Raw genomic sequence first — 144,179 nt, forward strand, 5'->3', positions numbered from 1 at the left:
CAAAGAAATAGAAGAAAACAATAGAAGGGGAAAGACTAGAGATCTCTTCAAGATAAGTAGAGACAAAGGGGACATTTCATGAAAAGATGGGCACAATAAAGGACAGAAATGGAGAATTAATGGACCTGAAGAAGAGGTGGCAACAATACACAGGAGGACTATATGAAAAAATATCTTCATGACTCAGATAACCATTATGGTTTCATCACTCATCTAGAGCCAGTCATCCTGGAATGAGAAGTCAAGTGGGTCTTAGGAAGCATCTCTGAACAAAGCTAGTGGAGGTCATGGAATTCCAGTTGAGCTCTTTCAAAACCTAAAAGATGATGCTGTGAAAGTGTTGCACTCAATATGCTAGCAAATTTGGAAAACTCAGCAGTGGCCACAGTGCTGGAAAAAGTCAGTTTTTATTCCAATACCAAAGAATGGCAATGCCAAAGAAAGTTCAAACTACGACACAATAGCACTCGTCTCACGTGCCAGCAAAGTAATGCTCAAAATTCTCCATGTCAGGCTTCAACAGTGCATGACTGTGAATTTCCAGATATTGAAGCCGGATTTAGAAAAGGCAGAGGAATGAGAGATCAAATTGCCAACATCCATTGGATCATAGAAAAGTCAAAAGAGTTCCAGAAAAAGCAGCTACTTCTGTTTTATTGACTATGCCAAAGCCTTTGACTGGGTGGAACCACAACAAACTGTGGAAAATTCTTAAAGAGATGGGAATACCAGACCACCTAACCTGCATCATGAGAAATCTGTATGCAGGTCAGGAAGCAACAGTTAGAACTGGACATGAAACAACAGACTGGTTCCAAATAGGAAAAGGAATACGTGAAGGCTGTGTATTGTGACCCTGTTTATTTAGCTTATATGCAGAGTACATCATGAGAAACGCTGGACTGGAATCAAGCTTGCTGGGAGAAATATCAATAACCTCAGATATGAAGATGACACCAGCCTTATGGCAGAAAGTGAAGAAGAACTAAAGAGCCTATTGATGAAATTTAAAGAGGATAGTGAAAAAGTTGGCTTAAAGCTCAACATTCAGAAAACTAAGATCACGCCATTCAGCCCCATCACTTCATGGCAAACAGATGGGAAAACAGTTGAAACAGTAACTGACTTTATTTTGGGGGGCTCCAAAATCACCGCAGTTGGTGACTGCAGTCATGAAACTAAAAGATGCTTCCTCCTTGGAAGGAAAGTTATGATCAACCTAGACAGCATATTAAAAAGCAGAGGCATTACTTTGCCAACAAAGGTCCATCTCGTCAAGGCTATGGTGTTTCCAGTAGTCATGTATGGATGTGAGAGTTAGACTATAAAGAAAGCTGAGCACCAAAGCATTGATGCTTTTGAACTGTGGTGTTGGAGAAGACTCTTGAGAGTCCCTTGGACTTCAAGGGACCAGTCTATCCTAAAGGAAATCAGCCCTGAATATTCATTGGAAAGACTGATGTTGAAGCTGAAACTCCAACACTTTGGCCACCTGATGCGAAAAACTGACTCATTTGAAAAGTCCCTGGTGATTAGAAAGATTGAGGGCAGGAGGAGAAAGGGACGACAGAGGATGAGATGGTTGGATGGCATTACCAACTCAATGCACATGAGTTTGAGTAAACTCCGGGAGTTGGTGATGGACAGGGAGGCCTGTAGTGCTGTGGCCCATGGGGTCTCAAAGAGTTGGGCCAACTGAACGACTGAACTGAATTGTACTTAATCCCCTATCCCCATCTTTCCCCTCATCACCACATCTTCTCCACTGGTACCCACTGGTCTGTTCTCTGTAACCTTGAGTCTGTTCTGTTTGCTATACTCTTTTGTCTTATATTTTAGATTCCACATATAACTGCAACACACATTGTTTATCTCTTTCTGACTTATTTCAGTAAACATTATACCCTCTAGACCTATCCATGTTGTTACAAATGGCAAAATTTCAATGTTTAAAATTGGGCTTTAGTTAATGTATATTAGTGTCAAATATACCACATAGTGATTTAAAAATTTTATAATTATAACCCAAAGTTATAAATTATTAAAACAGTCTAAATGTTTACATAAATTTTTATATAACACTGTACAGGTTATATATATATTTATATAAATTTATAATTGAATTATGCATGATGCAAAGGGTAAAGGATATCTATAAATAAATATAAAGGATATAAGGGTAAAGGATATGTATAAATATCTATAAACTATCATCTTGTATATTTATCAAGCACCCACTACCTAGTCAAGAGATAAAAACTCCACTTCAACACATACATTTTACTATCTACTCTCCATTTTCATTGTCTATTCTTCATCTTCTACTATCAATATTCATCTTTGTTATTGAATTTAGTAGTAATTTATTCTTTTTCAAGATAAATTATGTTGATACTTTACAAATTATTTATTCTAGTGCTATAAACATGCTTGTACATACTGTTTGATAAAATATATATTCATTTCTATTGTATGCTGTTGTTGTTTAGTTGCTAAGTCACATTTGACTCTTTTACAACCCCATGGACTGTAACCCACTAGACTCCTTTGCTCATGGGATTTCCCAGGCAAGAATACTGGAGTGGGTTGACATTTCCTTCTCCAGGCAATGTTCCACATGCAGGGATCAAACCCACATCTTTTGCATTGAGAGATGGATTCTTTAACACTGAGCCACCAAGGAAGCCCTTCTTAATAGTGGCTTTTAATTACCAAATGTATCAATTTTAACTTAAAGCAATTGAACAATTTTATGTAATTATTTATATTGTAGTGATTTTATGCTGTTCCTTTTCCATGCCATTTTTGAAAACATTATTTTACTACTGACAGTTGGTTTCATGATGGACTAGGGATTGTTTTTAGTTTTTTGTTTTAATATAGTCCCAGGTATATATCAATCATAATTCATGTTCATATGCATGTGGCTCTGTTTCTAGACTCTCTATTCTGTTCCACTGGTCAGTTTTTCTATCTTTGTATTAATACATCACTGTCTTAAAATTTATTCTAAAAATGCTGTACTAAAACCCAGTAGAGTATTATATCAATATTGTTAAGTAGTGTTAAATTTCATGCAATGCTTTGGCTTTGTTGATGGTAACTATTCTCTGTGATTAATTTAATCTGTTTCTAAGGGTTTTAATCTAATATATGCTCTGCAGATTGCAAATTTTCCCTTAAAGAATAGATTTAGCTATATGCAAGTTCTACTTTTTATCATCATCTGTTCAAATTGTTTTCCAACTTATTTTGTGAGGTTTTTTCTTTGATCCAAGAATTATTCAAAATTGGACTGCAAATGTGCAAATATAAAGAAACTTTCTGGTTATTTTCTATATTATAAAATTTTATCAAATCTTTATTTAAATCAAGCTTGTTCAAAGAATATTCTCTATTTGCTGTTAATTTTTTGTAGTATAATGACTTAGGCTGCACAGTCCAGTACATGGTCAATTTTAGCAATACTTTCATGACTCTGGAGTTAATTGTAGTTTTCTATATGTGAATCTGGTCAGGTTTCACACAACACACAAACATATTAAACCACTTTTGGAATGAATATAGAATAAAACAAAAGAATAATTGAAATGTAACTATGATGCATTAATTTTTTTCTTAAAGAAAAAAACACAGAGTTGTTATTGCACACTTCCACCTATGATATATCATGATATAAAGTTAATATCATAAGATCAGGTGTAGTCATGCAGCCATTTTGAGGTTTTGATGAAGTTTTGAATTAAAAAAAATAATATTCTCTATATTAAAAATATGGGAGAAATATGAATTGAACATTTTCATAACCCACTTGATATTCTTGGATTCTGTATTAGAAACAAACAAGAAGCTTTCTGGGTTAATTACTTCTTTCAATTAATTGTTAAAAATATCTTCAGGAGAATATAGCTTCCAGGAAGTTATTTTTAAATGGTAAAAATAAAAAACACAGCTACTTTTATTCCAATCAATCTTTAATAACTTGTACTGTTTTGAGATATTAAAATAGCTATAATAATTATCCACTAATTTTGTTAATGAACTCATTTCCCATATATCATGAAGCACATGCTGCTCATATATTTATTTGCTGTTTGATTATAATAACAGAAAGGGTAACTTTAAAATAATACATACAAATTCAATTTTCCCTGACTACAGAACCAACATAAGTTCAATATAAAAAATTAGAAAAACAATTATCCAACATAATTGTTAAACACAGGAAAACAGATCCCAGATGGAATCACTTAAGTGAATAGAGCCCATGTCACCAAGCCAAAACTTAATTAACTTAATTTGATGTTCCCAGGAATGGAATCTTATACCAATCAACAAGGAGTTGCGGTTGCCTAACCAGTTTTAGTTAGGTTATCTGCCTGATAACACCCTTCCATCCCTATAAAGAAAGTAACCTTACAATAGCCAGTCTACTTTTTTTACTCCTATGACTTCTTGTTTCTGCTCCCTAGGGCCTATAGAATCTCTTGCCTTGTATAGCTCTTCAAATCTCCTTTCTAGATGTTAGACTGAATGCTACATGATCCATGAATCATTGAATAAAGCCGGTAGGATCTTAAATTTTACTCAGTTTTAACTATGCTTTCAGACAGTCAACTAAAGCAATCACCTGGAATCATTGCTAGTTGGTTTTTACAAAGATATCAATAGAACATAGGTCAAAACTATACATTTCATTAAAATGTTTTGATCTACATAATTTTCTCCTAAATGACTGTATAATCTATTTTTAGATATTTACTTTCTAAGAATCAAAAATAATAAATGATTTTGTGATTTGTGAAAGGTCATCTAGCACTTATTTAATAATTTTTGTAGAAGTATTCTTAAAAGTGAATTATTGAAGTAAATTGTTGGCAATTTTCAGGATTTCCAAGTTACACTCAAGAAACTGTCCCAATTAACATTGTTAGAAAGCCAAGATTTTGTTAATTTTGATTTCTTTTTTTTAATAAACTTTTAACACACTTTATTTAGGGGCCAAACAAGGCAGCATTTGGACAGTTAAGAAAGGCACCTCATTGAAAATAATACATCACAGTGTTATAGAGTGATCCCAGTCATAGGATTTGAGGATGGAAAGGACAGTCTTTGGATAATGCTGCTTAGGACACTTGCTCACTCATTAAAAAGAGTCCTTCCACACGATGTGGATGGAGGAAGGCAAGAGTGCAGCACTGTGGCGTATGCTGGGTGGCTGCCGAGGGCTCACCCGTGAGGGCAGGTGGGCTGGTAAATCGGTGGTGAATATGGAAGGGAGGAACGCCAGCCCGCCCCATGACTCCAGTAAGCCGGATTTGTTCAGACGCCGCCCCCAGGAACACACTCCATGTCTCTTTCATGTGGGGAGATGACGTTCTGATTTCATGGTACGGGTAACCAGGATTAGTAATCAACTCCTACCCTGTTCCAAGCTATGGGACAGACAGGACAACAGTGTGATTTCCTGTATTCCTGGGCTGGCATGAGGTTCTGATAAAAGCTGAGGTCTCAGGGCACTGAGACCTGTCCAGTTGTCACCAGTCCGAAGTAAATGAAAAGATGATTCCTTAGAAATAATACTGCATCTCCTTGTTTCTATTTATACCCTCCAATCAAGTGTTTTAAAAAATTAGCTTTTCCCTTTGCTTATACTTTTAAGAGTTCTACTCGTAAAAGAAACTGCTTCACGGCAACACAGCTCCTCTCCCCGTCTTGGGCCCTCGCTGCTCCTCCACGCGCCATACTTACCCTGACCACCCCTCCCTCTGCTCAGCACCTAAGAGCAGGTATCATGCCGTTTTATATTTATATTCATATATATCAATATTTTCAATATATTATCTGAATGGAAAAGTTTCCTGTCCAAGAAATAAATATTTCCCATAGTTTATACTTATGGACAAGTTTGAAACTCACCAGCATATCACGATAAACCATACACTTATTTTTACCTTGTATTTTACAGTTTTTAAGCATGGTATTTGAAACCGATTATACTGCTTTAATTATTGTAGTGGTACAATTGATTTTAATGTTTGTTAGCCCAGTATTGTCTCTTGTAACTCTTTTTCAAGATTTTCTTGATGTATTGGCATGTTTATAATTTATAATTTATTTTCCATTCCAAAAATTGTCAGTGGCATTTTTATCAAGAAATAAAAGTTATTCTATATTTCAGATTTAAAGGGATATGCTTATATTTTACATATAACCAAGGGCTTCCCAGGTGGCACAATGGTGAAGAATTCACCTGCCAGTGTAGGAGAAGCAAAAGATGTGGGTTTAATCCCTGAGTCAGAAAAATATCTTGGAGTAGGAAATGACAACCCACTCCAGTATTCTTGCCTGGAAAATTACATGAGCAGAGGAGCTTGGCAGGCTACAGTTCATGGAGTTGCAAACAGTGGACATGACTGAGGGAGTGAGCACATGTACCTATACCTGAGCTTCCCTGGAGGCTCTTCCCTGGAGGCTCAGTAGTGAAGAGTAACCTGCAATGCGGGAGATGTGGCCTCATCGCCTGGGTCAGGAACATCCCCTGGAGAATGAAATGAGCTCTGATATTCTTGCCTGAGAAATCCTGTGGATACAGGAGCCGGGCAGGCTACAGTTCATGGAGTCACAAAAGAGTCAGATATGACTTAGTGACTAAACAGCAACAACAGTATATACTGGCATGTAGACATATGCACATACATACATCTGCACATATATATCTAAAATGTGTATATATGTGTGTATTAAAAGCATTTATATTACAAATTATAATGTTTATCCTAATAGGGAGAAAAATATCTACTTTTATTCTTTCATTTAACTGTTTATGCTTAATCCATATTCAACTGTGGCCTCCATCCTTGAGGAATTGTCTACTTATAGAAGGATAATGAGAAAATATGACATATCATATATACTAATTTCAGACACAGTTCTACTAAGTTGTATTTTGCAGATGACAGTGGAATAAAAACTAATTAAAGTTAGACATTTCAGCATTGATCTCTATGTGATTAAGATGTTCATGATAAGAAAAGAAAAGTTTAGTAAGTAGATGCTACAGATATAAGATCTTGAGTATAGATGAAAGCTAGAAGAAAAAAGAATAAAGTGGAGTTCTCCAGGCTTTATTTTGCTTATAGTTGAGAAAGTGACTTCAGTTCAATACCAGGTCTTTAAGCTCGTCTACTAAGAGATGTGGAACATGTTACAATCTGTGCAGAGGTTGGTAATTCATTCTCTGCAGAAGGTAAACATCATAAAGAGAGATCTTTCTTACTTTATCACTTCATCCTCACACCTAGAACAGGACCTTGTGCGTGGCAAGAACTACAGTATGGGTTGAATATTGAGCAGTTTTTTTCAGAACATTATCTGAAATATGTGCTTAATGACTGACAGCATTTTTATTTTGAAGAGAGCATGTGCTTTACTTTTTGCTGTTACAAGTGTTTGCTAGAAAATATTTCACAAAATGTTGAAAATATAAAAGGGGCAAAGCACAGTGTCTGTATTGATTTCATAAGGAAATATTCTTTTTCTTTTACTACAGTTTAAACACTTTCATTTTTTAAATAGAATTTACTCCAAAATTGAAATGTAACATATAAACTCTTCCATTGTTTATCTTCTTTCTTAATGTAATAAAATGAACATGATATAAACATTTACATATGCTAATATTATCCCAAAAGATTGATTTTAATGAGTGTATAGTAATTGTTCACTTGTCTGTACTTTCTTTCTTTTTTAAATTTAATTATTTTAATTAGAGGCTAATTATTTATTTCTAAAATATCTAACCGTTGAGTATCTTTTCCCCTATTTTTACACCATTCTATAAAACTAAAACGCATGTCTGTTCCATACACTTTAATACACACATTATATTTTCTTAGGGAAAATTCCAGCAGTTGATTTGCATTATATAAGCTTCTTAATATTCAAATTGTATATTTCTACCTTTTCTTCTAAAAACTATTCTAAATTTACTATCTGTTATGGTTAGTTTCTCTTCAAGAAAATTAGAGATACCAAGGGAACATTACATGCAAAGATGGGCTCGATAAAGGACAGAAATGGTATGGACCTAACAGAAGCAGAAGATATTAAGAAGAGATGGCAAGAATACACAGAAGAACTGTACAAAAAACATCTTCATGACACAGATAATCACGATGGTGTGATCACTGACCTAGAGCCAGACATACTGGAATGTGAAGTCAAGTGGACCTTAGAAAGCATCACTATGAACAAAGCTAGTGGAGGTGATGGAATTCTAGTTGAGCTATTTCAAATCCTGAAAGATGATGCTGTGAAAGTGCTGCACTCAATATGCCAGCAAATTTGGAAAACTCAGCAGTGGCCACAGGACTGGAAAAGGTCAATTTTCATTCCAATCCCAAAGAAAGGCAATGCCAAAGAATGCTCAAACTACCTCACAATTGCACTCATCTCACACGCTAGTAAAGTAATGCTCAAAATTTTCCAAGCCAGGCTTCAGCAATATGTGAACTGTGAACTTCCAGATGTTCAAGCTGGTTTTAGAAAAGGCAGAGGAACCAGAGATGAAATTGCCAACATCTGCTGGATCATGGAAAAAGCAAGAGAGTTCCAGAAAAACATTTATTTCTGCTTTATTGACTATGCCAAAGCCTTTGACTGTGTGGCTCACAATAAACTGTGGAAAATTCTTAAAGAGATGGGAATACCAGACCACCTGATCTGCCTCTTGAGAAATTTGTATGCAGGTCAGGAAGCAACAGTTAGAACTGGACATGAAACAACAGACTGGTTCCAAATAGGAAAAGGAGTACGTCAAGGCTGTATATTGTCACCCTGCTTATTTAACTCATATGCAGAGTACATCATGAGAAACACTGGATTGGAAGAAACACAAGCTGGAATCAAGATTGTGGGGAGAAATATCAATAACCTCAGATATGCAGATGGCACCACCCTTATGACAGAAAGTGAAGAGGAACTCAAAAGCCTCTTGATGAAAGTGAAAGTGGAGAGTGAAAAAGTTGGCTTAAAACTCAACATTCAGAAAACGAAGATCATGGCAGCCGGTCCCATCACTTCATGGGAAATATATGGAGAAACAGTGGAAAGAGTGTCAGACTTTATTTTTCTGGGCTCCAAAATCACTGCAGATGGTGACTGCAGGCATGAAATTAAAAGACACTTACTCCTTGGAAGGAAAGTTATGACTAACCTAGATAGCATATTAAAAAGCAGAGACATTACTTTGCCAACAAAGGTCTGTCTAGTCAAGGCTATGGTTTTTCCTGTGGTCATGTATGGATGTGAGAGTTGGACTGTGAAGAAGGCTGAGTGCTCAAGAATTTATGCTTTTGAACTGTAGTGTTGGAGAAGACTCTTGAGAGTCCCTTGGACTGCAAGGAGATCCAACCAGTCCATTCTGAAGGAGATCAGCCCTGGGATTTCTTTGGAGGGAATGATGCTAAAGCTCAAACTCCAGTATTTTGGCCACCTCATGTGAAGAGTTTACTCATTGGAAAAGACTGATGCTGGGAGGGATTGGAGGCAGAAGGAGAAGGGGATGACAGAGGATGAGATGGCTGGATGGCATCACTGACTCAATGGACATGGGTCTGGGTGAACTCCGGTAGTTGGTGATGGACAGGGAGGCCTGGGGTGCTGTGATTCATGGCGTTGCAAAGAGTCGGACATGACTGAGTGACTGAACCGACTGAACTGATGGTTAGTTTTATGTGATAATATAGCTAGGCTATAGTTCCCTGTTATTCAAACACTAACCTAGGTGTTGTTGTGAAGGCACTATTTATGTTGTTTGCATCAGTTGACTTTAAATAAAGGAGATGACTTTCCATAATGTGAATAGACCTCATCTAATCAATTGAACAGAGAAGGCAATGGCACCCCACTCCAGTACTCTTGCCTGGAAAATCCCATGGTTGGAGGAGCCTGGTAGGCTGCAGTCCATGGGGTTGCTAAGAGTCGGACACGACTGAGAGACTTCACTTTCACTTTTCACTTTCATGCATTGGAGAAGGAAATGGCAACCCACTCCAGTGTTCTTGCCTGGAGAATCCTAGGGACGGGGGAGCCTGGGAGGCTGCCATCTATGGGGTTGCACAGAGTTGGACACAACTGAAGTGACTTAGCAGCAGTAGCAGTAGCAATCAGTTGAAAGACTTTGAGAGCAAAACTGACGTTTCCCTGAAGAAGAATAAAATTCTACTTGTGACCTGCAGTGTCAATTCCTGCCCAAATTTTCCAGCCTGAAGCCCTGCCCTTGTACTTATCCAGCCAAACACCACAATTGCATAAACCAGTTCCTCAAAATAATTACCCTGATATATATTTCCTGCTGGGTCTCTCTCTCTGGGAAAGCTTTTCTGACACAGATACTGGTGCCTAGAGTACAGAGAGTTCTGGGATGAAGGCTTGCCCCAATGTATAGCCAGCATTTTACCATTACAATTACACCATTGAGGCAGGATTAATGTTAACTGAGTATGGAATTTGATTATTTATTTTTATTTTTTTTAAAATATATTTATTTATTCTAATTGGAGGCTAATTACTTTACAATATTGTGGTGGTTTTTGCCATACATTGAAATGAATTTGATTCTTAATTGAAGCTGGACCTTATAATAGTTTCTTTGTCAAAATCTCAAGTTATGTCTTTCTTAATTAGCACTAGGCACATGGAATTTAACTTCTTAAGGTGTTTTTTATTTCCATTTTTTTTTGCATAAATAGCAGTGTGTCAGGTCATGAACCTTTGACCATCAACTCCAATCCATAGACTTGCCACGAACTTTCATCTGAATAAATGAACAGAAAAACTCATGTTCATGTATCATGATGGAAAATTATTTTGAGCATATCACATTTGAGGTTATTCCTTGAAATTTATTATGATTTTTATCATTTCAATACAATTTCTACTCATCACATCAGGTAGATTGTTTTACCATCAAGAATATATATGTTGTCTGTATACTAATTCTGCAGGCTTTCACCTTTAAATAAGCATGGGACATTTCTTTTCAACTTAAAATTCTGCATTGTTTATTCTTGTTTTCCAAGCTATTATCATTTTTTAAAATAAAGTATCCATTGTAAATGAAAACCAGGATGGTGTTTCATCTTTTCTCATATATATATTTCAGCAAACTGGCCACTAAACTGAAGGAAGATTAAAGGTAATTATGTCCACCTCCATCATGACAACATAGACTAATAGGTTTTCTTTGCTGAAAATGTAATTCTAATATTGCATCTAGCAGTATTGTTATTTTACTCAAGAGACACACTTTTAAGAGCAGTCATATCTTTCCCCATAGGCTCATTAGAGTGACAATGCTGTTCTGATTGTGCCCAATTGAATTCAGCAGGAATTCATGGAATGTAGAAAAACCATCATACAACATTCTTGTTTAGCAGTTGTTGATGATACAGTTTCCCTAGCACATTGTGCAGTGCAATATTTTTCCATCAAATATTTCTAATGCTGTCTCTAAAATCAGCACAGAAGATTCTTTAAAGGTAAAATCAGTAGAATAGCTTTTTTTTTTTTTTTTTGGTTGTTGTTGTTTTGTATAACTAAAAACATATATAGAACTAACTTGAGGACTCCTGGTGTTGAACTACCTTTTAACTGTTCTTTTACAAAATTTGTAGTGATTTATTTATATTTGTCATTTGTACTGACATAAGTAAATACTGCTACTGCTAAGTTGCTTCAGTTGTGTCTGACTCTGTGTGACCCCATAGACGGAAGCCCACCAGGCTCCCCCGTCCCTGGGATTCTCCAGGCAAGAACAGTGGAGTGGGTTGCCATTTCCTTCTCCAATGCATGAAAGTGAAAAGTGAAAGTGAGGTCTCTCAGTCGTGTCCGACTCTAGCGACCCCATGGGCTGCAGCCTACCAGGCTCCTCCGTCCATGGGATTTTCTAGGCAAAAGTACTGGAGTGGGGGTGCCATTGCCTTCTCCGAAGTAAATACTAACTGTACACAAAAAGATCTTAGTGACCCAGATAAACACGATGGTGTTATCACTCACCTAGAGCCAGACATCCTGGAATGTGAAATTAAGTGGGCCTTAGGAAGCAAAACTATGAACAAAGCTAGTGGAGGTGATGGAATTCCAGCTGATCTATTTCACATCTTAACAGATGATCCTGTTGAAGTGCTGTGCTCAATATGCCAGCAAAGTGGGAAAATTCACCAGTGGCCACAGGATTGGAAAAAGTCAGTTTTCATTCCAACTCAAAGAAGGGCAATGGCAAAGAATGTACAAACTGCTGCACAATTGTGCTCATCTCACACACTAGCAAAATAATGCTCAAAGTTCTTCAACAGTAGGTTGAAGCTAAGTTTCAACAGTATGTGAAGTGAGAACTTCCAGATGTTCAAGCTGGATTTAGAAAAGACAGAGGAGTGAGAGATCAAATTGCCAGCATCCATTGGATCACAGAAAAAGCAAGAGAATTCCAAAACAAAAAGACATCTACTTCTGGTTTATTTTCTATGTTAAAGACTTTGACTGTGTGGATCACAACAAACTGGAAAATTCTTAGAGGTGTGAATAACAGACCACCTTTCCTGCCTCCTGAGAAACCTGTATGCAGGTCAAGAAGCAACAGTTAGAACTGGACATGGAACAACAGACTGGTTTCAAACTGGGCAAGGAGTACATCAAAGATGTATATTGTCACCCTGCTTATTTAACATATGCAGAGTACATAGTAAGAAATACTAGAATGGCTGAAGCGCAAGCTGGAATCAAGATACTCAGGAGAAATATCAATAAGCTCAGATATGCAGATGACAGCATCCAACTGGCAGTAAGTGGAGGAACTAAAGAGCCTCTTAATAAAAGTGAAAGAGGAGAGTGAAAAAGCTGGCTTAAAACTCAACATTCAGAAAACTAAGATCATGCCATCTGGGCCCATCACTTCATGGCAAATAGGTGGGGAAACAGTGGAAACAGTGACAGAGTTTATTCTCTTGGGCTCCAAAATCAGTGCAGATGGTGACTGCAGCCATGAAATTGAAAGATTCCTGCTCCTTGGAAGAAAGGCTATAACAAGGCTGGATAGCATATTAAAAAGCAGACACATTACTTTGCCAACAAAATTCATCTAGTCAAAGCTATGGTTTTCCCGGTAATCATGCATAGATGTGAGAGTTAGGCCATAAGGAAAGCTGAGCACCAAAGAACAGATGCTTTTGAACTGTTGTGTTGGGGAAGACTCTTGAGAGTCCATTGGACTGCAAGGAGATCAAATCAGTCCATCCTAAAGGAAATCAGTCCTGAGTACCCATTGAGGGACTTATGCTGATACTGAAGCTCTGATACATTGGCAACCTGATTTGAAGAACTGATTCATTGGAAAAGACCCTGATAATGGGAAAATAGAAGGTGGGAGGAGAAGGGGACAACAGAGGATGAGATGGTTGGAAGGCATCACTGACTTGATAGATAAGAGTTTGAGCAAGCTATGGGAGTTGGTGATGTACAGGGAAGCCTGGTGTGGTACAATCCATGGGACCACAAAGAGTCAGACATGACTAAGCAACTGAACTGAAACCTGAAGAACAGATAGAATTACTGTTTTAAATTATTTATGTATTTAAAATAAAAAACAAAATTTCTTATCAACTAATGAGAGAAGTTTGAAATACTGAATTCAACTTGTTTACACAAGCTATTCTATTTGTTTTTATTTTTCTCTGAAAATATTCTCAGTCTTTATTATACTAATGTTCATTTTAGTCTCTAAACAATAGGATGGACTTCATTGAGTATCAAAGAGTCAGACACAGCTGAGTGACTGAAGTGAATCACTAACAACTCTCTAGTATTTAGGACCTAAAAGACAAGATTAATGTGCCACAAATTCTATCTATTATGTTAACGTACTCAGGATAGATGCCAAGAAATATCAAATATTCTTACTGAACTCAGTGGCAATGTGAATGGCCCACTGTTTTCCTATTTGTGTGACTATAATTCATCATATATTAATAAGTTCTAAGCTTCCATATATGTTAGCAAAAATTGGAGTAGGTCTAAATGAAGTAGGCCAGTATTGTAAATAAATAATCAAAAAGGCAGCAAATAGCAATATTCCTTCATGTTGGCTATCGCCTCTCAACTCAGTATCTTGGGATTATAAAAATCATGATTTAGCAATTATTCTGACTTCCAGGTTATGTTAAAGAAAGTTGCTTTTAATTGACAGTGGTAACTAATCCCATAAAATCTGAATATCTGTTTCTTGTTTATTGCCTATAACATTTATATTAAAAACAATATTAATTTATTTAATCAGTCATAAAAATATACAGAAATTAGTATATAATCAAAGTTGCAGCTTTATCTTTTTAGGGAGACTTCAGACCCATAAACTGAAACTGAAGTAAACACTAGACATCAATTTAAATATTTGATGGTGATACACTATTTTTAGTCAGATCAAATTACCCCAGATATCTAGGGAAATTTTATATTTATTTAATCTAGAAGATAATTTATTAAGTTCCATCTGAAAATTGATTTGTCAAATCAAATATGGAAGATTCTGATTCAGAATTGAATTCTGATTCAAAAGGAGACTGCTTCAATTCCTGTAATATTTATTCAGGTGTTTTTCACAGGTAACAATGCAATTAATTGCTTTCAGCTTCCACTTTCCCATCCTACCTTTGAAAAGTTAATAGAATGAGTTAAAACTCCCAGATGTAACACTTAGAATGACAGATTATTGTCAAAAGAACTAAGTAGAAAAGCCCTCATTTGGAATTCAACTTCCACTCTTTCCACTTTAGGCTCTTACTATCTGTATCCCTGGCAACTGCACAAGAGGAAGTTTCTGCCACACTTGTCTCCTCCCTGCCCCACAGGTTTGTCTTTTATCCATTTAAACAATAGTCATAATCAAAGCTTACTTCAGCTTCACTTTTTAATTAAAATGTTACTAATATTTGCAGTCTTAATTATTTCTTTACCATCTAGTACCACCATAGTGTGCCGTTAATTTCCATTCATGTACTATTTTCTTTTATGTGATTGTTTAATGTTTTCACATTCATTATCCAGTGAAAAAATAATCTCTTATTTGGCAGCACTTTTATTTATTCATCTTTGATTTTTTAATAAAACTTAGGCATTGTCTTACTGACCTTAGAAAAACCAATTCTACATACATCAACTGTGTTCCTAAAAATATATCAGTTCCTCTCTCCTATGTTTGTAAGTGTGATTCTAAGATGAAGCTTGTGGTTGACAGAAGCCCACACCCTGTCTGGTGTTTGGCTTTCTCCTTTTCTGGGACCACAGGTTGGCCCTGGCTTCCATGTGAGGCGTGATTACCCTCTGCCCACAGGGCTTTCTGCTGGCAAAATAGCTGTTTGCATTCAGTGAGCCAAAGTCAGATTGTCTAACAATTATGGGCAGCTCCATAAAGAGAAGCTAAAAGATTTGTATTCAAATTGAAAATGCCCATGTAACTGAGTTGCTTTCTGGCTAATTATAAACAAAGTATTATTTTAGTCAATCTTTTATTTCATGGCACATTTTCTTAAGAAGCATATGTGCAGACATTTTTTTTTCCTTTATGTTGTTCTGTGGAAAACATTTTTCTATATATGTCATGATTCTTCTAGAAGATTGTTTCCACCTTAAACTTCAGACATCTTCACTGAATACATGAATTTTATATATATATATATATAGCATTTGTGATCGAAACAAAATATCATTGATAAACATTAACTGTTGTGGTTCCAATTAAATTATATTTAGTATTTTTGAAACAATATTCAATACTAGAATATTTGACATTAGATTATTACATATTAAGATCACTCATTAAGTCTAATCAAGAAACATATATTAAATTATTATCTTTTAATTATGAGCAATTAAGTCAATGCTAGCAATATTTTCTTGAGATGAAATACCTACTTTATTATTTTTTAATTGAAGTTGGCTTTTGAATCTCTTTGTTTGAAGGAAGAACATGGCAGATAAGCTCACACAGATGCAAGATTACATAAACTCAAATATGCTCAGCTTTTTGCAGCACTGATTCCACAAACAGCAAAACATATTGATGTTTTAATAGATCCTTCACACCCAGTGAAGTATCTACAGTGGCTTTACAGACAGCAGAATAGAAGGATGTGAGCTCTGCTGCTGCTAAGTCACTTCAGTCATGTCCGACTCTGTGTGACCCCATGGACTGCAGCCTACTAGGCTTCTCCGTCCATGGGATTCTCCAGGCAAGAACACTGGAGTGGGTTGCCATTTCCTTCTCCAGGATGTGAGCTCACCTCTTCTTAAAAAAGCACTAAATTCACAACTAACTGCTAAACAACCATCATCAATAACAAAAACAACAAAAGCTGGAACCTACCAAAAAGCATACCCTACCTACAAATAATAAACTACAATGAGATATTAGGAGGGGTGCAGTCATGATAAAATAAAATCTGACACCCACTGGGTGGGCAACCCAAAACTGGAAAATAATTATACCACAAAATTTCTTCTACAGGAGTGAAAATCCTGAACCCCATGTCATTCTTCCCAGACTGGGGGATTTGGCAGTGAGAATAGGAGTCCGCAGACAACCTGGTTTTGAAGGCCAGTGGTTTGATTGCTGGAACTCCATAGGACTGAAAGAAACAGAAACTACATTTTTAGATGGTGCACACAAGGTCTAGTGCACACAAAGACTCAGGAAAACAAACAAACAAAGTGATCTCATAAGAGACTGGGCCAGAACTACCTTTTAGTATTGGAGGGTCTTCTGCAGAGTCCAGAGTCAGCTGTGCTCACCGTAAGGAAAAAGACACTGGCAACAGTAGTTATGGTGGGTACTCATTGGCTTGAGCCCTCATGGAGGCTGCTATTTCCTCCTAAAAACTTAGCCCCACCCAGCAGCTAATATGCTCTAATGCTTGGATGCCTCAGGCCAAACAACCAATAGAGTGGGGACACAGTTCCACACATCAGCAGACAGGCTGCCTAAATTCTTCTGGAGAAAAATCCTATCCATCAGAGGGACAGTATTCAGCTCCACTCACCAGTGGGCAGAAACATGTACCTCCCACCAAGAAGCATGCACAAGACTCTTGGAGAACACCATCCATCAGGGGGCAGATATCAAAAGCAAGAGGAACTACAATGCTCCAGCATTCAGAATGGAAATCACAATCATAAAAGTTAGATGAAATAACATGGTTGAGGAATATGTCCCAGATAAAGGAACAAGGTAAAACCCCAGAAGTGAACAACTAAGTGAAGTTGAGGTAGCTAATGTACCAGGAAAAAAAAAAAAAAGATCAGAGCAATAATAGTGAAGATAATCCAAGATCTTAAAAAAGACTGGAGTCACATATTGAGACTATACAAGAAATGTTTAACAAAGACATAGAAGAACTAAGGTACAAAGAGAGAGGAACAACACAATATCTGAAATAAAAATATGCACTAGAAGAAATCAAGAGCAAAGTAACTGAGGCAGAATGGATAAGTGAACTGATAACAGAATGGTGGAAATATGCAATAGAACAGAATGAAGATAAAGATTTAAAAGAAATTAATACAGTCTAAGAGACCTCTGGGACAACAGTAAGTACAAAAACATTTATCTTATAGGGGTTCCAGAAGGAGAAGAGAGAGGAAATACCTGAGAAAATAGTTGAAGGGAAAATAGCTGAAAACTTCCCAAAGATGATAAAGTAAACAGTCACACCAGTCCAGGAAGTGCAGAGAGTTCCAGGCATGGTAAGCCCAGGGAAGAATGTGCCACAACACATAGTAATCAAACTTACAAAAATTAAAGGCAAAGAAAGAGTACTAAAGGCAATAAAGGGAAAGCAACAAATAACATACAGAGGAACTCCCATTAGGTTATCAGCTGATTTCTCAACAGAAATTCTGCAGGACAGAAGGGAGTGGCACAATATATTTAAGAAAAAAAAAAAAAGACAAAACAAAAAACAGTTAACAAAATGAAAATAGGAGCTTGCATATTGATAATTACCTTAATGTAATCAGCATACCCGGATCCTGGGAAAGACGGAAAAGGCAATGGCAACCCACTTCAGTACTCTTGCCTGGAAAATCCCATGGACAGAGGGTCCTGGTAGGCTACAGTCCATGGGGTCACGAACAGTCGGACACTTACTGAGCGACTTCTCTTTCACTTTTCACTTTCATGCATTGGACAAGGAAATAGCAACCCACTCCAGTGTTCTTGCCTGGAGAATCCCAGGGATGGTGGAGCCTGGTGGGCTGCCATCTATGGGGTCGCAAAGACTCACACACGACTGAAGTGACTTAGCAGCAGCAATCAGCATACTCCATCCAAAAGACCTAGACAAGACCTGTATATATGTTATCTGTAAGAGACCCATTTCAGACCTAGAAACATATACAGATGAGGGGTAGAAAAATATATTCAATCCAAATGGAAATCAAACAGAAGTTGGAGTAGCAAAATGGACTTAAAAAAAAAAAAAAAAAAACTGTTACAAGAGACAAGGAAGGACACTGCATAAAGATCAAGAAATTGATCCAAGAAGATTTCAGAATTGTAAACATATAAGCAGCCAACAGAAAAGCATCCCAATCAGTCAGTTCAGTCAGTTCAATTGCTCAGTCATGTCTGACTTGATAGTAACACAATAATAGAGGAGGAATTTAAAACCTCACTTTTATCAGTGGATAGATCATCAAAACAGAAGATCAGTAAAGAAAGACAGGCCTTAAATGATACATTACACCAGGTGAACTTAATGGATATTTACAGATCTTCTCATACAAAAGCAATAGAATAGACATTTTCCCCAGGTGCACATGGAACATTCTCCAGGATTGAGTACATGCAGAACCACACAGTGATCCTTGGAAAATTTAAGAACATTTAAATAATATCAAGTATCTTTTCTAACAACAATGATAATATGATATTAGAAATCAACTACAAAGAAAAAACTGTAAAAAACATAAACAGACAGGCTAGACAAGATACTACTGAATCACTACTGAATCAATCAATGAATCACTGAAGAAGTCAATGAAGAAATTAAAAAAAAAAACAAAAAAACAACAACCTGGAAATGAATTAAAACAAAAGCAAAATAATTCAAAACGAATGGGATGCAGCAAAAGCAGTTCTAAAAAGAACATTTATAACAAGAAAATCTTACCTCAAGAAACAATAAAAATCACAAATAAACAACTTAAACTTATACCTAAAGCAATTAGAGAAAGAAGAACAAACAAAACACACAGTTAGTAGAAGGAAAGAAATGATAAACATCAGAGGAGAAATAAATAAAAAAGAAACAAAGAAAACAACAGAAAAGATCAATGAAACTAAAACCTGGTTCTTTGAAAATATAAACAGAGTTGATAAACATTTAACCAGACTCATTAAGAATAAAAGGGAGAAAGCTTTAATCAATAAAATTAGAAATGGAAAAGAAATTACAAGGGACAAACAGAAATACACAGGATCTTAAGAGACTACTACAAGCAGCTATATGCCAATAAATGGACATACTGGAAGAAATGGACACATTCCTAGAAAGCTACAATCTTCTGAGACTGAACCTGGAAGAAATAGAAAATATGGACAGACAAATCAAAAGCATTGAAATTGAAACTGTGATTAAAAGATCTTCCATCAGACAAAATTCCAGGATCATATTGTTTCACAGGTGAATTTTATTATGTATTTAGAGAAGAGTTAGCATACATCCTTCAAAACTCTTCAAAAAATTTGCAAACGAAAAAATGTTTCCAAACTTGTTTTATGAGGGCATTCACTGATACCAAAACCAGACAAAGATATCACAGGAAAAAAAAATTTAAAACAATATCATTGATGAACATAGACACAAAGCCTCTGCAAAATACTAGCAAACAGAATCCAACAACATGTTATAAGCATCATACCCCATGATCAAGTGGCATTTATCTGAAGGATGCAAGGATTTTTCAATATACTCAAATCAATCAGTGTGATATACCACATAAACAAATTAAAGAATAAAATCATGATCATCTTAATAGATGCAGAAAAAACACTGAAAAAAATAAAAAACCATTTATGATAAAATCTCTGCAGAAAATAGACATAGACCAAAAATACTTCAATATAATAAAGGCCATATGACTTCCCTGTAGCTCAGACAGTAAAGAATCTGCCTCCAATGCAGGAGAAGAGGGTTCTATCCCTGGGTTGGGAAGATACTCTGGAAAAGGGAACGGCAACCCACTGCAGTGTTTTTACCTGGAGAATCCCATGGACAGAGGAGCCTGGCAGGCCACAGTCCATTAGGTTGCAAAGAGTCAAACACAACTGAGTGATTAAAACCACTACACTATGACAAACCTATAACTAACATCATACTTGATGAAAAGTTGAAAATATTTCCTCTAAGATCAGGAAGACAACCAGACTATCCAATCTCACCAATTTTAGTCAACATAGTTTTGGAAGTCCTAGAAATAGAAGGGACCCAAATTGAAAAGAGGTAAACAAAACTGTAACTGTTTACAGATGATATGATACTATATATAGAACATTCTAAAGATGCTACCAAAAATCTACTAAAACTTATCAGTGAATTTGGTAAATTTGCAGATAGGAAATCAGTACACAGAAATCTGTTTTATTTTTATACATTAGCAATGAAACATCAGAAAGAAGAATTTTTAAAAATCCCACTTACTGTTGCATCAAAAATAATAAAAATACATAGGAATAAAGTCACCTAAGGAGACAAAAGACCTGTATTCTGTAAATTATAAGACACTGATGAAATTAAAAAAAAAAAAAAAAGGTGACACAAACAGATGAAAAGAGATATCAGGTTCTTAGAATTGGCACAGTCAATATTTTCAAAATGACTTTACTGCTCATGGCAGATTCAATGCAATTCTTATTAAGTTTTAAATGGCATTTTCCCCAGAACTAGAACAAGAAACAAAATTGGTATGGAGACACAAAATACCTTAATAGTCAAAATAATCCTGAGAAAGAAAAGCGGAGCTGAAGGAATTAGACTCCCTGCCTTCAGACTATGCTACAAAGCTACAGTTATCAAGACAGTATGGTGCTGGCAACAAAACCAGAAACATAGACCAATGGAGCATGATGGAAAGCCCAGAAGTAAACCATATACCCAATGGTCACCTAACTTATGACAAAGGACACAGATTATATACTTAGAAAGACAGTCTCTTCAATAAGTGTAAAGTGGTTCTGGAAAACTGGATAGCTACATGTAAAAGAATGAAATTAGAACACTACTTAACACCATATAGAAAAATAGATTCAAAATGGATTAAAGACCTGAATGTAATACCAGATACTATAAGTCTTTTAGAAGAAAACAAATGCTAAACATTCTCTAACATAAATTGCAGCAATATTTTTTTTTCAATTCATCTCCTACAGTAATCAAAATAAAAACAAACTAACAACAGCAACAACAAAAAACACAAATGGGATCTAATTAAACTCAAAGCATTTGCACAACAAAGGAAACCAAAAACAAAATGAAAAGACAATCCACAGAATCGGAGAAAATATTTGCAAATAATGCTATTGAAAAGGGATTAGTCTCCAAAATTTACAAGCAGCTTCTGTGGCTCAATACGAAAAACAAACAAACAAAAACTCATCAAACATAAGCAAAAAACCTAAATAGACATTTCTCCAAAGAAGACATACAGGTGGCAAAGATATGAAAACATGGACAACATCATTAATTACTAGAGAAATGCAAATCAGAACTGTAATGTGATATCACCTCATGCCATTCAGAATGATCATCCTCAAAAAAATGTACAAACAATAGATGTTGGAGAGAGTGTGGAGAAAAGTAAACCCTCCCACCCTGTTAGTGGTAATATAAGTTGGTATAGCAGTTATCAAGAACAGTATGGAGGTTCTTTATAAAACTAAAAATAGAGCTATCATCAGATCAGATCAGTCGCTCAGTCGTGTCTGACTCTTTGCGACCCCATGAATCGCAGCACGCCAGGCCTCCCAGTCCATCACCAACTCCTGGAGTTCACTGAGACTCATGTCCATCGAGTCAGTGATGCCATTCAGCCATCTCATTCTCTGTCGTCGCCTTCTCCTCCTGCCCCCAATCCCTCCCAACATCAGAGTCTTTTCCAATGAGTCAACTCTTTGCATGAGGTGGCCAAAGTACTGGAGTTTCAGCTTTAGCATCATTCCTTCCAAAGAAATCCCAGGGCTGATCTCCTTCAGAATGGACTGGTTGGATCTCCTTGCAGTCCAAGGGACTCTCAAGAGTCTTCTCCAACACCACAGTTCAAAAGCATCAATTCTTCAGCGCTTAGCCTTCTTCACAGTCCAACTCTCACATCCATACATGACCACAGGAAAAACCATAGCCTTGACTAGACGGACCTTTGTTGACAAAGTAATGTCTCTGCTTTTGAATACGCTATCTAGGTTCGTCATAACTTTCCTTCCAAGGAGTAAGCGTCTTTTAATTTCATGGCTGCAGTCACCATCTGTAGTGATTTTGGAGCCCAGAAAAATAAAGCCTGACACTGTTTCCACTGTTTCCCCATCTATTTCCCTTGAAGTGGTGGGACCGGATGCCATGATCTTCGTTTTCTGAATGTTGAGCTTTAAGCCAACTTTTTCACTCTCCACTTTCACTTTCATCAAGAGGCTTTTGAGTTCCTCTTCACTTTCTGCCATAAGGGTGGTGTCATCTGCATATCTGAGGTTATAGAGCTATCATGTGATCCAACAATCCCATTCCTGGGCATATATCCTGAAATAATCCTGGTTTGAAAGTATACAGGCACTCCTATGTTTATTGCAGTTTTGTTTGCAATAGCCAAGGCGTAGAAGCTATCTAAATGCCCATCAATAGATGAGCAGATGAATAAGATACGGGGCATATTTGAAATAGGATATTACTCAGCCATTAGAAAGAATGGCATAACACCTTTTGCAACAACACGGTTGGATTTGGAGGTTGTCATACTAGGTAAGTCAGAGAAAGACAAATGTTATGTGATATTGCTTATATGCAGAGTCTAAAAATTATAATACTAATTAACTTATTTACAAAACAGAAACAGACTCACAGACTTAGAGAATTTATGATTACCAGGGGGGAAGGGAATAGGGGAGGAACAGATTGGTAGTTTGGGACTGACATGTTCATATTGCTATATTTATAATAGGTAACAAATAGGGATCTATTGCATAGCACAAAGAACTCTGCTCAATTCTGTTACAAGATAAATGGGGAAATAATTTGAAAAACAACATTTACATATATATGTGTAACTGAATCACTTTGCTGAGTTGGAGCAAACTCCAGGAGATAGTGAAGTACAGGGAAACCTGGCATGCTGCAGTTCATGGGGTCACAAAGAGCCAGACACAACTTAGAGACTTAGCAACAATACACCTGAAACTAACACAACATTGTTAGTCCCAAATGTTCCAATATAAAATAAAATTAAAAATAGATACATTAAATAATTGAAGTATAATTTGCAATGTTATCTTAGTTTTAAGTGAAATATCTACTTTTATCTAAATAATACTAAGTAAAATAGATTATTTAGCACATATTTATATCTTATATCACTAGGGAAAATTGCATAAGTAAAATATTTTAAAATATAATCTTATAATTTCTGAATATTCATAAAATACATCTTTGAAATTTTGTTTTCATGAACAATTGTAAAGATAAAGTTAAACCATTAGATTAATTTTGAAATATAATTTATTTGTTAAAGAAGGTTTATTTAGTGGTACTTTAGTTTCTACCATAGGAAATCCTGGGATTTCCTATGGGGTTATAGTGTGACTCGGAGAAGGCAATGGCACCCCCTCCAGTACTCTTGCCTGGAAAATCCCATGGACGGAGGAGCCTGGAAGGCTGCAGTCCAAGGGGGTCGCTGAGGGTTGGACATGACTGAACAACTTCACTTTCACTTTTCACTTTCATGCATTGGAGAAGGAAATGGCAACCCACTCCAGTGTTCTTGCCTGGAGAATCCCAGGGACAGGGGATCCTGGTGCGCTGCCGTCTATGGGATCACACAGAGTCGGACACGACTGAAGTGACTTAGCAGCAGCAGCATAGTGTGACTGCCTCCAATTCCATTGAAGAAAATATTGGGAGTGGAAGTGACAGGGGAAGTTCCATTATTCAAATAAGTAAGAGAGGATCAAAAAGTCACATGGAAATGTACAAAGTGATTTAGTGATGAAATCATCCTCAGAGAACCTAGATTCACCTCTTCATTCATTCATTCTTGCCTTTGGGTTACTGAGGTGTTGGGAATTAATATAGATATATTATTTCACATGTAGTCAGCACATCACAATTCCAAAGTGTGATACAATTCTCATCTAATTATGAGAGTTAGGGGAGTGGATTCATAATGAATTTAGTCACAGAATTAAGTTCCAGAGTGCCAACACATAAGCAGGTATTATCTGTTCAGTCCAGTTGCATTTTCCCACTACTTGTAAAGCCTGTTTGCCTTAGAAATGTCATTTGGGTATTCTAGATGATTCTTCTCTATCACACAACTTAGGGTTGAGCAGGAAAGGTGAAGCACCTGAGCCACCAGATACCAGTTATGCCAGTTTGCTCATTAGAATTTTATTTTAGAAATGACAAAAGTATCTGATTTCGTGCTGTCCTGTCCCAGACTGCTTAATATATGCATAAACATGGATTACACCTATGCATGGAGTTTGAAGCCTGAAAAAAATTCCTTTTGACTACCAGCTTCACAATATATTATCTGGGATACACTCACTCTTTCTTGGTCAAGCAGGTGTTTTCCATCCTACTATGTGTCAAGACACTCCATGTTGGGATACAAGACTGAGAGAATAACATTACTGCTCTTGTTTTATATTTCAAATATCAAAATATATGGTGACATACATGAAGCATCAAAAGCATAAAGGGGCTAGGGACCGATTTAATATGAGATATCAGAGAATAAGGAAATGAGATTTGAGATAGAATCTGAAAAATCAATAGGACTCAATAGACGAGCAAAATTAGGGAAAATTGTGCTAAGCATATGAAAATCTGAGGAAAGAGTGCAAGAGTCAGGTGTATTGAAGGAAAGCCTGAGCAGGGAGGCCTGGAACACAATTATGACCCATGTATGGGAATCTGGGTGGGACAATATAATCAGAGAAAGAGGCATGGGAATTTTAATTTTTTTTGATGTTCAGTTTTCATATTCATGGGCTTCCCTCATGGCTATGCTGGTAAAGAATCAGCCTGCAATACAGGAGAGCTTGGTTTGATTGGGAAGATCCCCTGGAGAAGAAAGTATTCTGGCCTGGAAAATCCCATGAACCATAGAGTCCATGGGGTCAGAAAGAGTCGGAGATGACTGAGTGACTTTCACTTTCATATCCATAAAATAAAATGTGCACCTTACATTAGTGTTAAAAAATGTGTATCTTAATGCACTCATCCCATGATTGTCAAACAGGAGGCTTATGCAGTTAAAGAAAAGTTAGATGCCTTATAGATGCTAGCTCTTTGTTTGTTTGTTTGGTTTTGTTTAGTGTCTTAATCTGTTAGAATTGCCACAATAAAGTACCACAGACTGTTTGTTTTAAACAACAGACATATGTCCTCTTGTACCTTTAGGGCTGTGAATTCAAGATCAAGGGGCCAACATGTTTGATTTACCCCAAAGTCCTTGGTTGCCTTGGCTGCTTTCTCCCCATGTCCGCACACATTTTTTTTTCCCTCTGTGCACGTGCATTTCTGGTATCTCTTCCTCCTCTAACAAGGACATCAGTCATACTGCATTTGGGCTCCACCCACACATGCTCACTTCACGTACTTACTTCTTTAAAGACTTAATCTCCAGATCTATCACACTGGAAGGTACTCAGAATTAAGACTTTAGAAATTCTCTAAGTTTACATAGAAATTCAGTGCATAACACTTGGTTTGCTCAGATTGTTGTTAAACTGTAAGTCTGTTTTCTCTCTTTCACTCCAGGCTAGAAAATCTTTTGGAACTCGATTTTACCTCAGAATATGTTTTTCACTATCTCTCTTTTGTCTTATTTCCCCTCCCATATTATGCTGTGTTTGCAGTTGTATATTTCTGTTTCAAAGTATCAGTTCTATGGTTGCTCTGAACTTGTTCTCCAACTCTGGGTCATAAAATAAATAATTTAATAACTATATTTGTATATATTGATAGTCACTCAGTCAAGTCTGACTCTTTGGGACCGCATGGGCAGGCTCCTCTGTCCATGGAGATTCTCCAGGCAAGAATACTGGAGTGGGTTGCTATGCCATCCTCTATATCACATATACCAAAAAAAAAAAATTGCTTTTCTAGACTATAAATTATACACAGTTGTGAGAATAAGTTATATATTGAACAAATGTAGATACAAGTGTATTAAGGAAAACACTGAGTAAGAGAATAATAAAATGACCAAGTATTATGGTAGAAGCAATGGTAAAGAATCTGCCTGCAATGCAGGAGACCCGAGTTTGATCCCTGGTTTGGGAAGATCCTCTGGAGAAAGGAATGGTTACTCATTCCAGTTTTCTTTCCTGGAGAATCCCATAGACAGAGGAGTCTATGGGGTCACAAAGAGGCAGACATGGCTGAACAACTAACACTTTCACAACACAGTGTTACTATTAACAATCATAAAACTATTGAGACAAAGCAATAACTGCTTAAATGACAATCAACTTGAGAAAAAATGTCAATGAACCATTAAAAATATACTACTCAGTGGAAGTCTAATGAAGTGCAGATATCTAGCTCACCCAAATATGTAATACCACCATACATTCTGGGTGAAACTTATTAATTCTCTCCTTATTTACCCATATTAATATTATTATGTTTTCTATATTGCAATACCGTGTTTATTGTAAACAGTTATTATCCCCATTAACATCTGAGAAAATCAAGCTTCAGAGGTTCCACTAGATCAAAAGCTTGCCCAAAGCTATTGCTAATAGCTCTAGAACTGAATTTATTGATCCCTGCCTCCAAACCTTGCTGCTTTCTTCAACTTCTTGTGATATGAAAAGGAAAAAAAATAGAAAAGCATGTCATCATGTAAGATGCAGTGGGGGTGATGTATAACATGTCCAAGAAACTATGGTTATGGGGAGTTAGAGGTTTTTCATGGAAATCAAAGGATAGTATAACTGAGAACTACTGTTCAATGTTCACCTCCATCAGAAACACAAGCATGTTCACACATGCACACAGACACACACAGAGAACTGTAAAGTTTCATGAACAATTGGGTTTCATTATCCATTACTTGAAATCACCAAACGGCCACTCTAGGAGGACTTGTTTAAGTAAACCTAGTACTTGTTAAGCAAACCTAGTAAAATCCATCATCACTATGACATCTGTACTTACTGGGTCTTAAATTGCAGTGACTTTAGACTCAGAAATCACACTTATGACCATCCTTTCAGATAACTTGAAGATGGACAATAAAATTGAAATGAAAATTGATGTCTTGAGCCATAAAATTTAGCTTTATGTTTTATTCGTTGCATACAGTCAAACTCACAAATTTTGGAGTGAAATTGACTCATTTTGATATATGGCAAAACCAATACAATATTGTAAAGTTAAAAAATTAAATTAAATTAAAAAAAAAAAAAGAAAGGCTACATCAGTCATGGGAGATAATACTTTTTAAAATGGCTAAATGTAGGTGCTGGAACATCCCCATGTACTTTGTGCTAAGGACAAAGTTTCAGTTCAGTTTAGTCACTCAGTCATGTCTGACTCTTTGCGACCCCATGAAGGGCAGCACGCTAGGCCTCCCTGTCCATCATCAACTCCCGGACTTCACCCAAACCCATGTCCACTGAGTCGGTAATGCCATCCAGCCATCTCATCCTTTGTCGTCCCCTTCTCCTCCTGCCCTCAATCTTTCCCGGAATCAGGGTCTTTTCAAATGGGTCAGTTCTTCGCATGAGGTGGCCAAAGTATTGGAGTTTCAGCATCAGTCCTTCCAATGAATATTCAGGACTGATTTCATTTAGGATGAACTGGTTGGATCTCCTTACAGCCCAAGGGACTCTCAAGAGTCTTCTCCAATACCACATTTCAAAAGCATCAATTCTTCAGTGCTCTGCTTTCTTTATAGTCCAACTCTCACATCCACATATGACCACTGGAAAAACTATAACCTTGACTAGACGGACCTTTGTTGACAAAGTAATGTCTCCGCTTTTCAATATGCTGTCTAGGTTGGTCGTAACTTTCCTTCCAAGGAGTAAGCATCTTTTAATTTCATGGCTGCAATCACCATCTGCAGCGAATTTGGAGCCCAGAAAAAGGTAGGGGTGTTAATACCTCAGATGTTAAGCCAGTTCAGTGCTGCACAAATATAAAAGAAATCTAGAGATTTCTTTTTCATGCTGTTTTTAGAATTAGATAAAAACAATTTCAAATATAACTGTATGTTTCATACATATGTATACACACATATACACAAATATCCCACACATTTTTTTAAAAAAAGCAATATATAACAGAATTTTATCAGAAATTGCCTTTGAAATACAATTTCTGATCTATTCATTTGTATTAGAAAAAGTTTTGTGGAAGAGAGAATAGATAAAATTAATAAATAGCAAGGGAATCAAAATCATTTCTTATTATGTGTTTGAAACACAATGCTTTAGGACAAGACCTGTAGGACCTAACAGATGTGCGTGTGATTGCTTTGTAAGAAAGAAAAATGGAGAAAGTGACAATTATGTGGCTTAGTCTCCCTTACATAAAAACCTAGTTAACTGAGAAGTCAGAGAGGATCCCTAAGAATAGTTTAAAGAAGCACTCTGTGGCTAAATACTTTTAGCTAAATAATTGAATATGTTTTTATAACATTTTTAAGCTGAATACTTAAAGGGGGGATGATTATCTTAATACTTAAAAGAGTGATGGGGAAGTAACAACCCCAAGACTTAAGCCACACGTGCATGTAGTGATAATGTGAATTCTAAGAGAGGGTGTTCTAATGAAGAGATAGTCTCTTCTAGAAAGCCTCGTGTAGCATGGATTCACTCTTCTGTTTTCAAAAAATACATAACCAAGAAATAAACACCTATGTTATCTGTAGGGTACAGAGAATTGAAAAATTCTGAAACTTTAGTTGACTCACTCTTGAGAACAGTGCAGAGGATTTCTTGTTTCATTTTTTCTTTCAGAAAAGACTTGGAAGTTTAATGTATCAAAATACAAAGTCAACTCTACCCTGAAGCAGATAGTGTGAGTTTGGGCAAACAATAGGATCTTAGAAGGAAGTGGTCACAAATAGGCCATGTCCACAAACTATTAGACTTTGGTTGAACAAACGTCACTTTGTGTGTACCTAGATAGTACACACTTTGTGAGTACACACACTCACAAAGTGAGTACACACTTTGACAATGGAAATCTGAAAAATGTTTTTGTTGTTATCTGTGGCTTTGCTGGCTTTTTAAAGGAAGGAAAAACAGAAGTCTTAAGTAAAGTTAGGAGACTCATGGTCCTTTTTGAGGGTTGCTGATCAGATAACCAGCCACTACACTGGTTTTGTATGATGGGTCTACAAGGCCTTAAGTTCATTTGTAAACATTTTTATGAATCTGATTTTTTTTTTTAAGGATGCATACTATACAAGTGCTGTTGGTGATGGTTTGCTTTGGAGAAAAAGGGAGGAAAGATAAGTTCATTTCTTTAGGAGAAAGCTAACATTAAGATAGCCTGGCATTTGAATAATCCAACATTGTCTTTTCGGATTAATGTATGATTTCAATCAGTAGGAAGAGACACAAGTTACTCACTTGGGACAATTACAATTTCCCAAACCAGGACATTCATAGACTCTTAAGAGTGTATTAACTGAGGTAATAATGGATTCAGAGTACAGCAACCTCGCAGGACCCAGAAACCCATGAATTTACATAATATTCAGATTGCCGGTTCATCTTTTCTCTGTGCTCCCCAAAATAATTTTCTATGTTATGGAACATTCTCTGATGGATAATGGAAAGTAAGGTGTGTTGGGGGAAAAAAAAAAAAGATGCATTTCATTTCTTTTCATGAAATGAGAATGAATTCTTAGAAATGCATCTGACAGCGATGTAACTTTCCTTCCAAGGAGTAAGCATCTTTTAATTTCATGGGTGCAATCACCATCTGTAGTGATTTTGGAGCCCCAAAATATAAAGTCTGACACTGTTTCCCCATCTACTTCCCATGAAGTGATGGGACCGGATGCCATGATCTTCGTTTTCTGAATGTTGAGCTTGAAGCCAAATTTTCACTCTCCTCTTTCACTTTCATCAAGAGGCTTTTGAGTTCCTCTTCACTTTCTGCCATAAGGGTGGTGTCATCTGCATATCTGAGGTTATTGATATTTTTCCCAGCAATCTTGATTCCAGCTTGTGCTTCTTCCAGCCCAGCATTTCTCATGATGTACTCCGTATAAGTTAAATAAGCAGGGTGACAATATACAGCCTTAACGTACTCCTTTTCCTATTTGGAACCAGTCTGTTGTTCCATGTCCAGTTTGAACTGTTGCTTCCTGACCTGCATATGTGTTTCTCAAGAGGCAGGTCAGGTAGTCTGGTATTCCCATCTTTTGAAGAATTTTCCACAGTTTAATTGTGATCCGCACAATCAAAGGCTTTGGTATAGTCAAAAAAGCAGAAATAGATGTTTTTTCTGGAAGTGTCCTGCTTTTTCGATGATCCAGCGGATGTTGACAATTTGATCTCTGGTTTCTCTGCTTTTTCTAAAACCAGCTTGAACATCTGGAAATTCATGTTTTTCATCTGGAAGTTCACCTATTTCATAGGCTTTACTAATTAGAAATAAGAATCAAATTTCTGTCTTGATGCTACTGGAATCTCCACATCCAATGAGCCTTTTATTTCAACTTAAGCAAGAGCTGTAGTGGTCTCTGAGGGCAAGATAAGGCTAATTGTCACTGCCATCATTAGACAATTTTTGTAACACCTGATTCCTAATGCTATTACCTTTCAAACCTCAAAACCCCAATCCTTGGTGTGGAGGCGTGTTTGTATTATGTTTACAAAACTAAAAAAAAAAAAACAACAAAGAAACAAAAACTTCTATCTTGTAAAATGTGACAAAAAATGCTGAATCTTGTCAGCATATGAGCTAGACTGGAATCTGATGTGCGTATATTGGTCCCTTCTCTTTGTGTGCCCCTAGTTACTATGGTACTAAGCTTTCTGTGTACTGGTCAGGGACATTTTATTTCCTTAGATAAAACCTATGACTTTTATGTTAAGTGAAAAAAAATTATTTTTTTAAATACTCAAATTTTTCAGTTGGGTAATAATTTTTATTTTAATCATGATATAACTGTCAGCATAAAAATTAATCAGCTTAAAAATGTGCAGTTGTAAGTTTTTAGAAATTATAAACTAATGACTCCACATGCTAGTGCATTTAGTACGGATAAACAGGAAAGAAAAAGAAATGATTCGTCCTAAAATATTTCTTTAAAAAAAAAATCATTTTAGAACAAATTGACAGCACAATTAAAGGTATTATCAAAGGTAACACTTATATAGCAGTTTAATTTTGAAAAAAATTCAAGTAATATGAACACCATAAATACTTGTCTCACACTCCCTCCCCTTCACATTTCTACCTTAAAGACCACTGGGTTGTACCAGTAGCATTAAAAAAAAAAAAAAAAGTATTAATAGCTTGAGAATGGAATCAATAGGCAATGTCCAAAAAAGCATAATTAAACCCTGGTGGCTCAGAAGATAGAGTATTTGCCTTCAATTCAGGAGACCTGGGTTGGATCCTGGGTCAGGAAGACCCCCTGGCATGAGAATGGCAACCCACTCCAGTAAAACCCAGACAAGAATTCAAATGGACAGAGGAGCCTGGCAGGCTACAGGCTATGGGGTCTCAAAGGGTTGGACACAAATAAATGACTATTTTCAAACCATAATTAGATGAGTGGAAATGTTAATAAAGCAGAAGAGTTCAAATTTAATCTGCAGGGTCAAAACACAAAATCCTCCCCTCAAATACTATGTAACATCAACAGAATAGTGAGAGACAACAGTTTCCAGTGTTACCCTAAGATGCAGGGATGCATTTTATTTTCTCAAAAGAGTATGGTGAAATAATATATGAAAGTGTGAAAGTGTTAGTCGCTTAGTCATGTCCAACTCTTTATGAGTTAATAATGGCATCTGTCCTGGATATACTATTTTCACTTCCTGGACTCACTTTCCTCTTGTTTTGGTTTCTGTCTCACTTGCAGCTCATTATCTCTCTCAATTTCTACTCTCACCTCATTTTTCTGACCTCTAAATGTTAGACACGTTTTAAGCCAAAGTTGTTCAATTGAAATTCTTTTCTGCCTGTGAGAATTCAGCATTAGTGCTGTAGAAGCATTCACTAGTTTTGCCTCTTGAAACACAAGCTAAACTGATAATCTGGTTGCTTGTCATGCTGAAGGATAACCTTGGTGCTAGCATGCACATCAACCCAGTGGAAATGCTTTTTTTGTTGAGTTAATGTGGAACTCTAGCACAGGCAATACTTTTATTTTTTTTCACTGTGAGTATTGAGGACAGTGGCTCTCACTCTGTTGCACAAGATTGCTATTTTTGCTTCTTGTTGTTTAACTTTTCTCCTTCTCTCTCTGACTTTGGGGTCCTGTCTATTCAACCACCCCCATGAAAGATATTACAAGTTAAAGCAAGAGCAACTTCCGTGCTTCTGCTACATTATTCCCATGCCTTTCTCTCTGCCAAAACAGAGTGCAACTTCTCTTTGATTTCAAACCCAGATAAAATCTCCACCTGCCAGAAGGAGAGGAGAACAAAAATGAAGATACATATGATATCTATAGAGAGTATAGGCTAGTATAGGCTAGAGCTCCTTTTTAAAATTGAAGATATAAATTGGGAGCTAGTGTTTGAAGGTGCAAAAATGAATTTATTATAAAATGAAAGAAAGTAATTGTATTGTAAAAGTATTATTTATTGAATTTACAAACCATTCCATTTATATAACTTGACCAACTAGTCAGTGAAAGGAAATATTTTGAGATTATGAGAACTGGAGGAAGCAGACATCACACAGTTAAATAAGTAAAAACTGTAATGAAAACCCTTACCTAGAAGAAGTGCATCTACAAAATTGTCCATTGAGAACCTGCTCACAAAAAATTAAATATGAATCAGCAGATAGAAATTCACAATAAGAAAATTATGGCTGGAAAGGTTTATTGGTAAGATTTGAACTCTGAAAGACATGTGGACATTTCTAAATACTTGTGTAAAATATAGCAAAAATTTAATGAAAATGACTTTATTTGAAAGAGTCTGTATTGTAAAAATCAATAAATTGTTGTCAGCCTAGTACTTAGCAAATAATAGAAAAGCTAGTGGAGGAGCCTATGACAATAAATACTGAATCTTGTTCAAAAGGAAGCCGAAAAATCATAGCTCTGTTTTAAGGATAAGAACTATTTGGCAATTGTTTTGATATTTTATAAAAATGATAATGTGACTATTCACAAAATTAAGAGGAGGAGGATTACCTTTAAAGTCAGTGAAAGTGATTATAATAAGCTGAAATATATCACCACAGAGGAGGAAAGGAAAATGTTGAAAGTCGACAAAACATAAAATTATGGTAACAAAGGGAACACAGATTATTGAAGTAAAATTAATGTTTTTTTATACTTTACATACTGGAGAATTATCAGTGAAAGACAGGTGACATCCAATGACTCAGAAGTAAGTAGAAAAATTTCAGTTCAGTTCAGTCGCTCAGTCGTATCTGACTCTTTGCGACCCCATGAACTGCAACATTCCAGGCCTCCCTGTCCATCACCAACTCCCGGAGTTCACTCAGACTGACGTCCATTGAGTCAGTGACGACATCTAGCCATCTCATCCTCTGTCATCCCCTTCTCTTCCTGCCCCCAATCCCTCCCAGCATCAGAGTCTTTTCCAATGAGTCAACTCTTCGCATCAGGTGGCCAAAGTACTGGAGTTTCAGCTTCAGCATCATTCCTTCCAAAGAAATCCCAGGGCTGATCTCCTTCAGAATGGACTGGTTGGATCTCCTTGCAGTCCAAGGGACTCTCAAGAGTCTTCTCCAACACCACAGTTCAAAAGCATCAATTCTTCTGTGCTCAGCTTTCTTCACAGTCCAACTCTCACATCCATACATGACCACTGGAAAAACCATAGCCTTAACTAGATGGACCCTTGTTGCAATGTCTCTGCTATTCAATATGCTATCTAGGTTGGTCATAACTTTTCTTCCAAGGAGTAAGCATCTTTTAATTTCATGGCTGCAATCACCATCTGCAGTGGTTTTGGAGCCCAAAAATATAAAGTCTGACACTGTTTCCACTGTTTCCCCATCTATTTCCCATGAAATGGTGGGACCAGATGCCATGATCTTTGTTTTCTGAATGTTGAGCTTTAAGCCAACTTTTTCACTCTCCTCTTTCACTTTCATTAAGAGGCTTTTTAGTACCTCTTCACTTTCTGCCATAAGGGTGGTGTCATCTGCATATCTGAGGTTCTTGATATTTCTCCTGGCAATCTTGATTCCAGCTTGTGCTTCTTCCAGCCCAGCGTTTCTCATGATGTACTCTGCATATAAATTAAATAAGCAGGTGACAATATACAGCCTGATGTACTCCTTTTCCTATTTGGAACCAGTCTGTTGTTCCATGACCAGTTCTAACTGTTGCTTCCTGACCTGCACATAGGTTTCTCAAGACGCAGGTCAGGTGCTCTGGTATTCCCATCTCTTTCAGAATTTTCCACAGTTTATTGTGAAGACAAATTTAGATTGGGCAAATGAAAATAAAAATAAAAAAAATTTCAGGGACTAGCATTCAATAACAATAAAAACCAAAAAGAGAGAATGAGACTAGGCCATGTACTTACAAAAGTCACAAAACAGTTTAAATATATAATATAATGAATGTATAAGGCAAAATCTGTTAGGAATTCAGGAGGAAATGGCTGGAAATACAAATGTAGTCTGGGACTTTATTACTAATACTTTACCACTAAATTATGAAATAGCAAGTTGAAAAAAGAAATAATACAGAATATTTGAAAAATAGGATTGATAAAATACAATTAAAAGATATATGTCAAAATTTTCCTTATCTAGAATATAACTGATTTTCTAACATCAATTGAATATTTTATTTTTATATTTTGCCACCAAAAATGTTTCAGTAAATTTTCCTATAAAACATACATTAGGTATCATTATTTGATGATACAACAGATCTAGCATAAATGAGAACTCTCAAAGAAAAAAATTAAGTCACATATTTAAAGCAATTGTTTTCAAAGAAATTATGAAGAGTGAGGGCTCAGGAGATTTAGGCTGAAGGGACAAAGAATGGTATTTACCAATATTTACAAATCTATATCCACCTAATTGCGTTGGATGAACACAAGTATTGGTGAAGATGTGTCATGGGTAAATAAAAGGGAGAGAAGAGAAAGCATGAGTGGTTCTGGGGTTAGGGATATTGACCATTAAACTCTACTCTTGTGCTCAGTTGTGTCTGACTCTGCAACCTCATGACCTGTAGCCCATGAGTCTCCTCTGTCCATGGAATTTTCCAGTAAAGAATAATGGAACAGGGACCCAAGTATTGAACCCACATCTCTTGTACCTCCTGTATTGACAGGAAGATTCTTTTACCACTGTGCCACCTGGGAGGCCCATTGACCAGGAAACTGATGTTCAGAAGTGGAAGAAGTTGATGTCTAGTTCCATAATGGCTCAGTGGTAAAGAATCTGCCTTACAATGCAGTATTAGATGCAGGATCCATCTCTGGTCAGGAAGATACTCTGGAAAGGGAAATGGAAACCAATTTCAATATTCTTGCCTGGGAATTCCCATGGACAGAGGAGCCTGGTGGGCTACAGTCCTTGGGGTCACAGAAGAGTCAGACACAACTTAGAAACTCAACAACTACAACAAGAACTTTCTTTCATAGTTTCCTCTCTTACTTGAAGAATATCACATGTTTCTGCTCTAAAGCATATGTTACATTCTCCTGACAGTAATTAATATAGTCCCAATCTCACAACTGGATAGAATTGTAAAACTAAATTAATACTAGCCATTCTGGTTAAAACAGGAAGGTCACCATTATATGATTATCTTTTATCACTTCTCAATGAGACAACATTTCCTTTACTGCAAATAAAGAATAACATCACAAAAAATATAAAATGGAGGTCAGTGGGTGGGAAAGTTCAGAAGTGCTTCAGAGACAAGCCAGAGGGAGGGATGCTAGTCAATTTAGCAGAGCTGGAGGCACTTCCCACTGAAGTTCTCGTGGAGAGGGTCTACTCTGCAGAACTCTGGAATGGGACAGGATAAACTGTACACTGAACCAAGGGAATATAGGAGTAAAACCAGGGGTGGTAGAGTGAAGACACGCCCCCCCCCCCACCTGGTGCAGCCATGTGTGTCCATATGCCAAATTGTTATCAGATTTTTTTCTGTATAAAATTACAAGCCTAAACTTAAGTCTGAGGGCAGAATAAAGGTTATATACAGATGTGACAAGGCTTTCTTTGCATCCTTTGATTCAGAAAAGGTGACATATAAGATAATTTAGGAAAATGCAATAAAACAAGTAAGAGGAAATGGGACATCCAGAAATCATTTGACCTAACAAAGGAGAACAGTAGAGAAATTTTACCACTAAATAGTAAGGTGGTAGATCTGATCAAACATTTAAAGAAAACCAAGGAGAGGCATATTGAAAACTATGCAAATTAAAAAAAAAAAGAAAGAAAGAAAAACAAACAAACAAACCAAAAACAGGAAATTTATTTACTGGGGAAAATGTGATCAGAGGAATGTGGCTAAGAGGAAAGATAACTGTAGTTATCTGTATAAAAATTGTTCACAGTAAAAGATTGTATATATCTGCGTTAAAAAAAGAAAATCCGCAATGACGTTTTTATTATCTCCTTGTTGCTTTTCAAAAATCTACAGGCAGGTCTGCTGTAAAATAGGTACCATCCCCATCCAGAAAACTCAGAAATCAGGGATAATTTTGGAAATGACCAAATGAATACAGCAATATGCATTCATTATTTAGAAGTATAAAAGTAGGAATATACACGAAACTTCAAAAGATTTTAAATGCCAGTCCAGGTTCAATGCACGATGCTGGATGCTTGGGGCTGGTGCACTGGGATGACCCAGAGGGATGGTATGGGGAGGGAGGAGGGAGGAGGGTTCAGGATAAATTTTAAGAAAAATTATTAAAAGTAAATAAAAAAAAAAAAAGAAAAAAAAAAAGATTTTAAAGTAATTATCTCCAAAACAGGTGGGCCTTGAAGAGGGGATGAGTGTCTTTCTTTTCCTATTTAATTTTTAATTAAATTTTTTTGATCACTTTGATGCAAAAACAATCGAATGCAAAAATTCATTAAACTTAATAGTGGAAAGGAACAAAAATAAGGCTAACCTGCATGTGACAAAAAGTGCCACCTTGATCAGGAAAGGAAGAATTCTGTGTGGTGATGGCCAAAACTACCCTATGTGTGCACCTATAGCATCTGATGGTAGCCCTTGGTTGGGGTTGGAGCACAGTGAGGATAAAGATTTTGTTAATAAAATTCTGGGTAAATTTATTTCAAATGAGAACATAGGACTTATATCTCCTAATACAGAAAATAAGATTTCAATAAGGTCACAGTGCTTCTCTGTATTTTCAACTCTGTTTTTCATGATGGTACCAAAAATAATAAACTTATTCAAAATGTATCTACAAAACTTCTCAGACATATGGCATCAAGGGCCATGTTTATTAAGGCTAAACATCATTACAGTTTACTTTTTCTTTTTACTGGGACAGAATTACTCTTGGCAAGGACATCAAGTATACATTACATATATCACAGTGTTTTCTGATATTTTATGTTTGAATCTGAGGCCACGTTGGAGACTAGAATGTCTGTTCATAATTATTAAAGGAAAGATTACTGGGAAGCGTTCAGATACTCCACTATTTTAAGTTGCAAGGTGTAAAAAAAAAAAAAAAAGGTCCATTTTGAAAGTATGTTTAGCCATTAATAAAAACTAATAATGACTTTGCAGTTTTTTTCAAATCATAAGTCATAAATCCAGATGTTTTTAAATGTTGCTTTAGTATTTCATAAAGAGAGGCCTTCAAGTAAGCCTCAGGCAAATAGTAACTGTTGATAGTTCCTTTGTAAAAAAATTTTATTTGATTATACTAGTGTTGTCTTTCTCTTAAATATTCAAATGAAACAAGCTAAGATTTTAGAATTCATAGACACTATCATAGTGAGTTTTTCTTTTCTTTTCAACATACATCTAGTAAAAAATTGAGCTTAAAGCATAAAAGGTTACTTTCAGCAAAGCTGCTCATGTGCTAATCCAAGAGCAGTTGATCTCCCCTTGGAAAAGATCCTAGAACACAGAAGTAGATGCAGATTTATGGCCACCTCACACATGAATTTCTTCATAGTAGTGGCAGAAATCAATGATTTCCTTAAATAAAACACTCCAGGGACAGAAGAAATCAGAGTCTGGCTCAGTTCCTAGAATTTGTGCTTTTGCTTGTGTGATCATTTCTTAGCAAGCACTTTCAAAGTCAAATCTTTTTTTTTTTTTTCCTACTTTTATAATCAAAAGGAATAAGAACATAAACTTGGATATGAAATTCTGATGCTTAAAGTAATTCCCATTCTGGGTTGAACAAATCTTCATTCTCTGAGTTGTAGTTCATAGTAACTGAACTTACACTAAATTAACAAGAGTGACAGTGAATCACTCAACTTCTGAGCTTATTCAAATTATTTCACATTTTAGGAACATGAGTGGATTTCTGTGTGAGTTCTTTATAAGCTGTATTACCTTTTATCCCATATACAGTTACAGTTCAGTCTCTCAGTAGTGTCCGACTCTTTGCGACCCCATGAATAGCAGCACGCCAGGCCTCCCTGTCCATCATCAACTCCCTGAGTTCACCCAGACTCACATCCATCAAATCAGTGATGCCATCCAGCCATCTCATCCTCTGTCATCCCCTTCTCTTCCTGCCCCTAATCCCTCCCAGCATCAGAGTCTTTTCCAATGAGTCAACTCTTCGCATCAGGTGGCCAAAGTACTGGAGTTTCAGCTTTATTCTGCCATCTATAGCTTCATTCATTCCTCTATTTACCAAAGCTTATAAGATATTTAATTCCTTTAATTGCCAGACCTAAGTGCTATGAGAGGTTGCTTCTATTTTAATTTCTGTCTCATTGTGTTGAATGCTTTTGAGACACTATTGATATACAGATATGTCTTGTTAATGTTTTCTAAATCATACCCAGATGTCTATTTTCCAAATTTTATCTAGCCTAAAATGGCTGTTACCAAGTAAAAGATTATGGTAGGTAAGAAAAAGAAATAATGATAACATAGTGATAATGGCTAACAGTTGTTAAGTGATTAATAAATGCTTTAATCTGTTCTAGATTTTTGATCCTCAATGCACCCAGTAAAAGTTTAGAAACTATGGAACTTGCCCTAAATTTCATAGCCAGTGATGACAGCTGTAGTAGTACTCTGGCTGTAACCCAAAAATACAGTCTTCTCAACCACAGCTAGGATTAATATATACACTGCTGCTGCTGCTGCTGCTGCTAAGTCACTTCAGTCCTGTCCGACTCTGTGTGACACCACAGACGGCAGCCCACCAGGCTCCCCCGTCCCTGGGATTCTCCAGGCAAGAACACTGGAGTGGATTGCTATTTCCTCCTCCAATGCATGAAAGTGAAAAGTGAAAGTGAAGTCACTCAGTCGTGTCCAACCCTCAGCGACCCCATGGACTGAAGCCTACCAGGCTCCTCCATCCATGGGATTTTCCAGGCAGGAGTACTGGAGTGGGGTGCCATTGCCTTCTCCAGCATATACACTACCATATATAAAATAGATAACCAACAAGGACCTACTGTATAGCACAGAGAAGTCTACTCAGTATCTTGGAGTACTCTATAAGGAAAGAAAATCTGAACTGAATCACTGTTCTCTACACTTTAAACTGGCATGACATTGTCATCAACCAACTATACTTCAATTAAAAAGAAAGACCACATTGTATATGCCCAAGATAAGAGCCACATATTGATAACTGAATGGTCTTGCCACTTCATATTCCTGGACACTGTAGTAGCACAATTTGAACTTGATCCAATGAAAAGTTGTATGTGTGTGTGTTAGTCGCTCAGTTGTGTCTGACTCTTTGGGACCTCACTGACTGTAGCCCACCAGGCTCCTCTGTCCATGGGATTCTCCAGGCAAGGATACTGGAGAGGTTGCCATTTCCTTCTCCAGGGGTTCTTCCTCACCCAGGGACTGAAAAGTTGTATGCATGTGTGCTAAGTTGCTTTAGTCCTGTTTGACACCTTGAGACTCTAAGGATGATAGCCCACCAGGCTCCTCTGTCAATGGGATTCTCCAGGTAAGAATACTGGAGTGGGTTGCCATGCACTCCTCCAAGGGATCTTCCCAACCTAGGGGTAGAATGTGCATCTCTTATTTTTCTTGCATTGGCAGGAAGTTTCTTTACCACTAGTACCTCTTGGGAAGCCTGAAAGATTGTATACATGTATGTATACTTTTAAGATGATCGATAGTAAAAATAATTAGAAACATTTGCTGAGCATCTTCTGCTTGCAAAGCATTTTCAGTACCTTTTACGATATGAACCATGACCCTCTGCTGCAGGAAGTATTATTTTTTGCATTTGACAAGTGAGGGAGGTGAGGTTCTGAGTTGTTCAGTAAAAAGCAACCTCTCACTATCAGTGGCAATGACAGTATTTGCCTCTAAGTTTCTTGTTTCCGGAAACCTGCTTTAACTGGTAGAGCATTTTACTTCTTCTTCAGTAACAAGAAAAGTAAAACTATTCTTGCTTGATAAAAATGAATTGTTAAGGTAATTTTTGTTGTTGTTGAACTAAATTGCATTGACTAATGACAATTTTCACATAATTAAAAATACAGTGTTTATTAAAGTTGCTTTTTTTAGGGTTGAGTTGTCCCTTAACTCTTATTTCAGAAAGATGAAGAAAATAATTCTGGTTTTCAACTCTAGCCAAAAATACATTCTAACTTGTACTGATGCTATTCCAAAAAAGCACAAATTACATACAATACTTAAAACTATATATTTTATGTTTATATGTTTTTGAGCGGTGATAGGAACAGTTTCAGGGGAGACAGGGAAGACACAGGACAGGCATGATAGCTCCCCTACCCATGTTGTCCCCTTGCTCCCAATCCAAGTCCCAACTGGTGGAGAGGTGCCTTTACTTCATACTGTAAAAATTCATATCCACATAAAATCCTACTTATTAAAATATCTTTATTTAGTTGTGGAATGATTTTTCCAATTATTCATAACTGGGTCCACAGTACAATTGAATATATATTGAGATGTGTGCTTTAAGAAGCTTCAGGAAATTTTTACCTTTTTATTTTCTAACCTGCACCCCTGTGCTATTTCTTTCTTACAGGGTAAAAAGCACTAAGTGAGCTTCTTCCTGTCTTTGAGTCTGAAGAAGTCCTAGATTCTACCTTCTGTGTGATCTAATGAGTAAAGCCAGGTAAAGCCAGATGTCGCATGAGTCCTGTTGACTTAAGGCCATGGGTGCACATGACCACCTGCATCACCTGGGTCTTGGTCACATGATGAAAGCACAGGCCCTGCAAGGGGACTGAAATTAATTTTCTGTTTACTTCATCTGAATAAAGGATATAAATGGAAAGAAATTGTAGAAAATAAGATCATATGTCTTGCATACATATTATTGACTAAGATTGTATATACTACAATCGGAAAAGATGCCTGGTGTTACTGGTGGTGGGGAGAAGGGGAGGGGGTCTCTAATGTGGAGAATGGAGGAAGTTTCACCAATTTCACATTCCCATTATATTCTTCCAAGTTAACCTCATCTGAGGTCTGGTGACACAACCCTGAAAGAGGGAAGGCCTTCAGTGGTGCTAAGGATAAGCCATGAGCAATGATCCAGTCCCAGGGCCAGCAGCCTGTCTGTTCCAGAAATGGCCATGTAAATAGTGTGGGGTCCCAGGTGTCACTTGATCTGGGAAAAGGTGAGATCAGTCACAACAATCCAGTCTGTGACATGATTTGAACTTTCTATACTACCCCCCTCTCATTCCTTGAAAACCTTCCTAGTCAGTTCTTTATGAGTCCTTTTCTCTGGGTTGTTATATCACAAGTGCTCCTGTTGATGGGAGGGTAACTGGGAAGGTTGTTATTTCTCATCAGTTTATCTTATAGACTCAGGCAGAAATATGTATTATTTTCTTCAGAATTTTTTTTTTTAATTAAGATAATTTTCTAGCCAGGTCATACTGGCTGTAAATTTATCTTGATTCATAAAGTATTTAATGATAATTCATTTTCTAAATTCTAAACATAATCAATGTGCTATTTACTCATGAAAGAAATTAAAAATACACAAACTAACAGTTTGGTTTCTTTTTTCCCCAATCTAGGATTAAAAAAAAAAAACAAAAAAAAAAACTCATTCTTTCTAATGATTGCTTGAAAAGTGCTCATTAGAGTTTTGAAATAGCTCAAGAAATATGTGTGTATGTGTATATGTGTGCATAAGTGGTTCTCAGTGGAGATATGTGATTTGGCCTCACTTCTCCCTAGAAATATTTGGCAATATCTGGAGATGTTTTTGGTCCTTACAACTGAGGGAGGACATAGTTCGCCAGGTTGCCATTAAGCATCCTTGGTGTGAGGATAGCACCTCACAACAAGGAATTATTTAACCCCAAAAATCAACATTGCTGAGATTGAGAAATTCAACTATAGCTCAGGGACAGACTTAGTGTTTTCTTAGTGTTGTCATTGATTCTTTCTTTGCTTTTTATTTTTCTAAAAAAGTCTCAGGAGCTAATTTTACATGATGATTATGATCACACTGGTGCAGTGAAACTTATTAATAAATTTCTTCTTAATTAGTCTTATAATGATGGGATAAAAGGTTAATTATTATGAATATAATATCTCCATTCACCTTGTGTCACTATTTGGTTTAATATTCCTGTCACCTCACAAGTAGATCAAAGAGTACCCATTACTTTCATTTGTAGTGTAGGTTTTTTCCTCCAGAATAACAAGGTGCATAATAGACAGCTCATTTTACATTTGGTAGAATAGATAACATTTTATAATTGCCTTCTAAAATGTAATGCTTTGCTTCTACAACTATTGGCATATGAAATGCTTTCTTTTCTTTCAATATTCTGAGGATAATTTGGTTCTGACAATGTAGAATGCCTATTTTAAAATATTTTATTCGTTCATTCAACCAGTCAATAATTCAGTAAACATTAATTATTCTTTGAAGCAACTGGTTAGATCCTGAGAATGTAGAAATTAATAAGCAAAGTACCCACTCTCCAAATGCTCAGTTTTTAATTTTAGAATATTTACTCTGCATGGATTAATTATTATTGGTATAAAGTTTGCTTGGAAAGGAAGCCAATCCAATTGTATAACTATTTTAATTTCAAGTAGGTTGTCACAGGCTGTATATATCAATTTGAAGCCATCAAATCCAGAAAATTAAGCAATTTCATTCCTTGGTTGTAAAATCAATGTCCATTCCAAATTTAGACAGCTAACCATTTTAACTGGAAGGTTAGGCACACATTACACAATATTTCTAATTAGTCTTAAGTATTGACAGTAATGTGAGAGGTAGAATTTCCTAACATAACAGAATTGTCATGTCTTTTGGGTGGTATCTTTGGTGGCTCAGCTGGTAAAGAATCCACCTTCAATGCAGGAGACCTCGGTTCAATCCGTGGGTTCAGAAGATCCCGTGGAGGAGGGAAAAGCTACCCACTCCAGTATTCTGGCCTGGAGAATTTCATGGACTGTATAGTCCATGGGGTCACAGAGTTGAAAGCAACTGAGTGACTTTCACTTCACTTCACTTCATTTGGGTGGTATGGTAATCCCCACAGAGATGTTGGCTGGCTTTAATAAGTGTGCTAAGAAATCAGACTCTTTAGGGCCACCAGTGGGTCACTAATGACAAACTTTGTGTAGTTTTGAGCAGATTGTGCTATTTAATTTACTTTCAAATATACCTCACATGGACATAATTACTTTGGATAACTTTAAGTAAATTAATTTTATGGAATAAACTATTTCAGTACTTCACCTTCCACTCTGAGTTCTTTTTAAATGCTATCCTAAAACTTTACAACCATTTTAATAAATTTAAGTTTCTACTTTAGTAAGAAACTTTTTCAATAATAACACTTCAATTGCAAAATATTACAAAGTAAAGTTTGATGCAAAGTGAAGGCAAGTTTATTATTTCATCTCTCTAAAATAACCACAGCTGAAAAATGGCTTAGCTAAAGCAGCTCTTTTTCCACATTTTTGGCAGTTTACAGCCTAAATACAGATAAAAATACATCCAATAAACTACATAAGCATCTGTTACAAAGTTTGAAAACATGAATTGTTTAAGAATATTTTAAAAAGTAAGGCCCAAAATATCAATAATATCATAATTGATATTTTATTAAATGCCTATAAAGTATCAGATAGTTACCCACATTAATGTAAACAATGTTATGTAACTCTAGAGAAAAAATCTGGGAGTGAATCTAGGTAGTTGGAAAGCTCAGAGGCACTAGGTAACTAGTTCTCATTTTTATGGTTGCTCCAAACTATCTCTGTTTATTCTAAACACTGGTTCTTTTTAGGACAACAGACAGGGCTCACTCTATGATTTCCTTCCTTCTCTTGGAAATTTTTTCTTCAGCAACTGGCCATCTTTGAGATCTGAAATCAAGTTTTATTCTTGCTTCTCATTAATTATTTAATGTGTGTTAGTCCGACTCTCTGTGATCCTATGGACTGCAGCCTGCCAGTCTCCTCTGTCCATGGAACTCTCCAGGCAATAATACTGGAGTGGGTTGCCATTTCCTTCTTCAATAATTATTTAATAGTTATTTATTAATGGACTATTCATTTGGGCTTCCCTGGTGGCTCAGGCAATAAAGAATTTGCCTGCAATGCAGGGGACCTGGGTTCAATCCTTAACTGGGGAAGATCTCCTGGGGAAGAGAATGGCTATCTACTCTAGTATTCTTGCCTAGAGAATTCCACAAACAGAGGAGCCTGGGGTTGGGGGGTGGGGCTACCATCCATGGATGGGGTCACAAACAATCTGACATGCCTGTGCAACTTTCACTTTAATGTTCCAGTTACTATGCTAGGAATGCATTCAACAACTACAAGGTAGACAAAGTCCCTGAACCCTTGAAACTCACATTCTAGTTAGAAATACAGAACACCAAGGAGTAAAACAGGTGGCAGACGATAAAAATGGAAGCCAGTACAGGCAATACTTGAGTGGAAAGGCTCTAGACGGTTTAGGATCGTTCACCTTAAAGACTGACTGAGCAATGAGAGAAAAGAGACTTAGGAGGATAAGTTTGAGGACCAGGAGGAGGAGAGGTCTTAAAGTAGAAAGGATTCTAAACTCTGGGAAGTGGCAGGATGTCACTTGAATTGACACTGCCTCGTATCAAGTAAGCAGAGGAACTTGGACAGGAACCCAGTTCTGCAGGACTTTTTGGCAGAGCAAAGAGTCTGTACTTTATTCTCATCATAAGGATGAACCACTGAAAAAAACTTCAAACAGAAGTGACTGGATATGTTATACTTTAATTTCTCTGGCCAAAGCATGATGACTGTTTAGAATCAGGTAAAAGAGAAGCTCCCTTATGGCAGAAAGCAAAAAACTAAAGAGCCTCTTAATGAAAGTGAAAGAGGAGAGTGAAAAAGTTGGCTTAAAATTCAACATTCAGAAAACTAAGATCAAGGCGCCTGGTCCCAACACTTCAAGGCAAATATATAGGGAAACAATGGAAACAGTGACAGATTTTATTTATTTATTTATTTGGACTCCATAATCACTGCAGATGGTGACTGCAGCCATGAAATTAAAGGACGGTTGCTCCGTGAAAGAAAAGTTATTACCAACCTAGACAGCATATTAAAAAGCAGAGACATTGCTTTGCCAACAAAAGTCTGCCTCGTTAAAGCTATGGTTTTCCCAGTAGTAATGTATGGATGTGAGAGTTGTACTATAAAGAAAGCTGAGCACTGAAGAATTGATGCTTTTGAACTGTGGTGTTGGAGAAGGCTCTTGAGAGCCCCTTGGGCTGCGAAGAAATCCAACCAGCCCATCCTAAAAGAAATCAGTCCTGAATATTCATTGGAAGGATTGATGCTGAAGTTGAAACTCCAATACTTTGGCCACCTGATGCGAAAAACTGACTCATTTGAAAAGACCATGATACTAGGAAAGATTGAAGGCTGAAGGAGAAGGGGAAGACAGAGGCTGAGATGGTTGGATGGCATCACCGACTCAATGGACATGAGTTTGAGTAAACTCTGGGAGTTGGTGATGGACAGGGAGGCCTATTGTGCCACAGTCCATGGGGTCACAGAGAGTCATACACGACTGAATGACTGAACTGAACTGAAATGAATGGAGAACTATAACAGCACAGGTAAGAAAGTGACAGAGACTTCAGCCAGGATATTTTCAGAGATGAAAGAGAGAAATAGGCAGATGGAAGATGAAATTTCAGAAGGGACTTTCTGATAAAGCTTGGAGGTAAAGAATAAGCAATGGGACTCTCAGTACAGAAGAAAATGGGAGTTATTTGCTGAGATAGAAAAGCTGTGGGGAGATGAGGGGCAAGGACAAGGGAGGTGTTTGGGAGAGGTAGATCACAAGGAGCTCTATTTTAGAATCATTAAGTTTAAGATACAGATGAGACTTACCAGAGAAGGTGTTGCATGAGTCTGGTGTATTAAAAATCAGAGACATTACTTTGCCAACAAAGTTCCATCTAGCCAAAGCTATGTTTTTTTTAGTAGTCATGTATGGATGTGAGAGTTGGGCTATAAAGAAAGCTAAGCACCAAAGAATTGATGCTTTTGAACTGTGGTATTGGAAAAGACTCTTGAGAGTTCCTTGGGCTGCAAGGAGTTCCAACCAGTCCATCCTAAAGGAAATCAATCTTGAATATTCATTGGAAGGACTGATGCTGAAGCTGAAATTCCAATACTTTGGCCACCTGATGTGAAGAACTGACTCATTTGAAAAGAGCTAAATGATGCTGGGAAAGAATGAAGGCAGGAGGAGAAGGGGACAGCAGAGGATTAGATGGTTGAAAGGCATCACTGACTCAATGGACATGAGTTTGAGTAAACTCTGGGAGTTGGTGATGGACAGCCAGGCCTGATGTACTGCAGTCCATGAGGTTGAAAAGAGTCAGACTCTACTGAGTAACTGAACTGAATAAGCTGGAATAGGTATCAGAAGAGAAAGATAGTTGACACTGATATAGGAGCAATACTAAAAGTTTACGTTTTTCAAAGCAGAAAGAAACACAGAATGTTTTCACTAGTACGATGAAGTACAATGAAGACAGAAAAGTGTCTACTGGCATTTCCATCATACAAAGTGATCACTGTCTTGCTTTGAATGGATAGGGCCTGTTTATACCTATTATCCTGAGATAATAATTAACAGTTCCCTTTTCAGTTTTAAAGACTAGAAATTTGCATAATAAAACTCTCTACTTACAGGTTATATTAGCAAAAACTGTCAGCTGTGGGACAATGGAAATTAGGTTGGATTGAAGGATAAATAGCAGGTGACAAATCCGAAATCACAAGTGTAACAAGCAAAATAAAAGAAAAACAAGATCTAGAATGGTGCTGTGTTGCAGTTGTTATTTAGTTGCTAAGCAGTGTTTGAATCTTTATGACCCCATAGAGTAGGGGTAAACTTAAAGCCTGCTTTTGTTTTGGGGGGATGGTTGAGCAGAAAGAGAAAGATGGATAATGAAAGGAAGAAAGTAAATGAAGAAAAGATTACAAAAGAAGGAGTTGACCTTAGACAGAAGTGGATCAAGTCCTCTAAGTAGCAAGAGGGGCACTCTATTTCTTCTAAGTCCCTTCCTTCTGACTTAGCATTCTCTCATAAACTCTCCCTGCTTTCTCCAGCCACTTATCCTTCCATGGCTTCCACAGTTAACAAGTTTGCAACCAAGCTTAATTACTCAGATTTTCTTGTTTATTGATAATTTTGAGGACTGCTCTCCCTATTTCATCCTATTGTTGTCAATTTTATAAGAGGATGATTTCATATAATATCCCCACAGTTCAGGTTAGTTCAGTTCAGTCACTCAGTCGTGTCCAACTCTTTGTGATGCCATGGACTTCACAGCACACCAGGCCTCCCTGTCCATAACCAACTCCCTGAGTTTATTCAAACTAATCTCCATTGAACCAGTGATACCATCAAACCATCTCATCCTCTGTCGTTTCCTTCTTCTCCAGCATTCTATCTTTCCCAGCATCAGGGTCTTTTAAAGTGAGTAAACACTTTGCGTCAGTGGCCAAGTATTGGAGTTTCAGTTTCAACATCGGTCCTTTCAGTGAACACTCCAGGGCTGATTTCCTTTAGGATGGACTGGCTGGATCTCCTTGCAGTCCAAAGGACTATCAAGAGTCTTTTCCAATTCCACAGTTCAAAAGCATTAATATTCTGCATGCAGCTTTCTTTATAGTACAACATTCACATCCATACATTACCACTGGAAAAAAACATAGCTTTGACTAGACAGACCTTTGTTGGCAAAATAATGTTTCTGCTTTTAAACATGCTGTCTAGGTTGGTCATAACTTTCCTTCCAGGGAGTAAGTGTCTTTTAATTTCATGGCTGCAATCACCATCTGCAGAGATTTTTGAGCCCCCTAAAAGAAAGTCTGTCACTGTTTCCACTGTTTCCCCATCTATTTCCCATGAAGTGATGGGACTGGATGCCATGACCTTCGTTTTCTGAATGTTGAGCTTTAAGCCAACTTTTTCACTCTCCTCTTTCACTTTCATCATGAGGCTCTTTAGTTCTTCATTACTGTCTGCCATAAGGGTGATGTCATCCACATATGTGAGGTTATTGATATTTCTCCTGGCTAACTTGATTCCAACTTGCTCTTCATCCAGCCCAGCATTTCTCCTGATGTACTCTGCATACAACTTAAACAAGCAGGGTGACAATATACAGCCATGACACACTCCTTTTTCTATTTGGCATCAGTCTGTTTTTCCATGTCCAGTTCTAACTGTTGCTTAATAAACCTGTATACAGATGTCTCAAGAGGCAGGCCAGGTAATCTGGTATTCCCAAACTTTTTCAGAATTTTCCACAGTTTTTTTTTTTTTTTTTTTTATCCACACAGTCAAAGGCTTTTGGCACAGTCAATAAAGCAGAAGTAGATTTTTTTCTAGAACTCTCTTGCTTTTTTGATGATCCAGTGGATGTTGGCAATTTGGTCTCTAGTTCCTGTGCCTTTTCTAAATCAAGCTTGAACATCTGGAAGTTCATGGTTCATATATTGCTGAAGACTGGCTTGGAGAATTTTGAGCATTACTTTACTAACTTGTGAGATGAGTGAAATTGTGCAGTAGTTTGAACATTCTTTGGCATTATCTTTTTTAGCAATTGGAATGAAAACTGATGTTTTCCAGTCCTGTGGCCACTGCTGAATTTTCCAAATTTGCTGGCATATTGAGTGCAGCACTTTCACAGCATCATCTTTTTGATTTGAAATAGCTCGATTGGAATTCCATCACCTCCACTAGCTTTGTTCATAGAGATGCTTCCTAAGGCCCACTTGACTTCACATTCCAGGATGTCTGGCCCTGGGTGAGTGATCATACCGTCATGATAATCTGGGCCATGAAGATCTTTTTTTGTACAGTTCTTTTGTGTACTTTTGCCACCTCTTCTTAATATATTTTGCTTCTGTTAGATCCGTACAATTTCTGTCCTTTTTCCAGACCATCTTTGCATCAGGTTTTCCCTTGGTATCTCTAATTTTCTTGAAGAGATCTCTAGTCTTTCCCATTCTCTTGTCCTGTATTTCTTTGCATTGATCACTGAGGAAAGCTTTCTTATCTCTCCTTGCTATTCTTTGGAACTCTGAATTCAAATAGGTATATCTTTCCTTTTCTCCTTTGCCTTTCACTTCTCTTCTTTCCCAGCTCTTTGTAAGGCCTCCTCAGACAGCCATTTTGCTTTTCTGCATTTCTTTTTCTTGGGGATGATCTTGCTCCCATGTCCTTTACAATGTCACGAACCTCTGTCCATAGTCCATCATGCACTCTATATGATATAGCACCTTAAATCTATTTCTTACTTTCACTACATAATCGTAAGGGATTTTATTTAGGTCATAACTGAATGGTCTAGTGGTGTTCTCCCCTTTCTTCAATTTCATTCTGAATTTGGCAATGAGGAGTTCATGATCTGAGCCACAGTCATCTCCTGGTCTTGTTTGTGCTGACTGTATAGAGCTTCTCCATCTTTGGCTGCAAATAATATAATCAATCTGATTTTGGTGTTGACCATCTGGTGATGTCCATGTGTAGAGTCTTCTTTGGTGTTGTTGGAAGAGGATGTTTGCTATGACCAGTGTGTTCTCTGGCAAAAGTCTATTAGACTTTGCCGTGCTTCATTCTGTACTCCAAGGCCAAATTTGCCTGTTACTCCAGGTGTTTCTTGACTTCCTCCTTTTGCATTCCAGTACTCTATAGTGAAAAGGACATATTTTTTGGTGTTAGTTCTAAAAGGTCTTGTAGATCTTCATAGAACCATTCGACTTCAGCTTCTTCAGCATTACTTGTCAGGGCATAGACTTGGATTACCATGATATTGAATGGTTTGCCTTGGAAACAAACAGAGATCTTTCTGTCGCTTTTCAGATTACATCCAACTACTGCATTTTGGACTCCTTTGTTGACTATGATGGCTACTCCATTTATTCTAAGGGATTCTTGCCCACAATAGTAGATATAATGGTCATCTGAGTTAAATTCACCCATTCCATTCCATTTTCGTTCATTGATTCCTAGAATGTCAATGTTCACTCTTGCCATCTCCTGTTTGATCACTTCCAATTTGCCTTGATTCGTGGACCTAACACTCCAGGTTCCTATGCAATATTGTTCTTTATAGTTTGTACCTTGCTTCCATCACCAGTCACATCCACAACTGGGTGTTGTTCTTGCTTTGGCTTCATCTCTTCAATCTTTATGGAGTTATTTCTCCACTGATCTCCAGTAGTGTATTGGGCACCTACTGACCTAAGCAGTTCATCTTTCTGTGTCATATCTTTTTGCCTTTTCAGATTGTTCATAGGGTTCTCAAGGCAAGAATACTGAAAGTTAAGTTGCTCAGTCATGTCCAACTCTTTGCAACCCCATGGAATGCAGCCCACCAGGCTTCTCCATCCATGGGATTCTCCAGGCAAGAATACTAGGAGAAGCCATTTCCTTCTCCAGGGGATTTTCTCTACCCAGGGACCGAACCCAGGTCTATTCCCTTCTCCAGTGAACACATTTTGTCAGAAGTCTCCCCTGTGACCCGTCCATCTTGGGTGGCCCTACACAGCATGGCTCATAGTTTAATTGAGTTAGACAAGGCAGTGGTCCATGTGTTTAGATCGTTTGGTTTTCTGTGTTTGTGGTTTTCAGTCTGTCTTCCCTCTAATGGAGAAGGATAAGAGGCTTATGGAATCTTCCTGATCAGGGAGACTGACTGTGGGGGAAACTGTGTCTTGTTCTGATGGGCGGGACTAGGCTCTGTAAATCTTTAATCCAATTTTCTGTTGATGGGTGGAGCTGTGTTCCCTTCCTGTTCTTTATCTGAGGACAAACTATGGTGGAGGTAATGAAGATAATAATATCCCCACATTAATAAAATATTACAAAAGTTTCATGTTTTTCTAAAAAAGTTTTTTCTGTAAAAAAAGAAACCTAGAGGATTTTAGCATGAATTTGGTCAAATCATTAGCATAGTGTTTCTTCTCAGGAGCATGGTAATCAGTCATTAAGACTTGTTATCACAGAAATAAACATGTCAGACCGGATTACTGAGGAATTAACAATTCACTCTTTACTAGAATTTTTCTGCTACTGAATTGATGGATGCAGCTCTAATGACATGAGGTGATCAATGAAGCTTTAACAAAGCAACTTTCAAGGTCACACAGGAGGTGAACCAAAGCAGCAGGTAACTGATGGCTTCAAGTATAAGGACATGGAGAGAAAATCATGTGAATGACATGAATTATATATGTATCAAACCATGCTTTGTAGGCTCAAGGAAATGAACTATGAAAACCCTTTGTGCCATATGCCTTACTGTCCAGTTAGAATACTACTTTACAACTTAAATGCTATTGTTATACTAATTTAACTTGAAGCCTACTATCTTCTGGTTATAAAAACAGTCTGTCCTAGCAAAAAGATGATCCTTTTTGATAAGTTTGATGTCAACAGAATAAATTTACATATTTTAAAACTGATAATTCACAACTGAAGAAAGCTAGTAATCTCTTGGTGGTCAAAGGGGATTTATTCCAGGCACCGCCTCTCACACAAAAAGTTACAGATGCTGAATGTCCCTACATTAAATCATGTTGTAACAACAGCCCTCTATATTCACAGATTAAGCATCTGTAGATTTGTAAGGCTGACTGTAGAGACTACGCTTTTGATTCTGAATTTGTTCCATTGAACATACAATGAGCATTCACATTAAAGCAAATATATATTACTTCTGCTTTGGAATTATTTGCAATAAAATCATTTTCCATTGTTATAAGCAACTTTAGAAATAATATTTAAATAAGTAAATCACGTTAACTTTTGAAAGATATCTAAAATATTTATGAAAGGGGTTGACTTGTGTCAATTTTCACAAATAATAGTGATGATTATTTTAAATGTTTTTAAAAAGTGAGTTCAACTTCCACTATCCAATTGAATCCCAACATTTGACTTTCCTAACATTGATTTGGTATGTTAATTACATTGTATTAGTTTACTGAAAAAAAAAAAGTAAAGATTTAAATTCAGTGTATCATATGTCTAGCATTTCAAAACACACTCAATTGAATCATGGTTTTTCAAATTAATCAGAATTAAAACTTATTATTCAGTAATTGTCTCCAATATTATAAGTTTCCCAAGATTGGTTCAAGATGGTGGAGTAGAAGGACATGCACTCATCTTCTACTGAGACAGCACCAAAATCTCAACTAGTTGTTGAGAAACCATAGACAGGAAGACACTGGAACCCATTAAAAAAAAAAAAAAGAGGAAAGAAATCCCACATCCAAGAACAAAAGATAAGCCACAACAAGAAAGTAGGAAGAGCACAAGTATAATAAAATGAAACCTGATGCCTGCTGTATTGGTGACCCACAAACTGGAGAACAATAATACCAAAGAAGTTTTTACATTATTGTGAAGGTTCTAGGCCCCATATCAGGCTTCCAAGCCTACAGATGTAGAAAAGGGACTGGAAATCCCCAGGAAATCTGACTTTGAAGGCCAGTGGGATTTGACTGCATGACTGCCACAAGACAGGGGGATACAGAGACTCCACTTTCAGAGGGCATGAATAAAACCTTATGTACAACAGAGACCCCATAGGATACTGAGCCAAACCTACCTTGTGAGTGTTTGAGAGTCTCCTGCAGAAGCATGGATTGGCAGTAGCCTGTTTCAGGGACAGGGACACTGGCAGTAGCCATCCTGGGATATGTGTCTCTACACAAGTCTTCTTGGAGGTCACAAATAGCCCTAACATAGAGCTGGTAAAGGGCTTCCCAGGTGGTGCTTGTGCTAAAGAACCTGGCTGCCAATGCAGGAGATATAAGAGATGTAGTTTCAATCCCTGGGTCAAGAAGTTCCCCTGGAGAAAAGCATGGCAACCCACTCCAACATTCTTGCCTAAAGAATCCAATGGAAAGAAGAGCCTGGCAGGCCATGGTCTCTAGGGTTATAAAGAGTTAGACATGACTGAAGTGACTTAGCATGCAAGTAGAGCCTGTAGACTCAAGGAGTGGGTCACATCAGGCCAAACAACTAACAGGGAGAGAGTATAGCTGAGAGTATAGTCCACCAGAGCAAGACCTAGTTTGCCCCACAGCCAGTCCCTCCCATCAGGAAATTTGCACAAGCTTCTTATCCTCATCCACCAGGGGGCAGACAGAAGAAACAAGAACCATAATTCCACAGCCTCCAGAACTAGTAAGATCACAGAAAGCTGTGAAAAGAAATAGGATTTTGTCACAGATGAAGGGACAAGATAAATCCCTAGAAACACAAATAAATAGATAGACAAACTTCCAGAAAAATAATTCAGAACAATAATAGTGAAGATGATCCAGGATCTCAGAAAAAGAATGGAGACGATGCAAGAAATGTTTACCAAAGACCTTGAAGAACTAATGCACAATCAGAAATTAACAATACACTAGAAGGAATCAATATCAGAATAATAAAGGCAGGACGGCTAAGTGACCTGGAAGATAGAATGGTGGAAATCACTGACACAGAACACAATAATGAAAAATGAATGAAAAGAAATGAAGACAGTCTATGCAATCTCTGTGACATTAAATGCACCAATATTTGCATTATACGGGTCCAAGAAGAAGAGACAGAGAAAGGACCCAAGAAAATATTTAAAGAGTTAATAGCTGAAAATTTCCCCACATAGTAAAGGAAATAGTTAACCAATACCAGGAAGTGCAAATAGTCCCAAGCAGGATAAGCCCAAGGAGGAGCACACCAAGACACATAGTAATCAAACTGACAAAAACTAAAGACAAAGATAAAATATTAAAATCAACAAGGGGAAAAAGACAAATAACATACAGTGGAAACCTCATGAGGTTGTCAGCCAAATTCTCAACAGAAACTCTACAAAGCAGAAAGGAATGCCATGATATATTCCAAGTGATGAAAGTGAAAAATCTTCAACCAAGAACACTAACCCAGCAAGACTCTCAATAAGATTTGATGGAGAAATCAAAAGCTTTCCAGATAAGAAAAAAGTTAAGAGAATTCAGCACCACTAAGCTAGTTTTACAACAAATGCTAAACTTCTCTGGGAAAGAAACAGAAGAGAAAAAAGATACCTACATAAAATAAACCCAAAACAATGGACAAAATTGCTCTAACTAAAAGACATAGACTGGTTGGATCAGAAAACAAGATACATATATATGCTGTCCACAGGAGACCTATGGATACTTACAGACTGAAAGTAAGGCAATAGTAAAAGGTATTTCCAGGGTATAAAGCTAATCCCTGTAAGATAAAGAACAAGACAAGTATGTCTACTCTCACCAGTTTTATTCAACATATTTTTGGAAGTTCTAGCTACAGTAATCTGAGAAGAAAGAGAGGTAAAGGAAACCCAAATTGGAAAGAAGTTAATTGATGCTGTTTGCAGATGACATGATACTATACATAGAATATCCTAAACATGCTACCAGAAAACTATTAGAAATCATCAATGATTTTGGTGAAAGCTACAAGTTACAAAATTAATACACAGAAATCTGTTAGATTTCTATACACTAACAATGAAAGAACAGAAACATAAATTCAAGAAGCAATTCAATTTACCATTGCATCAAAAAGAATAAAATACCTAGGAATAAGTTTACCTAAAGAGACAAAAACCTATACTCTGAAAATTATAACATGCTGATGAAAGAAACTGAAGAAGACATAAACAGATGGAAAGATGTTTGTGGATGGGGAGAATTAATAGTGTCAAAATGACTATATTACTCCATGCAATCTACATATTCAATGGGATTCCTATCAAATTACCAATGACTTTTTTTTTTCACAGAACTAGAATAAACTATGTCAAAATTTGTATGGAGACACAAAAGACACTGAATAACCAAAGCAATTTTGAAAAAGAAAAATGGAGTGGGAAGAATCAGGTTTCCTCACTTCAGACTAAACTACAAAGCCAAAGTCATCAAAATAGTATGGTATTAGCACAAAAATAGAAATACAGATCAATAGAACCTATAGAAACCCAGAAATAAGCCTATGCTCATATAATCAATTACTTTATGACAAAAGTGGCAAGACTACACAATGTTGGAAAGACAGTCTCTTAAACAAATGTTGCTTGGAAAATTGGACAGCCACTTTGAAAAAACAAAATGAAATTAGATCACAGCTTAACTCCATACACAAAAAATAAGCTCAAAATGGATTAAGGACTTAAATGTGAGACCAGACACTATAAAACTTCTAAAGGAAAACCTAGTCAGAGCAGTTTCTGACATAAATCACAACAACATCTTCTTGATTCATCTCCAAGAATAATCAAAATAGAAGCAAAAATAAACATATAGAGCCTACTTAACATATAGAACCTACTGCCTTTTGCACAGCAAAGGAAGCAATAAACAAAACAAAAAGACAACCCACAGACCGGGAGAAAATATTTGCAAATGACGTGACCAATTTGTCTCTAAAATTTACAAACAGTTTGTGATGCTTAATAGCATCAAAACAAACAACCCACTCCAAAAATGAGCAGAATATCTAATAGACATTTCTCCAAAGAGCACATACAGATGGCCAATAGGCACATGAAAAGATTTTCAACAACGCTAGTTATTAGAGAAATGCAAATAAAAACTACAGTGATATATCACTTCACAACAGTCAGAATGGGTCTCATCAAAAAACAACAAATGCTTGAGAAGGTATGGTTAGAAGGGAATCCTCTTGCATTTTTGGTTGGAATGTAAATTGTTACAACCACTATGGAGAAGAGTATAAGTTCAGCTCAGTTCAGTCGCTCAGTCGTGTCCGACTCTTCGCGACCCCATGAATTGCAGCATGCCAAGCCTCAATGTCTTTCACCAACTCCCACAGTTCACTCAAACTCACGTCCATCGAGTCGGTGATGCCATCCAGCCATCTCATCCTCTGTCATCCCCTTTTCCTCCTGTCCCCAATCCCTCCCAACATCAGAGTCTTTTCCAATGAGTCAACTGTTCACATGAGGTGGCCAAAGTACTGGAGTTTCAGCTTCAGCATCAGGACTGATCTCCTTTAGAATGGACTGGTTGGATCTCCTTGCAGTCCAAAGGACTCTCAAGAGTCTTCTCCAACACCACAGTTCAAAAGCATCAATTCTTCAGCGCTCAGGTTTCTTCACAGTCCAACTCTCACATCCATACATGACTACTGGAAAAACCATAGCCTTGACTAGACAAAATTTTGTTGGCAAAGTTATGTCTCTGCTTTTGAATATGCTATCTAGGTTGGTCATAACTTTCCTTCCAAGGAGTAAGCATCTTTTAATTTCATGGCTGCAATCACCATCTACAGAGATTTTGGAGCCCAAAAACATTAAGTCTGATACTGTTTCCACTGTTTCCCCATCTATTTCCCGTGAAGTGATGGGATCAGATGCCATGATCTTAGTTTTCTGAATGGTGAGCTTTAAGCCAACTTTTTCACTCTCCTCTTTCACTTTCATCAAGAGGCTTTTTAGTTCCTCTTCACTGTCTGCCATAAGGGTGGTGTCATCTTCATATCTGAGTTTATTGATATTTCTCCCTGCAATCCTGATTCCAGCTTGTGTTTCTTCCAGCCCAGAGTTTCTCATGATGTACTCTGCCTGTATGTTAAATAAGCAGGGTGACAATATACAGCCTTGACGTGCTCCTTTTCCTCTTTGGAACCAGTCTGTTGTTCCATGTCCAGTTCTAACTGCTGCTTCCTGACCTGCATATAGGTTTCTCAAGAGGCAGGTCAGGTGGTCTGGTATACACATCTCTTTCAGAGTTTTCCACAGTTTATTGTGATCCACACAGTCAAAGACTTTGTCATAGTCAATGAAGCAAAAATAGATGTTTTTCTGGAACTCTCTTGTTTTTTCGATGATCCAGCAGATGTTGGCAATTTGATCTCTGGTTCCTCTGCCTTTTCTAAAACCAGCTTGAACATCTGGATGTTCACCATTCACATATTGCTGAAGCCTGGCTTGGAGAATTTTGAGCATTACTTTACTAGCGTGTGAGATGAGTGCAATTGTGTGGTAGTTTGAGCATTCTTTAGCATTGCCTTTCTTTGTGATTAGAATGAAAACTGACCTTTTACAGTCTTGTGGCCATTGCTGAGTTCTCCAAATTTGCTGGCATATTTAGTGTAGCACTGTATGGAGATTCCTTAAAACCTAAAAGTAAAGCTATCATATGACCCTGAAATCCGATTCCTGGGCATATACCTGGAGAAAAATGTAATCTAAAAGGATATGTCCACCTCAACATTCATTTCAGCAGTGTTTACAATAGCCAAGTCATGGAAGCAATCTAAACATCCATCAACAGAGGAATGGATAAAGAAGAAGTGGTATATGAATATTACTCAGCCATTATAAAGAATGAAATAATGACATTTGCAGCAACATGAATGGACTCAGTGTCATACTGAAGTAAATCAGATGTAGATAGGTGATATGACATCCCGCGAATGTCATAAAAAGGAAATGATGCAGAACTTCTTACAAAACAGAAAGAGACTCACAGACTTAGAAATTAACTTATGACCTCTGGGGGGAAGAGATAGTTAGGGACTTTGGGAAGATCATATACATACTGCTATATTTAAAATGGATAACCAACAAAGACATGTTGTATAGCACATGGAACTCTACTCAATGTTATGTGCCAACCTGGATGGGAGATGGGTTTGAGGGAGAATGGATAAATGTATATGTATGGCTGAGTCCTCTTACTGTTCACCTGAAACTACTACACTATTGTTATTTGTCTATATCCAATACAAAATAAAAAGTCTAAAGTTAAAAAAAAATGCCAATACATTTGAATCAGCTCTAATGAGATGGATGAAACTGGAACCTATTATACAGAGTGAAGTAAGCCAGAAAGAAAAACACCAATACAGTATACTAACACATATATGTGGAATTTAGAAAGATGGTAACAATAACCCTGTGTACGAGACAGCAAAAGAGACACTAATGTATAGATCAGTCTTATGGACTCTGTGGGAGAGGGAGAGGGTGGGGAGATTTGGGAGAATAGCATTGAAACATGTATAATATCATGTATGAAACGAGTCGCCAGTCCAGGTTAGATGCATGATACTGGATGCTTGGGGCTGGTGCACTGGGACGACCCAGAGGGAGGGTATGGGGAGGGAGGAGGGAGGAGGGTTCAGGATGGGGAACACAGGTATACCTGTGGCGGATTCATTTCGATATTTGGCAAAACTAATACAATATTGTAAAGTGTAACAATAAAATAAAATTTAAAACAAACAAACGAAAAAATGCCACTTTTCTTTAATAAGACAACCCAAATCTTTATTTTTACATTTCAAAATCATGACTGGCATAACATTGTTTTACGTATTTTGGTGAGACCTTTCTTTAGTCTTTGTATTCTAGTATGTAATGTTAAATTTATCAGCTACCCCTTTTATTTGTTTTTGGTTATGCTTATTTTTAAATTAAAAAAAAAAAAAAATGATGCACTGTATAGCACGCAGGGTCCTAGTTCCCCAACCAGGGATTGAATCTATGGTTCCTGCATTGGAAATACCGAGTCTTAACAACTGCACCAGTAGGGAAGTCTCATTTATGTTTATATCAGCACAGGTGACAGAATTCACTTCTCAGCAGGTTAAGAAGACAGTGAGACAGCCAGAAAGAGAGGGTGTGAGTCAAGCTTAATATTAAACAGCAGGAAAATCCAAGCAGTAGGAATCGTCAACTCTAAGTCACTTCCATCAGAGTCTCTCTTATTAATCTTAAGTTGCTCAGCCATTTCTGACACTTTTGCGACCCCATGGACCTGATCTAGGTATTGTACCTGGGTCTCCTGAATTGCAGGCAGATTGTTTACCATGTGAGCCACCAGGGAAGCACATGGGAAGTCTTTTCTTTTATAAGAGGTAAGCACAAATCAACATCTAAATCAAGGCAGATATCAGGGCAAATTAAAGAACATGAATAATCAATGGTTATCTGTTAAATTCTGTATCTTATGCTTTGCTAGTCTTTGTTTCCATAGATAGTTTTGCCTCTAAAGAACCATGCATTTGGATGGCTCAGTAGTTGTCCTTGAATTGTCAGGATTCATCCACCATTTCTTATTCACTGAGATCATGCATTTGGATGGAAGAAGCCAACTTTAATTCATGAACTTGTCTATTTTTAGCCTATAATGTTATCTTGTTTTAAAAAGTGCTCAAAAATGTATTTTGAAATTATATTTTTTTTCTGAAAAAGGACTCAGGCTTTTGTCCTTTGTGTATTTTGAGTTTTTATGTCTTGGGTGTGTGGTAAGAATACATGCATGCGATAGATTCCCCATAAATGTATAAGTACATAGCTGCCAGATGCTGCTTGTGGTAATGTCCATGCTCTTTGAAAATGATCCCACCTAAAATATTCCCAAACTCAGCTATATAGTTTCAACTTTAGTTTCCGTAGATCAATGACTAATGCTTTGCTTAAGGAAAAAAAAACAAACAGAAATCCTTATGTTTTATGCATATATTAAGTACAACTAAAATTAGCTCTGTGTTCTTTTGCTTTCACTAAAAATATGAATAATAGAAGTAATTTTTCTTATATTTCTGTAATTTTTAATAGGCAATATGTTTTTAGATACATGAATAAAATAATGGGAATGTCCTACTTTTAAATGGTTATTTTAACTTGTATCTTAAAATTTCTAAAAGATAGTTGATAATTTATTGGGGTATTTGTATAAGGTGATTTAAAAATTATAATTTTAAAAATGCTTAATTCCTATTTGGATGAACTGACCTATATAAATTACACTTTAAATCCTCTTTCCAAAATTAAATGACAAGGCAGTCCCAAGATGACAGAGGAATAGGATGGGGAGACAATTTTCTCCCCCACAAATTTATCAAAAGAACATTTAAGCACTGAGCAAATTCCACAAAACAAATATTGAATGCTGGCAGAGGACATTATGCACCCAGAAAGGAAGCCCATTGTCTTCGAAAGGGGGTAGGACAAAATATAAAAGGTAAAAAGAGAGTCAAAAGACGTAGGGATGGAGATCCATCCCGGAAAGGGAGTCTTAAAAAAGAGAGAAGTTTCCAAACACTGGGAAACACTCTCACTGGTGGGTCAGTGTTTAGTCTTGGAATCTCAGAAGGCAACATAACCAGGAGGGAAAATAAATAAATAAAACCCACAGATTAAGTGCCTAATGGCAACTCCCAGCAGAGAGAGGCTCCCAGCAGCCCAGATACTCGCATCTGCCACTAGCAAGTGAGGGCTGGACAGGGAGGCATGGGCTGCGATTTAAGGGACTAGATCTAATAGACAGAGAGCCTGATGAATGGAGGTTCATGACACTGTACAGGAGACAGGGATCAAGACCATCCCCATGGAAAAGAAATGCAAAAAAAGCAAAATGGCTGTCTGAGGAGGCTTTACAAATAGCTGTGAAAAGAAGAGCAGCGAAAAGCAAAGAAGAAAAGGAAAGATATTCCCATTTGAATGCAGAGTTCCACAGAATAGCAAGGAGAGATAATAAAGCCTTCCTCAGTGATCAGTGCAAAGAAATAGAGGAAAACAATAGAATGGGAAAGGCTAGAGTTTGCTTCATGAAAATTAGAGATACCAAGGGAATATTTCATGCAAAGATGGACTCGATAAAGGACGCAAATGGTATGGACCTAACAGAAGCAGAAGATATTAAAAAGAGGTGGCAAGAATATACAGAAAAACAATGCAAAAAAGCACTTCACGACCCAGATAATCACGATGGTGTGATCACTCACCTAGAGCCAGACATCCTGGAATGTGAAGACAAGTGGGCCTTAGAAAACATCACTATGAACAAAGCTAGAGGAGGTGATGGAATTCCAGTTGAGTTATTTCAAATCCTGAAAGATGATGCTGTGAAAGTCCTGCACTCAATATGCCAGCAAATTTGGAAAAGTCAGCAGTGGCCACAGGACAGGAAAAGGTCAGTTTTCATTCCAATTCCAAAGAAAGGCAATGCCAAAGAATGCTCAAGCTACAGCACAATTGCACTCATCTCACACGCTAGTAAAGTAATGCTGAAAATATTCGAAGCCAGGCTTCAGCAATATGTGGGCTGTGAACTTCCAGATGTTCAAGCTGGTTATAGAAAAGGCAGAGGTACCAGGTACCAAATTGCCAACATGCGCTGGATTATCAAAAAAGCAAGAGAATTCCAGAAAAGCATCTATTTTTGCTTCATTGACTATGCCAAAGCCTTTGACTGTGTGGATCACAATAAACTGTGGAAAATTCTGAAAGAGATGCGGATATCAGACCACCTGACCTGCCTCTTGAGAAATCTGTATGCAGGTCAGAAAGCAACAGTTAGAACTGGACATGGAACAACAGGCTGGTTCCAAATAGGAAAAGGAGTACATCAAGGGTGTATATTGTCACCCTGCTTATTTAACTTACATGCAGAGTACATCATGAGAAACACTGGGCCAGAGGAAGCACAAGCTGGAATCAAGATTACTGGAAGTAAAGTGAGGTGAAGTGAAGTGAACTCACTCAGTCGTGTCCTATTGTAGCCTACCAGGCTCCTCTGCCCATGGAATTCTCCAGGCAGGAATATTGGAGTGGGTTGCCATTTCCTTCTGCAGGAGATATTCCCGACCCAGGGATCGAACCCAGGTCACCTGCATTGCAGGCAGACTCTTTACCATCTGAGCTACCAGGGAAGCCATAAGATTTCTGGGAGAAATATCATTAATATCAGATATGAAGGTGACACCACCCTTATGGCAGGAAGTGAAGAGGAACTAAAAAGACTCTTGATGAAAGAGGAGAGTGAAAAATTGGCTTAAAACTCAACATGCAGAAAACTAAGATCATGACATGTGGTCCCATCACGTCATGAAAAATAGATGCGGAAACAGTGAAAACAGTGGGTGACTTTGTTTTTCTGGGCTCCAAAATCACTCCCGTCACTTCATGGGAAATAGATGGAGGAAGAGTGAAAAAAGTGTCTGACTTTATCTTTCTGGGCTCGAAAATCACTGCAGATGGTGATTGAAGCCATGAAATTAAAAGATGCTTGCTTACTCCTTGGAAGGAAAGTTATGACCAACCTAGATAGCATACTAAAAAGTAGAGACATTACTTTGCCAATAAAGGTCCGTCTAGTCAAGGCTATGGCTTTTCCAGTGGTCCTATATGGATGTGAGAGTGGGACTGTGAAGAAAGCTGAGAGTCGAAGAATTGATGTTTTTGAACTGTTGTGTTTGAGAAGACTCTTGAGAGTTCCTTGGACTGCAAGGAGGTCCAACCAGTCTATCCTAAAGGAGATCAGTCATGGGTGTTCATTGGAAGGACTGATGCTAAAGCTGAAACTCCAATACTCTGGCCACCTCATGTAAAGAGTTGACTTATTGGAAAAGTCCCTGATTCTAGGAGGGATTGGGGGTAGGAGGAGAAGGGGATGACAGAGGATAAGATAGCTAGATGGCATCACCAACTCAATGGACATCAGTTTGAGTAAACTCTGGAGTTGGTAACAGACAGGAAGGCCTAGCGTGCTGTGATTCATGGGGTCACAAAGAGTAGGACATGACTGAGCAGCTGAACTGACTGACTGACTGAAGGACTGGGCCTGAATGCCCCGAGGGCAATCTGAGGGAACTATCTTGAAATAGCAACCCAGACTGTGGGCTAGTCAGAGAGAGAGAAAAAAAAAAAAAAAAAGAGAGAGAGAGAGAGAGAGAGAGAGACCTATCTAGCTAAAAGCCCTAGCCTAAGACACTACCAAGCCCACTCACAGAACAAAGGACTGAGCAGAGCTAGCCGGCTGCGGACCGGTCCATTCCCCACCAGAGACAGGCAGGTGGGGGCAGCCGGAGCCGGAAGGGGGCAATCGCATCTCCGGAGAGGCATCCTCTACCAAAGTGCAAGCAGGAGTCATTGCTAACCAAGACTTCTTGGGATTTTGGTTGGTTGACATCAGCTGGGGTGGGTCACAGCCAGAAGTCAGCCCCCCAGAAGGGATACACGGCACATCTGAGAAGGCGTGCCCATTGTACATCCAGAAAACCAAGCGGTTGGGACAGGGGAGGTGATAAGACTCAGCTCCCAACTGGGGGCATCTGTACTCACCAAGCACCTGGTCACCTGAGCTGCTCAGACCTGGGAAGGGCACAAAATGCAGGCCCAACAGAGTCTGTGCATTTGTGGAGTACCCAAGAACCTCAACCTGAGCAATTTAGACCTGGGAAGTGCAGGCAACCCAGGGCCCACCTCAGACAGTTCCTGGCAGAGCAACCTAGAGCCTAAGAAGTGTAGACCATAAAAGCATACAGGCCGGGAGCTGGGGCAAACCCAGTGCGGCTGAAACACTGCAAGCACTTCCCACACACGCCAGTGGTATTTGTTTACAGTGTTCCTCCCTCCCCACAGCACTACTGAACAAGTGAGCCTAAAGAAGTTACCACCATCGCCCCCTTGTGTCAGGGCAGAAATTAGACACTGAAAAGACCAGCAAACAGAAGAAGCTAAAATAAACAAAGGGAACCTCTTTGGAAGTGACAGGTGCAACAGATTAAAACCCTGTAGTTAGTACCAACTACATAGGAAGGGGCCTATAGATCTTGAGAAGAAATATAAGCCAGATCAAGGAACTATCTGAAAATGAACTGATCCCACACTGTCTGCAACAGCTCCAGAGAAAGTTCTAGATATATTTTTACTATTATCATTTTTTCAATTAAAAAATAATTAAGTCCTCTATTACTCCTTTATTTTTCATTTTTCTAACCTACTATTACCCTGCAAAAAAAGACCTTATTTTTCAAAGCAAGCTTCATATATGTATATAGATATAGATATAATTTTATGATTTTTGTGACTTTTTTGGGTTCTTAATATTGTATTTTTGAGAATCTACCCTCTATTCTAGATTTTTAATCTTTGCTTTTTGGTATTTGTTACACGTTTATGAATTAATAACACATACCAAAAAGCAAAGATTAAAAATCTTGGAGAAGGAAATGGCAACCCACTCCAGTGTTCTTGCCTGGAGAATCCCAGGGACGGGGGAGCCTGGTGGGCTGCTGTCTACCGGGTCGCACAGAGTTGAACACGACTGAAGCAACTTAGCAGCAGCAACATATGTTTAAGAATGCAATTTTCAGTACCCATTTTTACTTGGGAGTGAGATTTCTTGCTTGATTGCTCTCTCCCCATTTGGATTCTCCTTTTTCTCCACCAAGTTGCCTCTGTCTCCTCCCTCCCTCTTCTCTACCCAACTCTGTGAATCTCTTTGTGTGTTCTGGGCTGTGGAGGACACTTAGGGAACTGATTACTGGCTGGATCTGTCTCTCTCCTTTTGATTCCCCCTTTTCTCCTCCTGGCCACCTCTGTCTCCTTCCTCCTTCTTTTCTCTGGGTAACTCTGTGAACATCTCTGAGGGGTCCAGACTGTGGAGAGCACATAGGGAAGTGATTACAGGCTAGCTTGCTCTCTCCCCTTTTGATTTCCCCTATTCTCTTCCTGGTCACTTGTATCTCCTTCCTCCCTCTTCTCTTCTGCATGTAACTCTGTGAACCTCTCCAGGTATCTCTTACTGTGGAGAAACTTTTCATCATTAAGCTAGATGTTTTATCATCAGTGCTATATAGATGGAGAAGTCTTGAGGCTATGGTAAGAATAGGACTGAAAACCAGAGGCAGGAGGCTTAAGTCTAAAACCTGAGAACACCAGAGAACTCCTGACTCCTCGGGAACATTAATCGATAACAGCTCATCAAAAACCTCCATACCTACACTGAAACCAAACACCACCCATGAGCCAACAAGTTCCAGAGCAAGACATACCACACAAATTCTCCAGCAACACAGGAACATAGCCTTGAGCTTCAATATACAGGCTGCCCAAAGTCTCACCAAATTCACTGACATCTCAAAACTCATTACTGGACACTTCATTGCACTCCAGAAAGAATAAATCCAGCTCCAACCACCATAACACTGACACAAGCTTCCCTAACCAGGAAACTTTTACAAGCCACCCATCCAACCCCACCCACAGTGAGGAACCTCCATAATAAAGAGGAACCACAAACTGCCAGAATAAGGAAAGGCCACCTCAAACACAGCAATATAAATAAGATGAAAAGGCAGAGAAATACTCAGCAGGTAAAGGAACAGGATAAATGCCCACCAAGTCAAACAAAAGAGGAAGAGATAGGGAATCTAGCTGATAAAGAATTCAGAATAATGATAATGAAAATGATCCAAAATCTTGAAAACAAAATGTAGTTACAGATAAATAGCCTGGAGACAAGGATTGAGAAGATGCAAGAAATGTTTAACGAGGACCTAGAAGAAATAAAAAAGTCAATATATAATTAATAATGCAATAAATGAGATAAAAAACACTCTGGAGGGAACTAACAGTAAAATAACAGAGTCAGAAGATAGGATAAGTGAGGTAGAAAATAGAATGGTAGAAATAAATTAAGCAGATAGGAAAAAAGGAATAATATTAAAAGAAATGAGGACAACCTCAGAGACCTCTGGGACAATGTGAAGTGCCCCAACATTCGAATCATAGGAGTCCCAGAAGAAGAAGACAAATAGAAAGACCATTAGAAAATATTTGAGGAGACAATAGTTGAAAACTTCCTTAAAATGGGGAAATAGTCACCCAAGTCCAAGAAACCCAGAAAGTCTCAAACAGGATAAACCCAAAGTGAAACACCCCAAGACACATATTAATCAAATTAACAAAGATCAAACACAAAGAAAAAAATATTAAAAGCAGCAAGGGAAAAACAACAGATAACACACAACAGGATTCCCATAAGGATAACAGCTGATCTTTCAATAGAAACTCTTCAGGCCAGAAGGGAATGGCAGGATATACTTAAAATGATGAAAAAGAAAAACCTACAACCCAGATTACTATACCCAGCAAGGATCTCATTCAAATATGAAGGATAAATAAAAGGCTTTACAAACAAGCAAAAGCTGAGAGAATTCAGCACCACCAAACCAGCTCTCCAACAAATGCTAAAGTATCTTCTCCAGACAGGAAACACAGAAAGGGTGTATAAACTCTAACCCAAAACAACAAAGTAAATGGAAATGGGATCATACTTATCAATAATTACCTTAAATGTAAATGGGTTGAATGCCCCAATCAAAATACAAAACCTGGCTGAATGGATCAAAAAACAAGACCCCTATATATGTAGTCTACAAGAGACCAACCTCAAAACAAGGAACACATACAGACTTAAATTGAAGGGCTGGAAAAAGATATTCCATGAAAATAGAGACCAAAAGAAAGCAGGAGTAGCAATACTCATATCAGATAAACTAGAATTTAAAATAGAGGCTGTGAAAAGAGACAAAGAAGGACACTACATATTGATCAAAGGATCAATCCAAGAAGAAGATATAACAATTATAAATATATATGCACCAACATAGGAGTACCACAATATGTAAGACAAATGCTAACAAGTATGAAAAGGGAAATTAACAATAAAATGATAATAGTGGGATACTTTAATACCCCACTCACACCTAAGGATAGGTCAACTAAACAGATAATTAACAAGGAAACACAAACTTTAAATGACACAATAGACCAGTTAGACCTAATTGATATCTATAGGATATTTCCAAAAGAATGAATTTCACCTTTTTCTAAAGTGCATATGTAACATTCTCCAGGTTAGATCAAACCCTGAGCCATAAATCTAGCCTTGGTAAATTCCAAAAATTGAAATCATTCCCCGTATCTTTTCTGACCACAATGCAGTAAGATTAGACCTCAATTACAGGAGAAAAACTATTAAAAATTCCAACATATGGAGGCTGAACAACACACTGCTGAATAACCAACAAATCACAGAAGAAATCAAAATATGCATAGAAATGAATGAAAATGAAAACGCAACAACCCAAAACCTGTGGGACACTGTAAAAGCAGTACTAAGGGGAAGGTTCATACCAATACATGCTTACCTCAAGAAACAAGAAAAAAGTCAAATAAATAACCTAATTCTATACCTAAAGCAACTAGAAAAGGAAGAAATGAAGAACCTCATGGTTAGTAGAAGGAAAGGAATCTTAAAAATTAGGGCAGAAATAAATGCAAATTAAACAAAAGAGACCATAGCAAAATCAACAAAGCTGGCTCTTTGAGGAGATTAAAAAAAATAATAATTGTCAAACCATTAGCCAGACTCATCATGAAACAAAAGAAGAAGACTTAAATCAACAAAATTAGAAATAAAAATGGAGAAATCACAACAGATAACACAGAAATACAAAGGATCATGAGACTACTATCAGCAACTATATGCCAACAAAATGGACAACTTGGAAGAAATGGACAAATTCTTAGAAAAGTACAACTTTCCAAAACTGAACCAGAGGAAATAGAAAATTTTAACAGACCCATCACAAGCATGGGAATTGAAACTGTAATCAGAAATCTTCCAGCAAACAAAAGCCCAGGACCAGATGGCTTCACAGCTAAATTCTATCAACAATTTAGAGAAGAGCTAAAACCTATCCTACTCAAATTCTTCCAGAAAATTGCAGAGGAAGGTAAACTTCCAAACTCATTCTATGAGGCCATCATCACCCTAATACCAAACCAGAAAGGGATTCCACAAGAAATGAAATCTACAGGCCAATATCACTGATGAACATAGATGCAAAAATCCTTAAAAAATTCTAGCAAACAGAATCCAGCAACATATTAACAAGATCATACATCATGACCAAGTGGGCTTTATCCCAGGGATTCAAGGATTCTTCAGTATCCACAAATCAATCAGTGTAATACACCACAGTAACAAATTGAAAGATTAAAAACATATCATTATCTCAAAAGATGCAGAGAATGCCTTTGACAAAATTCTACATCCATTTATGATAAAAACTCTCAAGAAAGCAGGAATAGAAGGACGATACCTCAGCATAATAAAAGCTATATATGACAAACCCACAGCAAACATTATCCTTAATGGTGAAAAGTTGAAAGCATTTCCCCTAAAGTTAGGAACAAGACAAGGATGCCCAATCTCACCACTACTATTCAAAATAGTTTTGGAAGTTTTGGCCACAGCAACCAAAGCAGAAAAAGAAATAAAGGGAATCCAGGTTGGAAAAGAAGAAGTAAAACTCTCACTGTTTGAACAAAACATGATCCTCTACATAGAAAACCCCAAAGACAACACCAGAAAATTACTAGAACTAATCAATGAATATAGTAAAGTTACAGGATATAAAATTAACACATAGAAATCCCTTGCATTCCTATACACTAACAATGAGAAAACAGAAAGAGAAATCAAGGAAGCAAGCCCATTCACCATTGCAAAAAAAAAAAAAAAAGAAATACTTAGGAAGAAGTATTTTCTAAAGAAACAAAAGATCTATATATAGAAAACTTTAAAACACTGATGAAAGAAATCAGAGGACACAAATATATGGAGAAATACACCATGTTCATGGTTTGGAAGAATCAATATAGTGAACATGAATATAATACCAAAATCAGTCTAGATTCAAAGCAATCCCTATCAAGCTACCAACAGTATTTTTCACAGCACTAGAACAAATAACTTCACAATTTGTATGGAAATACAACAAAAACCTCAAATAGCCAAAGCAATCTTGAGAAAGAAGAATGGAACTGGAGGAATCAAGCTGCCTGACTTCAGGGTATACTACAAAGCTACAGTCATCAAGACAGTATGGTACTGTCACAAGTTCAGAAATATAGATCAATGGAACAAAATAGAAAGCCCAGAGTTAAAGCCATGCACCTATGGACACCTTATCTTCGACAAAGGAGGCAAGAATAAACAATGGAGAAAAGACAATCTCTTTAACAAGTGGTGCTAGGAAAACTGGTTAAACCACTTGTAAAAGAATGCAACTAGAACACTTTATAACACAGTAAACAAAAATAAACTGAAAATTGATTAAAGATCTAAATGTAAGACCAGAAACTATAAATCTCTTAGAGGAAAACATAGGCAAAACACTCTCCAACATAAATCACAGCAGGATCCTCTATGACCCACCTCCCAAAATAATGGAAATAAAAGAAAAAAAAAAAAAAGGGACCTAATTAAACGTAAAAGCTTTTGCACATCAAAAGAAACTATAAGCAAGGTGAAAAGACAGCCTTCAGAATGGGAGAAAATAATAGCAAATGAAGCAACTGACAAAGAATTAACCTCAAAAATATACAAGTAGCTCCTGCAGCTCAATTCCAGAAAAATAAAAGACCCAATCAAAAAATTGGCCAAAGAACTAAGCAGACATTTCTCCAAAGAAGATATACAGATGGCTAACAAACATATGAAAAGATGCTCAACATCACTCATTTTCAGAGTAATGCAAATCAAAACCACAATGAGGTACCATCTCACGCCAGTCATAATGGCTGCTATCCAAAAGTCAACAAGCAATAAATGCTGGCGAGGGTGTGGAGAAAAGGGAACCCTGTTGCACTGTTGGTTTGAATGCAAACTAATATAGCCACTATGGAGAACAGTGTGGAGATTCCTTAAAAAAAAACAACTGGAAATAGAACTGCCATATGACCCAGCAATCCCACTGCTGGGCATACACACCGAGGAAACCAGAATTGAAAGAGACACGTGTACCCCAATGTTCATCGCAGCACTGTTTATAATAGCCAGGACATGGAAGGAGGCATGCTAGATGTCCATCAGCAGATGAATGGATAAGAAAGCAGTGGTACATATACACAATGGAGTATTACTCAGCCATTAAAAATAATACATTTGAATCAGTTCTAATGAGGTGGATGAAACTGGAACCTATTATACAGAGTGAAGTAAGCCAGAAAGAAAAACACCAACACAGTATACTAACACATATATATGGAATTTAGAAAGATGGTAATGATAACCCTGTATGCAAGACAGCAAGAGAGACACAGATGTATAGAACAGTCTTTTGGACTCTGTGGGAGAGGACGAGGGTGGGATGATTTGGGAGAATGACACTGAAACATGTATATTATCATATGTGAAAAGGATCTCCAGTCCAGGTTCAATGCATGAGTCAGGGTGCTCGGGGCTGGTGCACTGGGATGACCCAGAGGGATGGGACGGGGAGGAAGAATGGAGGGGGGTTCAGGAAGGGGAACACATGTACATCTGTGGCAGATCTATGTCGATGTATGGCGAAACCACTACAATATTGTAAATTAATTAGCTTTCAATTAAAAGAACTAAATTTATATTAAAAAATGACAAAATTTCACTCCTATTTACTGTAGTTTATTTTGAATAAATATACATACACCATTAAGATAAAGAAAAGAAAAGTAGGTTTTTGTTACATGGATATTTTGCTGAGTCTATAAATATCATTAGAATTAAAATCAGAATCAATTGCTCATTATTTTTGTTTAAGTATCAATAAAGTTGTTATTCTATTGGAATATTTTTCTTGATATTATTGACAGTAATTAATGAAATAATTAATAAAATTATGCACAAATTTCATTAGAGAAATAAATTTTTATTTTTTTTAAAGTGGTTAAATGATTTTTTTTATTTCCTTTTCTACCTCACCAACTTTCTAGCATTCTGAGTTAAAGCACTACTCTCTTGATTGACACATACCAAGTCCGTGGCTTTTTATTAATATTTTCAAAGCACAAAACTTTGATGCTTACTGTGGTAACACTGTTTCAGTATGTATGTATGTATGTGTGTATATATATATATATATGTGTGTGTGTGTGTGTTTATATATATATATGTATATATATATACACATCTTTATTTTTATATATAAACACATATATAAAGTAACATTTCTTTCAAATTGCTCTGTGTTTTGACTGCACAGTCTGCTGTATTTTTATGATATATTCCACCACTCAAACAGATAAGTTCAAGATTTACAGTGTGAAGATAAAATAATGGATCATTCCTAGGCATAGTGTTCCGATACTTTAGGTAAGACAGTTTATCTGTTGGGATAATTTAAGTCATAGACAATGAAATGAAGCAGTTATTTCTAATAGGTAATATTATATTATATTCATTTTAAAGCAGTTACAATAATTTAATAGGTAAATAGTATGTGCATTAATTTATACTTTATTTCCGGTCACCTACATAGAGACAGGATTTAAAGAAATATAAATACACTATAGTTCAAATTAAACTATTAAGTATTATAAACTGTGTTTACTGATTATTTTTTCATTTATATCTAAAGGTGGATAGTCATCTTATTTTCCCTTTTAGAAAGATTTTTCATCCTGTCCAGTACATGTTGTTTTAGGTCTTTTCTCTACTTGGATGCAAATCTAGAAGACCTTTGCTAGCTCCTTCGCCATTAGGTGTGTTCACATGACAAAGTTTTACCCACAGAATGCCAATGAAAGGAAATATGCCACCTACAGTCCTCCACCCCCACCCCTCCTTAAACCATCTAACCATTCTCTGCCATGCTGACTGCAGAAGACTCATGATTTGGGCTACAAGCAAATTTAAGCTATCATAACTTGAATAAGATTAAACCAAAGAACTACTTATAAAGATGTGGTTGGGGGTAGAACCCAGAGGGATACTATAATATCCTGGGCCATAACACAACCACCATCCAGGGGCATCTTCCAGGAGCTGAGACCTATGCAGGAGGACTGGCCAGCCCCTAGGACACCACATGAACATCCAGGGAGTGTAGACCCTGACACTACTTGCTGACCTCCTGAATTTCCTGCCAGTGTTCCCCATTGATGGAATACATAAAAGTCAGGGGACAAGGAGGTTATATTCATTTGATAGGGCTGCCTCATCAAAGTCCCACAAAGTGGATGGCTTCCTCAAGGGACATTTATTGGCTCACAATTCTGGAAGCTAGAAATCCAAGATCAAGGTGTCAACCCATTTGGTTCCTTCTGAGAGCTAAGAGATAAATATGTGTTCCCAAAAGCGAGATTTCCAGAAAAAAAAAAAAAAAATCTGCTTCATTGACTATGCCAAAGCCTTTGACTGTGTGGATCACAACAAATTGTGGAAAATTCTTAAAGAGAAGGGAATACCAGACGACCTGACCTGCTTCTTGAGAAATCTGTATGCAGATCAACAAGCAGCATTTAGAACTGGACATGGAACAACAGACTGGTTCCAAATAGGAAAAAGAGAATGTCAAGGCTGTATATTGTCACCCTACTTATTTAACTTACATGCAGAGTACATCATGCAAAATGCCAGGCTGGATGAAGCACAAGCTGGAATCAAGATTGCCTGGAGAAATATCAGTAACCTCAGATACACAGATAACACCACCCTTATGGCAGAAAACGAAGAAGAATTAAAGAGCCTTTTGATGAAAGCGAAAGAGGAGAGTGAAAAAGTTGGCTTAAAACTTAACATTCAAAAAACTAAGATCATGGCATCTGGTCCCATCACTTCATGGCACATAGAAGGGGAAACAATGGAAACAGTGAGAGACTTTAAATTTTTGGGCTCCAAAATCACTGCAGATGGTGATTGCAACCATGAAGTTAAAAGACACTTACTCCTTGGAAGGAAAGTTATGATCAACCTAGACAGCATATTAAAAAGCAGAGATATTACTTTGCCAACAAAGGTTTGTCTATTCAAAGCTTTGATTTTTCCAGTAATCATGTATGGATGTGAGAGTTGGACTATAAAGAAAGCTGAGCACCAAAGAATTGATGCTTTTGAACTATGATGCAAAAGAAGAATCTTGAGAGTCCCCAGGACTGCAGGGAGATCCAACCAGTCCATCCTAAAGGAAGTCAGTCATGAATATTCATTGCAAGGACTGATGCTGAAGCTGAAACTCCAATACTTTGGCCACCTGATGTGAATAACTGACTTATTAGAAAAAAACTCTGATGCTGGGAAAGATTGAAGGCAGGAGAAGAAGGGGACGACAGAGGATGAGATGATTGGATGGCATCACCGACTCAATGGGCATGAGTTTGAGTAAACTCTGGGAGTTGGTGTTGGACAGGGAGTCCTGGAGTATTTCAGTCCATGGGGTTTCAAAGATTCGGACCCAACTGAGTGACTGAACTGAATTGAACTGAACCTTCTCCTTGGCTTGTAGATGGCTATCTTCCCCTTCTACCTTTACATCATGTTCCTTCTATTCATGTCTCTCTGTGTCCCAATTTCCCCTTTTATAAGGATAACGGTCATATTGGATTAAGGCCCATGCTAATGACACCTGTTTAACTTGATTACCACTTTAAAGACTCTATCTTCAAATAAGGTCACTTTATGAAATAGTAGAGATTAGCACTTCAGAACAGAATTTGTGGAGACAAAATGAAGCCCATGAGAGAGACCATTGATATGATCTACAAAGATTGATTTGAAAAGACTGCAAACGAGAGGAAGCCTGTAGAGAGGATCTGAAGAGGGACAGAATTGTAGACTCTGATGTGTACTGAAGCTTGAAAGTGAAAGTGAAATCTCTCAGTCGTGTCCGACTCTTAGCGACCCCGTGGACTGTAGTCTACCAGACTCCTCTGTCTACGGGATTCTCTAGGCAATAATACTGAAGTGGGTAGCCATTTCCTTCTCCAAGGGTCTTCCCAAACTCAGAGTTCGAACTGAGGTCTCCCAGCTTGCAGGCAGATGCTTTACCCTCTGAGCCACCAGGGAAGTCTTGCAGCTTCACCTACTCTATTAAGGAAAGTGAATACTTCTTTGATCACATTATTTGCTCTCTTACCCAGTAGGTCTCTCTTGCCTATGATGTAGTTAACAGTCTTATGGTGAATTTTAATGACCTGTACTATCTGACTGCCACTGTTTTTGCTGACCTTATACTCACTTTTCCTACCTAATGGACTCAAGTACACATTACTTCTTTCTTTTCTTTCTTTGCTCCTATTCCTCACTAAGGAACATCCTTTCATCATCATCTAACAGAAACAATATAGTATTCTGCGGGTTTTGTATTTAGTGCTGTATCATTTGAGAAAATATTTGTTTATGTATGGGTTTTGTTGCTAAACAACAACCTTCCTAGTGTCAATGACTGTTCATATAACCACTATGTTGTTGTTTTTCTTTATAACTCATTGTCGTTTCTCACATGTCCACATGACTATGAACAAACAGTAAGTAGTAAAGGATTCTGTCATGGGTAACTGAATCTGTTCTTATTTATTCTAGTGTTTTGTTCTGTACAGATCTTAGTATAGGATCTACCTACCTTTAATAAAAGGGCCAAACTAACAAATTTTCCAGTGGGAGACTTTTTTGAGAATTGATAGTATTTATGCAATTTACTTACAAATCAAGATGTACTCAGAGCTTAAGACTAAAACTGCAAAAGAAGTGTTTTTTGTTGTTGTTGTTTTCTTTAATGCAGGGGTGTATTTTTAATTGGTAGACCATTAACAAAATTTTCAAGTTCCATAGTTGAGGAGATACTTTTATTTCTATTTTTGAATTCCAAATTCTACCTCTCTTTAAGGTACACCATACACAAAAATAAACTCAAAATGGATTAAAGATCTAAATGTAAGACCAGAAACTATACCTCTTAGAGGAAAACATAAGCAGAAGACTCTCTGACATAAATCACGGCAAGAGCCTCTATGACCCACCTCCCAGAGTAATGGAAATAAAAACAAAAATAAATAAATGGGACCTAATTAAACTTAAAAGGTTTTACACAATGAAGGTGAATATCAGCAAAGTGAAAAGGCAGCCTTCAGAATGGGAGAAAATAATAGCAAATGAAGCAACTGACAAAAAATTAATCTCAAAAATATACAAGCAGCATGTGTAGCTCAATACCAGAGAAATAAATGACCCAATCAAAAAAATGGCCAAAGAACTAAACAGACATTTCTCAAAGAAGGCATACAGATGGCTAACAAACACATGAAAAGATGCTCAACATCACTAATTTTCAGAGAAATGCAAATCAAAACTACAATGAGGTACCATCTCACGCTGGTCAGAATGGATGCTATCAAAAAGTCTACAAATAGTAAATGCTTGAGAAGATGTGGAGAAAAGGGAACCCTTTTACACTGTTGGTTTGAATGCAAACTAGTACAACTACTATGGAGAACAGTGTGGAGATTCCTTAAAAAACTGGAAATAGAACTGCCATATGACCCACCAATCCCACTGTTGGGCATACACACTGAGGAAATCAGATTGAAAGAGACATGTGTACCCCAGTGTTCATCACAGCACAGTTTATAATAGCCAGGACATGGAAGCAACCCAGATGTCCATCAGCAGACAAATGGGTAAGAAAGCTGTAGTACATATACACAATGGAGTATTACTCAGCCATTAAAAATAATACATTTGAATCCGTTCTAATGAGGTGGATGAAACTGGAGCCTATTATACATAGTGAAGTAAGTCAGAAAAAGAAACACCAATACAGTGTATTAATGTATATATATGGAACTTAGAAGGATGATAACAATGATACTATATGTAAGACAGCCAAAGAAACACAGATGTAAAGAACAGACTTTTGGACTGTGTGGGAAAAGGCAAGGGTGAAATGATATGAGCAAATAACATTGAAACATATATATTACCATATGTAAAATAGATGACCAGTGCAAGTTTAATGCATGAAGCAGGGCTCAAAGTTGATGCTCTGGGACAACACAGAGGGATGAAGTGGGGAGGGAGGTGGGAGGGGTCTAAACTATTGGGGGACACCTGTACACCCATGGCTGATTCATATCGATATGTGGCAAAACCACCACAATAATGTAAACTAATTAGTCTCCAATTAAAATAAATACGTTAATTTAAAAAAGAACTAGGGTAGATACTATGTAGAGCTTTAACTGAGGAAAATAATCCATAAATATGTATATACATACATATTTATAATACATTTATATATATGTGTGTATATACATATATGCATGCATATGTATATGTAAACTGAAAACTCAGATATTTTAATAATATGTTGTACTAATATATAATTATATACTAACATGAAATATATGATGTGATAATGCAATATATGCAATGGTAATCAAAATATGTGTAGTATATTAAAAACATAATACACCATGTGGTGTGTTAACAACATAATTAGTATAAAGGCCATTCACAGTTTTTATAAATATACTAACAAACATCAGTAAATTAAACTCTCAGTGCAATATTATACTCTCAGATTTGTGTCTGCCAGGGATGCTACACAGCTACCTTAGGGTCTCCCAGTACCTCATCCTTCAATGTAGCAAGGTGTTCAGGAGTGAGGTGACAAAAGCTCATCTATTCATATTTGTTTTTCCTCTTCATGTGGATGTGCTGTGGTTTAGCAGCCTAACATCACTGCTTGGTCTCATTCATAATGCATTTTCTCTTTCATTAAAAGAGATAATATCTCACTAAAATAGTTTTAGTATGTGTACTTTTAATACCTTTACTATGCCAGTTGTGGAGCAGTGGTAAATAATTCACCTACCAGTGCATGAGACACAGGAGATGCAGGTTTGATACCTGGGTTGGGAGGATCCCCTGGAGTAAGAAATGACAACCCTCTCCAGTTTTATTGCCTGGAAAATTTCATGGTCAAAGGAACCTGGTGGGATGCAGTCCATGGAGTAACAAAGAGTTGGATATGACTGAGTGACTGATCATGAGTATTTCATCTGACTTAAGTGTTCCTTGTTTTCTTACCTGTTTCTATTAGTTAAGCCATACTCTGCAGAACATTTTGTCTTTCCTTCTTCAAAAAACAATAAGCTTTTCAAATCATTTTTTTTTTAGAATATTGTTTCTGTTTTTATGAGAGTGCTCTTCATCAAGGACAGGGCACAGTCTTGCTGTTCTTCTCTCATGATTCCATTAGAGCATGGGAGGAAAGACGCTTCTCCTATGTTCATATTCAAGGGAATGTCATCGTCCAACAAGAAAGAGATGAAAGAGTGTAGAGATGGGAGCGTTATGTGTGCAAACCATTTATCTTTACTTTCAAAATATGTTAATAGTAAAAAAAATTATGGCCTTAGAATTCCTGAAATGAGTTAAAATTAAAATTGAAATTCTCTCTCTCTCTCTTTTTCTTTTTTTCTTCTAGGGGTATATTTTAGATACATAGAAAGCAAAAATTAGTGATGCCCATTCCTTTTCTTTATCAGTTCAGTTCAGTCACTCAGTCGTATCCAGCACTATGCAACCCCATGGACTGCAGCACGCCAGGCTGCCCTGTCCATCACCAACACCTGGAGTTTGCTCAAATTCATGTCCATTGAGTCGATGATGTTATTCAACCATCTCATCCTCTCTTGTCCCCTTCTCCTACCTTCATTCTTTCCCAGTGTCAGGGTCTTTTCAAATGAGTCAGTTCTTCCCATCAGGTGGCCAAAATATTGGAGTTTTAGCTTCAGCATCAGTCTTTCCAGTGAATTTTCAGGACTGATTTCCTTTAGGATTGACTGGTTGGATCTTTTTGCAGTCCAAAGGATTTTTAAGAGTCTTCTCCAACACCACAGTTCAAAAGCATCAATTCTTTGATGCTCAGCTTTCTTTATGGTCCAGCTCTCACATCCATACATGACTACTGTAAAAACCATAGCTTTGATTAGATGGACCTTTGTTGGCAAATTAATGTCTCTGCTTTTTAATATGCTATTTAGGTTAGTCATAGCTTAACTTCACAGAGAAGGCAATGGCAACCCACTCCAGTACTCTTTCCTGGAAAATCCCATGGATGGAGGAGCCTGGTAGGCTGCAGTCCATGGGGTCGCTAAGAGTCAGACACGACTGAATGACTTCACTTTCACTTTTCACGTTCATGCATTGGAGGAGGAAATGGCAACCCACTCCAGTGTTTTTGCCTGGAGAATCCCAGGGACGTCAGGGCCTGGTGGGCTGCTGTCTATGGGGTCGCACAGAGTCGGACACGACTGAAGCGACTTAGCAGCAGCAGCAGCTTAACTTCCAAGCAGCAAGCATCTTTTAATTTCATGGCTGCAATCACCATCTGCAGTGATTTGGGAGCCCAAGAAAATAAATATGTCACTGCTTCCATTGTTTTTTACAGATGATAAAAATAAGGAAAATACATATTTCTATAAATTTTCCATTACTTCAAACAAACCCAGGATCTTTGAAGAAACATTTCTGAATTTAGGTAACTTAGATTAGACATAAATAGTCAACTACTTTTCTAAAAAATAAAAGCCAATAGTGTCTGTAAATTGCAAAAAAAAAAAAAAAAAAAAGAACAAATTGTGGTTATATAATATTAAGGAAAGTGATTATTTTTCTTGTTAAATATCCTTAAAAGTGATATGTGATGATGATGATAGTGAAAAAATAAGCACCCTGAGATGTTTTGCATTCAACGTATTTCTTTTAAGAAAACACTTTAAAGACTGTGTAGTCACTTGTGAAAAATAGACTGGACATTCTACAGTAGAAAACTGTAAGAGATCTGGCTTCTAATCTTGAACTCCCACTGACTAGCATTATGTGATCTTGAGAAAGATGCCTATCATCTCTGAGCCTCAGATTTAAAATGTGCAAAATAAGTGTTATGGGCTGAATTATGCCCGGCCCCCCACACCTCTGCCCCTCCCCCGCAATTTCATATCTTGAAGACCTAACCCTCTGTATTTCAGAATGTGACTGTGTGAAGACAGGGCCTTTAAGAATGTGAGAAGTTTAAATGAAACACTTCAGTTCAGTTCAGTCACTCAGTCGTTTCCGACTCTTTGTGACCCCATGGTTAGGCTCTAATCCCACATATCTACTATCTTTCTAAGAGGTGGAAATTAGATACACACAGAGAGATATGGTATGAAGATACAGGAAGAAGGTAGTCATATGCAAGCCAAGGGATAGACATCAGAAGAAAGCAAACCTGTTGAGATTGTTAAAAAAAAAATGTATTGATATATAATCATCCACAATGTTATGTTAATTTCTGCTGTATAGCAAAGTGATTCAGTTACTGTCTTGCTGTCCATCTTGCTGACTACACCAGTTGCATCACTCTTCATCCTGTTCATGACACCAGTTGTCTCACTGTATCTCACTGTGTGCATTGTTCATTAAACAGTAGGCAAGGCACAAGCTAAGAGGCTGGAAGAAAACTTGAAGAGCTGTAGGAACCACAGAGCTGTTTATTCTCTCCTGGCTGATGCAGCAATGGTAGCAGCAGACAGGCTATATTGTCCCCCCTCATGGCTGACCCAATGGACACAGCCATAATGCAGGAGTAGTTGCTGCTGCTTTCTAAGTGGAGCTGATATATCCAGACAGCACAAAGTAGCTCCTGACAGAGTGAGTATCTCCTGACTCACATGCACCATGATACAAATGATCTCAGCTGTCACATAGTCATTATTTACAAAACATGGGGCAAGATAACCTGAACATGCCATCTTGACTAATTTGCTCTCTCCTGACAGTTACACACACACATATAGACACACCTCCTTTTGTAAAATATTATTTTCTGTTATGGTACCTCATGATATTGAGTGTAGTTCCCTGTGCTGTACACTGTGACCTTGTTGTGTATCCATTTTGGATTTGAATAGCTTACATCTGCTAACCATCACCTCCACCATTGCCCTAAAACCCTCTCCCTTGGCTACCATGAGTCTCCTCTCTAATATCTGTGAGTCTGTTTCTGTTTTATAGATAGATTCATTTGTGCCATATTTTAGATTCTACATATAAATCCTATCATATGGTATTTGTCTTTCTCTTTCAGACTACTTCACTTGGTATGTTAATATCTAGTTGCACCCATGTTGCTGCAAATTCTGACAAAATCATGATTTCAGAATTCCAGCCTCCAGAAATGTGAGAAAATAAATTTCTGTTGTTTAAGCCCCCTGTCTGTAATACTTTATTATGGCAGCCCAACCAAACCAACACAATAGACATTAAGAGTTTCACGATGATCAGTTATTACTAGTTATGTGTTTGTAAAGCATTCAGCATATGGTGGCTACTTAAAGTGTGCTATTAAAGTGTGACAATTATTATTGTTCTTGCTGCTCAAAGACAAGGCTGTTGCTGCTGCTGCTAAGTCGCTTCAGTCGTGTCCAACTCCTAGCGACCCCACGGACGGCAGCCCACCAGGATCCCCCATCCCTGGGATTCTCCAGGCAAGAACACTGGAGTGGGTTGCCATTTCCTTCTCCAATGCATGAAAGTGAAAAGTGAAAGTGAAGTCCCTCAGTCATGTCCAACTCCTAGCGACCCCAAGGACTGCAGTCCACCAGGCTTCTCTGTCCACGGGATTTTCCAGTCAAGAGTACTGGAGTGGGGTCTAAGACAGGGCAGGTCATTTTAATTCTTATCTTCAACATGCAGCAGTTCTTTTAGTATTAGTTGTTCAATCATGTCCAACTCTTTGCAACCCCATGGGCTGTAGCCCACCAGGCTCTTCTGTCCATGGAATTTTCCAGGCAAGAATAGTGGAGTGGGTTGCCATTTCCTTCTCCAAGTTCTTTTAGGGTAGGAGAAAATAAGAGATCAAATTGTATTATGTTTCTTCAATATGGGTCATTGCACTTATGCCTTAAAATATATCACACATTTTGAAGTAGACTTGGAATTATACCTTTTTTTTTATCCCCCCCCCTTTTTTTTTCTGTATTTAATCAATCTCCTAGTTCTGCATCTGGAAAATGAGAGTAAAAATATATTAAAAAGATAATTAATTAACAATAAGTTTCTACTATATAGAACATGGAATTATATTCATTATCTTATAATAAACTATAATGGAAAAGAATATGAAGAAGAATACATATAACTGAATCACTTTGGTGTATACCTGAAGCACTGTAAATCAAGTATATTTCAATACAAAATTTAAAAAAAACTGTAATAAAAAGTTAATAATTAAAACTGCTCTCAGAAAAGAATAAGTTTGTATATGTAATAGAATTACTACATGACACATATTGGTGTTTAGTAAGCTGTAACTATTATTACTGTGTTCTTAATTTATTTTTTAACCCCTTTTCAACATGCCCCATAGCAAAACAGCAGTTTCTGTGTACACCTATCTCACATCACTTCTCATCTCTCTTTCTTTCACAGAAGTGTTCACATATTGGTCTTTTGTGATATGATTCTTCCGCAATGCTCATAAACCTGATTTCCATCCAAATGATGGTATTCTCTGCCCTGTGAAAGTATCACTTTGGCTAAGATAACATTCCCAAAGTGCACTGCCTTCCGCTCTGATTATTTAAGAAGTTAAAATGCTGAAGAAAATATTAAAGAATTCTGTGCCTGTGTCTTAAGTTAAGCAAAGAAAGTGAGATTTTATTAAATTAGGACCTCATAAGTCTGAAAATGCACACCTGTATTTTGAATGTCAGGGAAGGTATGTGATGCAGTGTGCATGCATGCCTAGTCATCGCTCAGTCATGTCTGACTCTATGTTATGCTATGGGATGTAGCCCACCAGGCTTCTCTGTTCATGAGATTTCCCAGGCAAGAATAGAGGGTTGCATTTTTTCCTTCAATATGTAATGTAGACTTTCCTCAATTTAGTTGATAAATAGACTGTTTATTGAGTCTTCTCTGGTAGGCCAGATGGTAAAGAAGCTGCCTGCAAAACAGGAGACCTGAGTTTGAACCCTTGGTCCAGAAAGTCCACTGGAGAAGGGAATGGCAACCCACTCCAGTATTCTTGTCTGAAGGATCCCATGGATAGAGGAGCCTGTCTGTCCATGATTGCAAAGAGTTAGACATAACTCAGCATGAGAAAAAAATAGATTTTTAGTCAATTTTTTCTATGGGTCTATATTCTAAACAGGATTTTGGTAGTTCTGGCCTAATGAGAGTAGAATTTAAGATTTTTTTTATTTTTTACTTCTTTCTCTGTCTCTGCTTTTGCCTCTTTGCTTTCTTTTTTGGCATTAAATAGATGATTATTTTTACTCAATAATAGCCTACTGTCATAACCAAATGATTTACTTTGGTCTAGATGCTGGATAAGGATGGTGTTGTGTATTTCAAAACATAGCTTAATTAGGAAAAAAGGTGAAAGGACACACACACACACACAAAAAAGACATATAGGCAGTAAATAAATCTATATTAAATATTAAATCTTACTAAAAATGGCAAATTAAGTAAAATGTTATTTTCACTTTAACAGATTGGCAAAAGTTATATCTATTTTGTTGAGAATTTGGGGGTAAAGTCAACTTCAAATGCATTTTTCAGGAACATAATAACATGTTTATAATTCTATATTGATTGTGGTATAATGATCATTTTACCTTTCTTCTTTATGTTTTTCTGAATGTTCCACATTTTCTAAGTGAATATACTTGACTCTGTTTATCAAAAGAAATACCAGTGGCTTTTTATAACTCCTTTAAGTGGAAAAAAGTGTGAGGTTTCTTTATAAATCAGCACTGTTTATAATAGCCAGGACATGGAAGCAACCTAGATGTCCATCAGCAGATGAATAGATAAGAAAGCTGTGGTACATATACACAATGGAGTATTACTCAGCCATTAAAAAGAATTCATTTGAATCAGTTCTAATGAGGTGGATGAAACTGGAGCCTATTATACAGAGTGAAGTAAGCCAGAAGGAAAAACACCAATACAGTATACCAATGCATATATATGGAATTTAGAAAGATGATAACAATAACCCTGTGTACGAGACAGCAAAAGAGACACTGATGTATGGAACAGTCTTATGGACTCGGTGGGAGAGGGAGAGGGTGGGAAGATTTGGGAGAATGGCATTGAAACATGTAAAATATCATGTATGAAATGAGATGCCAGTCCAGGTTCGATGCACGATACTGGACGCTTGGGGCTAGTGCACTGGGACGACCCAGAGGGATGGTATGGGGAGGGAGGAGGGAGGAGGGTTCAGGATGAGGAGCACATGTATACCTGTGATGGATTCATTTTGATATTTGGCAAAACTAATACAATTATGTAAAGTTTAAAAAAAAAAAAACTGCTTATGTAAATTCACTGATAATATAACCTCATTAGCATTCTTTCCCCAGTACTATTTTAGCACATAGAGGAAAAAAAAAAAACAGAGGGTTAAAGATTAATTCCCACACAAATACATGTGAATATTAATCAGGAGAGCTTCCACTTTAAAGTGCAAAAGCAATATACACAAAGCAGTCTTTGCTGCATGTGAGATGAAGTGGGAAAAAATTGCTTACCTGATAAACTGTATACTTTTGTCCATCATCCACTTTAATAGTGGTGTTAATGCTTTTCCATTTTGCTTCATCAGCACAGAAAAAGTTGTACTAAGGGGAAAAAAGAAGTTTTCCTTCAAACAGTTTTTCATTGAGAAATTAGAGTCTTATTTTTGATTGGACTTTGCAATTTACCAGTAATTTTTATTGTATTGGAGAGATAAGAAGTCTGGAAATTTAAAAAAAATCAAGTAAACAAAAAACAGACAGCTCACAATATACAACTAAGTGCTAGAATTGAAACACATAAATGTATACATACATGTACACCATACATATGTAGACACACACACACACATACACACACATTTCTCTTCCCTATATTCTGGGGTTTCTGGTTGAGAAAAGCAGCTTCTTCTGCTAGATATGAGTGAGTATTAATTAGCAATTTTCTTTAGATACTAGCAACAGATCAATGGAAAGAACAGAATATACAATCTAGATAGTGATACCAGCATCACAGAATATAAATTAAAACATTATGAAAGCTAACCATTCACCCTAAGTTTCCTGAGTCTTGAGGGAGCCTATGGCCATTTGTGGGATTGCTGATAATTAGAACAATTGAATTCTGGTTTTAAAAAGAGTAATTCAGCTTAGTTGCTTAGGTGTGCCTGCTGCATGCCAGGCTTCCTGTCCATCACCAACCACAAGAACTTGCTTAAACTCATGTTCGTTGAGTCGGTGATGTCATCCAACAATCTCATCTTCTGTCATCCCCTTCTCCTCCTGCCTTCAATCTTTCCCAGCATTAGGATCTTTCCTAATGAGTCAGTTCTTTGCATCAGGTGGCCGAAGTACTGAAGATTCAGATTCAGCATCAGTCCTTCCAATGAATATTCAGGAGTGATTTCCTTTAGGATTGACTGGTTTGATCTCCCTGCAGTCCAAGGGATTCTCAAGAGTCTCCTCCAACACCACAGTTCAAAAGCATTAATTCTTCAGCACTCAGCTTTATTTATAGCCCAACTCACATCCATACATGACTATTGGAAAAACAATAGCTTTAACTAGAGGGAGCTTTGCTGGCAAAGTAATGTCTCTGCTTTTTAATATGCTGTCTAGTTTGGTCATAGCTTTTCTTCCAAGGAGCAAGTGTCTTTTAATTTTATGACTGTATTCACCATCTGCAGTGACTTTGGAGCCCAAGAGAATAAAGTTTGTCATTGTTTTCATGGTTTCTCCATCTATTTGCAGTGAAGTGATAGGACCAGATGCCATGATCTTAATTTTGAGATGTTGAGTTTTAAGGCAATTTTTTTCACTTCCCTTTTTCACTTACATCAAGAGGCTCTTTAGATCTCCTTCACTTTCTGCCATAAGGGTAATGCCATCTGCATTTCTGAGGTTATCAATATTTCTCCCGGCAATCTTGATTCCACCTTGTCCTTTATTCAGCCCAGCGTTTTGCAGGATGTACTCTACATATAAGTTGAATAAGTAGGGTAACAATATACAGCCTTGGTGTTCTCCTTTCCCAATTTGGAACCAGTCGGCTGTTCCTTGTCCAGTTCTAACTGTTGCTTCTTGACCTGCATATAGGTTTTTCAAGAGGCAGGTAAAAGTGATCTGATATTCCCATCTCTCTCTCTTTTTAAAATTAATTAATTGATTTTAATTGGAGGCTAATTACTTTACAATATTGTGGTGGTTTTGCCACACATTGACATAATCAGCCATGGGTGTACATGTATCCCCCATCCTGACCCTCCCTCCCACCACCCTCCCCATCTCATCCCTCAGGGTCATCTCAGTGCACCCACCCTGAGCACTCTGACTCATGCATAAAACCTGGTCTGGAGATCTATTTCACATATGGTAATATACATGTTTCAATGCTATTCTCTCAAATCATCCCACCCTTGTCTTCTCCCACAGAGTCCAAAAGACTGTTTTTTGCCTCTTGTCTCTTTTGCTGTCTCACATACAGGGTCAGCATTACCATCTTTCTAAATGCCATATATATGTGTTAATATACTGTATTGCTGTTTTTCTTTCTGACTTACTTCACTCTATATAATAGGCTCCAGTTTCATCCACCTCATTAGAACTGATTCAAATGCATTATTTTTAATAGCTGAGTAATATTTCATTGTGCATATGTACCACAGCTTTCTTATCCATTCATCTGCCACTGGGCACCTAGGTTGCTTCCATGTCCTAGGTATTGTAAACAGTGCTGTGATGAACATTGGAGTACACTTGTCTCTTTCAATTCTTGTTTCCTAGGTGAGTATATCCAGCAGTGGGATTCCCATCTCCTTAAGAATTTTCCACAATTTGTTTTGATCCACACAGTCAAGGCTTTGGCATAGTCAGTAAAGCGGAAGTAGATGTTTTTCTAGAACTTTATTGCTTTTTCTATGATCCAATGGATGTTGGCTATTAGATCCCTCATTCCTTAGCCTTTTCTAAATCCAGGTTGAATATCTGGAAGGTCACAGTTCATGTACGATTGAAGCCTTGCTTGACGAATTTGGAGCATTACTTTGCTAGCATGTGAGATGAGTGCAATTGTGCAGTAGTTTGAATACTATTTGGCATTGCCTTTCTCTGAGATTGGAATGAAAACTGACTTTTCCAGTCCTGTGGCTGCTGCTGAATTTCCCAAATTTGCTGGCATATTGAGTGCAGCACTTTAGCAGCAGCATCTTATATCATTTGAAATTGCTTAACTAGAATTCCATCATCTCCACTAACTTTGTTCATAGAGATGCTTCCTAAGGCCTGCTTGACTTCACAATCCATCATGTCTGGCTCTCGGGGAGTAATCACACCATCATGGTTATCTGGGTCATTAGAATCTTTTTTATATAGTTCTTCTGTGTATTTTTGCCACTTCTTAGTATCTTCTACTTCTGTTACATCCAAACTGTTTCTGTCCTTTATTGTGCCCAGTTTGCAAGGAATTTTCCCTTGATATCTCTAATTTTCTTGAAGAGATCTCTAGTCTTTCCCATTTAGTGTCCTCTATTTCTTTGTATTGATCACTGAGGAATGATTTCTTATCTCTCCTTGCTCTTCTTTGGAACTCTGCATTCAGATGGGTGTATCTTTCCTTTTCCCCTTTGGCTTTTGTTTCCCTTCTTTTCACAGCAAGGCCTCCTCAGACAACCATTTTGCTATTTTGCATTTCTTTTTCTTGGGGATGGTCTTGATCACTGCCTCATGTACAATGTCACGAACCTCCATCCTTTGTTCTTCAGGCACTCTGTTTATCAGATCTAATCCCGTGAATCTATTAGTCACTTTCACCATATAATCATAAAGGATATTATTTAGGTCATACTTGAATGAACTAGTGGTTTTCCCTACTTTCTTCAAGTTAAGTCTGAGTGTTGCAATAAAGAGTTCATGATCTGAGCTACAGTCATCTCCCAGTCTTATTTTTGCTGACTGTATAGAGCTTCTCCACTTTTGGCTGCAAAGAATATAATCAATCTGATTTCAGTTTTGACCATCTGGTGATGTCCATGTGTAGAGTCTTCTCTTGTGTTGTTGGAAGAAGGTGTTTGCTATGACCAGTGTGTTCACTTGGCAAAACTCTGTTAGCCTTGCCCCTTCTTCATTTTGTACTCCAAGGCCAAATTTGCATGTTACTCCAGATATCTCTTGATGTATTAATTTTCCATTCCAGTTGCCTATGATGAAAAGGATATCTCTTTTCATTCTCACTTCTAGAAGGTCTTTTAGATCTTCATAGAACTGTTAAACTTCAGCTTCTTCAGCATTCCTGGATGGGGCATAGATTCACATTAAGTTTTTTTTTTTCTGTTCTTCAGTGCTGACATTTTTTTCAGAACTCTCCACCATGATCCATCCATCTTGGGTGGCCCTACATGAAATGGCTCATAGCTGCATTGATTTAGACAAGGTTGTGTTCCATGTGATCAGTTTGATTAGTTTTCTGTGATTGTGTGTTTCATTCTGTCTGCCTTCTGATGGATAAGGGCAAGAAGTTTTTGGAAACATCCGATGGGAAAGACTGTGGGGGAAACTGGGTCTTGTTCTGATGGTTGGGGCCCTCCTCAGTAAATCTTTATTCCAATTTTCTGTTGAAAAACAAAACAAAACAAAAAAAAGCAAATCATGTCTAAAGTGGGTATGCTTGACCAGACATCACTGGGATTTCCGTGAGTGGGCTGCAGAAGTCTACTCATCTTCTTAACAGCATGTATATTGGTTTTATTGCTACTATTCTTTCCAGAAAAGGCCTTTATAGTTTATAGTATATCTACTGCTGCTGCTGCTGCTGCTGCTAAATTGCTTTAGACGTGTCTGACTCTGTGTAACCCCATAGACGGCAGCCCAACAGGTTTTCCCGTCCCTGGGATTCTCTAGGCAAGAACACTGGAGTGGGTTGCCATTTCCTTCTCCAATGCATGAAAGTGAAAAGTGAAAATGAAGGCACTCAGTTGTGTCTGACTCTTCGCGACTCCATGGACTGCAGCTCACTAAGCTCTTCCATCCATGGGATTTTCCAGGCTAGAGATCTGTAAACAACACGCATGCTAAAGGAATATAATTGCACAGTATTTCATAAACCTGTACATTCAATTACATTAAATTGATAATGTCTAAATCTTTCCACATAGAGTCTTAATATAAACATAATGGTATGTATCTTAACTTTTTTATAATGTTTGGCTATTCCAAAAAGGTTCCTTTCCTTGTCTATTTCAGGCTCACTTTAAGAGCTGTGTTAAACAGGTTTGAGATTTTCAAAAACAAATACATCTACATATACTTTGCCAGAAAATCAATTCCATGACCATTGATATCCATTCTTTTCAAGCCATGTGTAGCTAAGTAAAAGGCAGTGTTTTTCTATTGCATTTTTATGCTGTATCTAGTATACAATGTGACCAGATAATACATTGAATATCTTTGGCAACACAGATAATAGTTTAGTTATTTCTTACATGTACCACTCAGAGATTTATGTTGTTAGTTAACAAAGTTATCTAATTTTAAATAATACTATACTGACCAAAAATGTGTCTTTATAGGAAGATGGTAATTTCCTTGTTTTGTGTAAAAATATCAGAACATTATTTTTCAGATATAACTTCTTGCATGAGTCTTCAGTTATGTCTGACTCTTTGTGACCCCATGGACTGTAGCCCACAAGGCTCCTCTGTCCATGCAATTTTCCAGGCAAGAATATTGGGTTGTCATTTCTTCCTTCAAGAAACTTTCCTGACCAGGGGATTAAACCCACATCTCTTGTATCTCCTGCATTAGCAGGAGATATTTTACATTTCACTGCTGGCTGAGTCTTAATAATTCTTACCTTCAGGGATGTTCAAGTTAAACATTTAAAAACATTTAATGGACAAATTTATTAACTTTATTTGAAGTTTTCTTTTATTATTAATCACTCATGATATACACAAAACAATAGCTCTCATGATTGAGTGATGACTCTGTATCATGGATTTTTAAAGTAATTTAAATGTTTCAATTGATTGTTTCCCTGCAAATCAAAAAGAGAGAAAACAAAAATAAAAACAAAAGTTTGTGAAGTAGATACTATCCTTCTTTTGACTCCACTATTTAGAGATTGAAACAGGCTAAGTGATCTGCCCCTAGTCAGGGAGACACAGTGATTCCTGACACAGCTAATTAGTGGAGGGATTGACATTTGAGTCCTTACAGTAGATATATATACTTACCTTCCTGTTATTAGAAAGAATCAATGAAATGGTTTTAAAAATTAATTTTGATATGTTAAAGCTTTGAAACTTAAATTTCCTTAAAAAGCACTTGACTAATAATTCTGCATTTCTAGAATTTGAGTAGGTCTTAAATTATGATCACTGGGAGAGTTCAACCCAAGTATGTCTTTGTGAAAACTGTAATGTAAATGCAATACTCATATGGTTATACTTTTAAAATGAATGAGGAAATTGGAGCATAGTCAAGAAGTATCATAGCAGAATAAGGAAAAATCTTAAAACCACAAAGATAAGATAACACTGAAATTTCCTTTAAATCATTACAAGGAACCAGTGATGGGAGTGGAAAGAACATGGATTTTGGATTGACACAGCAGAATGATAATGATAATGATAATTCCTGTTCTACCATCCTTTAAGGAGTTTAAAGATCACATGCAATGCCAAACTCCCTGAAAGCCCCTGCTTGCCCACATGATCTCTGTGACATACAGAGATCTCTTTACTCCTCTGTAAAGAGGAGTATCTGCTCTTTACATTGGGTTGATATGTCCCAGGCTTTTTTCCTGTGAGTTTTTATGCCTTTACTAATTCACTCATTGTATTATACTAACTTTTCAATGTTTATCCACTTACTAGTTTAAACTTCATACCAACTAATATTGCCTTTTCTTTATGATTGAGTCCACACCAGTACAGGCTTCCCAGGTGGCTCAGATGCTAAAGAATCTGCCCACAGTGTTGGAGACCTGGGTTCAATCCCTGGGTTGGGAGGATCCCCTGGAGAAGGGAAAGGCAATCTACTCCAGTATTCTTGCCTGGAGAATTCCATGGAGAGAAGCCAGGCAGGCTACAACCCATAAGGTCACAAAGAGTTGGACAAGACTGAGTGACTGACGCATACAAACACCAGTGCTTGGTGCTTAAACCTTACAAGGTCTCAAAGCCCCTAAGTGGCCAAGCTACGGTTCCAACTCTGGCATTCTTACCCCAGAGTGTATGATCTTAATATATTTCTTTAAGTTGAAGCCCAACCCATAACTGCAATTCAATAAATGATAGTAACAATTCAGAGTGCCAATATATATGCTTTCTTTGTCATAAAACCTAAAGAAAATAAATTCTACACCTCTTTTCACTCATTAAACTTTTATAATTCTTAAGTTTCTTGGTTTGACCTATTTGAACTTATTTTTGTCCATTTGAAAGTTAAAGGTGTCCCCGTACTCTGTTATTTCACATGCATTTTCATTAATAATTCTACAAGTCTCTGGTCTGATTCATGGTGTCTCTGATTGGAGACTCCACCTTGATGAGAGGAGCTGGCTCAGTTAGACAATCACCTGTGGACTGAGTTAAGGGTAGAAAAATGTGCTGAACCTGACTGGGTCTCAATATTTGTATGTTTTATTTGATCTCTACATGTTTTCTGCTCTTTATAAAACTAATGGAAATTTCTGGTCTTAGTTGAGGAAAATTCTGTGGAGTGGGAATTAGCAAACCTTATCTTAAAGAGTCAAACTGATGTTTGATTGTTCATTATAGTATTCTTTCATTACATAATTCTATTTTCCTGTTCCCATTTCACCTGTTTTTCTTATTATCTGTAGCTAATTTGAGGCAATAAATAACAGTTTTTTTTTTTTTTTCCCTTAGGTTATGCCTATCCTGTGTGTGTTCAATCATGTCCAGCTCTTTGTGACCCTATGGATTATAGCCTGCTAGTCTCCTCTGCCCACAAAAACTTCCAGGTAAGAGTTTTGGAGTAGGGTGTCATTTCCTACTCCAGAGGATCTTCCCAATACAAGGATCAAACCTGTATCTGTGTGTTTTCTGCATTGACAGAAGGATTCTTTAACACTACTAACACAACCTGGGAAGCCCAAATATATATTTTGCTAAAATTTAAACATATTTTTAAAACACAAAGATATATAAGCACACATTACATTAGTGATCAGAGAGATGACATCATATCATGTAGCTTCTGGAAAATAGCTGGCAAGTACATCTTAGTATTATAAAGATAGTGTTCTCCTTAAAGATCCTTTGAAAGAATCCTGGGATCCCCAGATCACATCTGTCATTAAAGTTATACAATTGCAGCATATACTATTCTGATGTGTAAACAGTATATATTTAATAGGAAGAACTTAAAGAAAAACAGGACACACAGACTGTTGGTGAGTGTAAAAGATATATTTAAATTTTATATTGACAATAATCAGTAAAGTGGAAAATCAACACAACTCCCTAAAGTTTATGTTAGAATTTTTTGACTTACCTTTAAAGTACCATTTTCAACAAATAATTGAATAAAATAATCCATCTACTGAATCTGAGTCTTGCTTGAGGTAGAGTAGGAGTCCATATGCATTGGGGGCCTGAAATTCCAGGGAGATGTTATTTTGTGGATTTAAAAACACATTCTGGAATTCTAGATAGGAATCTCCATAATAACAAACACAACTGATATCTGTGGAGTCAGAAAAAAGTATACAATTTAGTATGGAATTAAATGTTCAATAGTTGTATATCACATTAGCATAATGTTTTCAGAAATGGCTCATACTTATTTATTTATTTATTTATTTTGCCTATTACAAGCCTGGGAACCTATTTTATTTGCCATTGTCACAGTGGTTTATCAATCTAGATTAACAATTTATATATTGTTGATATTAATTTATGTATTGTCAATTGTCAATTTATGCTATAAATATTCTGGGAGCATGATGATCAAATTTCATTAGAAGGCAGGGATGTTTAGATAATCTATCAAATACTCTTATGTTAGTAGTCAACAGAAATAGAAATATTTTCTAAAGATTTTCTTGTTCACTGTACATTAAAATGCTGGTTAAAAATATATGATTTGTGTTATCATTGTTAATTTGATTGGGTGTTTGAGGCCTGATAGAGAATATTGGGAAATAAAGGAATTGCCACCTTTTTGTAGCAACTCTAAATTATTTGATCTTCTTAAAAAGATCTTTTTGCTTTCTGAATGATTATATTTTAATTAGCCTTAATCTTTCAAGTAAAATATGGAGACATTTTGAGCAAGAGTTTGACAATTTATTTTCTTAAGTTTATAAATATGTGATTAATTAAACTTAGTTTCTTTCTCTAAGCTAATTATGTAATATCATTATTAAAAGTTACTTTTCTTTGATAGACATTAATACATGATTGATCCTTGTAACCATGTGCAAACTCTCTCTCCTTTAAAAGTCCCAAATTATTTATTCTTTTCCAATTAATGGAAGAGACTATTTGTGAAATAACATGAGATTTAGTTTACAACCCATCATAAGATAGCATTCTTTATAAAATCTGTACTTTATAACTTAAAGAGAGTTTATATACTATGTAGAGAATTTTTATTTTAAATTTTCAATAAAACTTTATAAATGCTCATTGTACTAAATTTTAAAACTTGTACAAAGCTCTAAGGAAATAATCAGCTAAATCTAAAATATTTTTTTTTCTTCTTAAGTAAAATAAGAAGTTTCAAAATACTGCCAGAAAAGATTTTGCTTTCTAGACATAAAATAATATTATTTTTTAGTCAAATAATTCATTAGAAGATGGCTTAAAGACTGAAAATATTAAAAATCATTTCAATGTTTTTATTCAAATTGTTTTAGTTATATTATATACACAATTATTTGTTCCATGTATAATTTTAATGATGTTGTTGAAGGCACAATATTAAATAGCTTGAAAAGTTTCATTCATTTATTTGAATGAATTGGGAATGGAGACAAATATCTGCTTTATTTAAAGTTTAAAATATAAAAAAGCATAACATTTTTTCAGACAAAGATTAACATTATAACATAAATGTGGGCAACAGTAGAGAAATAAAACACTATACTGTATGCATTTCTAAATTATTTGAAAAGAAATATATGTTCCAAAAGAAGTTAACTCAAAGATTGTTTTAGTTTCATTATTTTAAGATATGTATTTTTATGAACTAAATTTTTAAAAATTCAATGGCTTTGCTATCATGTGATTAATGGTCTGTAATAAAAACCCACACATGCACTCAGTTGTAACTTTTATTAGGTCAAGAGCCATGTATGTTTTTCAGCATTCTACCTGAAGTTCCTGGTTTTCTTAAGCATGTGAAAACACTATATCTTATGAAAAATAAAATTATTTTTGTATAAATGTGTTTGGAGAATTATATTCTGTTGTGTTCGGATTAAAAAGTCAAGAAATGTTTTGCATAGAATATTCAACCATGTTTATAGTTCAGTTCAGTAGCTGAGTCATGTCTGACTCTTTGTGACCCCATGAACTGCAGCACACCAGGCCTCCCAGTCCATCACAAAATCCCGGGGTCCACTCAAATCCCTGTTCATTGAGTCGGTGATGCCATCCAACCATCTCATCCTCTGTCGTCGCCTTCTCTTCCTGCCCTCAAACTTTCCCATCATCAGGGTCTTTTCAAATGAGTTAGCTCTTCGCATTAGGTGGCCAAAGTATTGGAGTTTCAGCTTTAGCATCAGACCTTCCTAAGAACACCCAGAGCTGATCTCCTTTAGGATGGACTAGTTGGATCTCCTTGCAGTCCAAGGGACTCTCAAGAGTCTTCTCTAACACCACAGTTCAAAAGCATCAATTCTTCTGCTCTCAACTTTCTTTATAGTCCTAATCTCACATCCATACATGACCACTGGAAAAACCATAGCCTTGACTAGACAGAGCTTTGTTGACAAAGTGATGTCACTGCTTTTTAATATGCTATCTAGTTGGGTCATAACTTCCTTTCCAAGGAGTAAGCATCTTTTAATTTCATGGCTGCAGTCAACATCTGCAGTGATTTTGGAGTCCAGAAAAATAAAGTCAGCCATATGGCATCTATTTGCCATGAAGTGATGGGACTGGATGGCATGATCTTAGTTTTCTGAATTGTTGAGCTTTATGACAATTTTTTCACTCTCCTCTTTTGCTTTCATCAAGGCCCTTTAGTTCTTCTTCACTTTCAACCATAAGGGTGGTGTCATTTGCCCATCAGAGGTTATTGATATTTCTCCCGGTAATCTTGATTCTAGCTTGTGCTTCCTCCAGCCCAGCATTTCTCATGATATACTCTGCATATATATTAAATAAGTAGGGTGACATTATACAGCCTCACATGCTGCTTTTCCAATTTGGAACCAGTCTGTTATCCCAGGTTCAGTTCTAACTGTTGCTTCCTGACCTGCATACAGGTTTCTCAAGAGGCACGTCAGGTGGTCTGGTATTCCCATCTCTTTCAGCATTTTCCACAGTTTATTGTGATCCACACAGACAAAGGCTTTGGCATAGTCAATAAAGCAGAAATAGATGTTTTACTGAAACTCTCTTGCCTTTTCGATGATCCAGCAGATGATGGCAATTTGGCCTCCAGTTCCTCTGCCTTTTCTAAAACTAGCTTGAACATCTGAAATTTCATGGTTTACATATTGCTGAAGCTTGGCTTGGAGAATTTTGAGCATTACTTTACTAGCGTGTGAGATGAGTGCAATTGTGCAGTAGTTTGAGCATTCTTTGGCATCACTTTTCTTTGGGATTGGAATGAAAACTGACATTTTCCAGTCCTGTGGCTACTGCTGAGTTTTCCAAATTTGCTGGCATATTGAGTGCAGCACTTTCATAGCATCATCTTTCAGGATTTGAAATAGCTCAACTGGAAATCCATCACCTCCACTAGCTTTGTTTGTAGTGATGCTTCCTAAGGTCCTCATGACTTCACATTCCAGTATATCTGGCTCTAGGTGAGTAATCACACCATCTAATTATCTGGGTCATGAAGATCTTTTTTGTACAGTTCTTCTGTGTATTCTTGCCACCTCTTCTTAATATCTTCTGCTTCTGCTAGGTCCATAGCATTTCTGTCCTTTATTGAGCCCATCTTTGCATGAAGTGTTCCCCTGGTATCTCTAATTTTCTTGAAGAGATCTCTAGTCTTTCTCATCCTATTGTTTTCCTCTATTTCTTTGCATTGATCACTGAGGAAGGCTTTCTTATCTCTCCTTCCTTTCTTTGGATCTCTGCATTCAAATTGATATGTCTTTCATTTTCTCCTTTGCCTTTCCCTTCTTGTTTATAGTATTCCTATTCAAATGTAGGAATGCAAATTTTACTTTATATCTCATGTATTTTATACCTTTCTTAATTTATTAAAAAGAATCACAGAATACTCTTGTGAAGAAAAGATAAGTATGGAGACTACTTTCAGTAATGAAGGCCTAGAGTAAATTATTCCATATGTTTTTCATTGAAAAAAAAAATGAGCTAGAACTAAACCATATGTTCCTGCCTTTCAATTTTCACTTTTGCAAGTAGAAGAATCTTTAAATTTGATGCCTTCATTTTATAATTGTGCCTCTGAACGAGTTTTCATGCCTTTTGTGTAACCAGAAGGCCCAGTTCAATGTAACTTCAGCAATAAAGAAATTTAATGGTTTGTGCAAAAGGAAGTTTAAGATTCGCATAGGCTTTGAGATTGATGCTTGTGTGTGTAGAGGGTCATCTGGATCCTCATAGAAGACCTGTATTTCTGCTATCTCTGTTCTACTCACATGCAAGTTTTAATCTAAGGTATGCTTTTCTTCAGATTCTAATATCATTTTGTGGCCAGGAGTAGTTTAATGGACATACCTCCTCATTCATGCTCACCCAGTTTCCTACACTTTCAAAAGAGGAAAGAAGAAGCTTCCCAAGTGTAGAATGAAGTTCTCCTAGAATTGACTGGCAAGAACTGTGTCACCCAGGAAAGTTCTCCCTCAGAGAACAGGCTAGGCCCAATTCCCACTGCAACCTGGGTGTAGGGTTCTCTGCAGATGAAGCTGGCATACCAATAGTTTCCAGCTTCATGCCTTGTTTCCTGGCTGTTAGATGACAGATTCAGAGACTCAAAAGTGCTTAATCATACACCTAACCCAGAGAACTTAACTTTCACCCCAGAAGTATCTGCTTCTACTTTTGGAAGACAGTTTTTGCATTCATTTCCAACAGTGCATATTAAATATAAAAATGAGTCTAGTAACTAAAAACATTATTTGAAATTTGGTTGTTTCTGGATGGGCAGTTGAGATTTTTCACACAAAATTATTTGGATTTCCAGTCCATAGTGACCCATAACCACTTCCAATGATGGCAGATAAAGAAAGATTCAAAGATGTTTTAGTGAAAAATCAGAGATTAGTAACCCTCCCCTCCATCATAGCACAAAGAAGTATTTTAAATAGATTAAAAGAATAATAGGATAAATATATTTTATAAGAAATAAATAATATAGCTAAAGATGAATAAATAAATACTTAAATTAGAACAAGCAACATAAAACTAATGTGTATAATATTCACATTCTGATAAATTATGTACAATTACTCCAATAGCACATCTTCCTTTTAATAAAATAAATACCCAGAGAAACTAAATATTAGTTTGAATCTTTTTTTTTTTTTTGCTTGTTTTATTATTCAGCATATCACAAAATACTGAACAGATTTTGAAGAACAGAATCATTTTTGTGGTTAGTGTACTGTTGTTGCTGTTCTTCAGCTGCTAAGTCCTGTCCAACTCTTTATGACCCCATGGAATGCAGCACGCCAGGCTTCCCTGTCCATCACTGTCTCCTGAAGTCTGTTCAAACTCATACTTATTGAGTCAGTGATGCCATCCAATCATCTCATCCTCTGTTGCCCCCTTCTCCTCCTGCCTTCAGCCTTTCCCAGCATCAAGGTGAGTTCGTTTTTCCAGTGGGTCAGCTCTTAGCATCAGGTGGCCAAAGTACTGGAGCCTCAGCTTTAGCATCAGTCCTTCTGATGAATATTCAGAGTTGATTTCCTTTAGGATTGACTTGTTTGATCCCCTTGCTGTTGAAGGGATTCTTGGAAAGCATCAATTCTTCGATGTTCATCCTTGTTTTATAGTCCAGCTCTCACATCTGCACATGGCTACTGGGAAAACCATAACTTTGACTATACAGGCTTTTGTCAGCAAAATTTGTTTGTTGGCAATATTTGTACTTTTTAATACTCTATCTAGGTTTGTCATAGCTTTTCTTCCAAGGAGCAAGTGCTTTTTAATGTCATGGCTGCAGTAACCATCTGCAGTGATTCTGGAGCCTCAGAAAATAAAATATGCCACTATTTCCATTTTTTCCCCCATCAATTTGCCACGGAATGGTGGTATACAATATATACCATATGTAAGATGATAGTGTTCTATATGTAAGGTTAAACATGAAAGTTGTAATCTTATTCAATTATGGGAATAATTGTATGCCAAGGATTTCTATAAGATTAATAGTTTAATAATGACTCGCAAAGAGTTGGAAACGACTGAGCAACTGAACTGAACTGAACTGGACTACAATGACTGGATAGTTTGAAAAAGACATATATTATTTAACCCTCATTCTATAACATTATTGCCATTATCAGTGTAATTCATGAATGATAACTCAAAGAAAGAGTGGGTATTTATTGATTTCTGGAGTACGTATCACTAACTAAATGTTAAGAAATGACTAACAACTGAAAATGCAATTGACCTTTAATTAGTTTCTGTGTCTTGGAGATGATGTCTAGGAAAAATACCGGGTATTTGTTACATGTGGGTGTATTTGTGCAAATTTTTATGTTAAAGAAGTTTCAACTGGAGAAAAGACTATGTATAACATGAATATAATTCACATAGAAAGGTGTAAGTTCAGTTCAGTCACTCAGTCATGTCTGACTCGTTGCGACCCTATGAATTGCAGCACACCAGGCCTCCATGTACATTACCATATACCGGAGTTCACTCAAACTCAGGTCCACTGAGTGATGCCATCAAGCCATCTCATCCTCTGTCGTCCCCTTCTCCTCCTGCCCCCAATCCCTCCCAGCATTAGAAACTTTACCAATGAGTCAACTTTTTGCATGAGGTGGCCAAAGTATTGGAGTTTCCGCTTTAGCATCAGTCCTTCCAAAGGAAACCTAGGACCCATCTCTTTAGAATGGACTGGTTGGATCTCTTTGCAGTCCAAGGGACTTTCAAGAGCCTTCTCCAACACCACAGTTCAAAAGCATCAATTCTTCAGCACTCAGCTTTCTTCACAGTCCAACTCTCACATCCATACATGATCACTGGAAAAACCATAGCCTTGACTAGATGGACCTTTGTTGCAAAGTAATGTCTCTGCTTTTGAATATCCTATCACGGTTGGTCATAACTTTACTTTCAAGGAGTAAGCGTCTTTTTATTTCATGGCTCCAATCAATATCTGCAGTGATTTTGGAGCCCCCCCCCTCAAAAAAAAGAGTCTGACACTATTTCCATTGTTTCCCCATCTATTTCCCATGAAGTGATGGGACCAGATGCCCTGATCTTAGTTTTCTGAATGTTGGGCTTTAAACCAACTTTTTCACTCTCCTCTTTCACTTTCATCAAGAAGCTTTTAGCTGCTCCTCACTTTGTGCCATAAGGGTGGTGTCATCTGCATATCTGAGGTTATTGATATTTCTCCCGGCAATCTTGATTCCAGCTTGTGCTTTTTCCAGCCCAGCGTTTCTCATGATGTACTCTGCATATATATTAAATAAGCAGGGTGACAATATACAGCCTTCACGTACTCCGTTTCCTATTTGGAACCAGTCTGTTGTTCCATGTTCAGTTCTAACTGTTGCTTCCTGACCTACATATAGGTTTCTCAAGAGGCTCGTCAGGTGCTCTAGTATTCCCATCTCTTTCAGGATTTTCCACAGTTTATTGTGATCCACACAGACAAAGGCTTTGGCATAGTCAATAAAGAAGAAATAGATGTTTTTCAGGAACTCTCTTGCTTTTTTGATGATCCAGCAGATGTTGGCAATTTGATCTCTGGTTCCTCTGCCTTTTCTAAAACCAGCTTGAACATCTGGAAGTTCATGGTTCATGTATTGCTGAAGCCTGGCTTGGAGAATTTTGAGCATTGCTTTACTAGCGTGTGAGATGAGTGCAATTGTGCGGTAGTTTGAGCATTCTTTGCCATTGCCTTTCTTTGGGATTGGAATGAAAACTGACCTTTTCCTGTCCTGTGGCCCCTGCTGAGTTTTCCAAATTTGCTGGCATATTGAGTGCAGCACTTTCACAGCATCATCTTTCAGGAATTGAAATAGCTCAACTGGAATTCCATCACCTCCACTAGTAGTGATGCTTTCTAAGGCCCACTTGCCTTCACATTCCAGGATGTCTGGCTCTAGGTGAGTGATCACACCATCATGATTTTTTTGGTCATGAAGATCTTTTTTGTACAGTTCTTCTGTGTATTTTTGCCACCTCTTCTTAATATATTCTGCTTCTGTTAAGTCCATACCATTTCCATCCTTCATCGAGCCCATCTTTGCATTAAGTGTTCCACTGATATCTCCAATTTTCTTGAAGAGATCTCCAGTCTTTCCCATTCTGTTGTTTTCCTCTATTTCTTTGCACTGATCACTGAGGAAGGCTTTCTTATCTCTCCTTGCTATTCTTTGGAACTCTTCACTCAGATGCTTATATCTTTCCTTTTCTCCTTTGTTTTCACTTCTCTTCTCTTCACAGCTATTTATAAGGTCTCCCCAGATAGTCATCAACAGTGTGAAAAGGCAAAATGATAGGATATTGAAAGAGGAAATCCCCAGGTCGGTGGGTACCCAATATGCTACTGGAGATCAGTGGAGAAATAACTCCAGAAGGAATGAAGGGTTGGAGCCAAAGGAAAAACAATAGCCAGTTGTGGATGTGACTGGTGATAGAAGCAAGGTCTGATGCTGTAAAGAGCAATATTGCATAGGAACCTGGATGCTAGGTCCATGAATCAAGGCAAATTGGAAGTGGTCAAATAGGAGATGGCAAGAGTGAATGTTGACATTCTAGGAATCAGTGAACTAAAATGGACTGGAATGGGTGATTTTAACTCAGATGACCATTATATCTACTACTGTGGGCAGGAATCCTTTAGAAGAAATGGAGTAGCCATTATGGTCAATAAAAGAGTCTGAAATGCAGTGTTTGGGTGCAATCTTAAAAATGACAGAATGGTCTCTGTTTGTTTCCAAGGTAAACCATTCAGTATCACGGTACTCCAAGTCTATGCCCCAACCAGTAATGCTGAAGAAGCTGAAGCTAAACGGTTCTATGAAGACCTACAAGACCTTTTAGAACTGACACCCAAAAAAGATGTCCTTTTCATTATAGGGGATCAGAATGCAAAAGTAGGAAGTCAAGAAACACCTTGGGTAACAGGCAAATTTAGCCTTTTAATACGGAATGAAGCAGGGCAAAGGCTAATAGATTGTTGGCAAGAGAACAAAGTGGTCATAGCAAACACCCTCTTCCAACAACATAAGAGAAGACTCTACATATGGACATCACCAGATGGTCAACACCGAAATCAGATTGATTATATTCTTTGCAGCCAAAGATGGAGAAGCTCTATACAGCGAGCAAAAACAAGACTGGGAGCTGACTGTGGCTCAGATCATAAACTCCTTACTGCCAAATTTAGACTTAAATTGAAGAAAGTAGAGAAAACCACTAGACCATTCAGGTATGATATAAATCAAATTCCTCATGATTATACAGTGGCAGTGAGAAATAGATTTAAGGGACTTGATCTGATAGATAGAGTGCCTGATGAACTATGCATGGAGGTTTGTGACATTGTACAGGACACAGGGATCAAGACCATCTCCACAGAAAAGAAGTAGGAAGGTAAACTTTGACTGTTTATTAAGAATCCCTGTGTTCTCTCTTGATTCTACCAGTGAGCAGATCAGAAGCCACATATTAGCTGTAGAAATTCTATGTGACTTAGTTCTCTTAATTTCTGTTATATCTAGAAAAAGGAGCTTGGAGTGAATTTATACTGGAAAAATTATAACTTGTTTCTGTCTTAGTAATAAAAATGATGTATTCAGGGATTAAAAAGAATCCCTTTTATAAAATATATTTTTCTTTAAATCTTGGAAAAATACTCTCCATGTTTAATATTTATAGTTCCACATTTCTATAAATTGTGTGTAATTTCCCTTAAAGTCCACATTTACATAGTACATTTAAATTTATCTCAATTAGCTTAATATCTATAAATAAAGCAGGTGAAAGGAAAAAAAAATAGCAATCATCCACTGCTTAGTATTGTGAAGGTTTGTTAAATACTCTACTCATGTTTTCAAAAATGTTGTTGTTTTTTTTTCCTGGCAATTTAAGATTTATGCTATTTGTGAATGCTTTTGTGGGAACTAAGCATATTTCTAAATAAATTTGAAATATTCATTCCATTTACGGATTTTCATGGATTGATTTGTTCAAGGACTGTAAGTCAATGACAATTTATAGAGCAAGTATTATTAATGTAATGCAGAAAAATGAAACCTAAAAGCAAACAGTATCGAAACGAAGAGCCAGAGAATGCAGTTTAAGATTGGCAGAGACTTCTCATTGTAGCCAAGGAAATATATTATAAATATGAGCTGCAGAGGCAGACTTAAGAAAATACATGATTATAAGGCAAGCTAAGAGAGAGCTATTCAAGTAATTGAATAACTTTTTTTCTCTGAAAGCAATTAATAGTGTTTTGAAAGGAAGCACAACACCTATTATCCCAATAGTTCCTTTTACTAGCAAATGGAAATTGATTATTATAGAATATTCTTCAGTAGTCACTCATAAGTTAGTAAAACATAAATCATGTCACTTTCTTGCTTAAAACATTTCTTGCTGCCTGTTGTCTGTGACAGAATTGCTCAACATTGACTGTATAGAATCTTCCCAGCCCTTTCTCTCTCCTTTATCATTTAATGTGGAGTGCCAATTATCCCAGGAATACTTAGAGAGCAGGCACCCTTCCCATATTCATCTGCATTCTCAATTCTGTCATGTATCCTTTTCCTGTATGAGGGTCTATTTCTGGGATCATTATCCTATTCCATTGGACAGACTGTCAACCCCAAGCCAATCAAACACTGACTTAATTAGTATAGCTGTGGGATGCATTTTGATATGGAGTCATGCAATCCTGCATATTCTCCTTCTTGAGACTGTTATTGTTTGCCCTGTATTTTCTGATACAAATATTGGAATCAGTAACATGTGCAAGCATCCTTTTTGGTCACATAAACAGTCTGAACAGAAGCTGATTTAAATCCAATTGATTTTATAGAAAATAATAATTGATATTTTTGTGAAACTTTTTCTTCCTACACAAGGATAACTCCATTTTGCTAGTGCTTCTAAAATATTTTAATACAGTTTTATAACTTTTCTCTATAAAGATCATGTACATATTTTCTTAGGTTAGCTTCTAGAAACCTTATGAATTTGTTGCTATTTTGAATAGTTCTTTGTAATATTACATATTTAACTCATTGTGTTAGCATGTTGAAAAGCAATCAACTGTTTTATATTGAGCAACCTTGTTGAACTTTCCTATTTTTAATAATACTGTATCATCTGTGAGAAATGAAGTCTTTCTTTTGTTTCTAATTCTTAAACGGTCTCATTAGCTTATCACATTGCTTAAGACTATCAGGAGAAACACTGAATTGAAATAATGAAAATGAGATTTTGTTTGTTTGTTTGTTTGCTTCAATTTTTCATGGAAGGCTTTTAACAGCTTTGAGTGTAATGTTCTGTTCTTCTTTTATTAACGATCCTCCTAACTTATTAAGAGAGCTCATAGATACAGAGAACAGACTAGTGGTTGCCAGAGGGAGGGGAGGTGGGGGTGGGCAAAATGGGTGAGTGCATCAGAGAGTGAATCTTAAATGCCTTCATCACAAAAAAATGAATAAATACAAATAAATTAACTATTAATGAAGTAAAATTCATATTTTAAGACAAGGCAAGAAAACGTTAAACATAAAATTATTTCTCTGCCCTTTTGGGCCTCCTCATCCCCTTCAGTGTGTACTGTGCATCTGCATTTTGTGTTAATCAATCAGCCCTCACTAAGGACAGAAATACCCATTCAACCACAAAGATTCTTGTTTTTCTTCTTCTAGCATAAGTTGGGTAACTCCTTAGAAGAAAATGTTTCTTTCTCAGTCTTGTAAGGGGTCACAATGCCACCACTTACCTTATATGTACAGATGTCTTTGGTGAACTTTATGTGCAATGCCAATATGTCATTTTGTCATAGCTCAGTCGGTAAAGAATCTATCTGCAATGCAGGAGACCCAGGTTTGATTCCTGTGTCGGGAAGATTCCCTGGAGAAGGAAATGGCAATCCACTCCAGTATTCTTGCCTGGAAAATCCCATGGACAGAGGAGCATGGTGGGCTACAATCCATGGGGTCGTAAGAGTTGGACATGACTTAGCAACTAAACCACCACCATCACTGGTGCAGAACTGACTGATCAGATGACCTGGGGAGATGCTGGCTGAACATAATGGAAGTTAACTTAAGTACTTACTTATGACCTAATAACATTACTAGCTATATTATTTGTTTCTGCTTCTTTTATAAGGTTATTGTTTCTTATATTAACAGATTTGTGACTAAGACTCTGATAAAACTAATGATGATTAGGTGACTTGAAACAATTAATCAAACATATAGTTCTATAAGAGCAATGATTGTGACAGTGTAATTCTAGATATGAGAAGAAACAAGAGGGAAAAATTGCCAGGACTGTAACAGCCAAGTAAGACAGGAAGTTCAGAGACTTTGGTTACTATTAGTAGGGCCTACTCCACCTACCAACAGAAAATTGGATTAAAGATTTACTGAGCATGGCTCCAACCATCAGAACAAGACCCAGTTTCCCCCACAGTCAGTCTCTCCCATCAAAAGCTTCCATAAGCCTCTAATCCTTCTCCATCAGAAAGCAGACAGACCAAAACCCACAAACACAGAAAACTAACCAATTTAATCACATGGACCACAGCCATGTATAACTCAATGAAACTATGAGCCATGCCATGTAGGGCCAACCAAGACGGATGAGTCATGGTGGAGACTTCTGACAAAATGAGATCCACTGGACAAGGGAATGACAAACCACTTCAGTATTCTTGCCCTTGAGAGCCCCATAAACAGTATGAAAAGGTGAAAATATAAGGCACTGAAAAATGAACTCCCCAGGTCTGTAGGTGCCCAACATGCTACTGGAGATCAGTGGAGAAACAACTCCAGAAAGAATGAAGAGACAGAGCCAAAGGAAAAATAAAATAAAATAAAATATGAACACACAGTTGTGGATATGACTCGTGATGGAAGGAAGGTCCAGTGCTATAAAGAACAATATTGGATAGGAATCTGAAAGGTTAGGTCCATGAATCAAGGCAAATTGGAAGTGTTCAAACAAGAGATGGCAAGATTAAACATCAACATTTTAGGAATCAATGAACTAACATGGACTGGAATGGGTGAATTTAACTCAGATGACCATTATATCTACTACTGTGGGTAAGAATCCCTTAGAAGCAATGGAGTAGCCATCATAGTCAACAAAAGAGTCCAAAATGCAGTACTTGGATGCAATCTCAAAAATAACGGAATGATCTCTGCTCATTTCCAAGGCAAAACATTCAATATCACAGTAATCCAAGGCTATGCCCCAACCAGTAATGCTGAAGAAGCTGAAGATCAATGGTTCTACGAAGATACAAGACCTTTTAGAAATAACACCCCAAAACGATGTCCTTTTCATTATAAGGGACTGGAATGCAAAAGTAGGAAGTCAAGAAACTTCTGGAGACACAGGCAAATTTGGAGTACAGAATGAAGCAGGGCAAAGGCTAATAGAGTTTTTCCAAGAGAACACACTAGTCATAGCAAACACACTTTTCCAACAGCATGAGAACAGACTCTACACATAGACATCACCAGATGGTCAATATCTGAACAAGATTGATTATATTCTTTGCAGCCAAAGATGGAGAAGCTCTATACAGTCAGCAAAACTGTGGCTCAGATCATGAACTTCTTATTGCCAAATTCAGACTTAAATTGAAGGAAGTAGGGAAGACCACTAGACCATTCAGGTATGACCTAAATCAAATCCCTTATGATTATACAGTGGAAGTGAGAAATAGATTTAAGGGACTAGATCTTATAGACAGAGTGCCTGATGAACTATGGATGGAGGTTGGTGGCATTGTACAGGAGATAGGGATCAAGACCACACCCATAGAAAAGAAATGCAGAAAAGCAAAATGGTTGTCTGAGGAGGTCTTATAAATATCTGTGAAAGGAAGAGAAATGAAAAGCAAAGAAAAAAATGAAAGATATACCCATTTGAATGCATAGTTCCAAAGAATATCAAGGAGAGATAAAAAAGCCTTCCTCAGTGATCAATGCAAAGAAATGGAGGGGAAAAAAGAGTGGGAAAGATGAGAGATCTCTTCAAGAAAATTAGAGATACAAAGAGAACACTTCATGCAAAGATGGGCTCAATAAAGGACAAAAATGATATGGACCTAACAGAGGCAGGAGACATTAAAAAGAGGTGGCAAGAATACACAGAAGAACTGTCCAAAAAAATCTTCATGACCCAGATAAACATGATAGTGTGATCACTCACCTAGAGCCAGACATCCTGGAATGTGAAGTAAAGTCTTAGGAAACATCACTATGAACAAAGCTAGTGGAGGTGATGGAATTCCAATTGAGCTATTACAAATCCTAAAAGATGATGCTGTGAAAAGGCTTCACTCAATATACCAGCAAATTTAGAAAACTCAGAAGTGGCCACAGGACTGGAAAATGTCAGTTTTTATTCCAATCCCTAATAAAGACTCTTGAGAGTCCCTTGGGCTGCAAGGACATCAAACCAGTCCATCCTAAAGGAAATAAATCTTGAATATTCATTGGAAGGACTGATGTTGAAGCTGAAACTCCAATACTTTGGCCACCTGATGAGAATATCTGACTCACTGGAAAATACCCTGATGCTGGGAAGATTGAAGGCAGGAGGAGAAGGTGAAAACAGAGCATGAGATGGTTTGATGGCATCACCAACACAATGGACATGAGTCTGGACAAACTCCAGGAGTTGGTGATGGACAAGATAGCCTGGCATGCTGCAGTCCATGGGGTCACAAGGAGTCAGACACTATGGAGCAACTGAACTGAACTGAACTGAACTGGCTACTTTTTAACTTTTGTATGAAGGTCTAATTTAGCTTTATTAAATAAATTGGGTCATATGAATTTCCATTTCTAATATCTGAATTTTTTTTTACTTACCATCCAAATTATCTATCAACATATGAAACTGTTGATTGTACAAAATCCTAAAACAACTACAAAATATTTAATTTAATGTACTGCTGTTGTTGTTGTTCAGTTGCTCAGTCGTGTCTGATTCCTTGTGACAACTTGGACAGCAGGACACCAGGCCTCCTTGTCCTTCTCCATCTTCTGGAGTTTGTTCAAATTCATGGTCATTGAGTCAGTGATTCCATCCAACCTATTGCCCTCTGTCATCCCCTTCTTCTCTGCCTTAAATATTTCCCAGCATCAGGGTATTTTTCTAATGAGTCAGCTCTTTGCAACAGGTGGCCAAAGTTTGGAGCTTCAGATTCAGCATCAGTTCTTCCAATTAATATTAAGGCTTGATTCCCTTTGGGATGATTGGTTTTATCTCCTTGCAGTCCAAGGGACTCAAGAGTCTTCTCCAACACTGCAGTTCAAAAGCATCAATTCTTCTCCATTCAACTTTCTTTATGGTCCAAATGTCACATACATAAATGACTACTAGATAAACCATAAGTTTGAATAGAAAGACTTTTGTTGGCAAATAAGTTCTCTGCTTTTTAATAGGCTGTCTATGTAACTAATAGCTTTTCTTCCGAGGAACTAGTGTCTTTTAATTTCATGGCTGCATAACCATCTGAAATGCTTTTCTGGAATTCTCTTGCTTTTTCTACTGCTGCTGCTGCGTCACTTCAGTCATGTCCGACTTTGTGCGACCCCATAGATGGCAGCCCACCAGGCTTCCCCGTCCCTGGGATTCTCCAGGCAAGAACACTGGAGTGTGTTGCCATTTCCTTCTCCAATGCATGAAAGTGAAAAGTGAAAGTGAAGTCGCTCAGTCCTGTCCGACTCTTCACGACCCCATAGACTGCAGCCTACCAGGCTCCTCCGTCCATGGGATTTTCCAGGCAAGAATATGGGAGTGGGTCGCCATTGCCTTCTCCTTGTTTTTTCTATGATCCACCAAATGTTGGCAATTTTATCTCTGATTCCTCTGCCTTTTCTAAATCCAGCTTAAATATCTGGAAGATCTTGGTTTACATACTGTTGAAACCTCACTCTGGGAGTTTTGAGCATTAAATAGCTAGCTTGTGACATGAGTGCAATTGTAGGATAGTTTGAGAATTCGTTGGCACTGCTTTTCTTTAGGATTGGAATGAAACTGTTCTTTTCCAATCCTGTGGCTACTGTTGAGTTTTCCAAATTTATTGGCATATTGAGTACAGCACTTTAACAGAATCATCTTTTAGTATTTGAAAGAGCTCAACTGGAATTTCATCACCTCCACTAGCTTTATTTGTAGTGATACTTCCTAAGGCCCATTTGACTTCACATTCCAGGATGTCTGGCTCTCAGTGAGTGATCACACCTTTGTGGTCATCTCGGTCAATAAGATCTTTTTTGGAGAATTTGATGTATTCTTGCTCTTTGGAAGGAAAGTTATGACCAACCTAGATAGCATATTCAAAAGCAGAGACATTACTTTGTCAACAATGGTCTGTCTAGTCAAGGCTATGGTTTTTCCAGTAGTCATGTATGGATGTGAGAGTTGGACTGTGAAGAAAGCTGAGCACTGAAGAATCGATGCTTTTGAACTGTGGCTTTGGAGAAGACTCTTGAGAGTCCCTTGGACTGCAAGGAGATCCAACCAGTCCATTCTAAAGGAGATCAGTCCTGGGTGTTCTTTGGAAGGAATGATGCTAAAGCTGAAACTCCAGTACTTTGGCCACCTCATGCCAAGAGTTGACTAAATGGAAAGTCTCTGATGCTGGGAGGGATTGGGGGCAGGAGGAGAAGGGAACGACAGACGATGAGATGGCTGGATGGCATCATCAACTCTATGGATGTGAGTTTGAATGAACTCTGGGAGTTGGTGATGGACAGGGAGGCCTTGCGTGCTGCGATTCATGGGGTCGCAAAGAGTTGGACACGACTGACTGACTGAACTGAACTCAACTGATGTATTCTTGCCACTGCTTAAAAGTCTTCTGCTTCTGTTAGGTCCATACAATTTCTGTTTTTTATTGGGCCCATTTTTCATAAAATGTTCCCTTGGTATCTCTAATTTTGTTGAAGAGATCTCTAGTCTTTCACATTCTTTTGTTTTTCTCTATGTCTTTGTATTGTTCACTAAGGAAGGTTTTCTTTTCTCTCCTTGTTATTCTTTCTAACTCTGAATTCATATATATATATATATATACACACACACACACACATATATATATATATATATATATATATATATCTTTCCTTTTCTCCTTTGTCTTTAGCTTCTGTTCTTTTCTCAGCTATTTGTAAGGCCTCCTCAGATAATCATTTTGCCTTTTTATATTTCTTTTTCTTGTGCATGGTTTTGATCATTGCCTCATATACAGTGTTATAAACTTCTGTTCATAGTTCTTCAGGCACTCTATCAATTTAATCCCTTGAATCTATTGTCACATCTACTGTATAATTGTAAGGAATTTTATTTAGGTCATACCTGAATGGTTTTCCTTACTTTCTTCAACTTAAGTCTAATTTTGCAATAAGGAGTTCATGATCTGAACCACAGTCACCTACCAGTTTTGATTTTGCTGACTGTATAGAGCTTCTCCAGCTTCAGCTACAAATAATATAATTAGTCAATTTCAGTACTGACCATCTGTTGATGTCCATGTGTAGAGTCATCTCTTAGATTTTGGTAGAGGGTGTTTGCTATGACCAGTATGTTCTCTTAGCAAAATTCTTTTAGGCTTTGCCCTGCTCATTTTGTACTCCAAGGCTAAACTTGCCTGTTATTCCAGGTTATCTTTTGACTTCCTACTTTTTCATTCTGGACCCCTATGATGAAAAGGACATTTTCTTTCTTTCTTTTTTTTTTAAATGGGTAATATAATGATTACCTATAAAATTAAATGAATTTGTAATTACAATGGATAAAATTTTAGTTAAGACCCCTGGGTGTAATTATATACTTTATCACCTAAAATCATGGGATATTGGATAAATATTTTAACCTACTTGATCCTCTTAGTTTTCTTCATCAATACAATCACAATAACAGGATTATTCTGTTATCATATATGTGGGAGTGCTAAATAAAGTATATATTCCAGTCTGTATTTGGGCAAGGAACCTCCTACAAAGAAACAAAGAAAACTTTAAAAGCTTTATTTTTTAGATAGTTATTACATGAATATGCTCTACATTTTTCTGTGGCAGATATTTAGAAGGTCTGAAGCACATGGTGTGGCTACATTAAGCGGATCTAGGTAGAACCTGAAAGATTTCAAGGTCATGTGTGATGGAGCTGCTGTGAGGTCCAAACATGTCCTCTGGCCCAGTTATTCTAAGAACAGCTCATTTTAAAACTATAAGAATAAATTCTATTAGCAAAATTAAATTATTAAATAATTATTATTTTGTAAATTTTGTTCGTATTGCCAATTCATACCTCATTGTCTTTTCCTCTCTACATGCATTATCTAATTTGATTCTCACTTCAATATGGAAGGTATGTAAGGACTAGTTCTTATGAACCCTATATTTCTATCTAAGAAATTGAGGCTTAGAAGGATAATTTAACTACAAGTTTAATCTTAGTAATGGGCATCTTTTTTCAAATTCATGCTATTTAACAGCTATTTTATTCTGTGTGAACAGACTGTTATAAATTTTTTTTTTAAAATATAATCTTTAGAATTCTTTTACAAAATACTCATTAGGAAAAAAAAAATGTCCACTGTGGATCCTAATATTGAATTCTTACATAATGTAAGAGAGCTGTGTAATGAGGTGTATCACTAAATGTACAAACCGTGCCCCACTTTCCAGTGGTCTGCAAAGTGCTTATAATCTAGTTTTTGAGGAATTGCCTTTTAATACACACACACACACACACATAATCATTAAGCTCTTAGCTAGTTTACTATAAATATTTGATTACTAAAGGTACTCTGAAATTAAGCTGCCATTTTATAATGTTTCCTCCTCCTCCTTCTGTTGGTTATTAAGAAAAATTATAGGCTTTCAGGGTCTTCCTGGTGAGCTGGAAATTTATCCACCTCATAAAACAAATGTGGCTTATGAGAAAAGTACATTCCACAGAGCAATGAGAATGTGGCAGCACTGGGTGACCTTTTTTACCTTCCTGAACTATTCATTCCTTTGACTGATAAGTTCACTGGGTAAACAAAATGACTGACTAAGGGCTCTTCTGTTGCTCCTGGGCTCTGAGAGCCCTAGAAAGGTACTCATGCAAATTTAAGATGGACTCATTGTTTCAAAGCTCATGTCTTTTATTTTATTTTTTCTTTTGATTCTGGTAATTTAAACTGTACATTCATAAGACTGATAATAATACAATGGAAAAAAAAAACTATTCTGACTGAGTAATTTTATCTGTCCATATTTATCATAATAATGGACTCTAGGCCACCAAGCATGGATAAATTCAAGTAAGCATGTCTAACGAATTGTATATTCATTAGAAGTTATCTGATTTGCACCATAATGGTTGGGTATAAAACAAATTTAGCGAGATCTGAAAACTGATTGCTGATATGTTAGCTGAAAATTGAAAGTGAACATTCCTCAGTTGTGTCCAAGTCTTTGCAACTCCATGGACTATACAGTCCATGGAATTCTCTAGGCCAGAATATTGGAATGGGTAGCCTTTCCCTTCTCTAGAGCATCTTCCCAATCCAGGGATCGAACCCAGGTTTCCCACATTGAAGGTGGATTCTTTACCAGCTGAGCCACAATAGAAGCCCAAGAATACTGGACCGGGTGGCCTATCCCTTCTCTAGGGTATCTTCCTGACCCAGGAATCAGGGTCTCCTGAATTGCAGGAGGATTCTTTACCAATAGAGGTATGATGTGTAAAGCTTGTTACTTTCCAGTACAATAAAGATACAAATTCTACTAGAGTACTAGCCTCTATGCAATGTAACCAACAACTCTGTCTTGATAATGATGGGGTTGAGAGCAGGTTGCCCCAAAATACACTACTTTCCCATGTTGATTATTTTGAATTAAACATACTTAAGAAACAGAAAGTGCAGGAAGGACACTCTGACCCTCGTTGGTCCACCTGAAAGCAGAAAATAATTCTCCCATGTGAAGGGTGTCCTCCATGTATCAGAAACTGAAGAGACCTCTTGTCACCAGAAAGGGAATTCAGGGTAGAGAAGGTTGTAGAAACAAGCCTCGTTACATCTTTAATATATTACCCCAATACCAAACTTTCTTGTTTTGTTAAATCCTACTAAACTTATTGTTTCTTTGTCTGAAATGTACAAAATGTGCCTACCTTGGGGTTTCTGCAGTCTCATATTTTTTTATGAACTCCTGTAATGTCAAATTAAATTTGATTTTTCTCCTGTTAATCTGTTAATTTCATTATTAGACCAACCAAACAACTGAGAAGGGAAAAAGGAAAAGGTTTTCCTGTCCTACAGTATTTTATGTTATACCTATAAAACTTGAAGTATCTTTTTCTAATTTTCCAGATATAGTGTTGCTTATTTGCAGCAACATTTTGAAATTAAAATATTTCCTCTTTACTGAAAAAGTGAATAGTTAATTATTTACTCATATGCAATTAAGTAGAATCATAAACACTTTATATTTACTCACCTAATATTATTTTTATGTACTTTTTTTTACTATCTATCATATTACTTTAATAATGCCTATAGTCTAATTATCCTCTTCAAGCTGTTGCAGCAATTATCAGCTTTAATTCTTTTCAATGCTCAGACTTTATGGATAGACAAGGGAGAAATAGAAGAGCTAATAGTGATTATCCATATCTCACCTTGTTCCAAGCATTCAGTTTTTAATGAAATGTAATTTTCAATTTGTCACCTGCTTTTTCTACATTGTTAGGTTTCTGCTACCAACCACAGGGAAGAATTGAAAGTTAAAACAGAACCATGTGTCTCATAATTGTGGGACCCAGATAATAAAATTAAAGGGAGACTATGCTTCCCAGGTGGCACTAGTGATGAAGACCTGCCTTCCAGTGTTGGAGATGTAAGCGACCTAAGTTTGATCCGAGTGGAGAAGATACCCTGGAGGAGGGCATGGCAACTCACTGCAGTACTCTTGCTTGGAGAATCATATGGACAGAGGTAACCAGCAGGCTATAGTTCATACGTCTCATAGAGTCAGATACGACTGAAGCAAATTGGCATGCACATACACACACATAAAATGTACAGATAATATGATTTTGTACACACTTACATGTGTACACATAGGAGTACACACACATATGCAAATACAGAGCAGTCTTTAGTGTGTCCACTGATGGGAGTGGTTCTTGAACATGAAAATTTTCCTGCAGATATAAAAGGTTAGAGGACTTATTTTGAGAATAGCTACATTTAGAAAACTCTAAGAAGGCCCAGTGGCCATTAACACTTCAGTATGTCTTCCACTGATATGAAAATTTATCATTATTATAAGTCAAGGCATAAACCACATACATTTGGCATATTTACTCATTTACTGGAACTATGTACCATTTTTAAAAGCCACTTCAAGTTATTTTGGAATAAAGTGTGGGGGAAAAAAGGAATAAATAGTGTATTTTTCACTGTGAGAGTCCAAGGGGGAAGGCTTATAAGACAAGATAGTGACATTCTCAGCATGGAGGTGGTAGCCAGGGAGTCAGGATTAGGAAGGAAGACTGCTGACAGAGAAGAGGAACAGGCTGGGGGCGTTAACAGAAGTTGAGGAACAAGCACATGCAATACACTTTGTTTTCTGTAGTTACATTTTGAAATACCAAGCCTTATTTTCTTTATATTCTTGTGACTGTTGAAGTTTCTGGTAAGCTAGCAAAAATGCATTTATATTACTGAAAAATAATCTGATCAAGAACAATAATTCTCATAGTAGGAATATTGAATCTGAATTCAGAGGACTTGAATGGGGATTTAGTACTTAGTGGTGCAAATTTGGAGCAAAATATGACATCTTTGGGGACATAATATGATAAAGAAAGTTGAGAGCTGAAGAATGGATATTTTTGAACTGTGGTGTTGGAGAATACTCTTGAGAGTCCCTTGAACTGAAATGACATCAAACCAGGTTTCCAAAAGGAAATCAGTCCTGAATATTCATTGGAAGTACTGATGCTAAAGCCAAAACTCCAATACTTTGCCACCTGATGCGAAGAACCAATTCATTGGAAAAGACCCCAATGCTGGAAAAGATTTGAGGCAAGAGGAGAAGGGGACGACAGAGGATGAGATGGTTGGATGACATCACCAACTCAATGGACATGAATCTGAGCAAGCTCCGGGAGTTGGTTTACAGGGAACCCTGGCATGCCGCAGTTCATGGGGTCACAAAGCATTGGACATGACTGAGCGACTGAGCTGAACGATGATATCTTTGGCAAGTGTTTGTTTTCTCAGGTTACACATTTTGAGTGTTGACTCTCTTTTGATTTCTGAGAAATAATTTGGAACTCATGTCATTAAATAAGAGCTAAATTCTCTTTACCTTTACTAATCAAAACAACTAGATTTTAATTCTAGAAAGTTACTGATATTTTACACCATGTATCTATACTATACCTGTCAATTAATGAATGAATAAACAAACATTTTAAAAGTGATTATTTTCTTAAACTAAGCCTTTAAAATCTTAGTTGTTTAGATTATTAGAATGTCTAAAATTGTTAGAATGTCTTAAAAAATCACTTATATTTCAATTTTTTCTTAGTATTAAAACATCTACTTGACAATTTTATTGAGAATAAATTTTATACTATAATTTAAAATAACTCTCTTACTTTTGATGTTGTTAAAGATAGAGATGTGTTAATTTAGAGAATAATTGTAATAAAAATTGAGAAATAAAATATATGAATTTCTTTGAGAACACATAAAGATTTGAAGTTTCTTGTCATCTGGAGGTCTGTGTACACCTCAGTGGGTTCAATGGGCTGTGCAGGGTAACCTGATATATTAAGGTTAAAAATTAGTCTGATTTCATTTAAGGACTGCTGGATATGTCAGTAAATAGATGGCTTGGTAAAAAATGTATCAGCTCTAAACACTGGATGTTAGTTTTCACTCACACTCCAGTTATTTGGTGTGGCCTTTTCCTGAAGCTTCTGTGGATTCTGTGCTTAATGTCACTCTTTAATTTTCCCACTTCTGTATTTAGTTTCCAAAATTTCCACATCTGTTCATTCTGTTTTCAAACTAAAGAGCACTTGTTTATTTGTTTTCCAGCTTCCAAATTTTTACATTTGTTTTTTCCTCTCCATTATCTTTGAACAATTTATGCAAAGATGGGCTCAAAAAAGGACAGAAATAATATGGACCTAACAGAAGCAGAACATATTAAGAAGAGAATACACAGAAGAACTGTACAGAAAAGAGCTTCATGACCGAGAAAATCACGATGGTGTGATCACTCCCGTAGAGCCAGACATCCTGGAATGTGAAGTATGGTGGGCCTTAGAAAGCATCACTACAAACAAAGCTAGTGGAGATGATGGAATTCCAGTTGAGCTACTTCAAATCCTGAAAGATGATGCTGTGAAAGTGCTGCACTCAATATGCCAGCAAATTTGGAAAACTCAGCAGTGGCCACAGGACTGGAAAAGGTCAATTTTCATTCCAATCCTAAAGAAAGGCAATGCCAAAGAATGCTCAAACTACCACACAATTGCACTCATCTCACATGCTAGTAAAGTAATGCTCAAAATTCTCCAAGCCAGGCTTCAACAATATGTGAACCATGAACTTCCAGATGTTCAAGCTGGTTTTAGAAAAGGCAGAGGAACCAGAGATCAAATTGCCAACAACCACTGGATCACTGAAAAAGAAAGACAGTCCCAGAAAAGCATCTATTTCTGCTTTATTGACTATGCCAAAGCCTTTGACTGTGTGGATCACAATAAACTGTGGAAAATTCTAAAAGAGATGGAATACAAGACCACCTGACCTGCCTCTTGAGAAACCTGTATGCAGGCGAGGAAGCAACAATTAGAACTGGACACTGAACAACAGACTGGTTCCAAATAGGAAAAGGAGTACATCAAGGCTGTATATTGTCACCCTGCTTATTTAACTTCTATGCAGAGTACATCATGAGAAATGCTGGGCTGGAAGAAGCACAAGCTTGAATCAAGACTGTGGGGAGAAATATCAATAACCTCAGATATGTAGATGACACCACCCTTATGGCAGAAAGTGAAGAACTAAAGAGCTTCTTCATGAAATTGAAAGAGGAGAGTGAAAAGGTTGGCTTAAAGCTCAACATTCAGAAAACTAGGATCATTGCATCTGATTCCATCACTTCATGGCAAATAGATGGGCAACAGTGGAAACAGTGGCTGACTATTTTTGGGGGCTCCAAAATCACTGTAGATGGTGATTGCAGCCATGAAATTAAAAGACGTTTACTCCTTTGAAGGAAAGTTATGGGCAACATAGACAGCATATTAAAAAGCAGAGACATTACTTTGCCAACAAAGGTCTATCTAGTCAAGGCTATGGTTTTTCCAGTGGTTTGTATGGATGTGAGAGTTGGACTATAAAGAAAGCTGAGCACCAAAGAATTGATGCTTTTGAACTGTGGTAATGGAGAAGACTCTTGAAAATCCCTTGGACTGCATGGAAATTCAACCAGTCCATCCTAAAGGAGATCAGTCCTGGGTCTTCATAGAAGGACTGATGTTGAAACTGAAACTCCAATATTTTGGCCACTGGATGCAAAGATCTGACTCATTTGAAAAGACCCTGATGCTGGGAAATATTGAAAGCAGGAGGAGAAGGGGACGACAGAGGATGAGATGGTTGGATGGCATCATTGCCTCAGTGGGCATGAGTTTGTGTTATCTCCGGAAGTTGATGATGGACAGGAGGGCCTGGCTTGCTGCGGTTCATGGGGTCGCAAAGAGTCAGACACGGCTGAGCGACTGAACTGATAGGGGATATGTAGTGATGACAGGAGAAGTCATCAGATAACACACAGACTCATATTTGTTTCAATAAACTTGGAATATTTATAAAACCAACTGTTTCTCTTCATCTCAACTTGATAGGAGCATATTTAGCTGTTGTCAGACTTTTCAAACTCAGACTTCGTTTATTTATAGGAAATGACATGCATCAATTTAAGTCTGTTTACTGGTCAATGTAATGGAGAATTTAGTGAATCATAGACATTTTATCTACCAAAACTAAGAAAATAAAATGTATTAATTGAATAAAAGTATATTTAAATAAAACAAGGGATATTTAAATACTCTACATATGGATATCACCAGATGGTCAATACTGAAATCAGATTCATTAAAATATGTGCAGCTAAAGATGGGCAAACTCTATACAGTTGGAAAAAACAAGACGGGGAGCTGACTGTGGCTCAGATCATGATACTCTTATTGCCAAATTCAGCCTTAAATTGGAGAAAGTAGGGAAAACCACTAGACCATTCAGGTATGACCTAAATCCAATCCCTTACAATTATACAGTGGAAGTGACAAATAGATTCAAGGCATTAGATCTGATAGAGTGCTGAAGAACTATTAATGGAGGTTTGTGACATTGTACAGAGGGAGTGATCAAGCTCTCCCCAAGAAAAAGAAATGCAAAAAGGCAAAATAGTTGTCTGAGAAGGCCTTATAATAGCTGTGAAAGAAGAGAAGCTAAAGGCAGAGGAGAAAAAGAAATATATACCCACCTGCAGGCAGATTTCCAAAGTATAGCAAAGAGAGATAAGAAAGCCTTCCTCAATGATCAGTGCCAAGAAATACAGAAAATCAATAGAATGGGAAAACTAAAGATATCTTCAAGAAAATTAGAAATACCAAGGAAATATCTCATACAAAGATGGGCACATAAAGGGTAGAAATGGTATGGACCTAATGGAAGCAGAAGATATTAAGAACAGGTGACAAGAATACACAGAAGAACAATACAAAAAAGATCCTTATGACCCAGAAGCCAAGATGGTGTGATTACTCATCTAGAGCCAGACATCCAGGAATGCAAAGTCAAATGGGCCTTAGAAAGCATCACTACAAACAAAGCTAGTGAAGGTGATGGAATTCCAGCTGAGCTATTTTAAATCCTAAAAGATGGTGTGAAAGTGCTGCTTTCAATATGCAAGAAAATTTGGAAAACTCAGCAGTGGTAACAGGAGTGGAAAAAGGTCAGTCTTCATTACAACCTCAAAGAAAGACAGTGTCAAAAAATGTTTTAATTGCTGCACAATTGCACCCATCTCACACCCTAGTGAAGTAATGCTCAAAGTTCTCCAAGCCAGGCTTCAACAGTATGTGAACTGTGAACTTCCAGATGTTCAAGCTAGATTAGAAAAGTCAGAGAAACCAGAGGTCAAATTATCAACATCTGTTGGATCATAGGAAAAGCAAGATAGTTCCAGAAAAAACATCTGCTTCTGCTTTATTGACTACGCCAAAGCATTTGACTGTGTGGATCACAACAAACTGTGGAAAATACTTAATGAGATGGGAATACCAGACCACCTTATCTGCCTCCTGTGAAATTTGTATTCAGGTCAAGACGAAAGAGCTAGAACTGGACATGGAACTATAGACTGGTTCCAAATCAGGAAAGATGTACATCAAGGCTGTATACGGTCTCCCTGCTTATTTAACTTATATGCAGTGTATATCATGCGAAATGGTGTACTGGATGAAGCACAAGCTGGACTCAAGATTGATGGGAGAAATATCAGATATGCAGAGGACACCATCCTTATGGCAGAAAGTGAAGAAGAACTGAAGAGCCTCTTGATAAAAGTGAAAGAGAAGGGTGAAAAAGTTGGCTTAAAGCTCAACATTCAGAAAATGAAGATCATGGCATGTGGTCCCATCACTTCATGGCAAATAGATGGGGAAACAATGGAACAAGTCAATGAGTTTATTTTCTTGAGCTCCAAAAACACTTCAGATGGTGACTGAAGCCATGAAATTAAAAGACACTTGCTCCTTAAAGAAAAGTTATGACCAACCTAGTTCACTTCAGTTCAATTCAGTCGCTCAGGTATGTCTGACTCTTTGCAACCCCATGAACCGCAGCAAGCCAGGCCTTCCTGTCCATCACCAACTCCCAGAGTCCACCCAAACCCATGTCCACTGAGTCGGTGATGCCATCCAATCATCTCATCCTATATCATCCCTTTTTTCTCCTGACCTTAATCTTTCCCAGCATCAGGGTGTTTTTCAGTGAGTCAGCTCTTCCCTTCAGGTGGCCAAAGTACTGGAGTTTCAGCTTCAACATCAGTCCTTCCAATGAACACCCAGGACTGATCTCCTTTAGGATGGACCGGTTGGATTTCCTTGCAGTCCAAGGGACTCTCAAGAGTCTTCTTCAACACCACAGTTCAAAAGCATCAATTCTCCGGTGCTCTGCTTTCTTTACAGTCCAACTCTCACATCCATACATGACTACTGGAAAAACCATAGTCTTGACTAGATGGACCTTTGTTGGCAAAGTAATATCTTTGCTTTTAAATATGCTGTCTATGTTGGCGGTAACTTTCCTTCCAAGGAGTAAGCGTCTTTTAATTTCATGCCTGCATTCACCATCTTCAGTGATTTTAAAACCCAGAAATATAAAGTCAGACATTGTTTCCACTGTTTCCCATCTATTTGCCATGGAGTTATGGGATCGGACAGAGAAGACAATAGCACCCCACTCCAATACTCTTGCCTGGAAAATCCCATGGACGGAGGAGCCTGGTAGGCTGCAGTCCATGGGGTCACTAAGAGTTGGACATGACTGAGTGACTTCATTTTCACTTTCATGCATTGGAGAAGGAAATGTCAACCCACTCCAGTGTTCTTGCCTGGAGAATCCCAGGGACGGGGGAGCCTGGTGGGCTGCCGTCTATGGGGTCTCACAGAGTCAGACACGACTGAAGTGACTTTAGCAGCAGCAGCAGCAGATGGGATCAGATGCCATGATCCTAGTTTTCTGAATGTTGAGCTTTAAGCCAACTTTTTCTCTCTCCTCTTTCACTTTCATCAAGAGGCTCTTTAGTTCTTCTTCACTTTCTGCCATAAGGGTGGTGTCATCTGCATATCTGAGATTATTGATATTTCTTTCGGCAATCTTGATTCCAGCTTGTGGATGTACTCTGCATCATGTACATCATGATGTGCTCTGCATATAAGTTAAATAAGCAGGGTGACAATATACAACTTTGACTTACTCCTTTTCCTATTTGGAACCAGCTTGTTGTTTCATGTCCAGTTCTAACTGTTGCTTCTTCACCTGCATACAGATTTCTCAGGAGGCAGATCAGCTGGCCTGGTACTCCCATCTCTTTAAGAATTTTCCACAGTTATGTGATCCACACAGTCAAAGACTTTGGCATAGTCAATAAAGCAGAAATCGATGTTTCTCTGGAACTCTCTTGCTTTTTCGATGACTCAGCGGATGTTGGCAATTTGATCTCTGATTCTTCTGCTTTTTCTAAAACCAGCTTGAACATCTGGAAGTTCACGGTTCACATATTGCTGAAGCCTGGCTTGGAGAATTTTAAACATTACTTTACTAGCATGTGAGATGAGTGCAATTGTGTGGTAGTTTGAGCATTCTTTGGCATTGCCTTTCTTTGGGATTTGAATGAAAACTGACCCTTTCCAGTCCTGTGGCCACTGCTGAGTTTTCCAAATTTTCTGGCATATTGAGTACAGCATATTAAAAAAAAAAAAATAGACATTACTTGACCAACAAAGGTCCATCTAGGCAAACATATGGTTTTTCCAGGAGTCATATATGGATGTGAAAATTTGACTATAAAGAAAACTGAGCACTGAAAAATTGATGCTTTTGAACTGGTGTTGGAGAAGACTCTTCAGAGTCCCTTGAATTGAAAGGACATCAAACCAGTCAATCCTAAAGAAAATCATTGCTGCTGCTAAGTCACTTCAGTCATGTCTGACTCTGTGCGACCCCATAGACGGCAGCCCACCAGGCTCCCCCATCCCTGGGACTCTCCAGGCAAGAATACTGGATTGGGTTGCCATTTCCTTCTCCAATGCGTGAAAGTGAAAAGTGAAAGTGAAGTTGTTCAGTTGAGTCCGACTCTGTGCGACCCCATGGACTTCAGCCCACCAGGATCCCCCATCCATGGGATTCTCCAGGCAAGAGTACTGGAGTGGGGTGCCATTGCCTTCTCCGAAGAAAATCATTACTGAATATTTATTAGAAGGCCTGATACTGAAGTTGAAACTCTAATACTTTGGCCATCTGATATGAAGAATTGACTCATTGGAAAAGACCCAGATGCTAGGAAAGATTGGGGGCAGGAGAAGAGGACAACATAGGATGAGATGGTTGGGTGGCATCATGGACTGAATGGACATGAGTCTGAGCAAGCTCTGGGAGTTGGTGATGGAAGCCTGGTGTGCTGCAGTCCATGATGTCCCAAAGAGTCGGATGCAATGGAGCAACTGAACTGAACTGAAATAAAGTATAGAGAAATAAAAAAACAGAGACAAAAAACTTCTCAAATATTGATGTACCCTTTGATCCTAATAAAAGCAGTATTTTGGTGGTTTTATTTATTTTTTTAATTTTATTTTATTTTTAAACTTTACAATATTGTATTGGTTTTGCCAAATATTGAAATGAATCTGCCACAGGTATACTTGTGTTCCCCATCCTGAACCCTCCTCCCTCCTCCCTCCCCCCTCCCCATACCTTCCCTCTGGGTTGTCCCAGTGCACCAGCCCCAAGCATCCCTTATCGTGCATCGAACCTGGACTGGTGACTCGTTTCATACATGATATTATACATGTTTAAATGCCATTCTCTCAAATCTCCCCACCCTCTCCCTCTCCCACAGAGTCCATAAGACTGATCTATACATCAGTGTCTCTTTTGCTGTCTCGTACACAGGGTTATTGTTACCATCTTTCTAAATTCCATATATATGTGTTAGTATACTGTATTGGTGTTTTTCTTTCTGGCTTACTTCACTCTGTATAATAGGTTCCAGTTTCATCCATCTCATTAGAACTGATTCAAATGTATTCTTTTTAATGGCTGTGTAATACTCCATTGTGTATATGTACCAAAGCTTTCTTATCCATTCATCTGCTGATGGGCATCTAGGTTGCTTCCATGTCCTGGCTATTATAAATAGTGCTGCGATGAACATTGGGGTACATGTGTCTCTTTCCCTTCTGGTTTCCTCAGTGTGTATGCCCAGCAGTGGGATGGCTGGATCATAAGGCAGTTCTATTTCCAGTTTTTTAAGGAATCTCCACACTGTTTTCCATAGTGGCTGTACTAGTTTACATTCCCACCAACAGTGTAAGAGGGTTCCCTTTTCTCCACACCCTCTCCAGCATTTATTGCTAGTAGACTTTTGGATCGCAGCCATTCTGACTGGTGTGAAATGGTACAGTATTTTGGTGGTTTTAAATGAGACATGATATAAAGATGTTAACATAAAAAGATACCTAAAAATCACTGTAATTTTAGTGAAACAATTTTGGTCCAAGCTTTATGTGCCATAATGAGATCCAGGAATAATCATACACAGACTCTCCTTAGTTGTAAAGTCTGACTTAAAAAGTCATATTTTCATGAAGGAATCCAACTGAAAACACTTTGATATCAGGTACGAGATGAATGAGTACATTTTAATGAATTAGTTAAAACTGTCATAATTAACCCACAGTTTTGCCACCAGAAATAATTAATTTTGAGGCTTTATTTTTCTTACTGTTTATTTTGATGAAAGAAAACCATGATGGTAGTTATTCTCTAGCATTCATTTTATTAGTTATAGTTGTTAGGCAAAATAAGATTTACAAGAAAATTAAAATTTTCAAAATAAAAGAGAAAGATGCAACTGTAATTTAATAAAACTCTTGTAACTTTATACAGTTTTGGGGATTAAGCACTTAAATAATATCAAATTTGGTGGCATATTTATTTCATGACATATTTGAATGTAAAGTATTGACCAAATATCATGATGACATATAAAATGTTATTATAAGTAGCTATTTAATATGAATAAATAGAAATAACAGTAATTAGTGTATATAATTTAGTCTGTTGTCAGTTTCTCAATTAACACCCTTAACACCTGACACAATTTTGCTAATATGATGTAATTCTAAAGAATTCATGATTGCAAACACCACATAGAAATTCTAATATCACAACCAAATACTGAAAAAAATCACAAATACAATTATGTGGATTACTTGTTAACAAAAATAGTTAAACAAAAAGACCTTGTGCCTATTTTTCACATATAATTAAAAATTATTTAAGTCTCTTTTGAATGCAATTGGGTCATTTGTAGAGACACGGATGGACCTAGAAATAATAATACAGGATTGTAATCCTGTAATAATACAGGAGGTAAGTCAGAAAGTGAAAAATAAATATTGTGTATTAATCCATATTTGTGGAATCTGAAAAAAATGGTATAGACCATATTATTTACCAAGCATAAATAGAGACTCAGATGGAGAGGACGTATGTATGGATACCAAGGGGGAAAGACAGGGGTGGGAAAAATTGAAAGATTGAGATTATATACTGCTGCTGCTGCTGCTGCTGTTAAGTCGCTTCAGTTGTGTCCGACTCTGTGTGACTCTATAGACAGCAGCCCACCAGGCTCCCCTGTCCCTGGGATTCTCCAAGCAAGAACACTGGAGTGGGTTGCCATTTCCTTCTCCAATGCATGAAAGTGAAAAGTGAAAGTGAAGTCACTCAGTCGTGTCCAACTCTTAGCAACCCCATGGACTGCAGCCTACCAGGCTCCTCCATCCATGGGATTTTCCAGGCAAGAGTACTGGAATGGGTTGCCATTGCCTTCTCCAGAGATTATATACTATTGTATATAAAATAGATAGTTAGTGAGAACCTACTTAGAGTACAGGGAACTCTACTTGATGCTCTTTAGTGACCTAAATGGGAAGGAAATATAAAGGAGAGGAGCTATATGTATATGTATGACTGATTCACTTTGCTGTACAGCAGAAACTAACACACTATTGTAAAGCAACTATACTCCAATAAACATTTAAAAATAAATAAATAAAAATTATCTAAATTCCTTTTGATAGATATCAGAATTTTAGTAGCTATTGATTATGTAATCAGTGTTACAAATGGGTGCCAGTAGAATAAAAGAGGCTCTCTGGAGCCCCCCTCCTCCACTTTGAGCCTGGTGGATCACCAGCCAGAACAAATCCCCCATAAGATGAATCCCCTGTGTCAACACAATTTAGAGAGAACAGCCCATCTTTGGTAACATGAGTTAGTTGTTGATATCAGGAAAACTTTGTGCCGGAAAGATAAGACTGTAAACTAATAAATAACTACATTTTTCACTTCAAGAGATTCCTACAGGCTGATTTATTAGAATCAATTTTCTTCTCATCTGGTCAAAGTAGTTCAGTTATTAAGCGATAGTTTGCTTATCAGGAGTTGCTTCAATACCTTAACTTAACTGTGTCCATTAATTCTAAACTATTATATTCTCCAGCTTCTCTTGTGGCTTAGCTAAAGAATTCACCTGCAATTGTGGGAGACCCTGGTTCGATTCCTGGATCAGGAAGATCCCCTGGAGAAGGGATAGTCAACCCATTCCAGTATTCTGGCCTAAAGAAAGTCATGTCCATGGGGTCGCAAACAGTAAGATATAACTGAGCGACTTTCACTTTCATTATATTCTCACTTTTTTTCCACTTTCAATTGCCCAACTTTAAAGACCCTCTGGTTCAATCATTTTAAACTTTCCCCTTGCATAGGCCTGTAACTATTCTGCTTCGAACTTCCTTACTGACATACTGCTGAGATTCTATCAATGTGGTGCTTTCTTTCTCCCACTTCAGAGTTATAATGAACTTACTCTTGTTTACTAATATAAAGACCTCCTAATATTATGGTGCTTTCTATATATGAATTCATAGATTGTTTGAAAAGATTAGTCTACATACTAAATACTGTTTCTTAGTTTTTTAAAGCATAATGAAAATACACATATTCGATACCATCAAAGGTTGCTCTTTTGTTTTAGAATAAAAGGTAGCTAGGAAGCAAACCATATATTTCCCACTTTCAGTAACTCAACCTTCATTTATTTTTCTTCCTTATGAACACTGTTGCTTAGAATCATAGACTGAATACAAGGGAACACTTTAAAATGATTCTTTTGATATTCTATAAGCTTCTCAAGTTAATTATAAATTTGCACACCCCATAATGAAAAGGACCACATACCTATTTTCACTTGCTGCTACTAATACTGATGGTCATGGTTAATTGCCAGTTTCACCAGAGTTAATTTGATGTGGTTAATTTTCATGTGTAGACTGTTTAGAGAACCTTCATTACAAGCAGAAAGTCTTTGCTAACATGTACCAGGATAAGTATTCAAGAAGAACAATCAAGTATAATGATTAAATAACTTGACTTTTGTAGTCAGAAAACCTATTTTTGATTTAATAACCATAAGCCTTAGTGTAATTTACAGAAACTTCAATTTTACACAACCACAAAGTAATATACCAATTGATAGTTTATATTTTATTTATTTATTTAGTTTTACAATTGTTGAACAGGAGTTTTACCCATGGTGGATTCATGTTGATGTATGTCAAAACCAATACAAGTTATGGCAAAACCAATAAAGTAATTAAAAAAAATTAAGTCTAATTGTAATATATCATTTGTACTGTCACATTTGTATCTCCCCTAACCCTTCAGTGGACCTCTCTTTTTGGTAAAAGAGAAGGAAAACTCTTCAAGACAGTAGAGTTGTCTGGAACATAGGTGACAAAACATGGATTTATAAACATTTTTATAAACATTTTTCTTTTACATTGCAGTTGAGTCAGTAGTATACAATCAAGTTTAGATCACCAAAGGCATTCTTGTGTTCACAGGTCCTTGCAACTCTTTCCTGGTGTCTCTTATTCATTTGTCACTAACGTTTAGTTCAGTTCAGTTGCTCAATCCTGTCCAACTCTTTGCAACCCCATGAATCACAACACACCAGGCCTCCCTGTCCATCACCAACCCACGGAGTTTACTCAAACTCATGTCCATCAAGTCGGTGATACCATCAAGCCATCTCATCCTGTCGTCCCCTTCTCTTCCTGCCCCCAATCCCTCCCAGAATCAGAGTCTTTCCCAATGAGTCAACTCTTCATATGAGGTGGCAAAAGTATTGGAGTTCAGCTTTAGCATCAGTCCTTCAAATGAACACCCAGGACTGATCTCCTTTAGAATGGACTGATTGGATCTCCTTGCAGTCCAAGGGACTTGCAAGAGTCTTCTCAAACACCACAGTTCAAAAGAATCAATTCTTCGACTCTCAGCTTTCTTCACAGTCCAACTCTCACATCCATACATGACCACTGGAAAAACCATAGCCTTGACTAGACAGACCTTTATTAGCAAAGGAATGTCTCTGCTTTTGAATATACTATCTCGGTTGGTCATAACTTCCCTTCCAAGGAGTAAGCATCGTTTAATTTCATGGTTGCAATCAACATCTTCAGTGATTTTGGAGCCCCCAAAAATAAAGTCTGACACTGTTTCCACTGTTTCCTCATCTATTTGCTATGAAGTGATGGGACCAGATGCTATGATCTTAGTTTTCTGAATGTTGAACTTTAAGCCAACTTTTTGTCTTTCATCTTTCACTTTCATCAGGAGGCTTTTAAGGGTGGTGTCATCTGCATATCTGAGGTTATTGATATTTCTCCTGGCAATCTTGATTCCAGCTTGTGCTTCTTCCAGTCCAGTGCTTCTCATGATGTACTCTGCATGTAACTTAAGTAAGCAGGGTGATAATATACAGCCTTCACGTACTCATTTTCTTATTTGGAACAAGTCTGTTGTTCCATGTCCAATTCTAACTGTTGCTTCTTGACCTGTATATAGGTTTCTCAAGAGGCAGGTCAGGCGGTCTGGTATTGCCATCTCTTTTAGAATTTTCCACAGTTTATTGTGATCCACACAGTTAAAGGCTTTGGCATAGTCAATAAAGCACAAATAGATGTTTTTCTGGAACTCTCTTGCTTTTTCCATGATCCAGCACATTTTGGCAATTTGATCTCTGCTTCCTCTGTCTTTTCTAAAAGCAGCTTGACCATCTGGAAGTTCGTGGTTCATGTATTGCTGAAGCCTGGCTTGGAGGATTTTGAGTATTACTTTACTAGCATGTGAGGTGAGTGCAATTGTTTGGTAGTTTGAGCATTCTTTGCCATTACCTTTTTTTTTTTTTTGGATTGGAATGAAAACCGACCTTTTCCAGTCCTGTGGCCACTGCTGAGTTTTCCAAATTTGCTGGCATATTGAGTGCAGCACTTTCACAGCATCATCCTTTTTAGGATTTGAAATAGCTCAACTGGAATTCCATCACCTCCACTAGCTTTGTTCGTAGTGATGCTTTCTAAGCTCCACCTGACTTCACATTCCAGGATGTCTGGCTCTAGGTCAGTGATCACACCATTGTGATTATCTGTGTCATGAAGACCTTTTTTGTACAGTTCTTCTGTGTATGCTTGCCACCTCTTCTTAATATCTTCTGCGTCTGTTAAGTCCATACCATTTCGGTCCTTTATTGAGCCCATCTTTGCATGAAATGTTCCCTTGGTATCTCTAATGTTTTAAAGTGATCTCTAGTCATTCCCATCCTGTTGTTTTTCTCTATTTCTTTGCATTGATCACTGAGGAAGGCTTTCTTATCTCTCCTTGCTATTCTTTGGAACTCTGCATTCATATGTTTTCTTTTCTCCTTTGCCTTTTGCTTCTCTTGTTTTCATAGCTATTTTTAAGGTCTCCTCAGATAACCATTTGCCTTTTTGTATTTCTTTTCCTTTGGTGTGTTCTTGATCGCTGCAACCTATACAGTTTCATGAACCTCCTTCCACAGTTCTCAGGCACTCTGTCAGGTAATCCCTTGAATCTATTTGTCACTTCCTCTGTATAATTTTAAGGGATTTGATTTAGGTCATACCTGAATGGTCTAGTGTTATTGCAATTATTGTCTTATAATTAATAAAAAAACCTGAATTATATTTAACACAAAGATTTAAGAACAATTATTTTTGTTCACAAATTACATCTACTGAGAGCTAGCATCTGATAGAAACTGATTGTTATAATCAGAACGGCTTTTGTTCCTGCAGATTTCTAAAAGTGTTTTCTTCTCATGTCAACTTTTCAAAACATTTCTTCCTTATTCTTCAATAAAATGCTTTCACATCTTCTAAATTTATAAAACTAGATTTTCAGTAACAGCAGCATATAGCCACCTTCCCCATTAACTTAGCAGAATCACAGAGCTGTGTTGTTCACTACACAGCTTACCTGAAGTTGAACAAGAAATATTTCCTATTGTCTAGGGCAGTGGGCAATCTGTTCTGTAAAATTCCAGGGAGCAAGTATGTGAGTTTTTGTGGGTCACAGGATCTCAGCTGCAGTGATTAAAGTCTGCTTCTGTAACCTAATACATGGTTTCCCCCATGACACCCCCATGGGCGAACATGGCTTCCTCCATGGCTCAACAGGTAAAGAATCCACCAGCAATGCAGGACACACAGGAGATGTGGGTTCGATCCCTGAGTTGGGAAGATCCCCTGGTGAAGGAAATGGCAACCCACTCCAGTATTCTTGCCTGGAAAATACCAAGGGCAGAGGAGCCTCATGGTCTACAGTCCTTGGGGTTTTGGAGTCGGATATGACTGATCGACTAAACACACACTTTGTAACATAAAAAAAAAAAAAAAAAAGCCACATACAATGTGTAAAGGATTAGGCATGTTCATATTCCAACAAAGCTAAATAAACCCAAAACCATATGGAAAGCTCTACATGGAGTGGATGTTCTCCACTCCAGAAGTTGAAACAATTAGACCCTATGGTTAATCAAGACTGTGGCCAAGAACAGGTAAAGGGTATCAAAAATTGGGATAAATTGGGTTGTTGGAGAATGTTTTCTTCTCAGCCTTGGTGGTTACTTCCATGTGAGAGGCGTTTGCTCAAAATGAAATTCCTTCCTTCCCAACATGTCCCATGATTAAATGGTTTGTATACATAGAATGAGAAATAAGCAGGTCATCCCCAACCCTCATTCCCCTCTTCTGGTGAGCCTGGGATGAGGTTCTCCTCTGCTCCTCCGGGGTTCCAGGCATAGGCTTTGCTGTTGTGCAGCTCAGCTTATTCTGGTTCACTGTGAACACTAACAAGGTGAGGAAGGATGATTGATTCTCTGACTTGATATTTGGTAATTCTCTTGTTCTCAGATTCAAACATTTCAAGAGTAGTTTTCTTGGTAATAAGGTGAAGTTTTGATTTTGCACCAACCACCAGTGAATTTCTTATTTTACTTCAAACTCACACAGGAGAGAGTGGTGCTGTTTCAGTTCAGTTCGGTTCAGTCACTCAGTTGAGTCTAACTCTTTGAAAGCCCATGGACTTCTGCATGCCAGGCTACCCTGTCCATCACCAACTCGAGCTTGGTCAAAAACATGTCCATAGAGTTGGTGCTGCAGTCCAACCATCTCATCCTCATTGTTCCCTTCTCCTCCTGCCTTCAATCTTGCTCAACATCAGGGTCTTTTCTAATGAATCAGTTCTTTGCCTTACGGGGCCAAAGTATTGGAGCTTCACCTTCAGCACCAGTCCTTCCAATGAATATTCAGTATTGATTTCCTTTAGGATTGACTGGCTGGATCACCTTGCAGTCTAAGTGACTCTCAAGAGTCTTCCCCAGCACCACAGTTCAAAAGCATCAATTATTTGGCTCGCTTTCTTTTGTGGTTCAACTCTCACATCCATACATGACTACTGGAAAAACCATAGCTATGTCTCTATGGAACTTTGTAGATAAAATATCATCTCTGATTTTAATATGCTGTATAGGTTGGTCATAGCTTTTCTTCCAAGGGTCAAACATGTTTTTATTTATCTATTTTTATTGAAGGATAATTGTTTTACTTATGGACATGGGAAGAGGGGAGGAGAGTGTGAGATGTATGGAAAGAGTAACATGGAAACATATATTCTCATATGTAAAATAGATAGCCAATGGGAATTTGATGTATGGAGTAAGCATATTTTAATTTCATGGCTGCAGCACCATCTGCAGTATTTTGGAGCCCCCCAAAATAAAGTCTGACACTGTTTCCACTGTTTCCCCAACTATTTCCCATGAAGTGATGGGACCAGATGCCATGATCTTAGTTTTTTGAAAGTTGAGTTTTAAGCCAGTTTTTTCACTCTCCTCTTTCACTTTCATCAAGAGGCTCTTTAGTTTCTCCTTGCTTTCTGACATGAGCGTGGTGCCATCTACATGTCTAAAGTTATTGATATTTCTCCCGACAGTCCTGATTCCAGCTTGTGCTTTATCCAGCCCAGCATTTCACATGATGTATGCTACATATAGGTTAAATAAGCCAGGTGACAATATACAGCCTTGAGGTACCCTTTTCCAAATTTGAAATCAGTCTATTGTTCCGTGTCTTGTTCTAATTCTTACTTCTTGACCTGCATACAGACAGGAGGCAGGTAAGGTGGTCTTGTATTCCCATCTCTTGAAGAACTGTCCACAGTTTGTCATGATCCACACAGTCAAAGGCTTTGACATGATCCAGAAAACAGAAGTAGATGTATGTTTGTTTTTTTTTTTTGTTGGTTTGTTTGTTTTTTCTGTAACACCTTTGATTTTTCTATGATTCAATGAATGTTGGCTATGTGATCTCTGGTTCCTCTGCCTATTATAAATCCATCTTGATAATTTGGAGTTCATGATTCACATACTTAGCTAGTATGTGATTGAGTGCAACTGTGTGGTAATTTGAAAATTCTTTGGCATTGCCTTTCTTTGGGATTGGAATGAAAACGGACCTTTTCCAGTCCTCTGGCTAGTGCTGAGTTTTCCAAATTTGCTGGCATATTGAGTTTTTTCATAATGATGCTTCCTAAGGCCCATATGACTTCTCATTCTAGGAGGTCTGATGCTAGATGAGTGATCACCCCACCGTGGTTATATGGATCATTAAGATACTTTGTGTTTAGTTTTTCTGTATACACTGGACATCTCTTCTTAATATCTTATGCTTCTGTTAGGCCCATATCATTTCTGTCCTTTATTGTGCCCATCTTTGCAAGAAATGTTCCTTTGGTATCTCTGATTTTCTTGAAGAGAGCTCTATTCGCTCTAGTTTTCCCCATTCTTTTGTTTTCCTATATTTCTTTGCTTGATCACTGAGAAGTTTTTCTTATCTCTCCTTGCTATTCTTTGCAACTGTACATCCAAATGGGTATATTTTTCCTTTCTCCTTTGTCTTTTTCTTCTTTTATTTTCTAAGCTATTTGTAAGGCCTCCTCAGACAACCATATTTCCATTTGCATTACTTTTTATTGAGGATCGCCCTGATCACCATTTCTTGTACAATGTCAGGACCCTCTATCCATAGTTTTTCAGACACTCTAACAGAAGTAATCCCTTAAATCTATTTGTCACTTCCACTGTATAATGGAAAATGATTTGATTTAGGTTTTACCTGAACAAACTACTGGTTTTCCTTACTTTCTTCAATTTAAGTCTACATCTTGCAGTAAGGAAGGAATTTCCCAGGGAAATTCAACTTTTGAGGCAGGGACATATGATTATAAAACGTCCACAGGACTGGGGAAACAAACTGTTGGAGGGCACAAACAAAACTGTGTGTGACCAAGAGCCAGGAAAAAGGAGGAATGTCCCCACAAGTGACTGAGTCAGACATGCCTGCGAGTGTCCAGGAATCTTTGGTGGAGGCATGGGTTGACAACGACACTCTGTGGAGTCAGGGGACCTGAATACAACAGTGCTTGCACAAGTCCTTTCAAAGGAGGTCTCAGTTACTTTCATTACCCCTTCCATATTTTGGTTTCAGGTCAAACAAAAAGGAGAGAACACAGTCCTGCCCATCAATAGAAAATTGGATTAAAGATTTAGTGAACATAACCCCACCCATCAGAACAAGACCCAGTTTCTCCCACAGTCACTCTTTCCCATCAGGAAGCCTCTTAACCTTATTCATCAGAGGCAAACAAAATGAAAACCATAATAACAGATAACTAATCAAGCTGATCTTATGGGTCATAGCCTTGTCTAACTCAATGAAACTATGAACCAAGCCAGGTAGGGTCACCCTAGATGAAAGGGCCATGGTAGAGACTTCTGACAAAACGTGGTACACTGGAGAAGGGAATGGAAGACGACTTCAGTATTCTTGCCTTTAGAACCCCATGAGCAGAATGAAAAGGCTAAAAGATAGGACACTGAAAGATGAACTCCCCAGAATGTTAAGTGCTCTATATACTACTGGAAAAGACTGGATAAATAACTCTGGGAAGAGTAAAGAGAAGGAGCCAAAGTGAAAGGAATGCCCAGTTGTGGATGCGACTGGTGATGGAAGTAAGTCCAATGCTGTAAAGGAGAGTATTGCACAGGAACCTGGAATGCTATGTCCATGAATCAAGGCAAATTGAAAGTGGTCAAACAGGAAATGGCAAGAATGAACATTGACATTGTAGTAATCAGTGAACTAAAATGGACTGGAATTGACAAATTTAATTCAGATGATCATTATATCTACTACTATGGTCAAGAATCCCTTAGAAGAAATTGATTAGTCCTCATAGTCAACAAAAGAGTCCAAAATGCAGTACTTTGTTGCAATCTCAATAACAACAGAATGACCTCTTCTTGTTTCCAAGGCAAAACATTCACTATTACAGTAATCCAAGTGTATGCCTCAAGTATATGAAGACCTACAAGACATCTAGAACTAACCTGAAAAAAGATGTCCTTTTCATTATAAGGGACTGGAATGCAAAAGTAGGAGTAAAGAGATTCCTGGAGTAACAGGTGAATTTGTCCTTGGAGTACAAAATGAAAAGGGGCAAATGCTAACAGGGTTTTGCCAAGAGAACACACTTATCATAGCAAACACCCTCTTCCAACAACACAATAGAAGCCTCTACACAATGACATCACCAGATGGTCAATACTGAAATCAGATTGATCATCTTCTTTGTAGCCAAAAATGGAGAAGCTCTATACAGTCAGCTGATTGTGGCTCAGATCATGAACTCCTTATTGCCAAATTCAGACTTAAATTGAAAAGGTAGAGAAAACCACTAGACCATGAAGGTATGGCTCAAATCAAATCCTTTACAGTTATACACTGGACGTGACAAATAGATTCAAGAGATTAGATCTGATAGAGTGCCTGAAGAACTATGGCTGGAGGTTTGTGACATTGTACAGGAGGCAATGATCAAGACTATACCTAAATAGAGAAATGCAAGTAGTCAAAATGGTTGTCTGAAGAGGCCTTACAAATAGCTGAGAAAAGAAGGGAAGCTAAAGGCAAAGAAGAAAAGGAAAGACATAACCATCTGAATGTAGAGTTCTAAAGAATAACATGGAGAGATAAGAAGCATTCCTCAGTGATCAGTGCAAATAAATAAAGGCAATAGAATGGGAAAGACTAGAGATCTCTTCAAGAAAATTAGAGATACCAAGGGAACATTTCATGCAAAGATGGACACAGTAAAGGACAGAGTGGTATGAACCTAACAGAAGCAGAAGATGTTAAGAAGAGGTGGCAAGAATGCACAGAAGAACTATACAAAAAAAAAAAAAAAATCTTCATGACCCAGATAACCACGGTGGCATGATCAGTCACTTGGAACCAAGCATCCTGGAATGTGAAGTCAAGTGGGCCTTAAGAAGCATCACTACAAACAAAGCTAGTGGAGGTGATGGAATTCCAGTTGAGCTATTTCAAATCTTAAAACATGATGCTGTAAAAGTGGTGCACTCAGTATGCCGGTAAATTTGGAACACTCAGCAGTGGCTGCAGGATTGGAAAGCATCAGTTTTCATTCCAATCCCAAAGAAAAGCAATGGCAAAGTATGTACAACTACTGGGCAATTGCATTCATCTCACATGCTAGCAAAATAGTGCTCGAAATCCTTCAAGCCAGGCTTCAACTGTATGTGAACCGTGAATTTCAAGATGTTGAAGCTGGATTTAGAAAAGGCAGAAGAACCAGATATCAAATTGCCAACATCTGTTGGATCATCAAAAAAGCAAGAGAGTTACATTAAAAAAAATGTAATTCTGCTTTACTGACTATGCCACAAACTTTTTTGTGGATCACAATAAACTGTGGATAATTCTTCAAGAGATGTGAATACCTTACCTGCCTCCTGAGAAATCTGTAGGCAGGTCAAGAAGTAATAGTATTGGACATGGAACAACAGACTGGCTCCAAATCGGGAAAGGAATACATCAAGTCCATGTATTGTCATCCTACTTATTTGACTTATATGCAGAGTACATCATGTGAAATGCTGGGCTGGATGAAACATGAGCTAGAATCAAGATTGCTGGGAGAAATATCAATAACCTCAGATGACACCATCCTTATGGCAGAAAATGAAGATGAACTAAAGAGACTCTTGAGGAAATTGAAAGAAGAGAGTGAAAGAGCTGGCTTAAAGCTCAGCATTAAGAATGAAGGATCATGGCCTCCAGTCCCATCACTTTATGTCAAATAGATGGGGAAACAATGACATACTTTATTTTCTTGGACTCCAAAATCGCTACAGGTGGTGACTGCAGCCATGAAATTAAAAGAAACTTGCCCCCTAAAACAAAGCTATGACCAATCTAGACAGCATACTGAAAACCAGAGACATTACTTTGCCAACAAAGCTCTGTTTAGCCAAAACTATGATTTCTCCCATTCGTCATATATCGATGTGATAATGGGGCTATAAAGAAAGCTGAGCACTGAAGAATTGACGCTTTTGAACTGTGGTGTTGGAGAAGACTCTTGAGAGTCCTCTGAACTGTAAAGAGATCAAACCAGTTAATCCTAAAGGAAATTAGTCCTGAATATTCATTGTATAGACTGATGCTGAAGCTGAAGCTCCAATACTTTGGCCACCTGATGTGAAGAACTGATTCATTGGGAAGGACCCTGATGCTGGAGAAGATTGAAGGCAGGAGGAGAAAGGAACGCCAGAGGATGAGATGGTCGGATGGCATCACTGACTTGAAGAACGTGTGTCTGAGCAATTTCTGGGACTTGTTAATGGACAAGATTGCCTGGCGTGCTGCATTCTGTTGGGTCACAGTCAGACATGACTGAGCAACTGAATTAATGACCCAAACAGTAATGTCAACGAAGCTGAAGTTGAATTGTTCTGTGATGACCTAGAAGACCTTCTGGAACATCAACAACAACAACAAAAGATGTCATTTTAATCATATGGAACGGGAATGCAAAATTAGGAAGTCAAGAGATATCTGGAGTAACAGGCAAGTTTGGCCTTGGAGTACAAAGTGAGGCAGGGCAAAGACTAAAAGAATTTTGCCAAGAGAATGCACTTGTCATAGCAAACACCCTCTTCCAACAACACAAGAGATGACTCTACACATGGACATCACCAGATGGTCAACACCAAAATCAAATTGATTATATTATTTGCAGCCAAAGATGAAGAAGCTCTATACAGTCAGCAAAAACAAGACTGGGAACTCACTGTGGTTCAGATCATGAACTCCTTATTGCCAAATTCAGACTAAAATTGAAGAAAGTGGGAAAAACCACTAGACCATTCAGGCATGACTGAAATAAAATCCCTTAGGATTATACAGTGGTGTTGTCTACTGAATGATTTCTCAAACTCTAAACTCTATTGTCTTGTTAAAGACACACAGACAAAATTGACAATTTTGTAGAGGATCTTGGAGGAACCATTGTCCATAAGTTTTGGTATTAATTTATTTTTAATGAGCTTGATGTCTATTCAAAAGGAATAAGTCATGGACTGGGGAGTCCAGAGCCTCTCATGGAGGGGAGACTCTTTCTGAGGAATACGGGGCAAGAGCCAGTTTTCTAGAGCTTTAGAAGCAGCATGGCAGAAACAACACGATCTTCTGGGGTCATTTATCTGACATTATTGAGGAAGACAAAAAAATAAGGAAATATGTCTGTGAGATGCAATGTTGACTGTATACACTGCAGTTCTGGTCAAGTGGAGCAGTTACAAAAACAGAATTCAAGGGAAGGAGCAGCTCCATTTCCAGCCTAGAAATTTATTTCAACACTCCCTGTTCCATGGGGAACATAAGATAGACCTCAGGGTCCCAAAATGTATTTGCTTGTCCTGCCTTCAAGCCTTTTGCCCAGATGGATTCCTCTGCAGTGATGCTCTGTGTCCATCACCATTATAACACCTGAGAGAAATAAGGATCCCCATCTCCCCCCGCCCCCTAGGATGCAGACTATGCCTCTCTCCATCAGTTAAGACTGTGCACAGTCCTGACAAGCAGAGTGGGCTGAGTCAGCAAAGGAATGCTGTTTGGAAGATTATATTTCAGCAAACGTGCAAGGCCAAAAGGTGGCCATTGCAGACTTTAAGCAAAGTACTGACCATGAACGCCCAGAAGCAAAATTCTGGCCTTGTGAGTTTAAGTAAAGGGTCCACTGCAAAGCTTTTACTAACTACGGTGGTCTTATGTGCGGGCTGCTATGGCTTTACCTTAAACTACTTAGATTTTTTCTACATTCACAGCTAAGGCCAAAATATAATTACAAAAGACAGAAGGTATTCACACAGTTTTAGACATTGGTAAACAGCATAATATTTACTACTTAAGCTATGAGGTGAATTATTTCTATGGGTTCTCTAGTCAGGTTTTAGTATTAAATTGTTAATATTTGGTCCAAGTAACAGCATTGGATCAACTGCCCATAATTTCACCATGCACCTAAGGCCAAGGGGAATTCATGAAACTTAGCATTAAGATTAAAAATTGTAAAAGTTGCAAACTAATAAGTGAGCTGTAAAGATATTGAAGGTATAATACAGTGCATCTTCAAGGATATTTATGGAAATAAGATCCTGAGAAAGGAGGAGGAAGCTAGGAAGGACCTTATATATAGATTATGGTCAGAGAAGAATTAAATATTAATTCTAATGGAAAAAAAAGAAAAAGAAAATCACAAGATATTATCAAGCACACAGATTTTCTTATTTTTTAATAAATGGGTACTAGTATCTCTTTTTTTGTCATGTGCACATTGCTTTGTTTATTTGATTGGCACTGTATCTTTGTTGCTGCACGTGGGCTTTCTCTAGTTGCAGAGAGTGGGAGGTACTATCTAGTTGTGGTGCATGAGCTTCTCATTGTGATGGCTTCTCTTGTTGTGGAGCACAAGCTCTAGGACACAGACTTCAGTAGTTGAGGCACAAGGGTGCACTAGTTGTGGCTTGAGGACTGCAGAGCACAGGTTCAGTAGTTCTGGTATATGGGTTCAATTGCTCTGTGGCTTGTAGAATCTTTCCATATCAGGGATTGAACCCTTGTCCCCTTTATTGACAGGTCGATTCTTAACCAGTGAGCAACCAGGAGGGTCCTCAAATACATTTTTAAACAAAATTTTGTTTGAACAGTGGATGCTTTTGGCAGACCTAGAACTTGCTGGGTTAGGGCTATGAAGGAAAAACAAACAAATGTTAAGTCACCAAATAAGAGGAAATAAAGGATGTGACACAGAAGAGAAAATACTACATGTACCGTGTGAAAGACGCTAGGTTTTAGTTATTTATTTTACTTTCTATTCAGTAGACAACCAGAAGACATCGTGGAACTATTCACTGGTATTAAAAAAAAGAAAAGAAAAAACTCCCTCTTTCCATCCCTAACACCTATTCATTGTTCTGATAGCAAGATTCTGGAACAAATCCATTGACTATTTCATAGTTTCTTTATAATAATTTCACTTAGTTCTCCCATTGATATTTGAATAGTTATGAGCCCCAAACTACTAACTACCAAATGTAATCAATTGTACATTACATTAAGGAGGCTATTAATAAGTTATTCCAAAATAAAGGACCTCAAGCTGACTGAACTTTCACCGTGAACCCAAAGGCAAATATGCATTAAGTTATTGGGTCTAAGTGTTTCTGGGAAGTCAGCTATTGCCAAAGTTTACTTCTCATTATTCTTCAGTCAATACTTATCTATATTCATGCATTATAATGATATAAATACTGAGGACTTATATGTGAAGATAATAGCAAACTCAGGGAAAAGTTGAGAGAAAGTAGACAAAAGAAAACTATATTCTGCTTTTAAAGAAGTGACAACTGTCTAAAAACTACTATCTTTAAACATAACACTTTCTTGCAGTTATTGTTGTAATATAATATACTTTAGCATAGTTACAGAAGTTCTCAAAGTGCTATGATTACTGTGTTTTGAATTTTAGAAATAAAAACATTAAGTACTTAATTCCTGATAACTAGACTGCTTTGTGATATGAAAAGTTACCTTTTAGTTGACTCAAAGGAAATGGAAAGTGTAGTCATTTCTGTGGCATTACAATTCCATAATATTTTTCTTTTTGAAAGGTATCCACTATTTGAGGAACAAGATATGTTATAATATCTTGTGTTGTTTCACAACTTGCTTGACATGATTTGTCAAATCTCAGAGGTCAACAGCCACCTACACTAATTTCCAAACATTTTCAGGAGATTTGAATTTGGTATTTTTAAATAGCATTTTCTGTCTATTGAGTTTTAAAATTATTAGTTAAATCTATTTACATTTAATAAACAGAGGTATCTGGCACAGTTGCTATACTTACTAGAGCTACAGGCACATGTCAAAAACATGAACTCAAATCGAAGCTGCCCCTGAATCTGTTTCTAGGAAAAACTATTAGTGTGTTCTCAAATGAACAGTTCTGGAATGTACCAATGGTCAATTTAGAATAATGTAGAATTGATGGTCTCCAAGGAACCCTACATATTGATTAAATCCTCAGCCACTTCACACAAATCATCCAGAGTTAACAGATGTTGGGAGGCTTGTAAGTGAGGTCTAGGCAAGGAGAGGGCCATATTCCCAGCAGATGGAATTTCTCTCACGTCAACTCTGCAACTCTTCAGTTACAATTTATATTGATTTATCTTTTTCCAATTAATATACCAGAAAATATAGATCAATGTAACATAGCTGAAATAATCATTCTCAAGAGAGATTTCAAAACTTTTAACTCTTCTACCCCCTTACTCCCATCTCATACTCAAATATTACAAATAAAAAATAATGCAAGGGTGAGATTTTTCTAGACACTGAACCACTGAGGAAAATAATTTATCATTTGTGAGTGAACTGATCTGTGGAGATTCACTAACAATTAAGAGAGGTATAGTTGCAAATTATTTTTCATGTTAAGCAGACAAAATTTTTGAAGAAAAATCTGAAAGAGAATTCTATTACAGGCAGCACTTTATATAACAGTCTATTACCTCAGAGTGTGTTACCATAAGCAACTTGTCTTTAACCTGAAATAATGTAGAACTGGGCTTCCCAAATGGCACTAGTGGTAAAGAATACACCTACCAATGCAGGAGACACGAAAGATGCACTGGGTTTGATCCCTGGGTTGGAAAGAACCCCTGTAGGAAGAAATGGCAATCTCTCCAGTATTCTTGGAAAATTCGATGAACAAAGGAGCCTGTTGGGTTCTAGTCCATGAGGTTGTAAAGAGTCAACATGACTGAGTGCATGCACACACACACATGTAGAATTAGTGAAAACAAACAAAAAAGAACAATAGAAAATCCAAGCATGAAATAAAAACACCTTAAGGTTTGGGAAATGTAATGCCATTAAAAAGTTGCAACCATTTTAAAATCTAATTGAATGATTTCTTTACTACTACAGCAGTCAAATCATAATTTGATGCCAGGAGCCGGTGAGGCATTTCACTCATGACAAAGGTCATGAGGAAGGAGGCTCGGCATACACAAAGGCGGGATCGAGCCTCAGGAGTCCCCCCCAGATATTGTCGAGCATCTACCCCCAAAAAACCAGAGACTGCCTACTTTATTGCTTTGTGCTCTCACCTCTGACTTTACTGGGGGGGGGGGGGGGGTAAAGGTGTACCCTACCACCATCTCGCTCTCTCTGTCAAAGAGTTAACTTACAGCTCCAATTAATAAAGTTCCTGGGCAGTTAGGAGTGTTTAAATCCAAACCCCTCAGATGGCTCTCTAACTCGCATGACAAGTTTACCCAGACTCCTGCATACGATTGTTTACAGTCTCCCAGCCTCGAGAGGCACAGGAAGCTTAAGATATTCAAATAGCTTAGAACCTCTTAGAGAGTTAGAAACTGTCAGAATAAACTAGTAAAGGATTTCATTGATGAGCCAATGCTTGCTGCCAAGTTTCCACATCCCCTGTATTGTATCCTTGAATGTGTATTAATTAATAGTTGGTATGTAGAAAAAAACAAGTAGTGGCCTTGGTGTTAGTAACTTTAGACCCTTAAGGTAATAAATTCTTTCCTTTGTTGTAAACCCATTACACATCCGCCTTATAGGAATGCAATTTTATGTTCAGAAGATGGCGCCAAACCTTAAAATAATTACTCTTAGAGAAAATAAGTCTTTGTTGATAAGTCCTTGTCAAGAGTCATAAAATGTTAATAGGCCTTCTGGCCAGAAGATGATGTAAATCACCTAAACCATTTATATACGATAAATTTGCAGGAAAGAAACCCTGGTTTTTGATAAGGGTCAAAGACTGCTGACTTTGCATCCCCTATTATCCTCTATGTGTAACTTAGGGTATATAAACTCCTGTTAAAAATAAAGCTACAGGCCTTGCTCACCAACACTTGGTCTCCCCATTCTCCCCCTTAACTTCCAGCTGAGTCTCCATCTGGAGCGCGGAACCCACCATGCTTACTAATTATGCCTGGGCTTCTAAGATCCGACCGGGGAGGCCTCAGTGTCTCCTCTCCTTCGGGAGAACGGAAGGACGCCTGCGGCCTATGTAAGTGGTGCAAACTTCTTGTCTTGAAGTTTTATTGGTCTCCCGCATAAACCAAGCTACTCAACCTCTTTTCTCCACTGAATTTTCTTATTGAGCTATCCTCATTCTATTACTCTTTATATCTTTGATAAATATGTAAATAGTCGCTGACTCCGTCTCCCCTTTGAATACTCTGGATCAGCCGGGGCTGGACCTCGGCAATTTTAGAATTAATATCACTTTGAAAATGGATATTAAGATATAACTTGTATTTTCTAGCAATCATCAGTGAAATTTCAATATAAATATATTGGAAATAAAAGAAGAGAGGATACTATTATTAATCTTTATTTTATTCATTTCTTATTTAAAAATATAAAGATAACTTATATATGAGCTACTATAAATAATTTCATGCTTTTATTATTTTTGTTTGCACCTTATAGAAAATATGTGTATAGTTATATGTACATTATTTTCAAAAACTATACATGTCTGTATCAGATTGTAGAGTTGTACCTCTATAATAAGTTTTAATACTTTTGAGTATCTACCAAGTCTGTGTAAATGCTAGGAACTAAAACAAAGACACAGACATAGTTCCAGTCCTTACAAGATTCAGTAATGTCTCAGTTTTCCTAGAATAAGTCATTCAGAAGCAAAACTTATTGTTTTCTATGCACTCAGCTCTCAATTGAATGAAATACCTCAGATTACCAGATGGACATATGGGATGTACAGTGCTTAATTACCCATGATATCTGTGCTCATAGAATGGGAAAATTCTATAATAATAGAATTATTATTGACACATTTTTTTCTAATAATCTCTTCTGTTAGAATAAATATTAATATGTTCCCTAGAGGAATTTTAAAATATCATGATTTGACAATATTCAATTCCTAGCTATGAAGTCAAGAAATAGCAATGGTCACTGTTTGGCCTGGCCAAACATGAGCTTCATAATCCAGGCAGTAATGACTCACCCTCAGATATATATGACTCCATGCAGACAGATGAGTTTCCCCATTTAACCTGAAGAATGTGCATAAAGCCCAAAAGAGACGAGGATGTTTACAGGAACACTGTGTGCATGCTCATTCATGTCTGACTCTTTGAAACACTATGGACCATAGCTCACCAGGCTCTTCTGTCCATGGGCTTCTCCAGGCAAGAATACTGGAGTGGGTAGCCATTTTCTCCTCCTGAGGATCAAACTCACAACTCTTGTATTGGCAGGTGGATTCTTTACCACTAAGCCACCTGGGAAGTCCTTCAGGCATATTATTTTGTTGTTATAGAGTATTTCTGTAATTAAACAAATAGGTAGTCACTATCTGTTATTTGTAAGGCAAGGGAATGTGCTATAGGCAATTGGAATAGATAATAGACAAATAAATGATCCCAAAATTAAGTGTGAGGAAATTCCTATATATAAATAAGGTAGACTGATTATATGCTAATTATAAAAGTAAAATAGAGTGCACATGAATTAATTCTATAAATAATTATATTGACCTAAGATGGAGGCCTCTTTTTACTATATTTGTATTTGCTATGACTATATTTAAACATAGACTGAACTGAATCACTTGCTATGTTTCTTGCTTCATTATGCCACAGTAATGTGAAATCCTTTAGTTTTCTTCATTATAATTCTTTTAAAAAATCAAAAGCCATCTTTACAATAAACCAAATTGTCAGCTTAAACATTCTTTAACAAAATGTAGGCTTTGTAGAGAAAATACAGATAATTCAAATTTATGAAACCCTGGAATCTGATGTTCAGATAATTGAGTGTATCCATTATATGCATATGTATGTGTTTGAGTGTGTGCTGGGGTAGGGCATGTTGACTATATATAAAAATACGCAAAATATTTCCAAAATTATACAGACCCAATTATAATTTATCCAAAATACAAAAAAAAAAAAAAGTTTTCCACCATATTACAAGTATAAAAATCTATTATAAAAATTCTAAAATCTGAGGGGAGTCCCAAGATGGCAAATGAATAGGATGGGGAGACCACTTTCTCCCCCACAAATTCATCACAAGGTCGTTTGAATATTGAGCAACTTCCATAAAACAACTTCTGAATACTGACGGAGGATTTCAGGCACCCAGAAATGTAGGTAATCTCTTCAAAAGGAGTCTTGAGGCTACTGGAAAAGAAGGATCAAAAGACAGAGGCAAATGGCTTAACTCCAGAACATTAGAACACCAGAGAACTCTTAACTCCAAGGAACATTAACAAACAAGAGCTCACCCAAAATTCTCCATTCCTACACTGAAATTAAGCTCCACCCAAGAGCCAACAAGTTCCAGTGTGTGTTCCAGTGCAAGACACATCATGCTAATTCCTCAGCAAGATTAAGAGATGGGATGCACAAAACCATGCCAAACCCACAGACACCCCAGAACTCACTACTGGACTCTTCAATGCACTGCAGAGAGAAAAGATGCAGTTCTACCCACTGGAACACAGACACAATCTCCTCCAACCAGGAAACCTTGACAAGCCACTGGTCCAACCCCATCTACAGGGAGTAGACTTCACAAGTAAGAGGAACCACGAACTTCCAGCCTACAGAATGGCCACAACAAACACAGCAATCTAAACAAATGAAAAGGCAGAGAAATATTCAGCAGGTGAAGGACCATGGTAAAAACACACCAAACAAAACCAATCAGGGAGAGATAGGGAGTCTACCTGAAAAAGAAATCAGAGTAATGAGTAAAGATGATTCAAAAATCTTTAAAACAAACTGGAGTTACAGATAAATAGATTAGAGGCAAGATTGAGAAGATACAAGAAATGTTTAACAGAAAGAGGAGAGTGAAAAAGTTGGCTCAAAACTCAACATTCAGAAAACGAAGATCATGGCATCTGGTCCCATCACTTCATGGGAAATAGATGGGGAAACAGTGGAAACAGTGTCAGACTTTATTTTTGGGGGGTCCAAAGTCACTGCAGATGGTGACTGCAGCCGTGATATTAAAAGACACTTACTCCTTGGAAGAAAAGTTA

The sequence above is a fragment of the Bos taurus genome, chromosome 9 (assembly GCF_002263795.3).
Source record: "Bos taurus isolate L1 Dominette 01449 registration number 42190680 breed Hereford chromosome 9, ARS-UCD2.0, whole genome shotgun sequence".
Lineage (NCBI taxonomy): Eukaryota > Metazoa > Chordata > Mammalia > Artiodactyla > Bovidae > Bos > Bos taurus.